Raw genomic sequence first — 144,179 nt, forward strand, 5'->3', positions numbered from 1 at the left:
AAAGTATTACCTTCTCACTTATGCATTTATATGCCATAAATATTTTACAATGAGTGCTTGTATGTAGATCACACAATAAAATGTTCACAATATTTTTGCTGCATCTACTGGTGCCAAAAATTTCTGCTTGAAAAATGGAAAGACATTTACATACAGAAACAAATTTTCTTGAGGATATTAAACTGAAAAAAAAGAAAAAAAAAAAGAGAGAGAAAAGGCCCTAGGAATGGTGTACTACCCATGGCAAAGCATTAAGGATTTATGTGACACTTCTCTTTACAGGCATTTTCAAGTTCTGTGGGAGAGATAAACATTGTAATAGTTACTGTTTAGGCAATGGTTCTGGTATTTGTAGACCACATCTTTTAAAATGTGACTCAGCCTATTCTTACTGTGGATTGAGTTTTTGATTAGGAAAGACATCAATAGAGAATTAATATGCAGGAAAAATAGATGTTTGAGTAGGCTTTAGTCTTAAAAATCCTGCTGTCATCAGCCAGGGGTTTTTTTACATTTTGCCAAGCCCCTAATTTCGCTACATGGATTTTAACAGCTTTGCTGTCATGCATATCTCAGTTTTCATAGAACAAATTTTGTTTGGCACAGTCATCCTTATTGCATGTATTCCTAATATGTATAACTAATAACAATGCAAGCAGAAATTTAAGCCTGTCCTGACAAATGTGAGAGAGCTTCTGGCACTGCTGTGTCCATTGTCTGCAATAATTCGGACAGATCACAGAGCTCAGACACTGCATCACACATGCTTAAATTATGAAAAAATTCCATTGATGTAAGGATAATTCTAAATCCAGAGTATTTGGCACAGCCCTTGGCTTCTCTGCGTGGTCCCTGGAAGGACTCAGTGATGGGCCAAAAGGGCTCTAAATTAATTCCAGACCACCTTGATGTAATGCTGCCTGGAGTGACTATCTAAAAAGCTCTGCATTTGTTATTAACATATCAGCACAGAGTCACACATCTGCATGTCTGGTTTTAATTTTAAGAGGTATGTATCAAATAAATTTGTGACTACAGATGTCTCATTCACAACAGATTCCACGGCATGAAAATATTTTTTTTAAGCTGTGTTTATCACATCATTAAGCAAATGGGAATAATGATTATTCAGATAAAAGTTGTTACCAAATGAAAGGTTTCATACTTGGAGCACAGAAACAAAAAAAAAAAAAAAAAGAAAAAAAAAAGAAAAAAAAAGAAAATACTGTGAAATCAGAAGACTATAGACTATTCCTGCATTTATATAGACCCTTTCAACTGTTTTATAATACTCAATAAGCACAGGAAGATATTTTCCAGGTTGAAAATTGAATACATGCCTTAGGATTTTGAAGGGACCAGTGATAGAGGCTATCAATTTTTTGTTATGCAATTCAAAATGCATTACATCAATACAATTACCAGAAAGCCCTTCTTGCTTCACAGTGAGCAGTGAATACGAATGGATTTGTATTTCTTTCTGTATTGCAGAAAATCACATGGGTGAAAGTTCCAAAATAATCTTCTCTGAAACAGAATGCTCCTTCTTTCAAATTCTGTATTCTCACTATTACCTTTACACAATACTCAGCACGTTATTTAGGTTAGTTTCAGACAAAAATACTCTTCTTACCACTAAAGCTAAACATTAAGTTAATTTGATTAGGATCTTATCCAAAAAATCACTTACACAATATAATTTGAAGTATTCCCTGGTGCTGCTTCCCTGTCAATAATAACCAAGCTTCACTTGTGTATGTAGCCTGCCCTTTCATATCGTGGCTTTCTTCTAAAGTGACATCAGTATATATTTCTAAAATGCAAATGAGACTCAATGATTTCTTCAGAACATATTCAACTTGGAATTTAAAATCTGGTTTCTGGGTTACACTCTTGAGAGCATTATCAGTGGGTTTTTTTGACTGACTTACTTCAGTATAGCCACAGTTTTGCTTAGATCTTGAACACGTAGTTGGCACTGCCAAATTTAAAACAAATTAGGAAAGCATATAAAATATATTTTATTTCTTCTTTGATTTAAAGCTGACAGTTACATGATTAGATCTCCAAATTCCATATCATAACATCTGCCTGGTGAGTTTAAAGGATTAATCTGGACTCTGAGTATCACCCTCCAGCAACACATTTATGAATGGTCTTCTGGGTTTTGGCCAAAATCTGATTAGCCACAAAGAAGGAAAGAAATTGAAAAATAGGTCAGGAATTGATACTACAACTTCGTTATGCACATTTGTATTTTCACCAAGTTTTTAGTAACACAGCATTGTGCAAGGGTAGTATACCAGTAAAACAACAGCAGTGCTTCATTCTTGGGAGGGGTTTACCTCTCCTTTAGCAGACCTTTGAGCATTGGTTAGAAATTGACCAACTGTCTCGGGTTTCTAGCCAGGGAGGAACTCATTATACACTCACTTCTGCAAAGTGAAGTGAATGCAAATTTCAGAGAATGTTTCTCAGCTCATGAAAGGCTATTTCTCAATCTGCACTACTGCATAAGCATTATCACCGTTTTAAGGTCTTTTCTTAAAATAGTTGATAGCTTTTTAAACATATATCTATCTTTGCATGTGTTCTTCCATACTTTCTCTTCCTTAACAAATACTCTTCTAAGATTAGGCTGGGTTATGAAGAATCTGTGATGAGCATTCACAAATACATCAAAGTTCAAGTGACATTTCTCCACTCCAAATAGTTGAGAAGCAGAAGAAACAAGTATGATACTCAAAACCTACTTGAAAAGTAGCAGATAAAGGAGAAAAAAATAACTAACAAACCTTTCAAGATTGAATTACTATTGTAGCAACAAAACCAAGGAGGGTATTAGTCTGGAAGTGCAGTGCTAAAAGAGCAGCCAAAGAGATTGAGCTGCTAGAGGAATCCAGCACTATCCAGGAAACAGAGCAGAATTCCTGACAAGGAAAAGAAAGTAGTCTTTTCTGTGTGTCAAATGGAAAATTAAGCTTACTTGGCCAAATACATTTGGCTTTTACTTGCTCTTCTATTAATTATGGTATTTCTCTGAAGAGAAAAAAAATCACTCTGGGCAGTAAAAAAAAAAAAAAAAAAAGGACATGAATGCATTTGTTTCCTTTAACAGTTGATTATAAAAGAATCCAAAAGCCACTCTGGAGTAAAAACTGGCATTTCCTATTCACATCCATGGGAAGAGTAGGTCTTGGTTAACCACATTCCTCGCAGAAAAGTCTCAAGAACATTGGCATGGACTTCCTACATGTGATGTGGATGCTTGACTGACCTAATCTGTTCCCCAGCTCATTCAAGAACCCCAGACAGATTGCTAGCAAATGTGTCTGATACCTGATATATTTACTTCTGGAGAGGACAGCATACCTCCTTCCCATCTCAAGTCTCTCAGACACAACTTCCAGCCAAGGAAGTACGAGCCTGCTACAGAGACCCGGGAGAATGGGTAGTTACAGGAACATTCAAATAATAAAGTTCCTCAGACTCATCCATGAAAAAGTCTGTACTTTAAAAAAAGACAAAACTTGACTAAACAGGCAGTAGAGGAGTAAGTAATTTCCTATCACTTCTGCTTACTTGTGGTATGATGTTCCACCGTCCTTTGTAATGCTCCTTTGGAAAGGATGCTCAGGAATCTCTTTTTTCATAATGGCTTTATTCTTCCTGGAAACACAGAAGCCAAGAAAATTGTCTAAGAAATAAGGGGGCAGTGTAAGCCCAGACTGCTGTCCCTGCTGTGTCAAGTGAGGCTTGCAGGATTGTTCTACATGATATATGACCCTCAATAATTGGAGTGTCAAACTTCTGGCAAAAATCTTTAGGCAGTAATCTGATAAAGGTCACCAGATGGTCAAAGATCTTGTGGCTATAGTTTGAGAAGCTCACAAGGTAGTTCCAAATGTGGAACTGAAATGAGGCTGAAGAGTCCAGTCTCTTACAGAGCACAAGTAACTCCAGAGGTTTTAGAGAAGTAGCCTTTGAAAGTACTTCTGATGTTCTGAGGGGAGCTGAAGATGTTGATCACAGGGAGATCTTTTCCTTAAGCTATATGATAACAGGCAATAGCCTGTTTTAGGGCTCTCTGGAAAACAAATAACGCGATGTTGCAGTTCTGAAAACTTCTCCAGTTGCCACAGTGGAGCTGACGTGCTACTAAGGTCTCATTCAGAAATCAGTGTCCCAGGTATGGGGCTTTGTCTTTGGAATGCTGCTCTTTCCCCATCTGATTGAAACAATACTCAAAAGTAATTCTCTAGTTGTGCTGGTGGGATAATACGGTATTTTGATATTTGGTCCTGAAGACCCCAAAAGCCTAATTAACAAATGCTCCTGACACTAGTGCTAATCATCTCAGTGAGAATAAAGAGAAAGTTAGCAAGGAATATTGGCTATCAGTGCAAAGGGAATAATCATCTGAGATTAGGAAACACTTGCCAAGATCAATACACCTCTCAAGATCCCAGAGCAGAACCCAAAAGAAGTAGAATAAAAACTCCAGCAGTAGCCAAAACCCTCTTAGCTGTAAGAAAACAGAAAAAGTTTTCAGGTTGGGAGTCAGCATTCCACAATGTATGAAATGACAAATCAATTTGATTCAGTGGACATTTCAACTCAATTCATAGAAATAGATTTGTGCTTATTGTCCCATTGTCATTATGCAGGGGGCCAATACTTGTGTTCTCCCTAGCTGTTGTTATTACATTACAAAGGTACTATTGTCATTATACTGCAAAGGTTCCATACTGCTAGAGTTTCATACCTCCTTGATGGTTCTCATAGACAGCTCCTCTAAGCACTGCCTCTTCCTTGTCCTCACAGCAGCCAACCAACTCCAGTTGCCCCTTACCCAACCAATCCACTCTTTTATAGCACTCTTCTTCTCATTGGCTACAGCTGCAGCCTGGTAAAGTCAGGCCTGTTCCCAATCTCTAATAATTGGCTCAGCTGCAACTCTTTAAGGGGTAAGATTACTTTCTATACTACCTTTGTTTTCTTCTATTGTATCCCCCTACACCCTGCTGCTATCAGTAAGATTATCTGGCCTGAAGCACTGGTACAGAAAAGGCCCTCAGGGTGAACAGAAACAGATCAGCTGATAAAGAGTATGGAATCTTTGCCTTATTCAAACAAAGTGTCTTTAGCTTATTTCTAATCATCAAGAAAGCTTTTTAAGAAGTGAGCCCTTCAAGTCCTATAGCCTGTCCAGATGGAAAAATGAAATGAAAAGTGGGGGAAAAAAGGCGGGGAAGGAAGAAAAACAGATGGGAGGTTTCTTATTGGAAGAAAGAGCTTTTGACTGTTGTAACATTTTGTTTGCATTCCATATCTAAAAATTTTACATTTGCATTTGTGAATGATTCCTGCTGATTAAGCTATTGAAAATTCATGGGAAGTACCCCATTCTACTGGTTTAGGTTCACATAAGTTAAACTTCTGCAGGTCATTTTGTCACTTGATACAAACTTTTGAAGTAACTTGAAAACTTGGCCTGGCTTCACCAACATCTTCTAAACCATCATGTCCATTTATAAAAGTAGTTTATCTGTGTTTTAGGTTAAATCAAACTTAAACAAATGTGCTTCTGGATACTGCTGTGGCAAGTGGAACACACCACATAACAATCAATTATATACTCATTTCACTTACATCCCAGGTCAATATATTCCTGTATCTACTATAAAACCAAAGGTTTTTAGCTAGACCTCCCAGAATCATGTTTATAGATAATTATTGTCCAAAGCATAAGATATATATATATATACATATTAAAGCAGTACTCCTGCCTATCCTCTCTAAGGCCTTTTTTGCTAGACAGTAAAGAATTAGGCCTCTCAGCTGAAAAACTGAAAATTACCTAGTTATTTTCATTTACATTCCAGATTATTATATTTCACAGCAATTCAATGTCCTTCTGTTCAGAAATATGCTAATTTCACCATTAGATTTGGTACAGACCTGTTTGTGGAGGAGACCTGACTGGGGAGAGTAACTGGGTAGGATACATCTCAGGGTTTCAATTAACATCATAACTGCCTCATGTACATTTTAACAACTAAATTATTGAGTCTGGAAAAATACCTTTCTTCTTCTAATACATCAGAAAGCATTGAACCTTTAACTAAACTTTTCCTTAAAACTAGAATGCTGTTTTCCTTTTTCCCTCCAATCCTTTCAGAACTCACATTAAAAAATACATCAATCATGACAAGGAGACATGGTAATAAATAAAAGCAAAACTTAATTTATGTGTAGCTGATGTATTCCTCACTTTCAGCATTAAAGAAAGCAAATATGCCAAGTATGTAATATTTTAATGATCAGGACTACTTAAACAACTTCATAGTAAGAAATCAAGGCCAAAACTGAAGATCATAAAATCTTGTTTAGACCTGAACGTTAACAGTACCACCTGACATGTAATGATGACTTTTTAATACAAAAGTGCTTCAGAACTCACAGCAGCAATTTGAATATATGATGTAAAGAACTTCAGTTAAAGTGTGTCACTCAGCTGCTTTGGTATCTGGGTAACCTCCTGGTACATAGCTTTTTTGTAATTTTCAGACATCAAATAATGAAAGTAGTGTATAGTATTTAAAATCCCAAAGATTGCATACATCTAGGAGACCTAGATTTAGGGAACTGCTACTTGGCAATAAGGCCTACAGTAATTCAGTGCTAAATACCAAAGTGGCCCAGAATCACAAACTTTCAAACTGTTACCAAGCACACACTGGTACTAGGCGTTAATTATTATGAATTTTAGACTCTTTGTAATTAGCAGCAGTCACAGAGAAACAGATTAAAAACCAGCAACTTTCACAAATCAGTAAGTAAACAATAATAAAGGGTAATACAGTTTCATGTTCACTTCATTTACTAATTGTATTGTTTGTTCACTATTCTTTTCTCTCTAGCAATATATTGGCATAATACAGTATTCATGTTTAATAAACATTCTAATTGTAGTAAATAAAACATTTTTAATGCAGCAGTAAAAAATACTCAAATAAATATAGCAGTGTAGTTTGTTGTAGGTCAATGCTAGTGAATACTGTAGCAGTGAAATTTACTACGTGAGGTCTATTGCTCTGGAAAAAATATTTGAATGTTGACTAAATAAAAACATCTGTAACTCATTTTATGGTCAGTGCTACGCTAGTAGTTATAAGAAAATAAGATGTATGTGTTTCATATGACTTGCAATTGATATAGTATTTTTTCCAAATGTAAATAAAATTCCATCAAGTTTGAAGTAGACAGATTTCCAGGTTACAAAAACCCCTTGAGACAGTTTTTTCAATGTTTTCATAAAATCTTACATAGTCACAGAATCATTTAGATTGGAAAGGACCTCTGAGGCCTTGAAATCCAGCCTTTGACTTACCACCAGCATCCAGCAGACCATGGCACTGAGTGCCACATCCAGTCATTCCTTGAGCACCTCCAGGGACAGTGAGCCCACCATCCCCCTGGACAGCCTGTTGCAATGTTTAACAGCCCATTCAGTGAAGAAATGTTTCCAGATTCAGGTCCAGCCTGAACCTCCCCTAGCACATTTTAAGATTGTGTCCTCTCATCCTGTCAGTGGTTGCCTGGGAGAAGAGGCCGACCCCCACCTGGCTACAACCTCCTTTCAGGGAGTTGTAGAGAGCCATTAGATGACACATAATTTAACAATCAGAACAGGAAGCATTATGGAATGGCATAAATGATATTGCAAGTGCATGACAAATAGGAACTCAGTTAATGATGTAAACTGAAACACAGTTCTTGGCTCACGCAGTGTTTGAGTTTCTTATGTTAAGCATCAGTCATTGCTGGCTCGTTACTAATAATTGAGCATAAGTGCAAAGATATCATAATGTCAACTTCTGCATTTCCCTAATCAGCTCGGGTAAAAACCTATTGCTGTGTCCAGTTTGTTTCCTTTCAAGGTCCTTTCCTCAAAGGTTGTTGTAATTCAAATTCAAAAAACTCCAAAGCAACAGAAGAACCCTTTTAAATGTGTTGCTTCTGCTATTGCAGGTCAATTGTTATCCTTTCATTGCAAGGTCCAGCAGGTGCACATGGCTGATTGTTTCTACACCATTACTTTGTATACCAGCATGCTGGGCTCATTTTAGCTATAAATAAGCACATAAAATTTAATCAACAGAAGTTAATAACTTGCATTATCTAGATTTAGAATTGTAAAATTTCCACAGCATACCCTTATTTTTACTTATGTAGTCAGTTCAGACATTCTGTTAACAATTTTCTAAAAGATCCTACTCGTTAAAAATATCACCTAACAAAAATACACATCTTGGAAATGTTTAAACACATTTCCACATCTAGCTCTTCCTCCTCTTACAGTAACATCATGCATTAGGATGATAAGCACTAGTTTTGATTACAAAAATAGCTGAGTTAAATGATCCACTCTCGTGTTACTTGATCTTGTGACACTGCTTTACCTCCATTTGTTTGCCTTTGACAACTAAATACATCTGGATTCTTTATAAAGATTGAGGGTTGTATCATGGTGCTGTACAGAGGCGACAAAAGCAGCAACCCCATCAGAATTACAAAAACATTTCACTTCACTCAGTGTGCAGCTTCTTATGCGGTAAATTCTCAGCTGTCTTAATGGGTATTGCTTTCAATAAACTGTGGTTCACGGAATTGGAAGGGACGCACAAGCATCAAAGTCCAGCTCCTGGCCCTGCACAGGACACCCCGGGAGTCACACCCTGTGCCTGAGAGCATTGTCCAAATGCTCCTTGAGCTCTGTCAGGCTGGTGCTGTGACCTCTGCCCTGGGGAGTGTCCAGTGCTCAAACACCCTCTGGGTGAGGAACCTTTTCCAGATATCCCCTGGCACAACTTCATGAATGAATGGCCAACAGGACTTTCAGCTAAGATGCTAAGAGCAGGCTGATGAATTACTGCAATTTTACACAGTATTGATTACAAATGCTAAGCAATCCCGTTGTATTATATGAGGAACAAAAGTGACTTTTAGCTACAAAAATGGACTTAAGTAGGAAAAATTATTGAGCCAAGTTGTTTGAAACTGGAATGCTTTCACTGCCTGTGATGTCTTCCTGAACAACACAGAAGGCTCAGGTTATGTGTGATCAGCAAGTTGCCCTTAACAAGTAATAAAAATAAAATTAACTAAGAAATGCAGGTGCTTAGGTTTTAGAGGACAGACATAAACCACATAAATTTATCATTTTTAAACCAGACAATTTCTGTCTCCTACCACAATTTATTCCTGTCTGCTTTTTTACTCAGATGAATTCCTTCTGTGATTAGAATGACAAAATACTTCCACATTAATGAGCTAATTAGCTTAATTGCATAATTTTGCTGTATTTTTAATCTCATGTGGAATCTCTAGCAGATATAATTACTAAGTCACAATTACAGGATTCTGTTACATTTTTTCCTTCTTTGGAACATGTTTTTGTTCTGGAGATTTGCTTGCATAGACTGTCTTGTTAGTCCTTTGTTGCTTTGAATGCTAAAAAATAAAATTAATCTCCAAACAATAGAGAAGACCAGAAAGCTTAAAAGTCCAGATTTTTTTTTTAATCAAGAGGTAAGATACTGTACATATTTCCACTATTTGTCAGACATCTGCAATCTGATACTTCAAGTTGAAGGTTCCAGTTTTATTGAACTATGAACAAAACAATTAGGGACTCTGTTTATGCTATTTTCTTCAAGGTCCAAGTTTGTCCAGCACTTACAACAAGAAAGCATTAAAGTCGGATGATTTTCTAAATACATTAAAGTCTATAAGATTTTCATGACCAAAACTGAATGGAATAATACAGCCAAGCAAAACAGTTGAGATTATCTTCAAGCATGTGCTGAAACAGGCCAGACCCTGAAGAGGTATAATTCAGCAAATTTCTTTACTGGGTTATTTTATGCCTGCTGACAGTATAATGCAATTTTAGCAATTTAACAGAATTTAAAAGAATGTTAATTAACAAGGACCTGTCTTACTGATTTAAGGTCAATAAAATGGGTATCTGAAAGACCTGGAAATGAGGGAAGCTCACTGAAAGACTCAGCTCATTTTTTTTCTCCCCTCTCCGTCCCAGTAAATGACCTGATTCAGACTGATTTTGATCTTTCTCAGAATATATTTATGCATCTGATGCTCATGCACTAAGTCGGACTTCTCTGAAAAATCAAACCAGCTCCCTAGTTACATTTAATCTTTAACTCTATTAATAAGCAGAGTCCATAAAATGCCTTTATTTCAATTCAAGACAGAAATTTCAATTAGAAAGCTAAGGACTGAATTGACATTGAAATATTAGTATGTATTTTAAAGTTCAATGCTATTTCATTGAAAGTGCAGATTTTATAATAAAACACGATTCAGCATAAAATAAACTTTTTATAGAAATGCTACATATGAAGAAAGTCACCTTCTGTTTTATTATTAACCTCCAATTTCACTTATAATATAGGGTGACAAATTGTACTTGCATAATTGGGTGAAAAAGTGAAATCTTGTAATGTTTGATGAATTCCTATGTTTTTATTATTAACCCTCCCCAAACTATACCACTATTCTCTAAATAAGCTTATGTAAAAAAATTAGTATCATATATAATTACACACTTCTCAAGTGTCTTAAAGCCAGAACTTTGACAGCTATTTGTTGAATGTGATAGCCCATTATCTTTATTTTTGCTAGGATGTGAACATCCAAATTCACGGTGCCTTGGAAAAAAACAATTGCCAAAGACATATGAGTTTATTTAAATGTGTACTTTCTGAACAACTTCTCAATATTTTTTTCATTTATACTTTATATATAGCATAAAAATGTTGTTTTTAAAAGTTATGAAATTTCATGAAAAATTTCCATTCATTCAATATGAAGTGTTAGACAATTTTATTTGAAGGGACACGTAGATTATACATAGCCTAACTGGTGAAATCACATCAGCATCAACAGATTCTGTTTGTAAAACATTAAAAATAATTTTGGAAGTTTTCACCCTCAAAGTGAGAGCCTGTCTATGACTGAAACATTTCAGCTCTAGAGGTGCACATCATTACCTTTTTATCTGGGGTTGCACATGTTGGTCCATTTCCAAAGAGTCCCAGTTTGTTCAGATGAGGAGGATGATCCCTTAGATTTAAAAAATAAAATAGTGAAAGCATCTGGATTTAGTACCAAAACCCAACATGCTGCTGCTACTTCTCAAAAAATAAAAACATGGGCATAGGAAAGATTTTTGTAGTTTCTAAAGAGAGTTTTTGTTTAATTAACTTGATACAATATTTCTGCTATTCACCATTAGTTTATCAAAGATCATCTCATGGATATTTTCCTTCACTAGAAATAGGAAATCTCATCTAACAATGGCCTTCCACAGCAACTCCATCTTTCCAGTACTTTCCAGCGCATTGCCCATGCTTTTTAAACTGACAAGCACAACAACCATTAAAGACACCTTATCATACAAGAAACAACTTACTTTTTATTACTCTTTTCCAGTCTTCTTTCCCATGGGCCTGTTTTTTGAGAAACTCAACAAGAAGATGTAATTTTTAGTAACTCAGTCTTTGCTGCCACATGATGAAGATCACAGTGGTGTAACTTCGAAAGCGAGTGCTTTGCTTGATGTGGTATGCAACTGAATCTCTTTGTCACCCTTAGACATGACAGATTAACAACACCTAATTGCAAGAATACTGACACTATGCTTAGTGAATACACTTGCACAAGAAGCCTCTTTCGCTAATATATTTTGAATTCCTCCAATAACTGCATTTTGCCATCTCCTTCAGGAGCTTTTACCCATTGTATCTGGTGGCCTACAAACCACCACAGCTCTCTCTCAGCCTTCAGCACTGCAGAAGAACAAACACCTTAGCAGCAGATACAGGCTGCATTTAAGAGAGAACATGTAGCACATGTTCTGGAAAACCAGGAGATGATCCAAGCAGCTCTACTTGCTGGCTGCAGCACATGTTTCTACACAGTAACCACAGTGATTGCCACCACATGAACTTAGAAAGATAAGGCACAATGCTGGTGTTTCTCCCAGCATTTATGTTGGTCAAAACTTTTGACTTCCCTAAGTGAGCCACACTTTCGTGGGTTTTCTGGAGGCAAAATATTTCTTTAGTTGGTTGTTTGCTTGGGGTTTTTTTTGTTTGTTTGGTTGGTTTTTTTTCCTAACTAGTTATGTTGTAATAACGCCATTTCTCTGTTTATTCAGGCGTTGATGCACAACTGATAAAAAAGTTGAGGCAGACACAATTACTGCCTATGTAATCCTAACTGTCTTTAAATTAATTGAAAAATTAATTTCTCAAAATCTAGTATTCAAAGAAAAGCCAATTCAAAATGTGGTATTTGGCCATCAAATTCCTAATGGGTGTGAATGAAAGAAAAGCAGCAAAAGCAGTAACTTAACTCAGAACTTGCACACAAAGTAAGTCCTCTCTTCCCACTTTTTCTTTCCTATGCTCCACATCTCAACAGTAGTCAGGTAGTAGATAGAACACTATTCCCTGAGCATGGCATCAATTTACTGATTCTTTGATCATACACAAGACTTTCCACACAAATGATCCCAGATTCGGATGAGAAAGCCAAAAAGGAGTCTCTAGAAAGCACTGATGTGTCTCATAATTTCCTGGAGTATTACTGTGTGAAAGTTTCCAAATTAGGTGCCAAATTGATAATTTCTTTTGCCATGTAAAGGGGAAGGACTACAGTCAGGGCAGGCTTACATGCAATAACAATCAGATCTGATTGTTATTAATTTGATGCTTAATTGTATGAAGTGCTTGAAGAGAAACTTTAAAGAGGACTTTCTAGAATTTACCTAACATTTCTGTGCTGATTCAAAAGAAAGCAGAAAAAGATTTTATGATGTGAAGAGCTGGGCAACTATGCCCAAAATTACAAAACAGATGGAAAAGTTGTCCACACAGTGAGAAACCAGTAGGAATGGCAGCAGTACATTAGGAAGGAATAATCAAATATCTGTATTTCATGTGTCTGAAGAACATGAGAAAAAAGTGCTTGGAGGGGAAAACAAAAGCAATTTTCAACAGACCTATCTCTGTGCATGCCAAGATTACAGGCACTGGCAAAAAAAGAAATAAAATTGGGCAGTAAAACCAGAAGGCAATTATTAAAACTAGGAAATATTCAGATGGATGTGGTAAAATTTAGATTCTGAATGTGTGGGTCAAAAGCAATAGGCTGAAGAGGATGCCAGGATTACAGCCTTGAGTGAAAAGAATCAATATAATGTTATCAGTTATATCTAGTTATTCTACACAAAAACAGAGAACACACAACGCAAAAATAAGTTCATATTTTGAAATGCAGACAAATTTTCATTTAAAAATTACAAAATAGAAAATGAAGATATTTGTTTGTGTATAGAGGCCATAATATTATTAGCCACTGTTACACAGGTACAGGTACTCTATCATATGGTGATTTAAGTATCAACCAGTTCTGGGAGATGCAAGAGGTTCAACAGAACCAAGGGATGGGTACTGCCCACCCTTCTACCACAAAAATTCAGTTCCAGGCCTCTCCATCCTTCCTGCAGGGCTGTGTGAGGCTCCAGCTCCAGCTGTGAAGGGGGACTTGGTGCAGCTGGGGCGGCCACCAAGACCTGCTGTACATCCCTGCCATTGCTGGGCAGCCTCAAGCAGGGCCCCTTCACTGAGCACCATTGCTGTCTCTTGGCCCACACTGTGCTCCAGTTCCCAAGATCCCAAGGACATGAAAGAATAAGCAGCCCTTTGGCATGGCTGAAAAAGTTGAGCAGCACTCATGGGCAAAATCTCTTCTCCTCCCTAAAGGCAACTTACTGACAAGGCAATGCCTGCCTTCTCAGAGGAGGGAAGGACATGAGAGAGCAAATGCCAACATGGACTTTAAGCTGCAGAAAGGGAATTTTGGGTTGGGCATTGGGAAGTACTTTTGCCCAGAGAGGGCTGTTAGACATTGGAATGGTCTGCTTGGGGAGGTGGTGCCCTCCCTGTTGTGGGAGGAGCTCAAGGAAAGAGTGGGTGTGGCACTCAGTGCTCTGCTGGAGCTGCCATGTTGGGGATGGGTCCCCAGCTGGGATCAATGATCTCACAGGGCTCTCCCAAGGCAATTGATTCTGCCATTCTGTGACATCACAGCCTCTGGGGCCAGCATGGTGCCTGGGAACTGTCCACAGCCTGTCACCGTGCCCAGAGCACGAGCAGCAGTTGGCACGGACAGATGGCCAGGGTGTGTGCTGAGGTGGCAGCTCAACCTACAGCAGCGCGATGGCTGGCCACGGCTCCCAGTGGCTGCTGAGAGCCTACGTGCTCCTGATGCTGGTCCAGCCCCTCAGCCATTCCAGCCGTCCTGAGGGGAACATGGGCCAGCTTCCCTAGGACATGGAGCCGCAGGCCAAGGGCCCTGAGACGACCCCCTTGTGGGTCGAGGCAGCAGAGGCTTTGTTGGACTTAGTCCTGGAGCTGCTGCTGACAGAAATTGTCCTCAGGTGCTGCCTTGGCAGAAGGCTCTGGAGATGCTGGGGAGAGGTGAGGGAGGGGTGTCAGGCAGGTGGGATGGGGGCAGGGGTGAGGAGGAAACAAGGCCTTGGAACAAGCTGGGGTAAGGCAAGGCAAGAGAGCCCCCATGGAGGAGAAAAGCTGGGCAGATCCCAAGGTCCTGGACCTCTTGGGCAGCACTCAGCCCAAGGCCCCAAGGCAGAGGGGGATTTCAGGCCCTGGGTGAGGAATCAGGGCCAGGGCTGAGCCCCAGGGACACCAGGCTGGGCCGGCCAGGGCCCTTCTTCCTGCAGCCTGAGCTCAGGAAAGCCCAGCCAGGCCAGAGTGTCTCCAGGGGTGTCCAAATGCATCCCAAGAGGGCTCAGCCCCACGCCGTCCCCGTTCTGTGTCTTGCAGGAGAATCGCCAGAGCCCCTCGGTGTCTGCAGGGCCGTGCTGCAGGGGGGGACGCGGCTGCTGCCAGGAGCTGCTGCAGCTGCTGAGGCACAACTGTGCCCTGATGCGGCTGTGCCAGCGCCACAGCTCTGTGCAGTGGCCCAGGCACAAGAGAGCACCAAGATGGGGCCTTTGGTAGAAGTGGAGACTGCGCTTTTCCCCTCAGCTCTGAGGTGCCCAGCTCCAGCTCACCTCTCAGCTGGCAGAGCTGTGCAAGGGGATGTGTGGGCAGTGCTCAGCCCGGGCACTGCGACATCCCCCACCATAGGTGTTAGTGAAGATCCCGTTTGTTAGCTATAACTTCCAGTAGCTTAGCTGTAGGTTCCCAACAATCTTTTCCCCAAGAAGATGAAGTTTTTAGGAATTCTAGTGTTAAGAAGTTGACAGTTTAGTAGGTATGAAGTTGTAGCTATGTAGATTTCCCACACCCTAGTTTTAGATTTGTACAGTAGTCTAGCTGAATAAATTTCTGGTTTTCCCCACCTTGCTGTGTTGTTTTCTTGTTATGCCATCTGAGATGGGCCTGAGCAAATCATGGTTTTTCACAGGATCTCCAGCCCAGCTGGAATGGAAAGCCTGTGTGTACCAGCAGGGTTTGAGAGAGTATTGAGGGCAGCTGGAGAGAAGAGTGTGGGCAGTATTCACTTGCCTGCATCTTCCCAGAAATCTTTACATATATTCTTGCCTGCCTTGTGCTGGGGACTGCCAAAGGCACAGGGAGCTGTGCAGGTGGCCCAAGAAGGTGCTTGGGGCACCAGGGAATCCATGTGGGCCAGCTTCAGAAGTGGCTCCTAGCCAGGTCCTGGTTCTGCTGGACATTGGTGCTGCTTCCCCTCCCACTAATGTCCAGGCACTGGAGGTGTTCCCCAGGGATCAGTGCAGTGTGGCCCAAGCCTGTTTCATCTCTGTCCTGATGATCTGGAGTAGGGAATTGAGTGTCCCATGGGCAAATTGGTGAGGTCACCAAGTGGGCTGGGAGTGTGGTGTGCTGGAGGGTGGGAAGGCTCTGCAGGGGCACTTGGCCAGGATGGTTGGGCCGAAAGCAGCAGCAGGAGGTTCAACAGAACCAAGGTCTGGGTCCTGCACTTGGGCCACAAGACTCCCCTTCAGTATCAGTCCTCTCCATCCGTCCTGTAGGCCTCTGAGGCTCCATCTCCATCTGGTACCAGAGACACTTGCTCCAGCTGGCGTGGCTCACAAGGCCTGGGGCACATCCCTGCCATTGCTGGGCAGCCTCAAGCAGGGCCCCTTCACTGACCACCATTGCTGTCTGTTGGCCCAGCCTATGCTCCAATTCCCAAGATCCCAGGGACATGAAAGAATAAGCAGCCCTTTGGCATGGCTGAAAAAGTTGAGCAGCACTCATGGGCAAAGTCTCTTCTCCTCCCTAAAGGCAACTTACTGACAAGGCAATGCCTGCCTTCTCAGAGGAGGGAAGGACATGAGAGAGCAAATGCCAACATGGACTTTAAGCTGCAGAAAGGGAATTTTGGGTTGGGCATTGGGAAGTACTTTTGCCCAGAGAGGGCTGTTAGACATTGGAATGGTCTGCTTGGGGAGGTGGTGCCCTCCCTGTTGTGGGAGGAGCTCAAGGAAAGAGTGGGTGTGGCACTCAGTGCTCTGCTGGAGCTGCCATGTTGGGGATGGGTCCCCAGCTGGGATCAATGATCTCACAGGGCTCTCCCAAGGCAATTGATTCTGCCATTCTGTGACATCACAGCCTCTGGGGCCAGCATGGTGCCTGGGAACTGTCCACAGCCTGTCACCATGCCCAGAGCACGAGCAGCAGTTGGCACGGACAGACGGCCAGGGTGTGTGCTGAGGTGGCAGCTCAACCTACAGCAGCACCATGGCTGGCCACGGCTCCCAGTGGCTGCTGAGAGCCTACGTGCTCCTGATGCTGGTCCAGCCCCTCAGCCATTCCAGCCGTCCTGAGGGGAACATGGGCCAGCTTCCCTAGGACATGGAGCCGCAGGCCAAGGGCCCTGAGACGACCCCCTTGTGGGTCGAGGCAGCAGAGGCTTTGTTGGACTTAGTCCTGGAGCTGCTGCTGACAGAAATTGTCCTCAGGTGCTGCCTTGGCAGAAGGCTCTGGAGATGCTGGGGAGAGGTGAGGGAGGGGTGTCAGGCAGGTGGGATGGGGGCAGGGGTGAGGAGGAAACAAGGCCTTGGAACAAGCTGGGGTAAGGCAAGGCAAGAGAGCCCCCATGGAGGAGAAAAGCTGGGCAGATCCCAAGGGTCCTGGACCTCTTGGGCAGCACTCAGCCCAAGGCCCCAAGGCAGAGGGGGATTTCAGGCCCTGGGTGAGGAATCTTTGCCAGGGGCTGAGCCCCAGGGACACCAGGCTGGGCTGGCCAGGGCCCTTCTTCCTGCAGCCTGAGCTCAGGAAAGCCCAGCCAGGCCAGAGTGTCTCCAGGGGTGTCCAAATGCATCCCAAGAGGGCTCAGCCCCACGCTGTTCTGTGTCTTGCAGGAGAATCGCCAGAGCCCCTCGGTGTCTGCAGGGCCGTGCTGCAGGGGGGGACGCGGCTGCTGCCAGGAGCTGCTGCAGCTGCTGAGGCACAACTGTGCCCTGATGCGGCTGTGCCAGCGCCACAGCTCTGTGCAGTGGCCCAGGCACAAGAGAGCGCCAAGATGGGGCCTTTGGTAGAAGTGGAGACTGCGCTTTTCCCCTCAGCTCTGAGGTGCCCAGCTCCAGCTCACCTCTCAGCTGGCAGAGCTGTGCAAGGGGATGTGTGGGCAGTGCTCAGCCCAGGCACTGCGACATCCCCCACCATAGGTGTTAGTGAAGATCCTGTTTGTTAGCTATAACTTCCAGTAGCTTAGCTGTAGGTTCCCAACAATCTTTTCCCCAAGAAGATGAAGTTTTTAGGAATTCTAGTGTTAAGAAGTTGACAGTTTAGTAGGTATGAAGTTGTAGCTATGTAGATTTCCCACACCCTAGTTTTAGATTTGTACAGTAGTCTATTTCAATAAATTTCTGGTTTTCCCCACCTTGCTGTGTTGTTGTCTTGATATGCCTTCTGAGTGGGAGAGATCAAATCATGGTTTTGCGCAGAATCTCCAGCCCAGCTGGAATGGAAAGCCTGAGTGAACCAGCAGAGTTTGAGAGAGTATTGAGGCAGCTGGAAAGAAGAGTGTGGGCAGTATTCACTTGCCTGCATCTTCCCAGAAATCTTTGCTTGGATCCCTGGCTCCACTGTGCTGGGGGTTCCCAAAGGCACAGGAAGCTGTGCAGGTGGCCTCAAAAGGTGCTTGGGGCACCAGGGAATCCATCTGTGCTGGCTTCAGAAGTGGCTCGTTGCCAGGTTCAGGCTGTGCTGAACATTGGTGCTGCATCCCTCCCACTAATTTCCAGGCCCAGGAGATGTTCCCCAGGGATCAGTGCAGTGTGGCCCGAGCTTGTTTCATCTCTGTCCTGATGATCTGGAGTAGGGAATTGAGTGTCCCATAGGGAAATTGGTGAGGTCACCAAGTGGGCTGGGAGTGTGGTGTGCTGGAGGGTGGGAAGGCTCTGCAGGGGCACCTGGCCAGGATGGTTGGGCCGAAAGCAGCAGCAGGAGGTTCAACAGAACCAAGGGCTGGGTCCTGCACTTGGGCCACAAGACTCCCCTGCAGTTCCAGGCCTCTCCATCCTTCCTGCAGGGCTCTGTGTGAGGCTCCATCTCCCTGTGGTACCAGGGACACTGGCTGCAGCTGGTGCGGCTACCAGGACCTGCTTTACATCTCTGGCGTTGCTGGGCAGCCTCAAGCAGGGCCCCCTTCACTGACCACCATTGCTGTCTCTTGGCCCAGCCTATGCTCCAATTCCCAAGATCCCGGGGATATGAAGGAATAAGCAGCCCCTTGGCATGGCTGAAAAAGTTTAGCAGCGCTCATGGGCAAAGTCTCTTCTCCTCCCTAAAGGCAAGTTACTGGCAAGGCAGTGCCTGTCTTCTCACAGAAGGGAGGGACATGAGGAGGAGTTCATGGAAAGTGGGCGTGGCACTCAGTGCTCTGCTGGAGATGCCATGTTGGGGATGGGTCCCCAGCTGGGATCAATGATCTCACAGGGCTCTCCCAAGGCAATTGATTCTGCCATTCTGTGACATCACAGCCTCTGGGGCCAGCATGGTGCCTGGGAACTGTCCCCAGCCTGTCACCGTGCCCAGAGCACGAGCAGCAGTTGGCACGGACAGATGGCCAGGGTGTGTGCTGAGGTGGCAGCTCAACCTACAGCAGCGCGATGGCTGGCCACGGCTCCCAGTGGCTGCTGAGAGCCTACGTGCTCCTGATGCTGGTCCAGCCCCTCAGCCATTCCAGCCGTCCTGAGGGGAACATGGGCCAGCTTCCCTAGGACATGGAGCCGCAGGCCAAGGGCCCTGAGACGACCCCCTTGTGGGTCGAGGCAGCAGAGGCTTTGTTGGACTTAGTCCTGGAGCTGCTGCTGACAGAAATTGTCCTCAGGTGCTGCCTTGGCAGAAGGCTCTGGAGATGCTGGGGAGAGGTGAGGGAGGGGTGTCAGGCAGGTGGGGTGGGGTCAGGGGTGAGGAGGAAACAAGGCCTTGGAACAAGCTGGGGTCAGGCAAGGCAAGAGAGCCCCCATGGAGGAGAAAAGCTGGGCAGATCCCAAGGGTCCTGGACCTCTTGGGCAGCACTCAGCCCAAGGCCCCAAGGCAGAGGGGGATTTCAGGCCCTGGGTGAGGAATCAGGGCCAGGGCTGAGCCCCAGGGACACCAGGCTGGGCCGGCCAGGGCCCTTCTTCCTGCAGCCTGAGCTCAGGAAAGCCCAGCCAGGCCAGAGTGTCTCCAGGGGTGTCCAAATGCATCCCAAGAGGGCTCAGCCCCACGCCGTCCCCGTTCTGTGTCTTGCAGGAGAATCGCCAGAGCCCCTCGGTCTCTGCAGGGCCGTGCTGCAGGCAGGGACGCGGCTGCTGCTTCTCCCCTCAGCTCTGAGGTGCCCAGCTCCAGCTCATCTCTCAGCTGGCAGAGCTGTGCAAGGGGATGTGTGAGCAGTGCTCAGCCCGGGCACTGCGACATCCCCCACCATAGGTTTATGTGAAAATTCTGTTTGTCAGCCATAGCTTAGTCATAGGTTCCCCTCAATGTTTTACCTTCGAAGATGAAGTATTTTAGAGTTGTAGTTATAAGAAATTGACTGGTTTTTAGGTATAAGGTTGTCCCAAGTTAGATTTCCCACGCCCTAGTTTTGAATTGTTATAATAATCCACTTGAATAAATTTCATCTTTTCTACACTTTGCTGTTTTATTTTCTTGATATTCTATCCTTTATGAATATAAAGGTTCTTAACTGGTGAAGGAGCACCTTGTTATTTTCAGAGAAATGCTAATACTGATGGCTTACCTATTTCTACCAATGTAATAGGACAAAGACTATAAATCAGTTTTACAATTTCAAAAACTACTCCTTCAAGTTTTACAGATCAATTTTATTATTGGCAATGCTCTGAAGTGATACCAAACCAGTACAGAAAACAAGGACGAAGATAATCATCTCTTGACATCACCCGATAAACGACATTTTAAATTTAGTTTAAGGTCCCTCGGTGCAAGTTTGAGTGTGTAATTGGGGACATTGACACAGAGGCACTATTGGTAGGTCTGGCCTTCCCAGTGAGTTTCCTTTTTATTTTTTCTTTCACCAAATTGAGAAAAAAACAAACATTTGTCTTTTTAGGCAGAGAAAAGGCACGGTTGTTTTTTAAGAAGGCATTTTATTCTGCCTGTATAATAACCCATTGGGGAAAATGTGAGCTTTTAGCAGAATGCCACTGTGCTGTTGCAGTTGTTCCACCACTGTGATGAATAACAGGCAGGTCTATCAGACTGCTGTAGTTCATCCCATGCAAAGGTCATTGACTACTTATCACTGTAGGGATCACTGGGAATAATGACACTGGAAAATGTGGAGGTAGCTGGATAAATAAATACTTGCAATTTCCTTAGCAGAAAAAAACCCCAACCAAACCTTCAAAACAATGCTATAAAAATAGTTATCCTCTGAATTAGGAGGATTTAAATTAACTGTTTTATGACTGCTTTTGATTAATATTTTTATGTTAAATAGTTATTTCTATCCAAAATATTCATCACTAATATGCTTTTCTGAAGTGTGTTACAAAGTAATATACACCCATCTTCCCAAAATATGATTTTAAGTGTTTGCAAGTTTAATCACTTAGGAAGCAAAAGGAAATTCATGTCTCAGGATCAGCAGAAACTAAGGAACACAACTTGACAACATATAGTAAATGCTCAATAAAGTCAGTAAATATTTTTCACTGTAGAGATAGATAGCACCAGTTTATGAAATTTGCTAGTATAGATTTAATGAAGAAAAAGTGAGTCTTTACTGCCAAATCAGTTATGAGTTGTTCTATTCTACTGCCAGTATGCTGTGGGTAAAACCACCATTATTTTCATAGTTTCATCCATGAAGAATTCTACTTTAAAATTAGATCTGGTTTTGCATTTGACCAAACAAATGAAAATTCTCTATTAAAATACAGTGATGGCAGCTGAGTCAGTCTTTGCAATTAAAATCTAAGATTTAACAGTTTTTCCTGATCAGATCTCCAGTGCTGAGTATACATGGTTATTGTGGTGGCTTGGCCCTTGCTGGCAGCCAAACTTTCACCCAGACATTGGCTCATTCCCTCTGCTCAGGGGGAAAAGGAGTAAATAAGAAAAGCAGGAAAAAGAAAGCTGCCTCAGCATAAAGACAAGGAGGCTACTGATGAGACAGACTTAACTTGGAAAATCTTATTTATCACCATTTAAAATGAAAATTTAATTTTATTAGTATTTATTATTATTAGATAGTCAGAGACAGCCAACCTGACTCAAATCACTGAGCCACCCATCTTGTTTTGGTACTGAAACTGTAGGATGATCAAAATAAAATTACATTCCCTTGACATAAATGTCTTCAATTTTAATAAAACAATATGTTTTTCTGTATTTGTTTAAGAAATAGCTAATAAGAAAGTTATTTCCTTATTCTAAAAATTATTCTGTTACAAGGAGCAATTTAGTTAATGCTATTCTAATTTACAACAGACACTGAAGTACTCAAACCAAGTTTTCTTTATACTGAAATTCATTATTAGATTGGAAACTCCTCAAGACAGGGTCCTGTAATGTGGGAGGAAGAGTGTTGTTAGGCAACAGAGACATTACTAAAGACCAACTATATTCCCATTACATTTTGGAATGTATACATTTCTTCAGCATACGTGTCACTGAAATGAAAGCTAATTAATTAATGATAAATGATTTGAAAAAAGATGAGAAGGTGGTAAAGTATACTGTTAATGCAAAGTTACTGACTGAGAGAATGTGCTTACAGCCTCCCAACGCTGACTTCATAGGCAGGTGAAATTTACTGTAGATAACTGTAATGTAAACACAGAAAAAAACCCTAATCTTACCTATAAAATTATCTAGTGGATGTAGATGTAAACAATCAGAACACAGAGCCTGGGATCTATATACTTAACACTGTGAAAACAGTGTTCAATGTTCAACAGAACCACTTTCAACAATGCTTGGTTTATCTGCTGTATCACTTCCCAAGGAAAGCAAAACAAATGAGAGACAGGAATTATAAGGGAAGAAGCCATTATTTGGACTGGGCTTCTGTCTTGAATACTGGGTATAACTCCTGGTCTTTTCTCCAAAAGTATATAGTGGTGCTCAAAAAAACCCAAACAAACAAACCAGTAACATGAAAAGAATCTGAAAAAAATACACCCAAACTCTTCAGCTTAGAAAATAAACACAAGACGGAGGAAACATAAAGTCATGAATTGAAGAGACAAGGTGACTAGAGAGCAACAGTTCATTGTTTCTATCAAAATGAGAAGAATATCAATTAAGACAGGTAGGAAACTTTAAAAAAACAACCATATTTCACACTTGTGTGGTCAAGTTGCATTGAGTAGGGATCTTTTCTTGTACTACTCTGCAGATGCTAAAAGCCTGTGTGGACTTAAAAAAAAAAAAAAAAAAAAAGACTGGGCAAATTTGTGGATTAAAAACCTACCAAGAACTGTGAAGAGTAAGAGACTAAGACACCACTTCTGATTCATAAAGTGCTGAAGCCACAGATGGTTGCATCCATGGTATTTAGGGATCATGTGATGTCCTGTCTCTGTAGTCTTCCTTAGGCACTTACCAGTCTCCACTGCTGCAAATATACCCAAAGGTGTTTAAATGAAAATTACACCAGTGAATTATTTCTGGAATGCATTTATTTATAGCTGAATTCAAGGGAAGAAAAAAAATAAAGAATATGCATAAAAGCAAGGTATTTCTCAGCCTTAAAAGCATTTACAAGTATACTTGATTGTGGTCCAATTGATATCACTAACATATGAATACAAGAAAATGTATTCATATTCAAAGGAACTGCACATTTTCCTTTTTCAAAAACGTTTTAGAACCAATATGATGGCACAGAATCTTTGTTAAGTGTACCAGGTCAGGAGAGATTTTTTTTTTCCTTTGGAAAGAGTGAAGGGGTATTTCTAACAGAGGAAGATGTACTATGGTATTAAAATTCCAGATTGATCTGCCTTTTAAAAAACAAATCATTACTAATTTCCCTGCCATGTACAAGAGGGAAATTTACCATTGCAAATGACTATATTTGCCATTGCATACTGCATTTTTCTGTCAGGAATCACACTTGACGATTTCTGTTCATGGCCAACTTTCAGGCCCGGGTCCTGCAGCAGCACTTCCTGCCACCCCACAGCTTTCACAAACCAGCTGCTACACGGGGGCTGCTCACAGGGAGGGGATTACAAGCAATGGCACCAAATAATTTCAAGAGGTCCTTGTCTAAATAAAAAAGGCAAAAAGTGCAACCACTGACTTACCCGAACTGATTTCTGAACCAGCGTTAAGTAAAGCAGTACAATATTATGTGAAAACATGGCTCAAAGGACCTTTGTTCTAAGTAACAAGGTAAACATGCACAATTATAATAAATTTAGAAGTGCGTAGCAGTTACTTTTCCAGAAAAAAACAAACAGAATAAATGAGCAAAGGTATTACTCAAAATCTCATTAGCTGCCTGTTTTCCCTTACAGCAGTCTAAACACTTCCAACGATCCGTTCCAAAATTATTATTTTGATCCATTCCAAAGGTATTAGCTGTGCAAATAAACCTGGTCGTGCAATGAGGTCTAGTCTGTAACTTAGTTAACGAGGGCGGGGAAAAAAAAAAAAGTAGATAATTACTCTAATTCATACTTACTTCTCGGGTATTTTAAAAAAAAAGGAATAAAAAGGAAAAAGTGATGCTCCTCAGAGGGAAAACACTTCGATACTCAGCGTGTGCTTTACAGCCCTTATGAATAACTTTTCCGCGGCACCTTGAAGCTAGATGACAAGAATAAAGCACAAAGTCGCGCCGGTTCAGCGTTCCTGCCCCTCCATCGCTTCCTCCTCGTCCCTCGCTGCGGCCGCGGCGCCGGGCGGGGGCCGGCCCGAGCCCCGCGCGGGGGGCGGCTGCGTACACACAGACATACAGATTTATATTTTAAAAACGATCGCGGGAAGTGCGGCTGGCGGGGCCCGGGGGAGGAGGGAAGGCGGGCAGGGAGGGGAGGCGGAGGGGAGCAGGGGGCGGGCGAGGGGAGCCGTTCCCCGCCTCACTCCCACCCCCGCTGGCTCCGCCGCGGCCGCTGCCGCCGCTGGGCGCTGGGAGGCGGCAGCGAGTGCCCGCCGCCGGAGCCGTTTGAGGAACGCGAGCGGGCGAGCCAGACTTTTACCTTTTCTCTCTTTTTCCCGTCCTCAGCCACCATGCCGCGGACGCCGCTGCCCGCGGGGGACGAGCGGCGGCTCAGCCCGGCTCCCTTCTCTTGAAGGGATGCGGGAGGCGCGGCCGGGACGCAGCTAGCGCGACCCGCGCCTCTCCGCCGTCCTCCCCCTGCCGCGTCCCCGACCACCATGAGGGAAGAGCGAGAAGCTGCGGCGGCGGCCGCCTCCCCCGCCGGGGCCGGCAGAGCCCCGCAGCACTGCCCGCAGCCGGACGGCGGCGGGGCGGCCGCCCCCGCGGAGAGCCTGCGGAACGGATACGTGAAGAGCTGCGCGACCCCGCTGCGGCAGGACCCCCCGAAGAGCTTCCTCTCCTTGCTGCTCTTTCCTACCGCCTCCTCCTCCCGGGCTCGGCTCGCCCTGGGCGTCCTGGCCGCCGCTGCCCTCTCGCTCCTGGCCTTTCCCGGCCGGGGCAGCGCCCGGGAGCAGCAGGACGGGAGCAGCTGGCGGAGCCCGCGGCCGCTGCACGCCTTGCTGTGCCTGACCCGCTTCCTCAGCCCTCTCTTCAGCATCGCCTGTGCCTTCTTCTTCCTCACCTGCTACCTGGTCGGCGGCCGGCGCGGGGAGCACGGCGGCGGCACGACCCGCTGGTGGCTGCTGGCGCTGCCCCTGTGCTGCTACTCGGGGGACTTCGTGGCGCTGCAGTGGCTGCTGCCCGCGGAGGGGCACGAAGAGGAACCGCCGATGTTCCTAGGAAGGCTCCTGACCGTGCTGGTCTCGGTGGCAGCGCTGACCCTGCCGCAGAGCTCCCTGAAGTTGAGCCGGAGCCTCCTCGTCTTGGTGTTGTGCAGCCTGGTGTGGCTGGTGTCGCTGAGCAGCCTCCAGGCGCTGCCCCCAGCGCTCGGCCCGCTGCTGGCCGGCACGGTGGGGGTGGCAGGCTGCCTCCTGGCACTCTGTGCCGGGGAGCACGGCATCTTCTCGGCGCAGAGCCGAGGAGCGCACCACCAGCATCACCGCCACCCGCGGCTCCCCAGCGCGGAGGAAAAAGTGCCTGTGATAAGACCCAGGAGGAGATCTAGCTGCGTGTCCCTAGGGGAAACTTCGGTCAGCTACTACGGCAGCTGCAAAATGTTTAGGAGACCCTCGTTGCCTTGCATTTCCAGAGAGCAGGTAGGTTTCTCCGAAACTTGAAGAAGAAACTTTCGGAGGAGTGAGCGCAGCTCCATAGCTTTTCCTGGCTGCTGTGTGTGTCTGTGCTGGATGTCTGCTCACTAACAAACTCCTGCTAGAGGAATGGAGGAGAATGTTAGTCCCTTAGCGGGTTTCTCAGCTCGGTTCTGCAGAATCGATATAACCCTTTATTTCTGCGTGGGTGCTAAATCATAATAATGTATTTGCTGTAGGACAGAAGGCTCGCTCGCTTTCTTATGCAGTCTCAATTATTAAACAGCCGTTCTTATTGATTAGAGCAAAACCTCAAGCCAGTCAGCTTCAGCTTGCAGTTACCGTGTTTGTTTTTTTTTTTTTTTTTTTTTTCCGAAGCCCCCCACCGTCTGGCAGCCTTTCCGAGAGAAAGAAACCACAGCTTTCTAAGCTGCCTGGCACTTCTGGTTCTTCCCGCTTTCTATCGACAAAACCATTACCAAGTGCTAAAGAAATGCCGGGTTTTGAGGGATATTATTTATCGAGCGTTGGCGTTCTTTGAGTGGCAGCTGTCCTTCTGCCATGCAGATTACTATCGCTTGTTCCTCTCTCTCCCTCTCTCTCACCCCCTGCTCCTCGCTCCACCTAAGTTAACGTTACTTTTGGGTTGATGGGTTTTAAGAAACTTCTTTTTACTGAAGAGAGAGCTGTTCAGTAGGGGCTGGAGGGATGCCCGAAACGCTCAGTTTTCTTGAATGGAACTCTGTTGGTTTCTACCTCCCGGAAAACTTTTCAATGAATCTTGTTTTTTGTAGCGTAAACCCCCGTGCGTGTGGGGGAGTTTGTTTTTATTTGGGCACTTGCACGTCAACTGCAGGAACACCGAGTTGTGCTGGAACTGGCCCGAGGCTGCTGCAAGTGGATTATCAGCCCGTTGTAGGAGGGAGAATGAGGGGAGTGTGTTTAATAAACGCGCAAGTGAGCAGTTTCTGCGAAGTGATTGTTGCTGCAGAATCCCCCGTCTGTTACTGTCGTGCCTGAAACTCATGGGTGCCAAGTGAAATTTTCTAGTTTTTCCTTGACATTTGTTCTATAATGCAGGGCTTGTGATTGACTGTGGATTAGGTCTGATGAAATACGGAGTGAATCTGAAACGGTGGAGTAGTTGTCGAGCGTTTCCCCCCCGAGTTTGCCCAACAGAATTAATACAGTAATTGTTTACAGTGATTAATACAGTAATTCTTTCTTCATAAAAAGTTATAATGCAAGTATGCTGTGACAGTCTTCAGAAATAACTCATTCAGTACGTTGCAGATTATCTAATGCATACAATGAAAGAAACATTAAAATATTTTACTAGCAGTTAAGATATGTAGGGACTATCATATAATAATTTACTTTCTCTGTGCCCTTCTGGATAGTAAATGGTCTCTTTTGCTCTCACATTTGTCTGTAGCACAGAAATCTCAGAAAATGTGATTTCATTAACCTTTCTAGCTGATAGAAGATATTTGTTCATATGCAAGTTACTAAAAGCTTCCTTTGACGTTCGGCTCACTTCTTAAAGGCATGTGCATATTTCAAGTTAGGGCATTCATTATTCTTCAAGTAACATCATAAATGTCAGCTATAACTAAATATGTAGAATTTATTGGCAATGCTTAAATCATACGTGTTCATAATAAAATGTAACTTTTTGGTAGACTTCCAGAATTTGATATCTTTGTTATCTTTGAGATGTGAACAACAGATATGAAGTTCTTAATTTTCCTAATAATCTATTATGCTTTACAATAAATATTTGTGCTTTGTTAAGCGCAGTTTAAATGAGATCCATAGATACATGTTCTCTTTTGTATTTTATGTGCAATTTTACAAGGATAACACAGGTTAAATCCTCTGATCTCCTGTCTGACTTGGAGAGAGATCAGACGTTGTAGAGCTGATAAAAATCAATTGTTTGGGCAGGAGTAGAGAGAAGTAAACCCATAATGTGTGACTTTATTTGAATAAACAGTACAAGGCTTTTATATTGCTTCCTTGAAACTGAAGGAATGTGTGTACTTAATGCTTTTCAGAGAGCATCTATTTCGTGGCTCTTTTTAAGGGCTGATCACACATTTTGCAAGTCTTTATAAAGCAGTACAGTGGGTTTTTTTTACCAATATTAATATTTCAAGGAGTTGAATGAACATTGTTAGGAAGATGCTGCTGTCCACCATGACAGAAATACTTTAATGAATGAGAGATAAGTTATTATTCTGATTCTATTAGATGTATTTTGTGTGATTGTCCAAACCTCTTATATGTAGAAGAAGTTTATGTCAAGTATAGAATAGCAGGTCAGTAGGGTACTCCAAGGATCATCTGGTCATACCTTTCTTGGCAAAATCACTGTCCAGACAAGTTGGCCCAGCACCCTGTCCTGCTAAATCTTAAACTTGTCTAATGTTGGGGAATCCATTACTTCTCTGGGGAGATTAGTCCAGTGACTGATTGTATTGTTTTGTTTTGGTTTTTTTTTTTTTCAATAAGAACAATCTCATTTTGTGTAGATTTTAGTTATTATTTGATAAAAGTAGAGGATGTTAGTATTGACCTTAAATTTTCAGTAACATGTTGATATGAAGTTATATGTGCTCTCTATCTACTTAAGTATACAAGAAAATAATGGTATTTATTTGGATTTTTTAAAATTTTTTTTCTAAGCCAACAGTTGCAAGGGATCTGTGTGCATGGAGAGGTGGGAACAGGATGGGATACTAACACACAGGGGAATGTACAACCAGCAGCACATGCACACAGAAATTGGATGGAACAATCATTTTTTACTGGAGTACAAGTGGAAAGAGGCCCTGTAAGCATGATCCTGTAAAAACTCGCACATTTGAGTAATTCTCATGCCAAATACTTAGGTATTGCTTTCTGGACTTCAACAGGTGCAGTAACTATAAGGCTGGGAAGTTAATAAAATGAGATTATTTTTACCATTTATATGAATATATATGTCTCCTTTAGTAATCAAAGTGCCTAAATTCTTGCTGTGTGTGTCTCTTCTGCAGTACGTATGTCTAGCAACATAGTTTGAGGTGGGAGGAAAGATTGAACAGATTCTGTCTTATGTTTCTATGTAAGTATACTTAAATGCCAGTATCAAAATATATGAATACATGTTGTGGGAAACAATATGACTCAAATTACAGCTAAAAATTTTGCGAAGGCAATGCATTTTCTGAACTCTACTACATTAACACTTCTGCCAATAGAAATTGGTATGATTTTAGCAGTAAACAGTCTGTTTGAATACTTACTGCAATATTCATCTCGGACCCAGAGAGGAATTGCACTAAGACTGCAGTATTGATTGGTATTTAAACTTTGTGTAGGTCATATTTTGACTGCATGTATCAATTGGATGGTCATCTGTTAGCTCTGTCTATTGCTACTGATATCAAAGGGTTTATTTTTATTGACTGTTGCACATTTAGCACTTTTTTTTTTTTTTTTGGTCTGAAAGCCAAATCAGGGAGTCTGAAAGGTGCTTGTCAATATTGCAAATCTTGTAAACACTATGTCCTGAAAAATATGGTAGTAAGACTTTTTTTTTTTTCTTTAACTTGATAGTGGACATGTATATGAGAGCAAACACCTATGTGTAGGAAATCTTACATAGGAGCTTCTCAGAATCCAGAAAGAATATTCAAATTTTTCCTTGAGTAAAGAATAGGCCTTCCTATTTAAATACACATGATACGTGTCCCAAACAGTCTGCAAACAGAGCTGACACACACTTTTTCTGGTTATCTGACTGGGTTCAAACACGTAGGAAAGCTGGGATATTTTTGACAAAGACTGCTTTCATGTTGCACTCTGTTAATTACAGGAAGAATTGTCTTGTGGTTAGGTTTGGATTGACCACCACCTCTCCCCAGTTTCTGTTCCAAGCTATCTCATACCTTTCATGTATTACCTTAGGAACATCAGGACTTGATTTCAGGAGTCTGAAATATTTGTGTAGCTTGAAATTAATGCAGTTCCTTATTTGCTCATGAAATTTACATCTGCGTCTGTTACCTATTTGTGAAACAAATTACACTTTGTCCTTAAGTTTTCAGGGCATAAACTTCCTAGTGCAGAAGCTGTCTGTTAATGTGTATTTTATAATCTGATACTGAAACAGATTTTTAGTATCTGTTACACTCAGATGCTGTTTGCAACCCAGAAACAGGTGAACCTTTACCTGTTGAGTGCAGCCAGTAACAAAATACAATTCTCCTTGCTGTGTGTTTGACAAACCAGCTCTGTGCTGTTTGAAGTTTCCCCCTCACGATTCCAGTGACTGTTACCACAGGTGTACCTGCATGGCAAGATGTGTTTCTGTTGCTCACCAAATCCTCCTCTCTCTGGGGCTTGTCTTATGGGGAAAAAAATCAAGGTAGCAGTGTGTGTTGAGCTGTGGATGGAATCAGTTCCAATGGGATGCAGCTGAGTGTGAGGAATATGCAAAGAGAAGGATTCCATGGTGAAAGAAACAGACTTGGAAAACTCTTTCTGCAATCATGTTTTGGATGAGTAGGATTCTGTTGTTTCTCTCTGGTTCTCTCTAACATTGACAAAATATATTGAGCTAGATGAAATGTGAAATGAGAAGTAAAAGTTGGTATAAGTTCCATCTTTCTGTCTCTTTCTTTCTCTGTCTCTTTCTTTCTCTGTCTCTTTCTTTCTTTCTCTGTCTCTCTTGTAGTATTATACCGCAAAGAAAAGCTGATTGAATCATGGTTTGCCTGTAGAGGGGTCAGAGTTTAAGACATTATCCTCTGGCACAGTTTCACCTGGGACCACCGAGAATGACAAAGAAGGATTTTAGGAAGACTGAGTGCCCTTAAGAGCTCTGTTAGCTAAGTTTAACTTAAGCTTGCTTTTAGAGATCTGAGACTTGGTGGCAATTTATATTCTGCATAAGTAAAAGCAGGCAAGAGTGTCTCTAAGCTGTCTGTGTAGCAAAGGAGTTTGACTGTTGCTTCAGGTGTGTTTTCCTGGAAAGAAAATAAAAGTGGAGAAAGGAAGGAGATCAAAGACCACTGCTGTGGAAATGCTGCAGAAATTTGTTGGAAGGTGAGGGAAGCATGTTACAGAGCATGGGTAGGAAAGAAATGAAAGAAGCTGTGAGAGACAGTTCCAACAGCTGCATGATTGACTGTGTTGAAGAAAAATAGCAGAATAAATTGCATAAAGTACTAATTTCAGCTTGGACCAGGAAGATGTTTTAAATTTAGGAAAGAAACTTGTAGAGATGAGAAACAAAATGTGCCTAGAAGTGTCTCTAGAATGAAAAAGAGGGGCAGCTTCCATGCTGAGGTTTGTGAACAGTGCATTCTGGGAGGTTAAATATGAAAGGGAAAAGAATGGCCAGAAATTTGGCATAATTTCCTGAGAAAACCTCATATTTTGACACAATGTGTGTCTGTGTGTGTATTTGCCTGATAGTACTATTCTAATAATTGAACTTGAGCAATGGAACTGATTGTAGTATATTGGCCTTACAGGATCAAATCCCAGCAAATTTTATGAAAAGAACATGAGTGGGAAGTGAAGAAACCCTATGGAATATGCAGGGCAAGTCTGCAGTGTGAGTTGAGCTCTCAGAATCCCCATGACAGTCTCATGTCATGAGTGAGCACCAGAATGATGCAGGTGGGGTGGGGAGTCTGTCACAGCCTGGGCCCTATATGACATTTGGTTGGAAACTCATATTTCTAAAAAAAAGCTTTTTTAGTCCTCTTTTGCTTTTCTGAGACTTTAAAATGAAGACTTCACGCAGCCTTACCACCCTCAAAAGAAATCACTGAACAAAGCCAAACACAACTATTAGATGATACCAGTTGCTGAAGATGGGAAAGGGTAAATCTTGTAATTTTGTGCAAAGATTGGGGATTACAGGCAGAGAAACTTGGGGATGTACTGCTCTATTGTTGATGTAAAAAGTTCTGGAGGAAAACAGATGAGAAACTTGTGTCTGCCAAACTAGAAAAGAGAGGACAGACCACAGAAGGCTACAGACATAGAATATTTTGCTGGAATCTCACTGATTTTTCAGGATAAAACTATGTGGAGAGCAAGCTGAAAGAACAGTTGAAGATGAGAATAAGAGAGTGAAAGGAAATGTTGAATTTCAGCATGTCCTTTCCAGTGACTGAAAACAATGCTTTACAAGATGCAGTGACACTACAGAATAAATTTTAATGGTGAAAAAAAAAAGGGACTTTCCTGCAACTCAATAGGAGAAATGAAAATTTAAGGTTACAGCTAGAGCTTGTATTGGTCAGGGCAAACTGTGCAATGTCTGAGTGATTGTTACTGAAGCATAAAAAGGATCAATAACTTTAAGAATCCAGTGACAGTAAAATTGTGCTGAAGCCTTCAAAACAGACAGGAGCCATGGATGTTAAAAAATGAGAGTTCACAGGGTAACAAGTAAACTGGCAGATGATGATATTTGGGGGAGGGAAGTGTTACTGATATTTGTGAAAGAAATAGGTCAGGGAACTCTGTGCTTAAGGAAGACCAGAGAAGTGAATGGCCTTATTGATGAGTGTGGCAAAACAAACTGTTCTAGGAACTGGAAGGGCCATAACAAGGCATGACTGCTGAAACAAAATGTCAGCTTCCAGAGCAGTTCCGTATTTGAAAATGGATCATTCAGCTGCAGAAGGATATAATTTATATCAATATGGGCAACTGGTGAGGAGTAAGTTTTGATGTGTTGGGCCATCCTCACTTTTTCACACAGAGCTTTTGTGTGTTGCACATTCCTTTGAAACAAGTGCAAATTTATTGGGAGAGGGCCAGACCAGGGCACAGATACCCAAGCAGTTTTTTTATATCCCCCTGTTTGTTTGATAGTTCAATATTTATGAAAAACGGTGCTGTTATGCAGAATATTTGTGACCACCAGTGTTCACTTCAGTTTGTAGAGAGGTGTGTGAAAAAACCCGGCATATTTCCAATTCAATGTCTGATCAAATGTTAATGTTGACAACTTTTGTTACCCAGTATTGAGTTGCCCACCTTAATGTCCCTTTATGCAAACCCAAATACCTTCACTAAGTTAAAGGCATGTTTGCAGCAAATGTTCCATTTGCTGTTCATTTGATAAATAAAAGTTTGTTTTATGGAATATGAAAATGATATTTTCCCTCTATAATTTACTATTTTTAAGTTACTCAAGATACTGTAGGAAGGGTACTGTATGAGGCTATATTTGAGTGCTTTGGTTTTGGCTTTGAGAGGTCTTCCCTCTTTTATGAGGAAAATCCCAGGCTTCCTGGTGTGAATTATCATTACAGGCATGTTGGTTTAGCTGTATCCATGCTGATGATGGTCACAGAAATAGGAATGGGGTTTAATTTGGGGCGAGTTCATTAATTATGCCCAAAGCATCCAGTGCTGCTCCCCTACCCCAGAGGAACTGTACCTCTGAGGAGTGGTGACACAGCAAGCCTGTGTCACACCTGCCTGTTAATATCTACTGCCAGGATGCTTTTGTCAGCAAAGCTCAGAATACAGAATCAACTTCAATAAAAGTTTGTGAAAACTTAAGTTACCAGAGGGAAATTTCATCTGTTTTATTGAAATAGCAGCTTCATTATGACTCCCTGCACATGCACTATGGTATTAGCATGTCTCTTTAACCTTCATTACTGGTCATGCTTCATTTGTTTTCAATTAATTAATGCCTTTTAACAAGATAGGAGCTAAATTAAAGGGTAAAAAAGACATTCTTTTACTAGGCTTAATGTCTGCATGACTTTTTTCCTACTGTGACTTAAAACTAAAGGCTTGTGCTTCCATTTAGGGTCTTTTTATTTTTCTTAGAGTCAGTTGATATTGCATGTTCAATCATAACATATTAATTTTTCCCTCCTAAGTACTGTTGTGTGTTACCTGTTTGCTACTTCAAGAATATAATTTTGTTCTTTCTGCCTAGTAGATTCTTTTTAAAAAATTCTAAATTTCTGACTACTCTAAAGTTACTCATTTAAGAAGTACAGGGTTTTTAAAGGAGTTTTTTTCCTAGTACCTCCTGGCTGTCCAGAAGAGTTTCCATCCTTTCACAGAATTTGTTGATACACCTCCTGTTTTTCAATATGTGATGACTGCTCAACAGTGGCCCTCAGATACCTCATTATCTCCTGTGTGAAGGCTGTGGAGTGGCCAAGGAACCTCACACCATGTGTGCTTTACAGGCAGGGATGGCCTCGCAGCTGGGCTTGTACCTCTCAAAGTGAGCTGACTCTTTGTGAGATTTCTCTGAGGCAGGAATAGATCTCTGTATTCACAGGATGTTGTTAGTTAATAAAATCCAGTGTCATGAGTGGTTTAAGGATGCTGACTTAAAAAAAAATAAAAATGATGTGTTTTGAGAGAACTCTTAAGTGATTATTATGTTGATTACTGTTCACAATGGCCTTCATTTCATTTGATTTCCCACCTAGACAGTGTAATGTGTAAATTCACTCACAGGCTCTTCCTTAGCTGCTCTTGCAGTTCCATAGTTTCCTACAAATTCTCCCTCCCTCATTACGTAGTATGAAATTAAATTTCAGTTTATTTAAACTGCATTTCTGCAGATACAAGCAGATGTGTGAGTAGAAAGGGAGGGAAGTTTGTGTTGAAACCTGAAGGTGTGATTAGCAGGCTGAAAAAGTTTAGATCCTGCTGTGCCTGTGAAACGCCATCTGCTCTGGCAGGAGTGCCCTGAAGGAATTGGCTGAGGCTGGAAGGAGCAGAGGCACGCTACCACAGCTTTCCTCTTGGCCAGTGGGATCTGCAAGAAACAGACTTTATTTTGCTCAGGGAAAGATGAAAATTGGTCCAGGTTTTACTATTTCCACTGAGATCGTCCATACAAAAGGGCCTGAGACACAGATGTAAAGAAATCACTAATGATTACATGATTATTCCTAACATGTTAGTATAGAATAGAGCAGTATATTTCATATCTTAACTAAAAAAACACAACCAGGATTGTCTTGTCCACCCTGCATGCATCCTCCTTCTGTCCCTCTTTCAGCTAACTGCATTTTTGGGGCAGCAGAGTGTCCTTTTGGGGATCACTGGAAAATGCTCACAAAGCAGATTTCAAACAAACCTTGCTTGCAGTAAGAGAATTTCCATAGATTATTCATACAGATGTTTAGTCATCTTCTTTTTTTTTAATAGTAAAAATTTGTGGAATGCTACTTAGGATCTTTCTAAAGATTAAAGAACTGTAATATGTCTGTCTGAAATCAAAATGAGTTATTGCCATGATGTAAATGACAGCATTTTGCTGTTATGGCAAAGCACAGTTGAAAGTATTTTGATTATAAGTATCTCTTAGCTTATTTTTAGGCAGTTGTAGAAAGCATTAATTGGAATTTTTTTCAGCATTTATTGCTATTTTTTATTCAGCACAGCAGAGTATTTCCATGCCCTCATAATACAGAAAGTCTAATTTTTCCTTCTATTTGGAGTCTCTGCTTGAACCAGTTGGATTGAGAAGGAAGAGTTTGGAACAGCTTTTGTGTTAATGACCAGTCCTTTTTTTCTGTCATTGCTGTTACTTCATTTATTTTTCATAACTGGCAGCCTGTTCATTATATGCCAGAGAATTTCAAAGAAGTTTGAAAATAATAAGTTTTCTATGATGTCAAGATGAAAATAAGAAAATGGGAGTAGATGAGCAGAGGCAGATGCGATGCTGGCTATTGCTTTTGAGTGTGGTCTGTGTTTTCAAATCCTCTGAGGCAATGACTGTCAGGGACATCTGCAGAATGGTCTGATGAAAAAAAAAACCCCAGTACTTTATCATATGTGTGATGGGTAAGAATTTTTTATGAAGAGCAAAAATCAAAACTAGATAAGAGACCCTAAGCTTCATTCTTGTTAAAACTGAGTAAAACTCTGTGCTTATGTGTAAAATTTACATAACTCATTATTGGGCATAACATTTCAGGACAAATTAAGTTAGAAACTGATATTACACCTGTAAACATGAAATTGATATATTTTTTTAGGAGTGGGTCTCACAACATTAGAAAATATTAAAAATATTAAAATATATAAACTGTATTTCTTGTAATAAGAGATGCCATTTCAGGTATCTGCAAAAGTCAGTACAGCTTCAATAATGGACCTCTAAAGGTACATTTAGTCCTATGTAATTTGTCTTTTATGAGCGTAGTTGCTGTTAAAATCTCCTTTCTAAAGATTCCCAAGTCTTCCATGCTTGCCTTAACACTTGTTCAAGTAGGAAGCTCCCTAGAGTCAGCAGAGCACTTAAGCTTTCAAGTGGAAAAGAACATGTGTTTTGCAGTGTTTAAGGATTGAGATTATAGTCCTTACTTGTTTAAAAATTCACAGAGCTTAATGTAATTTATAACTTTAACAAGTGTTAACAGTCTTGAATACACTCCTAGAGCTATGTTTCTTTCACCTGTCTGGTGATGGATAGGTTTGGTGTGCCTTTAGAAGTCACATTTTTATTCTTAATTATTTGGGCCTTGAAAGTACAAGGAAAATAATTTTCCAGGACATTAATGTTCAAAAGTAAATTGCTTATTTGCTTGTCTTTTTTGGAGATATCATTTTTCTTGCTTTGTCCTTGTTTTTTACCTTTTCTTCATTTACAATAATTTGAACACCTCTTCCTACCAGTGTGTTCTTTCTTTGTTATAAGATCAGTACCATAATTTGGTCCAAAATTACAAGTGTCTGTTTTAGCAGAGGCATGAAAATATTCTGACACAAAATACTTGACTATTTAGAAACATAGCAATCAAATTATTGTTTTTAAAAATTATAGAACATTTTATAATTTATAACTTCTAACACAAAGGAATTAAATAATTATTTGTAGTTATGGCATTAAAATGTTTCTAGAATCTGTTACTTGTGACTGTCCATTATGAGTTATACACAATTCAGCTACATGCAAGATAGTGCATACATTTATTTTTTTACAGTCATGCATACCTTCTCTTTTAGCTTGATACTGTATTTTATTGTGAAGTTCTTTGTTCATTCAGCTTTTTTAGTTCTGCAGGTTAGTTGCAAAGTACTCACTGCTCTGCTTCCTTCTCTGTAAGTGCACCTGCAAATTTATTTGTCGCATCTGAGCGTTTAAGATGTGGGCTTTTGTGACTGTGAGCTTCTTTGCTGCCCAAAGAGTATCTACATGTAGGGGGATAGAATATAAGAAAATAAAGATAGTGTAGAAAGTGATCTTACCCCTAAGGAGCTGCAGCTGGGCCAATTATCAAAGATTGGGAACAGGCCTGACTAACAGGCCGCAGCTGTAAGCAATGAGAAGATGCTATAAAAGAATGGGGTGGGTGAGAGGGGAGCTGGGGTCAGTGGCTGCTTGGTGAAGAACAAAGAGTCAGTGCTCTGAGGAGCTTCCCATGAGAAACACCAAGAAGGTATGGAACTTTTGTGATGAGTAGACAGCTGTATGGAACCCCTGCAATAAGATGACAGCATCAGCATACATTCAGTAGTTTCAAAACAATCTCCTGTTTGTTTATTTCCTGGATGGTGGGGACAAAGGATTTCTAGGTTGGTTTGGTGGTTTTGGGTGGTTTTTTTGTGGTTGTTGGTTTTTTTTTTTTTAAAACAAGATGTCTCTTCAGACATGTTGTTTATGTTTTGCCTTGCTCTCTCCTGTTGTAAGCAAGTGAGGAGGGAGAAATAGGAGCAGTATTGTCTCAAGGGCTGCAGTTGTAGCAAGAGGAGCTGGCTGACTAATGGTAGTATGGAATGAGCTGTGCCTCAGAAAATAAATACTGAACATCTTCCTCCCTTCACCTCACTGTTAAAAATGGAGATAAAGACTGAGAGGATTTGTATTTGTCATTGTACTTTCCTGCAGTGTTTGAGAGCTACAGGAAAGCTTTGCCTGGTCTGTACAGTACTGACAATGAATTTGGTTGTGGTGTTTTGTTCTGATTATAGCTTGCGCTGTAACAGGATAGTAGGAGCAGAGGAATACTTTTTGTCTTGATACCTTGAGCTTTATTTACCTCTCTTAGGTTTGCACATTTTAGTGGATTTTCACAGAACATTTCTTTCATTTAAAAGAAATTTTGAACTATATCTCCAATATCTGAGTAATACTTTGGTTCAGCATATCTGCTAGATTCCCAGCTGTGTTCCAGGTCTGTCTTGTTCTTGCCATCAGCTCTGATTCACTCTCTGAGATGTTCTGCAGTGGTACCCCTGCAGATTTCAGTAAGATGGGTAAGCCAAGGGAAAAACAGAGTTAAAGAGGACAGCTAGCTCCCTGCCTTGCTCTTGTCATGAGCATCATTTGGGATGTCTCCTAGCTTGGTGACCAGAGCTGTATTTTTCTCATTGTGTAGCAGGAGACAGAGCTGGAGAAATCAACACTGTGATGGTGGATTCCATAGTCAGTGGATTGTAGTAAGGCAGACAACAATTCTGAGAATTGTAAAAGTGCTAAGTCATTAGTATTTGGATAGATTTCCAACTCTTGCAGAGACTTTTGTTCATAATTGAATATAAATATCTTGTAGTGCCCTCTGACAGAACTTGTATGTGGGTGTTTTTCCACCTGGTTCTAATCGACTCACCTAAAAACTCATTTTATCAAAGATATCCTTGGCAACCATTTTATGTTTTGGTTTTGGAGAACTTGTCTGAACCTTGAATCCCATACGCTAAAGCCATCATGTGGGGTCCTCAACCTGCCTTGTGCCATCCTTGGTTTTCTGCTCCTCATCCCTGAAATGGCTTGATCTCATTCTGGAATTTCCATAATCACATACCAGACTACTTCCTTTATTTTTTTCCTGAGCTGCCTTTCCATTCATTTGAGGAAAATTGTCTATGAGCAAAGAAAACATTTATTTCTGTTTTTCTTCTGCCTTCCTGCAAACTATGTGGGTACTGTAGCACACAGGAGTAACATAAGAGGAATGAAGGTGAATGGGAAGAAGCTAGTAAGTGATGCAGAGAAAAATCTATATTAATAGAGTAGAAAAGCCTACGGATGGAAGCATCTGTATTTTGAGAAATATACCACTGAGATGCTAGCCAATAGTTGATTGCTGACTAAGCCAGAACATCGATCCTGTTGTGTTAAGTTTTTGGTTTCTTCTTTTTTACAGAAGTACAGGTGACAGTGCATAACTGTTCTCAGGAGTTTTATTTCAGGCTGCTCCTTTCTCTGTACTCCTGGGCTTTTTAGCATAAAACTTGTTATTTTTTTGCTTTGGAATATTGTTACAGCATGATGCTAGATTTGAGCAGGAGGGCTCCCCAAGAAAAAGGAGAAACACAGTGTATTAGAATGAGAGTGCCAGTTAGTGGAAAATCAGGATGTTTTCTTGCAGAGCAGTTCTGGCGTGATGCAGACTGGCCCCTGAGTGAGTAAGCTCTGGGGAAAGGAATTCTGAAAAGCCCCTGCCACTGCCTCCTGCCTGCACCTTCACATTTTCGGTACCCAGTTCTCTTTGGTGGTCAGGAAGCTGCTGTGACAGGTTGTTCTGGCTGGCTGTCATCCATTTCAGAATGCTCGAGGGGGTTTCCCATTTGAAAGTGCACTCAGGAGATCACTCTGTGAAGGGGGGAGCCTTTTTCACCAGCAAATTTCACAAGCATTTCTCCTTGGTGAAGAATTGCCCAGAATTTTCAGCAGCAGCGACAACAAATAATTACTTTTATCTCACCTTTTTGCTTTCTCTGTGACCCACAGCTATTCCCATAGTACAGAAAAACAGTCGTGTTTTACACCGGATAAGCACTGATGTCAGCACAGAAAAGCTCTGTGCTGAAAATAGTTTGTTTCATGTTTATTCATGTCCTGAAATGACCAAATTCAAATTCACATATAAGAAGTAAACTGTAAAATAATCTATTTTTTTTGTGTGTTCAATGTATTGCCAGAAAAGCCAGCATTTGTTCTTTTTTGTAATTTTTTTTCTCCAGGATCTGCAGTTTCTGTGCAAACCGATGAGATCCTTGAGAAAAAATGCTCTCTACAGTTTTTTAGATCAAAATGTGATTTTTGTTTTATTCCGTGGTGTCTATACTGTTTTTTGATACATTTTAAAAATATGTTTGCTACTTATGAATGAGCCTATGGCTAGTTAGAAATTCTACATCTATTTGAATTGAGTGAGAAGCAGTTTGATCGGTAATCTTGATATTTGTATTGAATTTACTTCAAGTATAGTATAAAATCAGGAAAATTCTGTAGCTGTAAAGTTGTGATCAAAAATACATATAACTCATTTTATGAGAAGTCTGGTTTTTTATGTTTTATGTAAAGTCTGTGGGCGACTAATTTTTTTACATTTAATTTGTGGCCGAAAGTTTCAGTAGTGCAAATAGAAATAGGAATTAAAATATGTTTTTTAAAAAAATAGTTTTAATTGATTTCTTTCTCATCTTTTCCGTCTCAATTAAAAGTAGAAAAGGCAGCTGCTGCCAAGTTGTGAGAAAACGCAAACGCCTGTGCAAAGGCTGGCTGTAAGAAGTGAGTTAGAGCTGGGCCGGGTGGGGAGCTGTAAGTGAAGGGTTAAGCCGAGCGTTTCTCTGGCTGCTGAGTGAAACAGGATGCAGTGACTACATTGTCAGACTGCTGGTGTGAGTGCAAACAGATGAGGAAATGCTGGATCAGGCACTTCAGCAACTTGGGCTGTAGCCTAGGAAACCGCTTGCGTCATACTCGCCAGCAATTAGCTTACAGTTCTTTTATTTTTGATAGTGTTGCAAGCTGAACTCGCCTGTTACAAAGGGAAAGACTGGCTCCATCTCAAGCCCTCTGCTTGTGACTGCCACGGCGCTCGAGAGAATTTGTGAAGCGCTGCTTGGGAAAAAAATTCAATTTATTTAAACTTTCCGTGCCGCTTCTGTAAAAGAGTGTTGTAGCCGTGCTTGGTTCTCAAAAATATGCAGTCACATTTTTATGATCTGTATGAAAATCAACTTCCCTAGTTGCCAAAATTAAATTTCGCCAACATTTTTGATATCGCCACCTACTCCAGCAATTAATCTGAAGGTTTTTTGTGTGCTACATATTAAAATTAATGTTTTCAAAATTCATGTTGCCTAAGGCTTAACTTCTAACTAAAGCAACGGGGTTTTTTTGTAAATCCTTTTCTTCTTTGTTCATTAAAATTCAGTTATTTCCAGTGGTTACCTAGCCACTAATATAAACCAGTTGGTGTTGAAAGCAGTGTGTGTTTTATCTAAGAAAATCATCATATCTCCTGTATTTCACTTTAAAACTGTAAACAAATCTACACTAACTGGCTTAATATTGATGTATATTGTTAGTATGGGTATTGTCTCGTGGCTAGCTATGATTGGGGTTTTTAGGGAAAAATCACACAGTGACCAACAGGTTAAACCTGTAATGTTTGGTTTTTTAAGTTTTTTTTGTTAAATTGTAATGGATTTGTTACATAGGCAAACATGAAAACTTAGGGTTTAACTAGAATTATTGTGCGTAGCTGAAGGCCAGACTTGTTAAAACATCAAGGCTAATACAGAATACACATGTTCCTCAGTTTGTGCAATGCTTAAAAAGTCAATATAATTTAAATGCTCGAATACTTGGGTTTTCAAATATTTTAATTCTTTATTAAAAGCATAAAGGGGAAAAGATGACCAAACAAATCACTGAACCTTCTCAATTTCAAACCCTAATTTCCCCTTCCCTTCCCCCCCAAACCCTTGGATACAAGGCACAGATGATAAATTGCCTTGGCTGTAGAAGTCTGGCAGTCCATATTCTTAGGGACATTTTCTGGACTGCAGGCCAGTGTCATTTATGGTTAGCTGGTCACTGGGGTTGCATTCCAAATGGTGATCACTGTCTGTGTGGCCTGGGACCTTTGTGCAGGTTTCTCTCCAATTATATTTTACTTAAATTAAAAAAAAAAAAAAGTGTGGAAGTGGCCAAAACACCAGGGGTTTATTGGCCATTAAAAAGGAAGAGCACCAGGTTTTGCTGATATTTCAGAGTCCTTTGGCTGCCTTGCCCAGCCTCACTGAGACATTGCATGCGGCCACTGCTTGGGAAGGGCTGTATTTGGTGTGGGTTTGTGTTGGCTCAGCTGCAAGATATGGAGTTTTACTGTTGAAATCAATGGGTATTAGAAGTTCAATCTGGGTGATCAATACAGAGCTGGTGTAGATGTTAGCAAAGCAAGGTGTGGAAATCAGAATTCTGTCCTTTGTTTTCTTTGCCCCTTCAATTCTGGACAGTGAAATGGAGCCTATGGTGTCATCAGGTCCATGGTGGGTTTGATTATATCCTGTAATTCTGCCAATTTTTTAGGGCAATTCCTGCAAGTTATGCAGTACATCAAGCATATTGGATAGTTTGTTTTATCCTTGTTTAGTATTTTAGCCCACTAAGCTGTGTCAGTTTCCTTTCGATGAAGGAAATGGAGCTACATGATCACATACTTATGTTTCTGCCTAACTTTTAACATTATTTAATTATCTGTATTTGATCTTCATTCTGGCACTTGTTAGCCATTTTCAAAGTCCTTTTATGAGCTGACAATATTCAGTTGTTGTTTTGTGGATTCTCAGCCAGACTGTTTGGTATACATGCATGTTTCAAAAGATAAGTCTGTAATAACAGATGGAACTGGATGCTACTTGGCTATTTCATCTTTCAGGCATTACAGTAAGGGACTGCATGTTTTTCAGCAAAATCAGTGATGTTTTGTCCAATTCCTGGGGAAACATTTGGTTTGTATCTGTCAGTGTCATGACAAGTCATCTTGTCTCATAATGTTTGTTCTGTAACAGAACCAGTCAAATAGGTGGGTGCTATGAAAGAAAAGGGATGAAGGTCTCTACCATCTCCTTCTGACTGTGATTTTTAAAAGTCAGCAAAATGTTTTTGCAGCCCTTATAAACTGTTTTGTAGAAAATTCCACTGAAAACATGAAGGAAGTGACTGACAATTTTTTTTTTGTGTGTGTGAAGCTAAAATGACCAGCAGTCAGACTACCTTGCGTGGAAAGTTTTTTGCATCAGGAATGCTTGCCTGCTTTTCTGAGCAGCACAACAGGGTGTTTTCTTTGTTTTGTGTCCTCATCATGTTCCTAAATGACAACTAGAATCCTTTAAATGGGCAACTTTTTAAAAATTATTATTAGTATTATTCCCATTGTCTAATTTGAATAACTTTCTTCCAGGTCTTTTTATTTTCAAGCTATCTTTGCTGGGAATGTTTTTTTTTTATTTCCATGTAATCATTTAGATCAACAGAGGAAATGATGTAGATATATTTCTGTTCTCCAGCCCCTTTCTCCTGATAATAAAATCTTCCTCTTTCTTATGAATAGGAAGTTTCTCTACATCTCCACCCTAGAACATCTCAACTTCAGCCTGTGGTAAACCTGTCATTGGGCTTCTTTGTTTGTTTTGGATTTTCAGAGGATAAAAGCTAGGGAGAGTAACAGAGACGCATGCCACAGCCATCTCTAAATTTTCCTGGCATGTCACAAGTTTTCCTTTACTATTTTGTGATTTTCATAGTTTATTTATTTGCTGTGTCCAAGTAACTAGCTTGTTCCCAGTTTCTTCACTGTTAGGCTTCCTCCCAATGTGTTTGGTGTCCACACAGAATTTGAGTCCTTAACTAATCGATAGAATGTAACAGTTTGCTAAAATCCTGTGGAGTGAAGAGCTCGTTTCTCCTTCTCATTGCTCTAGATTACTGTTACAGATGATTTTCCTCAGTCTTCATATTCCACTGCAGTCTCCTTCTGGGATAGTAATTTTATAAGCATTTTTGACTTAAAGTTTTATCCTCTATATATTGTACCTATTTAGAGGAAATATTTTTGTTAACATGCATACTGGAGGCCCCAAGATTTCAATAACTTTTAAAATAAAGTAATTTAATGTTATCAGTAACTTTTCTGTACCTCCTTCCTTTCTTCCCACCCTCCTTTATTTATTTACTTTTTAAAAATCGGAATGCTGACCTCTTGTATTTGTCTCTACTATATTCTATTTTTCACCCCTGTCTTCCTCATTGTTTGTTCACATACTGGTGAGTTTTTTCTTTAGGTGTTTTTTTCTTTCCCTTTTTTTGCTCATAATACTAGCAGCAGAACCAAGTAAAATGTGTGGTGCAACAGCAGGTTTTGTTGGCTGGGAGGTACAATTGCAGTGCAAGTCTTGATTAAAATTAAGAGTTCTGAGGTCAGAGCATAATTTTTTGATGCTAAGAACTATGTCCAATTTAAATTAGTTTTTATATAATCACAAAAAGTGATTTTTTTTTTTTAATATTGACCTTTGGACATTAGGTTTCTAATCTGAACACCTCTACTCAAATATTCCAGTCCCCTGAATGCTTTATGGCACTAACACTGAGAGGAGTGATCCTTCCCAGCCCTGTCTGCTCATTCCTGCCCTGGCACCATCCCCCAGTGTGCTGACACAAGCATTCATGAGACTACACAGTGAACTAAATTGGGGAACTAATCCGTGTTAAAAGTAATCAGTTCTTTTTTGTAGCTCCTTGCCACGTGTCTGTAAAGGCTTTTGCTGCAGGAGCGGGGAGTCACCCAGGGGTGGGAATGAGCAGCAGAGGGAGGGCAGGGCTGCAGCTTTATTGTGGCCCTGCCAAGTTGTGCTGATTTAAGGCAACTAATGGCACCGCCGTGTAAAGAATGGATGTGTTTAGAACTTCCCAATAAATCAGTCAAAAGAGCATCCCCTCATGCCCAAAAGCCTCTGTTTTTTTTCCATGTCTTGAGTGAGCCATATATTCTGCATTGTCTTTTTGATGTAAAGGAGCAAAACGCTTTAGCATTGGGTGGCTGAAATATGGCAAACAGATAAAATTAAGCAGTTGCAGGCAAATGTGGTACCATGCTTGCCACATGTAATGTTTTACACAAAGTTTTCACAAAGGCTTTGAATGGAAAGGTGCAATTTAGATATTTAAGTGAGACTTGTACATAAATGGAGAAGAGGGTTTGTTTGAAGAATTTGAGATTGTGTGGTCACAGACAGAATCATACTGCATTGATATGTCAGTACAGAATGAACTGGTGAAGGACGCATGTGAATTAGGCTCTCCCAAACACCAGAATATTTGGCACTCTTTTAAAACAGTGCTTTAATACTGTTCTGTTTATGTGAAAAGTCTTCCTAATTCTTGGAACAAAATAAAATGAAAACTTTATGAAACTGTAACAACACTTCTGTGAGTCACCTTCTGATTCTTGGACTCTCATCAATTCATCATGCTTCCATCTACAGGACTGAATGTGTAATATGGTAGTGAAGAAAAGCTATTACCTGGGAGTGCAGAAGTGGAAATCCTCTCATACTGAGTCAGCAAGTGTCTGTCCCTCTGATACTTCTACGCGATGATTTTTCTGAATTTTGTGGGTACCTTAAGTTCCAGATAAGTAAATTGCTACAGTCAGGAAGTTTCTAACCAACTTGTTGTAGTAATCCTCTTTGTCTCTTAGTTTTCACATTGCCAAAAATTCACATATGTGAAAAACAAGGAATAGGAAAATATGATGAAAATGTCAGTTTCTCATTAATATTTCAAGCCCAGGCTGAATTTCATGGGACAAGTAGGTCCTGTGACTTTGTTCCTGTGAGTTCCTTTTCCATCCAGTTTGCAATTTTCTGTAATGTGGAACTGAGCAATCCAATTGTGCATTGCTTACTACTTTTGTAATAATGCCTAGTCTGTGGCATGTTCATTTTGTAGAGTTACCTGCTTATCTATTTTGTCACCTCTTCAGTAGAATCACCAGTGTAAGATGCCTTAAGTCACCAAGACAATTTTTTTTTGCAGAAGGGATTGGGAGTAGAGATAGAAGCAGGAGCACCATGTGTCTCATTTCAGCTTTTGAACAAATTCAGCTGCTGAGTAATAGACAGAGATGTCTTTAGGTAGCTATTCCTTTTGTGAACTTTCTGTGTTTTCTTCTACTGTCTCAAGGTTTGTGATCAGAGAGAATTGTGTGAAAACATCTGTGGCCCTGCTGTTTGGATTTGTTAGCTCTATTCCTTTATGAAATCTGAATTGTTAAATCTTGCATTGTGCAACTAATGATGTGTTCCTAACACAAGGACTGTTAGTTATCACCTAATTATTATTATCTTTTAAAATAAGGTTCAGGAAGATAAGGAGCAAATTTTCTCTTGATTAAATACACATTTTTTTAACCAAAACATGAACAAAAGTGTTGATTACATAGATGAAGACAAAGATCAAACTCCAACCTGGGAGAGCTGAGAGGGAAGTGAGAAGTAAACTGGAGAGAAAGCTTTAATCACATAAAGAGGAAACTTCATAAGCCTGAAGTTTGTAAGTAAAGCCTAATGTCAAGCTGATTTCACTAGATCATTTTTGATTTTCCATATCAATTATTCCTAGCCAGAAGATGGAGTTAGAACACTTTAATTTTATAATGTCCAATAAGCAATTTTTAGGGCTTTATTTGTTTGGTGGTGATTGTACATGGTAATGTGTTCTAGCCAACGTGGTGTGAAGTATGAAGGATGTTCAGGGTCCTTTGTCACCAGAATCCCCAGAATATCAGAGAATCATGGAATAGAATGAAAGATCATCTCCTTCTATCACCCCTGCCATGGGCAGGGACACCTTTCACTAGACCAGGATACTCAGAACCCCATCCAACCTGGCCTTGAACGCTGCCAGGGATGTGCTCTGTAAGGTTTTCAGTAAGTATGGCTTGTTGGCAGAAATACACTGAGGAGCTGAAATAGAACAACTGAAAACATGATTAGAAATATTTTGTAAGAAATAGTTGAGAATTATTCATTGACTGAGGCAGTTTGGCAAGCACTTTGAAGAGTGTGGCTCTTAGCTGTCATCCCCTATAATGACTATAAAGAGCTATAAATGACCCTATAATATCTCAAGAAAAGGGACACAGTGACTCCTCTTTGTGGTGGCCCTAAACCAGCTGTATGTAATGCTGCTAATGGTATAGTATCCTGTGAAATCTGCTCAGGAAGTTGGGTGGGCACGGGTGGATATTTTGTGCTGAATTCCATTCTGCCATTAATCTCTCTGATAAATTAAATATTTGGAAAAGTTGCCCACAGGACTTTAAATATTTTGCCAGATCTCCTTGTTGTGGCTGACAAACTGTCAAAAGTTGAATGCTCTGTGAATTTAGCCAATGTTTCCTGTAAATGCTCAGTGCCATCAGGGATAAACCCCCAGGCCAGACCAGGCAATTCTAATCTGATTTCCCTGCTTTATTTTTTTAAACCTCACTGTCTGGCGGCCTCCAGTCAAAAATCTGTCTTTTTTATATATTACAGGCTTGGTTCTCAATGCAAATGTCCTGTGTGCAGATTTTAGTTAATTAATTAGCTTGGTTACAGCCCTGTGTGAGTTGAGGAAAAGTAAAGGTCACCTTTTTATCTATTGGTGAGAAACACACATCAAAGAGAGTGACTTTAGAATCTCCTTAAGTGTTTGCTTTGGTATATAATATATAGCTTGATTCATAGATTTTTTTTTTTTTTTTGCTTTGTTAAAATGCTAAAAAAAGCTATCATAGATTTGTGTTTTTTACATTTCATTTTGTAAAAGAGAATTCTAGTCTCTCTTTTCTTGGAACATTTGTAAAGGATTCTTATTTTGACAAAATAAGACGGCACTTTCAGAAGACAATGTTTTGTCAGAAAATTTCAATTAAGTATTCAAAATGTTTCAAATTTTCAATATGAAAATTAGGAATATTGACATGATAGTTAATGCCATTAATTCCACAGCTTCTTTTAAGTTCTTTGTGTGGCTTTATTAGTTGTTTTTTTTTTTTTGTCTGAAGAATTGCTGCATTCTGCTGTGCTGGTTACTTGGTAATGATTGTTAGAGCATTTACTCTGAAGTTTGAATTAAAAAAAACTCCTTTTGCCCCAAAATTTAAAAATTTTATAAAAGGAAAAAAAAGAAAATTAGAATGTCCAGCATTCACAGAAAATACCTGTCTTACCCACCCCAAATTGAGATATTTATTTAATGACTAAATACTATAAAATTTCCTGTGTATTCACACTGAAATCTCTTAACTTCAAGAGAGCTACACAAGCTTTTATATTATTGAAATTGCCAATGTCAAAAATATAATCGAAAATTATTGAAATCAAGTAACAGCTTTTGCATTTTGACATTTAAACCATATTGCTTCGTATTCTCACTAGTTTGATAAGTGTACAGAATATCTTTGTTTAAGCGGTTGTAATAATTTTTAATAACCATTTATACACACTGGGAAACTGAATTTTCTAGTTTGCAAAGTAGTAGCTCATTTTCTGTGGCCTGAGGCAATTAATTAAAACGGTTTCAGTGTGAAAGTGGGAGTCAACATTGTTTAAACATGGTAATGTGACTCAGTCTTATGGTGTTAGTAAGTTTGAAGTTCCTACATCAGTTTTTTTCAGGTTCCAATATAGATTTTTTAATTGAAGAGAGATTAGTTGAACTGTTTGATTCAGCATTTCTTTTATAAGTAGCTTTTTCTAGTCTAACCAGCTTGTTTTTGTGAGCTCTCAAGTTGAGTTTCCTCTGAACATCTTTCATGATTGAAGCTTTAGTTCTGAACTTGCACTGATTCTTGAAATCGTAGTCCTTTCAAGAGGCTAAACCATAAATATATCCCTAAAGTTTATGATGCAAGACAAAAAGTCTTGAAAGAATAATTTCCTGTTTCCTGTTTTATTTTCCTGTTAAATTCTAATACAAGACATTGTCCTGTCAGGTGACAACAAACCCCTGCAGCACTATGGGCTGGGGGAAGAGTGGCTGGAAAAGTGTCAGAAAAGCACCTGGGAGTGCTGGTTGACAGCAGCTGGACATGAGCCAGCAGTGCCCAGGTGGCCAAGGAGGCCAAGGACATCCTGGCTTCTGTCAACACCAGCGTGGCCAGCAGGACAGGGCAGGGATTGTCCCCTGCACTGGGCACTGGTGAGGCCACATCTTGAGCGCTGTGCCCAGTTCTGGACCTCTCTGTTCAGGAAGGACATTGAGGGGCTGGAGTGAGTCCAGAGAGCTGGGGAAGGGTCTGGAGCACAAGTCCTGTGAGGAGCAGCTGAGGGAGGTGGGGGTGTTCAGCCTGGAGAAAAGGAGGATCAGGAGAGGCCTGATCACTCTCTACATCTGCCTAAAAGGAGGTGGGGGTCCATTTCTTCTTCCAGGCAGCCAGCAATAAGATGAGAGGAGATGGCCTTAAGTTGCCCCAGGAGAGGTTTAGATTGGACATTAGGAAAAAAATTGTCATGAAGAGGGTTGTAAAGCATTGGAACAGGGCAGCAGTGTAGTCATCATCCCTGGAACTGTTGAAAAACCATGTGGTTAGGGTGCTTGAGGACTTGGTTTAATGGTGAATGTGGTGGTAGTACTAAACCTAGCTGGACTTGATTTTAAAGTTCTTTCCCAATCTTAAAAATTCTATAACTCTATAAATGTATCTGAACTTGGTAGAGAATTTTTGTTCCCTTACCACAGGTGTCTGTTTTCCAAATTGTCTCTGAAGTGGCAGTTCTGTCCTTCTTTTTGGACATACTTCTCTAGGGCAATTTATTTGGGATATATAACCCTCTCTTTAATGAAGACCTTAATGTAAATATAGACAAGTTTATATATTAGCACATAGCGTATGTGTGCATGCATTTTAGTCTAATTCAAGTACCTTCCTGTCATACAATCATTCCTAAAATCATAGAATGGTTTGGGTTGGAAGGGACCTTAATGTTCTAGTTCTACCACTCCCCTGGCATGGGCAGGGACACCTTCCCCTGGACCAGGTTCTTCAGGGCCCCATCCAGTGTGGCCTGGAACACTTCCAGCTTTTCTGTTCCACTGCTTCATCACCCTCCTAGTAAAGAATTTCTTCCAAATATCTAATCTAAACCTGCTCTCTCTCAGTTTGAAGCCATTTTTCCCTGTCCTGTCATAACAGTGCCTGATGGAGTCCCTCCCTGGTTTTCCTGTAGTCCCCTTTCAGACACTGGAAGTTTGCTATAAAGTCTCCATGCAGCCTGCTCTTCTCCAGGCTGAACAGTCTCAGCTTGGTCAGCCGGAAGTGTTCATCCTTAGTACCTTCGAAATCTTTGCTTATTTCAGTGAAATTTGACACAGGATAAACATCCAACTCCAAGCTGCCAGGTAATCCAGTCATAAGACAAAATTTCTTAGGATTTCATCATTTGTGCTCCTCACAGAGGCACTTACCCTTTTACTGAAAAAGTGTATTTATTGTCCTGATACTCCTTGTTGAGATGTTTATTCAAATTTTGGGAAGATGCTCTTCTATGTAGTGAGACATGAATGCTCTTCTATGTAGTGAGACATGACAGTGTATTTCCTGAGATGTTATAAGGACTTAATTTGTTGCTCCTCAGTCTTTACCAGTTCTGGAAACGAGCTGTCTAGCAATGAAAGCACCAATATAAATGAAATACTGACTTATTTATTGGCTGGTGTTTTTTTTTTTTGTTTTGGTTTTTTTTTTTTTTTGGTTTTTTTTTTTTTTTTTGGTGCTCTGTGCATTTGTTGCAGAGTCTACAACTTCTTTTTCAGTGTAGTAGGCTACTAGATAGGAATGGTAATGGCCATTCTTTGGAGGATGAGCTTGTACAAGTTTTGATCTGGCATGAGGCCTGATTCACTGCTGCTGCTGGGATGTAAAAGAAAGTTGTCTCACTGGTATTTTATTTTGTGTTCTATCTATTCAGCAATAAATGGATAGGTCACAGTCTATTCTTGTGGAGCTCTGAGTAGTAAAATGGACAGATAAAAGGATGAAGCAAAGAAGTTTGCTTTTCAAGCAAAATATGAGTTTTCATAGAATTTCTTTTCACTAAATGACCAGAAAGCTTGAAGATTTAACATTGTTTACCACTCATTTTCCTCACTCTTTTCTGATGCTCAGAATTATTTTTGCCCCACTCTAAGAAATGGAACTTGTGTTGGTAAGAATGTTCCTCATTGTATCTCCAAGTTCACATTTTGCTGGCAGATAAGATGGTTTTTATGTTCATAATTTATTACATTGCTCATAGGCATTTGTCATCTGTTTGAGCAGTGAGGTGATGTTTTTGTTTGTTTTAAAATTAACTAGCTAACCTTTAAAAAGGAGAGGGTGAAGAAGGAAAAAGACACTTATTTCACTTATTTAAAACGTGGCCACTTCCAAGACCAGTTATTAGAACAACAAAATAATTCCCCAGTAAGCCTTACCTCTTTGTGGGTCACAAAGCTGTCACTGTGGGAGCATAATTCTGACTAGAATTCTGTGTAGTCTGTGCTTAGTGCACAGGCACAGTTGTTTTTTCGTAACAACTGGACATTTGTTTCTTGCTCTTTCCCTCCTATCCCAAGCCATATTGAAAAGGTTATCCAGGTGGCTTCTGAAAGTCTTTCTTTGGGAGGTTTGCCAGACCTGGGAGAACAGTGTCTCCTGCTGTTGCTGTCCATGGAAGCAGAGTTGAACTGTGCTGTAGCCCCTCAAAAGTCTCAATTTGAACAGCAAGTTGTTCCCTTCAGCACCTTGATTGGTCCCAGATACAGCAGCAGGAAAGTGATGCTTTGTTTTCCGGGGGTGGTAGAAGATTGGCAACTCAGTTTTCAGCTGTCATGATGAGAGCTGTGATGGGAGGTAAATTCAGAATTCTGGAAAAGTTGACTTAGAGCCCAGGTAGAGGGATATAAATCAGAAAGCAAGCTGAGGCAATTTCAGAACTCTGTCTGGATCAATAAGTAAGGCATTGCTGAGTTTAGCAGAGTCATTTTTTTTCTTCAGATAACTCTGCTTCATTTCCAGATAAACTACTTAGACCTTTGGGTGGTGTTGAAATGTTTCAGTTTGGGATCATGTAGCTGTTCTTGCCCCTCTGTCCAGAGACAATATTCTTTAGGGGTGCATTGGAATCACCCCTAAATTGGAATCAGAGCTTTCTCCTGCTCCTGATAAAAGACCAAAAAATACTGAGATGAGTAAAATCAGTCATTATCTGCTTCAGATCAAGTTGGTTTTACTTGCACATTTTGCTTGTTTTGGTTTTAGAGAATGGGTAAAATTCTTTGCGTGTCAGGAACTAAGTATTTAAAAAGAGCTTTACCCCTGTTTACTGCCTTTTCTGTAGTTTTCCCCTTTGCATGTGGATGGTGGGGTTTTTTGGTGAAGTAAAGGGGGGTTGTTCCTGATTTTGATCACTTCCATTTGATATAACATATATTCCAGTTAGCCTTCCTAAATTTATGGTAATGGTTGTTAGGCAGACTATGTTCTCTTTCTGTGCAGTTTTTGTTTGTTGTTTTTTATTTTGCTTTTTGATTGGAGATTTGTGCAGCAAAAACCTGATAAATGCACGCACCATCTCTCAGGTCTGAGTAAATAATTACAGTTCAGGGGTTGAGAGGGACTGCTGAATGTGGGGTTTCATATTGGATATCTGTCAAAAGAATACAAAAATAAGCATTCTGGATTTTGTAATATTGACTCAAATTATTCTGTGTTCTTCTCTGCAGTGTCCTTTTTTTGACCACTTGAGTTTTAGCTTCTTCCTTCATGTGTTCTCAGAGCCAGCAGGAGGAATGTGAGCACACAGGATACAGACTCCCTCTGTTATGATGTCTAACATTACAGTGCATTCCTATTAGGGCCAGCTCTGATGAGAAAACTGCTTCATTTCCATAGACTGGAGCTGAGAATGCGTACTAGAAGTCTAATACATGTATCTAGCACTTTAAATGCCATTTTAAAAACTTTTCGCAATTTTTTTTTCTCATTCAAAACATTTCCAGATGTGGTTAGAAACTTTATGGAATGGAAGGTATCAGGCTATTTAGAATTTGAGCTTTACTTGTAAATTACACTGGACTAATAAGTAAGCCTGTGCATAGAGTTTTCACACACAATTTTTTTCAAAATTCAAATTCTGTAATTGTAAATTCAGGTTATTTGGAAAGTTGTCTCAAACAGCTTTGCATCTGTTGTTTATTTTTCAGGGTCTTCTAAATAATTTTTCTACTGAGTTATTTTAAATACTACTGAGTTATTTAAAATACAGCGCCTCTAAGTTCCTTAAATACTAGACTTCCTAAACAGTTGACTACTTAGAAAATAGTGATGGGATGGTTATTTCTATTGGTGCAGCTTGTTTTGTGGCATCTTTTGTTTTCTCACTGTGGGAACAACAGGGCTTTGTCCCTGTAAACAGTTACCCAATAAAGTTGTCGCTGGATTTGAATTTTCATTCACAGATTATACAGAAGTGAAAGAAGCTCAAAGCTGACATTCCAAACTGACAAAACTGACGACTACTCTTTTTTTTTTTTTTTTTTTTTCTGGGCAGGGTGAAAATTTTACCATTGAAAATATAAGAAATAAATCTTGGTGACTACATAGAGCAATAAAGGTACTTAAACAGATAATATATCTCAGAAAGCCCAGTGAATTTTTCAAGCAGCTCTTTTGTAGTTTACATTTAGAAATGTGTGTCTCTTTTCCCAAGGCTCTGGTGAGCCCTGCATACTTCATTCTTTTTCAATTGTAAACATAGTTTCGGTACTACCACTTTTGCACCAAACGCGGTTCCTAAGCGACTGCTGACGTCAGTTGGTGCAGCACAAGAAGGTTTGTGTGTTTATCTGCTGTGGGCAGACTCTTAGAAAAGACGAAAGTATGTAACTAGATTAGACCAAAGAGATTACTGCTTTAAATAAGCGTACGTACTGTTTGCAATGCCTTGCTCCTTTTTTTATTTTTTTTTTTAAATATATTTTATTTTGATTAGCAGCTGTATCTTCTGTTGCATATGCCACAGTATCTCGTTTGCAGGGGATGATAAGGAGGGGGTATATATTCTCTTTGCTCTTGCTTTAAAGGGGAAGCTGCTTTGCTGCTTTTCTGCAGCACAGTTAGAATGAGAATTTAAAAGAAACCTGTGTCATAGCATGAAGCTTTCACATACCTCATCTCAAGGTTGTAAATAGAACTGGTAGAAACAAAAGCAGGCTTACAATTTCCAGTTTAAGCGAAACATATTTACTTAGAGATTTTTGGCCAGAGTCTATACATTTGGAAAAACTGGAATGATACTCTTGGAATATTTTACTGCATGCCTTTGTATCAAATAGAGTTGGAGTGGAGCTGGCTAAAATACCTTTGCAAATTTTTTTTTGTACTTGAATATACTCGCAGCACACCCATAATGAATAGAAATTACCTGTAGCAAAACCTCTTTGTATGAAAATCTTTTCATTAAAGTAGTGGGACTGCAGTCATGGTAGGCCAAAAAGTGAAGCTTTTGTAGTAGCAGTACTGAATGGCATAATAGGGCAGGGAGAAAAACAACAAGCATAGAATCTCCTCTTCAGGTTGAAAAATAGAAGCAGCAACTTTCAGAATGAAATAAAAGCCAAGAGCAAGTGCTCCAAATAAACTTAGATTAAAGCAAAAAAAAAAAAAAAGTGCCTGTGGGACATAGGAGGATATTAGCAAGTATAAAGGTGAAAAGGTCAAGCTAAATAAGGTCCAGGTTGAATGTGGCTGTGGTGGTGGTCTTGCCAATCCTGAAGTCTCCATCCACCTTTTATGTATCCTGTGCTGTTGTATTGTGCTACCCACTCTTGCCTTGAGGACCTCCATGGCTGGAGACAGCACAGCTTCTCTGGGTGTTCTGCCTTAACCTTGTCTCCCTGCTTGTGTGCCCTCATAGTGAGACATTTTTTTCCTTGCCTCTGGACTGAGCTCCTTGTTTCAGCATTGCCTCACATCTTCACACTCTGCACCACCGAGTACAGCCTGGCTTTGTTGTTGTGATGGCCTCCTGTTAGACACTAGCAGGACTTTTCCTCCCAAAGCCAGAAATCCATTGCTGCTCCAGCCTGGGTGAGCCCAGCTCCCCCAACCTCTCCTCACAGGGTAGCTTCTCTACTCCCTTTAGCCACGTTCTTACTACAAGATATTTTTTCAGCTTTCAATAGGAGTGTCAGACTTAGGAATTGACATTTAATTCAGTAAACTGCTCTTAAACAAACTTCACCATTAAACAAATGGTGAAGTTACTTCTGAGTTTTAGTAGTATTAAAACATAAAAATAGCTCAGATTAAAATTTCATTTATCTTAATATTCTGTCTCCAATCTCTGATCTTTGTCTAAGGTCAAGTTTAACATCTGTTCATAACAGTTAAATATCTTCTACCTCCTTGGCTTGAAGATGTCATATTAAAGACTTTTGGGGCCAAAGGGTGTGTTAGAACTTTTTCTGTCTGTCCAGTGCATCTGCCTGCTACTACAGTGTCTCTAGAAGCAGCACACCAAGGGAAAAATCAATAAAAACTATAATCACAAGTTGCTGCTTATCATCTTCCCGTCCATCGCAAGGGCTAATGTGCAATTAAGTGCATTAAAGGTCATGGGGGAAAAGAAAATAGCTGTAATCAGAAGCCAATGGAAGGATAAAAATATGATCACATATAATACTCTTTCTTTTCTCCCATACCACCTTCCCACACTCTCCCAACTTCCACCTGTTTTCACCTTGGGGGACTTTCTGGTGTGGTTCAGTTCTTTAGTTGTGAGTGCTGTTCAGTCTCCTTTGCAATGTACCGACCTTTCTTCCTTTGTCCCGTTTTCTCTTGAAAACATTTGAGCTCCTTGCATCCTTTGATAAAGCAGTTTGCTTCCTCCCTGTTGGGCAAGAACTGTCTCTCTCTGGTTTGGTCTGCCTTGTTCCTAGCCCATGCTAATGGCATCTGGTTCTTGTGCTGTAAAAAAGTACTCCAATGTGTTTAACTTTCTGCTGACTAGTTCCTTGGGCAGAATTTGCAACAATCAGGAGTTCACTGTAGCAATGACAATAAGTGATTGATTTAAAAATTATTTTAAGGTGCTTTAGAAACCCTCTTGGCATAGCAAACTTCATGAGATTTTATATTCTGAATATATTGCAGTAATACACAGGTTTTCTGTTTCCTGAAGGTTGTTTACTATTTGCCATTAGTATTTTTTTGTCTCAGGCTGATGCAACTCAAAATTCTGCCCAATGATAGCAGATGTTCTTGTGGAAAACCTCTGGAGACAAAAGAAGAGCAGAAAAATCCACCAACTGTGCTAAGATACCACGGTATTACATTGGTTTCTTTTTGCAGGAGAATGTTGTTGATTTGGTGTTGTGAGATCAGTAGGATTTACCTCAACTGTCTTTACGTAATTCCAGAGAAATGGATGCACCTTGTACATACAGTTTGGGTTTTTGCAAGTATTTATTCTGCTGTTGTTCACAGAGAACAAATTTTTAAAGATTTTGTGAAGAAATGTATTATTCCAAAAGTTATTCTTTCATTGTCACCAAGTTCAAAAAGCAGTCACAGCAGGTCCCAAAATACAGGTCTATAGACAGAAAAGGTCATTGTTTCCTTGTTCATTTTTTATGACTTGTGATCTTATAACAGTCCAATTTCAAAATGCTGCTCTGGGATACTGTACAAAATAAATTTAAATTCTACAGTCATTTTTTTAAATGAAGCTCTTTAAATTGTTAAACAGTTTAGGCAGTTACTGTAACCTCTTCTTTAATTAAGAGAATAAAACAGTAAAATAACATTTTTAAGGACACTTGTGACTTAAGAATAATTATTTTAAATTGAGACAAAGCAACAGGCTTTTATTATATTTCTTAATTGCAGTACAGCCTATAACAACCATTCTGGTCTCAGGTTTCTTAGTTACCATCCTGTATGTTCTGTTTGTTTGTGAACCTGTAACTGGGCCCTGATCCATAACCTGCTCTCTGTAGATTTATAATAGACAAATTGAGAAGTATTTGTCTCTAGATTTGCAAGAATACCCATGCTGACTCTTTATAAACTTTTGATGACTTATTTGCTGGATTTTTTAAATATGGAAATATAAAAATTTGTGAAGATGTGTATGCTAGTATGAGATGCTGGAACTTAAATAATCTCCCACTGATAACTGGCTATCAGTGAGGTTTTATTTTTGTTGATATGAAGATTAGGAAAATATATGTTTGATCTTTGATCCTATAAATGTCTTCTTCCTAAATTTCATTTGACTTTTGCTTTTATTCCAGATATAAAGTTGGGCAGCTTTTGTCTTCAGAAACACCTTGAAAATTTAGGAAACTTCAACAGATACACCTTGGGTTTGGTTAGCATGTATTAGGCTATTAACAGAAAAGTTGACTAACAGCGTGCATTTATAAAGTTAAAAATCAAATATATTTGTAAATAAGTCCTGAAGAGGATTTTTATCTCTGTAGCCCAGAATAAACACTTCTGTAAGGGATAGTTAACATATGGCTGCCAAAAATAGGGCAAGGTTTTTACCTAAGCTAGGTATGGCTGAAAGAATTAGTTTCAGCTGAGTATGTTAATGCATGGTGCAGTTTTTGGAGGCAGTCTGGACATGTAGGCTTCATTTTGTGATTTTCTTTTGCTGTGTGCTTTTTTGAGTCCAGGTGTTTTATGTGGTGTTTCTAGAGTAGATTCACAGCATATTTTTTGAAATATTAGTTTGTTCTCTCTCTGCTCTTGTAGCTTTGCCTTATTCCAGAAACTGACTGTTCCTCTTGGCCAAAAACTATTGGTTGTCTTATGTGGTGTACATCATTTGTTCCTGAACTGCTTGGGATGTCAATGGTTGTCATCCTACTTTGGGTAACAGCAGTTGCAAAGGGAATTCCATCCCTGGTGTAACAGCTTAACTGCTCATTAACATTTGGAGTTCTAACCCTGAGAGAAATGAGGCTTGAAATGGAACTTATCACAAGGGAAATCAAGTTGGCAACCACTCCAAGGTGAGACGGGGATACGGGATAACGTTTATTCTTTCATAGAAAACGTCTGCTATTGACACACTGTGACTCTGTGACCCCTTGAGGCTCCTTGCAAGCAGAATTATCCTGGAAGACTGTACCTGTTGGTGTGAAGTTTTGTGTAGACACAGCTAACTAGTGCAGGTACTGCTGAGGGCATGTTTGCAGTAGCACATAATTCTTCTTAGGCTGTGAATCCTGGGAAAGGAGCTGAGCAAATATTTAAGTATTGAGTCAATGTTGAACTCCAGCCACTCAGTGGCTACTCAGCTAGTGCTGCCTGGGCTTTTTAGCTTATAGTTCTCTAGTTTTCTAGCATGCTCCTTGCTAGCTTTGTGAATGAGCTGGAAGCATCTCAGCACCTTTAATGACTGCTCATAACTCTCCTGTCATTGTAGAAATAGGCCACGTTTCATTACATATCCCATCTTTCTGTTCATGGGATTAAACTTGCAAAAAACCAGACCCTTATTGCTATAACCAGGAACCTGGAACAGTCTGTTAGCTCATTGTGTTAGTGTAAACTTATCAGCACATATTAAATCTGTGTTTCAGAAGGTGGTGGGAGCAGAATAAATGTTTAGTGTTCTGAAAGAGGCATTTAAGATGCCTTTAACATTTTCTCATGCTGTAGCACAGCAATCAGAGCAACTTGTGTTCAAGTCGCATTGTGCCTTTAAATATCATTGAAACCCGAATACTTCTGATAACACAGCACAAACTTCTACTTGCTCTGATGTTTACCTCAGCATCTTGATGAAATCTTGTGAATTTTAGAAGAAAATGTTTATATGCTTTAACTCTGTGTTGCAGTGCCTTCTGACTGCAGTATTAGTAGCCTTCAATATCAATGACTGAATTCTTCAAAAATTATATGTACATATAGAATGAATAAGCTGCACACATGCAGCTTTTCACAGAAACCATCCCTGTGGCCCCCTGCTACCAAAACCTTGCCACACCAAGGTCCTTGCTAGATGTCATTCTCCTCCATCAGAGGAGGATACTGACATCTCTTTTGAGGCTTGGATCTTTTGCTGCTTGTTAATATCTTCATTATTATAAGGGTTGAAGCAGCTGTTTGATGGACTGGACCACTAAGAGATGGTCTGTAACACTCTGTAACAGAAAAATATCTTTCCAAGGTCTGTAAAAATTCCTCACTGCATCAGTAGTACTCTAGATTTATGGTGTAGGATTTAAGAAGTTGGATAGTCCCTTACACCAGGCTTTGTTCAGAAAGTTAGAAATGGAGAGTGATGTTATGGGTAGAAATAACACACTAGTATAGTTTGAGTCTGAACAAAATAAAGAACACTGTTGCCACTTTTAGGAATAGTGAAAATCTCACAAATCTGAAGAATCCAGATAATTATAAATTATTGGAGGTTGAAAGACTTGGAGGTAGTATCAATATTAATTTTAACTGAAGATTTCTCTCCCCTCTGAGGTCTTGCATTTATGGTACCTTAAAAATTCTAAAGCTACATGAATTAGGCATATCCTTATGTGGATTGTGCAGATTTTGCATGAAGGTGGGTGCTGGGATGAAATGTTTAGATAACATCAATGATTGTTTATTGGAGCAGCCAATCGGAAAAGGAAACACAAGTGTTAACTTCTTCCTGAGGAAGATATTTAGGCTCTCCTTCAAAATAGCTATCAGAGAACATTTCTACATTTCTTATAATAATGATGGCAGTGTCAATGATCATTCAGAATTTGTGTTGGAGAAGTGGAAGGCAAAATATCTGTTACACCTGGGCTCAGAAAAACTTTTAAAATAAAAGCGGAAAGTAAATGAAATAGAATCCCTGCAGGCAAGATCAGGACTGTTCCAAGACATCACACTGGAGACTTGAGGCAAATGCATGCCATTTATCAGAACAAGATGTAAAGATAAAAAGAAAAATGCCATGATTAAAGAGGATGCTAAAAAGGGCTCATAGCAAAAGTAAGTATTCTTAAAATAATTGTATTTAGAACAGACAGAATAAATGTAATAATTCAAAGCAGATAAAAAATAATCTATCAGCTTGTAGAAGATATACTAAAAAATTAATAGTGTTTGTACAAATGCGTTAGAAGCTTGAAGCCTCCTAGAATGCCTATAGAACTAGCAGACTCTCAGAAACAGAAGGAACCATCCATACAAGATGAGGCCACAGCAGGTAAAGAAAATATTGGTTTTGAGGAAATTAATTGTGGGAGAATCTGGAGAAAATGCCTGTGCTGGAAGTTTACAGGCAATGTTTCAGGGGCTTTAAGTCAAATTTAAGTGTTGCAAAATAGATTTGCTAGCAGGAGAGCAGCAAACTCTCAGGACCAGATAATGCACACCCAAGGTTCGCAAGACACTTGAGGAAAAACCACCCAAACTGATGAATGTCATGTTCAGCCTTTTACTTAAATTTGGTTAGGTCCCTGCTGACTGCAAGTTGGCCAATGCAAGTCATTTAATGAAAAGTTTCCAAGAAAGCTCTAAAGAATTGTTGACCAATAATTACGACTTTCATAGCAGCAAATTGGTAGAAATCATAACAAATGTTAAAGGACTCATTTCAGAGAAAGATGTTTTGGGGAGGAAACAACACTGCTACTTTGAGTCTTACATCAAACCAGCTTGTGAGAATTTTTTGAAGGAACTGCAAGTTTGTAGATAATAAAGATCTCTCTACTACAGTCTGCTTGGATTTCGAGAAGGTTGTGCTCCCTCCACTTTGCCACCTGAATTACCAGTTATCAGGAATTTGAGGAGCTGGAAGAATGTGGTTTGATTGGAATGCCAAAGATAGGGGCAGCTGGTGTGTGACAGCAAGAATTACAGGATATACAGTAGGTCCACAAGTTGCTTTTACTTTGTGTATTTTTTTAGTAGGAGTGCATGGAGTCCCTTCGAGCAACTCAAAATACAAGCATATAAAGCTAATTTTTACATAATGCCATAGATCATGAAAATGTGAAACCTGGCCTGAACCTAGATGTATTTGAGTTAATGTTTGTATGGTTTTTTACCTCTCCACATAGGAGGTCACATTTGTTATGTTAGATAAAGGAGTCTGAAGGGAAGTCAAGCTTCTGTTAAGCCTGTCTAGCCAAAATTGATTAGTAAATTGATTTCTAAATTATAATCTAATTTGTATTTGCCTCCCTTTTCCAAACTGAAAGCTACTAAATTGGCACATGGACTAAATTTACCTTTTTATTTCTTTCTTTTTCCTTCATTGGTTTGAATATTGTGTCAAAGTCCTCTATTGCAGGACAAGACTGGAAGCTGAACAGAAATGGCCTTTATGGCAAGGATGTGTGGGGTGTTCTTTCTGAAGTTTTGCTCTCAGAGTAGCTGTATTTTTAAAAATGTTTTTTTGCATATGCTCCATTTTCTCTCATCTTTGTAACATAGTACCTGGAGACTTAATCACAATGTGTATGATCTGATCTGAAGCAGACTTGGCCTGTAGTTTCTTCTCTGAGCTTGGGCTGTGCCCCAGAAGTGAACAGGAGAACAGTTTCCTCTGTGCTTTGTCTCTCCCTTGCCTTGTCTTGCCTGATTTGATTGCAGCAGGGATAAGAACGGGATGTGGGTGTGGAGAAGAAAATAAGTCCAACGTTTTGGCAAGCAGAGGGGAAGAACTTGGGACTGAAGGAGAGGAGGCTCAAATGGAGGTTTGAGCTTGAATGAGGGTGGGATAATTTTATGTCTGGAGTAGTAATGAGATTGACATGCTAGACAAGGAGGCTTTGGTGAGTAAACATAGCTAGAGATTGCTGAAGAATGAAACTGGAATAAGGAGGGATGGGGTGGGTCTGGATTAATACTGAATGGCTGAGGCTGTAAATCTTGTATTTGAGAGAACATGCTGAAATTTGAGCCTCTTGAGGAACATCAGGAACCTGGATGACACTATCTCCCTCTGCTGCAAGAGTTCTTGAGAAGGGCTCTTGGTGATATCTAATACTCACCAGAAAAAGAAACCTTAACCTGACTTCTGCCATTCCCTGCTCCAATGGCTTGGGTCTGTTGGCCTGTCACTCCATCACTGTGATGACAAGTGGTGGTATTTCAGAGTCTTGGTGTGCCTTGAGAACAACTAGGGAGTAGCAACAAGAAAGGTAAAATGGGCTGTGTTTCTTAAGGATTAAAAAAATTAAATAATACCGTGCCTATGATTTTGCCACTTCTAAATATATAATTCCATACACCTCTTCTGTCCCCCTTTTCCCTCCAATTCCTGAAATTTTTGGTACAACACAGTGAGCAATGAGAGATTTGTTTTGATATGTTTTCTCAATGTAGTTCCCAGTTCTGTGACCACAAGTAAGTGTAAAGAATTGAGTTGGAGATCAGAAAAAAAAGAGATGTACTTAGGCTTGAGACAGTTAAACATTACATTGGAGAACTGAATTTTGTTCTAACTTTGCCACCAAAATTTCTTTGTGTGTGTGAGATCCTTGGCATTTCACTAAAATCTTGTTATTCCCGCGTGGTTCCTAACAGCCTGTGTGTGTTTCAGTTTTGTTATTTGTTAGCTTTGTGTTTTGTGAATGTGGATCTGTTTTGCAGTAACAGGAACCAGCAGCTGTAACTGAAGTCCATCAATCCTACTTTGAGTGGCTGAAGTCTAAGTTGTGAAAGAAACTGAACCTTCAGTTAGGCATCCAAATTTAGGAAGATAATTTAATTTTTTTTTTAATCTGAGGTATTGATCAGTAAAGCACTGCAATATTTTGCAAGCACTTTGTTACTAATTGTGTAAGAATGTGTGTGAATATTCAGGTGTTATCATGGGAGGCACTATACCAAAAGCAGAGGAAGTGAAAAGAAAAATGGCTGAGCAGTTTTCAACTGTGGTCTGCAATTTTGGGGCTGTACCCTGAACAATAAAGCAGCAGAGCACTCTCTTCTTTCTGTGGGCCTGATCTGTTGTTTTTCAAGTGTGACAGCCCACACTTGCTATAATCCTTCCAGGCAGACAAAATTTCTACCTCATTTGCCCATCTGCAAGTCCCTTAGCACTACGTCTCAGTGTTTTGACATGGGGAGTGTTTGTTTCTTTTTCTATTTAGACACACACATTAGCATGATATTTCCCAAACATAACCATTGCATCAAACTGGAGTCTACCTCGTGTGGCTGAGAGCTCCACAGATACATTTTCTCCATGGAATTTTGACAAACGCTTTCCGGTTGCTGGAGTGAGTGATGACGAACTGCTCGAACACATCACCAAAAAGGAATGTGACAGCTCATCAATTGTTCAGCTGCAACAGAACCAGTTCTGCCAGTCATGAATCGAAATCTTTGTTAATAACACAGCAGCACGTGGCAGTGGTGCTGTGATTTTGATATATTTCAATTCAAATATTGGAGTTTTAAGTGCAGTAAAGCATGGGATGCATTTGAGAAACCTGCATCTATGCATTGCAGTTTTGCCTGAAATGTTACCATATAAACAGCCCTCAAATCTCTTCCATTGGAAAGGATTATCATAAAACCTTTCCTTTTCCAGCTATCATTTTTCTCTTTTCCAGGTACAGCCTGGATGTGTTCAGTGAAAATAATCAGTGTTGGTAATTAGAGACATTCTGTAGTTGATGAAGCTTTAAGAGCTATGCCTTGTTTTGTTTCAGAGTTGAAAATATGGTGACAGAAGGTCATTTTGTGGTTGTAAAAAGTGAGTGACAAAGCATCTTTGCCTGATACAGCATTGTTATGCTGCTAACCAGTCTATGTCAATTGTATTTCTGTCTTTGTCTTTAAAGTATTTATCATAATGCTTTCATCTGTCTTGGAGAAGATGTTGTTTTAAACATCATCGTAAAAAACACATTAGAAAAATTAATCTGCATCACAGTTTGGAAGGTTTACAGTAAGGAACATATGAGATCACCCTGAAAGTGTGGAATAGAAAGAAATACTAAATTGTTTTCTTGCTCTAAAATGGTCTAAGTTAACCTTTTATCCCATGATCATGTAGCTGTGTGGGTGGGTGTGTTGCCATGGCTTGGCTGGTTTATGGTACATCAGCTGTTCTGCAGTAATTGCCCGTGGATTTGCTTTTATTTCCAGTGCAGTTAGACATTCCCTGTGTATTATCTCTGAGGGATGATAACTTGAAGTATTTTGGTTTTTAAAAAGACTGAGATGCTTCTGTTGGAGCATTTGTAAAGTAGCAGCTCGAGCCACTCTAATTGTCTAATGGTTGTGTCTGAGGGGCCCTAATGCTTAGGAAAATGTCCCAGAGAGCAGGGGCAGAGTCACCTCCATATGAAACTGCAGTAGTCTTGAGTCAGGCTCTATTACTCTGCTTGTACCATTTGAGAAACCCAGTAACTCACATTTTCTAGAGTTAAGAGGCATATATATTGAGGGTTTGGGATTCATCCTGTTGCTTCAAAAGTTTTTTTTAATTTTAGAGCTTTTATTACTTTATTCATAACTTCTAAGGGTTTACTTTGCACTTTACAATACTAAAAAAAATTTGGTCTACTGCTTGCACAGCATATATAAGAAAGTTAAATGGGTTGATTGAATTTATTAAAACATTAATATGAGGAATCTCAGCATTTCTTTGTTTTGATTAAAGGTTGAGTTAATTTTCTATACAGTAGTTTCACAGTGTCACAGGTGACTGACAGCTTTACATAGATGATAAGAGTCTCTTGAGATATGTATTTTTTTAAGGTTTCATCATTTGACATATATTCTGAAGATTTAGGTTTAAACAGATGAAGTCAAATGAATATCTAGTTGAAAAGCTGTCTCTTCTTCTGTGGCAGGCAATTTCTGTCATTTACTCCGCTGTCCTCTTAAATTTTTTAACCCATGAGAAACCATCTCACAGCTTTTCCTGCCTACATCAGTGCAAACTCTGTTTTTCAGAATGACAGCTTGTGTCTGCTTGCTATGTAAGATGCTGATTTCTCAGCAGTTTGACTTCTTTTCTTTCCTACCAGCCTGTAGCAATTTGGTTCAACATTTGTGTGTTAATAATATCAGAAAAGTCAAATTTGCATCTTTTGCCCCCAGTAATCATTTTGTGTACAGACTGAGGATGCAGTGATGAACCAGTTCTGAGAGGGCAGCTCATGAATATAAAGAGTCCCATTTTACAAGTATTTTGCCAAGGTCAGTGGGAGAGAGCAGGGGGGTCAGAAGTAGCTCCTTAGTCACAATCACATCTGGAGCTGAAACAGACTCTTTCTTTGTCTGTGGAAATTTGGAAATGTCTTAGGGTTGCCAGAGTTTAGATGCTAAAATCTTGGGCGATGTCAGAGAACTAAAGTGTGCATATGCAGATTAACTGTGCATGGAAAGTACAATTTATCTTCATAATAACCACTTCTTCTGGATGCCTTGACTCTTGTGTGTTTGGAAAAACAACAGTTACTTCAGAAATGCAGGAAAAGTCGTACCATAAAGGCTTTTCATAAGGCTATAGATTTGGCCACTGGAACACAACTTCTTAATTATACAGGACATCTGGCAATCCTATGAGGTTCAATCTTCATTTTTCCTTCCTCACAGAAGAAATATTAATGCAGCAGCAAAGGCATTCTTTGGATACAGTGATTATTGTTCAAGATAGCAATACTGGCACTAGGTTTTGACCTCTAAACTTGTTTCTGCTTGGCAGAGGCTTTTGCTATTGTCCAAGTGCAGACTGGTGTCTTCTGAAAGGAAAAATATTTTTGTTTTCTCTTATCTGTCAATCTGTCCACTTAAGTAGCCGTTGCTATCATGATATTATAAAATGCAGCTCACAAGTTGTCTCTGAGTGGAGAAAAAAAAGCCTGTCTGAAACTTCCAAAAAGGTTGGAGCTTATGTGATTCCTTGTGCACTTTTTCAGTTTAATCCCAGATTTTAAGGAAGATGTTTTGGGAATTTAGGCTCTTCGGGGCAAGAAAGCATAGGTTGTCTTAAAAAAAAAAAAATCAAATCAAGATGACCATAAGTTTATATTATTGCCACAAAAACCACCACAGTCAAGGGGCATAGTGAGTGGCACTTCGTAGAAAGCATCTTCCAGACAAAATAGTCTCCTTTTAAAAAAAATGTTCTTCTGTATGCAATGTGTCAGACTGATGAAGTGCATCAACTTTTTCTGTAATTTCTGACCAATCCTTTAGTTTCACTGGGCACATATTTTGTGTTTGGCAGTCACTGTACATAATCAGCTTGGAGTGATGCCATAAAGGGGAATCACTGAACACATGCTTGAGGTGTAAGATCATCAGCCCTTAGTTATCAGGTGCTCAATAACCCAAGCATGTTGTCCTCATGTTGTCATACCCCCTGAAACATTTCCACAGGTTGTGTTGATCTGGAGCTTACTGCTTTCCAAATCCAGGGCCTTTCATGCTACAGCTCAGCACAAAACCATGGCACTGTGCAGATTTGGGTAACTTGGAGCTCTCTGAAATTCCCTAATGGCCATGATGACGTGTGTCTGGAATGGCAGAGCTGTGGTAAAAGGTTTTAAATGAGTTTAGTTCTGTCTGCTGCAGCAGGGCTGTTACCCGAGCTGACTGAAGGCAGGAGCTGCTTTAGCATCTGCCCAGTGCCTCAGCACCCTGCTGGGGAGCCCAGAGACACCATTAAGCCTCTTGAGTTATTTGATTTATGGTGTCTGATGTAGTTTTTCAGAGTGGTAACTTGAAAATAGGCTGCATCCTTAGACCTTTCAAAGTTTCAAATGACACAGTTTGAATTCACAGAAGTTGTGTATATACACAGAAGTTGTGTATAAAATTATGACCAGCATGGTGTTATCTGTGGTATTATCAGAAGCTCTGGCTGTTTTGAAATAAGAAAGTTTTTCAGGAGCTTTTTTGGGAAAGACATTTATTAGCCTGCTTCCAGAAAGGTTCACTCAAGGATGAGAAAACCATAGTGTGAACCATGTAGATCTAATAACTATGAGCCATCAAGTAGTTTTTTAAAATCCCTCCTATTTTTGATCAATGCCACAAAGGAAGAGGGGTGGTGGCAGGAGGTACTGGAATTTTTAACTAAAATTAGGAAATTGATGATGCAGAAATCAACCTGTAAGTTTTTTCTGTTTACTTTTATACCCCTGGAAATATCTAGTGATTCTATTTGGTTTGCGTTTTTATAGTGAGTATTTATATACTCTCATTTTTTGTTTCAAAATGTAATAGCTAGTATAGAAAAGCAAAGAAGGCAAAAAGCTCCAATTTAAGCATCATTAAGAAATCAGCTTCTGTCCCAATTCTGAAGTTATTCAGTGTCTAGATATGGGCATACAAGCAAATTTTTGTTTTCTTTCACAAAGTGATTCGATGATGGGAAAAAATATTAGAATTTTCCTGAAATTTAAAAAATCTGATTGATCTCTTTTGGGACTCCAGACTTACTGTGTGCCCATCACAGTGGTTGAGGTTGAAGAGGACCCTGGAGATCTGTACATTTTTAAAAAACTACCAGGTATTACACTGAAAAACAAACAGGTAAAATACATTCAACCTGTGTGTTGAAGTGTGATAGTGAGGTGTAAAAGGTGTCATTGTAGAGTAAAGTTCAGTTCTGACGTCACACTTTTGACCTTCCTTGGTTTGTAGCACTTTGATTTTCCTGCAAATGTCTTTGTCATTGTTTTAACTTTAAACACACAGGAGCTTATGGCAGAGGAGGGGGAGTAAAGAGAAAAAAAAAAAAAGAAAAAATTGACTTGTTATTATTATGGATAAAAAAATTAAGGAAACAATTCTTTAGCCATTTTATACATTTTAGTTTTATTGTTATGTGGGAATCATGTAACTTGTTTCACTTTTCAAGTTAAACTTGATCCTTGCCCAAAAGGACTGCATTACAAAAACTGAAATCTTACTCTTTTTACAGATTACACAAACCACATTTATATTGCATAAAGATCCATTTTCTTTTCTTTCCTTATTCTGCAAAATGATTATTTATGGGCTTAAACTTCCCATAAAATCAGGAGCATTGTGAAGTGGAATGGAAAATTTCACAACTGTGCCCTGGTATGACTAGAGATGCTCCTAAAGCCCTTGGAGCACTTGCAGGAGGATGTTGGTGTGTGACAGATGGCTCCTGGTTTTTAGAAGTGGTCAATCCTTGGCTTGTACCTCATGCCATGACTTTATTAAGTAAATGGCAGGCCCCAAATAGGCATTTCTGTCCTGTCAGATTTATCCTCTCTGTATAAATAGTGAGGTAATAGGAGGCCTTTTGTTCTAAAGCCAGTTATTAGTTGGGTAAATGCTGTGTCATAAAAGTTTGTGGAGTTATTATCTAGCTAAATATTTTTGTAAAGGTTTTGATTGTTTTTGTTTCACTCCTTAAAGGTGGCAGAGGGATTTGTGAGTATTGACAGTGCACTTTGTATTGAGGCTTATGAAGCTAAATTTAGGGTGGTGCAAGTAGCAAAACTGTGCCAGAGCTGAGGTCAGAGATAAATATTGACCTTATCTGAGTCTGAGGGGCAACCCCATGGCCTCAGCATTTCTGTGTGATGTGGGAACGGAGAGATTGTGCAGTGGCAGGAGAAACACAGCTCCTTTGCGTCCCTTCAATGTTCTGGGGAAGTTGCCTTGCATTTTTTCATGCCTTTCACAACTTTATCATTCTAGATTCAACTGATAGATTTGAATTATCATATTTCCTTTTTTAGAAGTTAGTAGAGCAGAAAGAACAATTCCTTAGGAGGAAGAGGTACGTTTATTCAGTAAATAATATTGGGGGTATAATATGTATTTTAGCTCAGTTTCCAAAGGAGTGAAGCTCATGTGGTTCTGCCTTGCAGGCAGAAGGGTGCAGGACAGTGTCTGAGCTGTCTGTATTTACCTGTACATCTGTCCCCTCTTGCTTGCTAGCTTTTGGACATGTTGCATCATTTAAAGAAACTGATGAAGGGGTAGATATTTGACTTATGATCCAGTTCCTTTAAGTTTTGGGATTGCAGGTATTAATGATTTCATGGCAAGATCCTGTCTGTGCCCTACTAGATAGAGGTTACTGTGGGAGAAAGACCTCACAAACATTGTGAATGCATGGCAGTCTTAATTTCATTTCAATGTTTTGTTATATTGTTTTTGACTGTCCCCCTTTGCTCTTTTTCCATGCAATATTTTATTCCATGACTTCTGAGACATCAGTCTTGAATTTTGGATTCTTAATTTTCTCCCTTGACGTGAGACCTTTCCAAGAGATTTGCTAAAACTGCAAGGAACAGAGCTCCTTTCAGTAAATCTTTAACTTCATTGCAAGTGTCAGTTAATCAAGCAGGTGTTTCCCTGTTGCATTTTTATCCAGGGGTTTCCTTAAGAGGTGAAGTTCTTTATGGTTCTGTCTTCCTCCAGCTGCTCCCTGTCTACTCTAAAAGTGTCCTGTTGAACCAAGTAGCTTGGTTGAGCAAGCATGGGACTGTTATGTACCTCTTAGAAGATGCTTACAATTTTGGAGCTAAAATCTGCCATATTGATTTTGATCTTATGAATTTCTAATGCTCTATTTAAATAAATGTGATGGATAATTTTTGATTTTTGCACAAGTGTAAACAAATTGCTATGTTTTACAATTAATTTAATTTGTTTTGCAGGGGAGAGAGAGAAAGTAGGAGAGATTTAGGCATCTTCTCAGTTTGTCTACATTTGAAACTAATATAATTTATACTGTTATTTGGGGAAGTAATGTTGGGATAGGGCTTGTAACAGAGGTATAGTTGTATTCTTCCCTTTAGACCATCTCCTTTTGCAGTGATGCTGGCCAAGAAATGGTACTGTAACAATAGTTTGACAAACGAGTATCCCTCATATGTCAGGAAACAAAACAGGAAACTGCTACCAAGCAAGGCATATTTACATCTTTAATGACATTTCTGGTTTGATTTTTATATTATGCATATGGATCAGTCTGTGTTCTTTTTAATAAACCTGGAGACAGTCTCATAATACACAGCTCCTCCAGTTAATCTGACAAAACACAAAGTGTAGACTAATCTTTTTAGCTCTAACATAGCCTGATTTCTTCCTGATGAAAGCCCCAGAGACTGAAACATGTGTAGACCTTAATTTTCTTATATTTTTACAATTAGTGAAACTTGCTGTGAACAAAAGAGCATTAAAAAATTAATTTGAAATGACACAACTATCAAAACTTCCTCAGATGTGCTCAGCTTGAATCTTGCTTTCTACCTGCCAAAAAAATAACCCTGGCTGCATTTCAGTTCATGTCTGGAGAGGATTTCTTTATTAAATTTTAAATTATTAATTCTTTTTAAAACAAAATACACAAAACTCAGATGGTGATATTTGGAAGAAGACAATAGAAAAAATGTTCTAATTTGCTTGGATAAGTAGGGTAGAATAATGTCACTTGTGTAAATCATTATTGATTCATTTTTCATGAATAAGTACCCTGTGCTTTTTAAATGAAAAGTAGCATTATGTGAGTCTTGGGGCTTAAGCAATTATTTAAGATATTTCCTGCAATTTAAATATTGGCATCTGGGTTCATTTTTTTTGAAGAAACCTACTAGGAAGGGAAGATCAGGTGGTGCTGGAGGATCCATCCAGTGCAGTTGAATGCTGAGAGTTCCTTCAGGCTGTCTCATGCTCTCTCAACCCTGTTCTGAGCCCCAAGATTCAGAAATTCTTGCATAATTGGGCACTGTTTTGTGACTTATTAATTGCTCTATTGGGTATATAGTTGCACGTGAGCCAGGTTGGCCACTTTCCCAGCTTGCATCACAGCAGCTGTTTTGCTTGAGGCAGATGGCTGGTGAGAGAAGCACCCATAAATTAGGGCATTGCTACTTTTTTCAAACTATTCTGTGAGAGCAAACCTGATGAGATGATATTTCAAAGTGGGATTTGCACACCCTGCTAAATTTCTTTGGAAGTGTCTAAATAGCACGTTTTACAATCGTGTCTATTTTTTAACAAGAATTTTTTTTAAAGAATCATAGGACAGTGCACACACTACAATATAAGCTGCATGAAAATGTTAAATTATACTAAAAGACCATTGTTGATGCTATGTGAAAGAAGGTGGTGGAAAAAAAAGTTATATGAGAAAGAGGAAATAGTCTTTATATAATGAGAGTAAGAGCATGCAGTAAGGGCTGCAGCAAGAAAAGAAATGGAATAGCATACAATAGGAAAGCTTCAATGGTCTACTCAAATTTTTGCAACATTTTTCTCCTGGAGTTCATGCTCACAGGTAGAAGTTTTATAGCCAGAATCCTAGAAAACTCCTTCTAAAGAGTAGCATGAGACTTGTGCATCTTCCTTCTAGTTAAGAATTCCGTTATCGTGCTTCTTCATCCATTGTTCAATTCCATAGGTGTACACATACTACTGCTTTGGAGACTGGAAAAATTCTTCCCCTCTCAGGACCCATGGGCACTCAAACAAACCTTGCCTTTCTGTGTGTCTTTTCACTGCCATAAACCATGCTAATTCTAAAAATTTCATCCTAACCATTAACCATTTCTTAAAACTGCACACCAATTTTAAGTTTGAGCAACTTACTACTTTTGCTGTCTGATTAGTCTTTTGTTCCCAAACTGTAACATCTGTTTAAACAAATTGCTTTTTTTCTTCTCTAGTTTGTGCCTCAAAGATTCTCATTTACACTTAACCATGCCTTAGAACCACATTTATTATGGAGGCTGCTTCTGAGTTGGATGTCTTTGTGTACACCTTTGCAATTAGGCTTGTGTTTGAGAAATGTGATATTTGATTTGGGCTTGTCCCCAGGAATGAAAGGATTTTTTGGGAAACATCAATAATTTCCTCCAGTGAAGTCCTAAACTTTCATGCTCTGGTGGCAAGTTAGGAAGTTTTATAAATCTACTTCAGGCTCAGTTAGGACCTTCTATAAATGTGGGGGAAATATATTCTGAGAAAGAATCGGTCTCTAACCAAATTTATCTTGGAGAAAATAGTGCTTATTTCTTCCTTGAGGAAGCAATTCTTTTAAGTTGAGTTCTGTCAGAGCTTTTGATCTGTAACATTAGTCCAGTCTGCCTTTATACATGGACTGCTGTTAAATCTGTGTTTTCCTGCCTGACTGTGAAGCACTTGGGAGCAGTTCTGATTACAAACTGCCCACGGAACCAAAGTCTGTCTGTCTTTATCATGATGTTTTTTATAAATTCCTTTTTAGTTGTTAAGGCATTTAAATAGTTTAGGTTTTGTGGTTATGGCAGATGTTGATCCCTCAGCCCCCCAGTATTTGTGATGGTCTTGAAATGCAAGATTTGTTTATTTTGAGTCTGAGAGGAAGAGCTGAAGTGTAACAGTGATCTTCCTGCTCTGCTGAACTTGACATAGGACTCCTCCTTTGACATGCAAAAGATACTGTAGGAGGTTGGAATCTGAAGAGAGATATAAACTCTTTCTTGTTGTAATTGTTCAACACAGAATTAGTTTTTAAAATATCATTAATTTTTGGAGGATGAGTTTTCTGTGCTCCCATGTAATCTGGAGAGGTGAGGTGATTTAGTGCAATAATGCTGCATGTGACATAATCTGGAGTAAATATTTAAAGCATTCATTCACACATTCTCTCTTTCAACTAAAATTAACTTCTGTGATAAGACCCAGACATTCCCATTAAAAATAGGTTCTAAAGCAAAGAAATTAGTACTTATGGGATGGGTGCAGAAATTACTGTGTTCTGCTCTGTTTTATGTAATTAAAGAATAAAATGAGTCCCTCTGGGCTTAATATTTCATAACTGTTTGTGTATCCTGCTTTGTCATCTGCTGTTAAAGCTGCTGTGACTGCTTTTCCTCAGTGTTAAAAGATACTTTCAGCAATCAGTGGCATAATTGAAGCACAAGGGAGCAGAGGCATCTGCCAGCACAGAGCTCCAAAGGAAGAAGGGTGTTCTCCCTGTCCAATTTAACCTGGAATTAGTAATGGGTCTTTAATGAGCATTTCTGACTGATAACTGTGTAACAGAGAAGAGGAGACAGGGCAGACCTTGTTGAAATCTGCAGCTTCCTCACGAGGGCAAGCACAGGAGCAGGCACTGATCTCTCCTCTGGGGTGACCAGTGACAGCACCCCAGGGAATGGCCTGAAACTCTGCCAGGGGACATTTAGGCTGGGAATCTGGAAAAGGTTTGATTTCACCCAGAGAGTGTTTGGGCACTGGGACAGCTCCCCAGGGCAGTGCTCACAGCCTGACAGAGCTCAAGAAGCTTTTGGACAATTCTCTCAGGCACAGGGTGTGACTCTGGGGTGTCCTGTGCAGGGCCAGGAACTGGACTCTGATCCTGGTGGGTCCTTTCCAATTTAGGATGTTCTGTGATTCCACGGTAACTGTGTTCTCTGACCAAGAAAGAACCACTGCCCTTATGGGCCTGGAATGATTGAAATCCTAATGGCCTGATGGAGAGAAGGGGTTGAAATAAGGGCAAACTCTAATGGGGTTTTGTTGTAAAACTATGAAAGCAGGAACAAAAAAAGAAGCAGAAAATGTAGTGGGTAATTTTCAGGTGAATTAGCTTTGGGGTTTTTTGTTTGTTTACTTTTTGTTTCTTTTTTATGAAGTCTGTCTTCCTCAAAATTTGAGAGAGTTTTGGTTGTTTTGTTTTGTTTTTCCCATCAGCTTCCTCCTGAATGATATTTGGGTCAAAATCCATGGCAATTATGTGATGTCTTGCTGATCTAATTGCCCTTATTGGCCAGCTCACTGTCCTTGGCAGAAACAAATACAAGAAGTTAGGCAGCACAAAAAGGCAGATTGAAAAGAAAGGATTAAAAAAAAAAGAAGGAAAGGAAAAAAGGTACCATAGAATAAATAATTATGTTTTCAATATATTTCAGACAAGATTTTTTTCCATCTGTTTTTACTTTTCTGAGTTTATGGCTGCCTAATTTTAACTTTTTGTCTGCAAAATGTCTTTATTTAATGGTGTCTATGGTGTATAAAATTATGTCAGTGATTTTTTTGAGACTTTTCTTTCCAATTTCATTAGCATAAATAGAACTTTTTCTACATACAGTTTTTATTTTTCTCTTCTTTCTTATGGATTATGTGATCATCAGCCACTACCATCAAATTAAAAAATAAGTGTTTGTGTAAATAGAGCAGATCTTTGTATGAAAATCTGAGAAGTAAAATACTTGAAAAATATTAAATAATCCTTCTGAAAGAAAATAGTGAGTTAAGGAATAGTAATTTAGGATCTCGCAATAATACTTCTCTTATTTCTGTTTTGCCCTCCTTTTCTCCTTTTGTTGCTCATCTAATTTATTTCCAATCAGTAATAGTAAAATTATTAGAGGATGAAGAATGGGGAAAAAACTAAACTTGTTCTCATTTAGAAATGTAATTATAATGAACACATTCAAATTTCAAATGCTGCTTCTGAAGGTCTCTAGCTAGTTTTAAGGAAAGTGATAATCTCCTCAAGAATTCTTACACACATTTTCTGAATTTAGGCCCTTTTAAGCTGCTCAGTGATGATGTTCAGAGATGTGTGCCCTGTGCCTTTTACAGCAGTTATAGTTACAGTTGTGACAGTGCCTGTCATCTTCGGATTAGACTTGCAGTTTCCTTTGATCTCCAAAATTAGAATCTAATTGGATGTGTGATAACAGATTGATCAATGTGTTTGGTTAGTTCAGTACCATTGTAAGCAAATTCTCAGCTCTATTCCCTTGCTGTCTGCACTTGGTTCAGTTTTGTGTTTAATATTTGGTGCTGCATTTTGTTACTTGAGATCTCTGCTGCAAGTGCTGCTCTTCCCCCTATTTGTCTCTATTGAACCTTCCTGATTATTTTTAGTTGCCTGCCAGATGTTCACATTTTGAAAGTGTAATGAAAAATAGGAGATGAGATGCATTGCATGAAAAAGCAAAAGTTCTGTAGCTTACTTTTTCCATGTGTTTTCTCACCATTATGCAAGGTGACGTTTTAATGTTTCTTCATTTGTTCCTTTGTTTGCTGATGCTCTAGCATGGCAGAGGTGATAATACTGTTAGTGCAATGATATGTTTTAAAGAGCTTTTATAATGTGATTGGATGCTTTATAGACCCTTTTCTGTAGAGTTTGTGTGTATATACATGTGTACACAGACAGATGTATATGCATATGTGTATATAAAAATACAGACAGCCTGAAAAGGAATGCAATTAGGCTTTCCCAAGCTGTTTGATCTGTTGTGTATTTAAGTTTTGAAGAAGCCACAAACTTAGTTATTGCTGGAGGAGGGCTAGATCATTAATGTCATTTATTCTGCAAAAGGAGCCAATTGATTAAGTAATATCTGAGCCATAATATGGTGGATATAATAAGGAAACAAATCAGGTGGATAATATCTATTTTATAAAAGTATATTTCTTTTAAAGTGAATGAGTGGGTCATGTGGAACTCTCTGGGTGAAGCAGGAGACTGCTGCTGCCCTTGGCAGCACCTTGGGTGGGGAGAAGGAAAGAATATTCCAAACTGCAAGAGTGGAGGAAGAATGCTGTGCCTATTTAGTCAAGAGAGGAGAATACTGAGAGGGGATCACGTTAATGCATGCAATTATCTCTGAGGTGGATGTCAAGAGGATGGTGCCAGACTCTTTTGGTGGTGCCCCGGGACAGAACAAGTTGCAATGGCCACAAACTGAAGCACAAGAAGTTGCACATCAAAATGAAGAACTTTACAATGAGGGGGGAGAGCACTGGAACAGCTGTTCCAGGGAGTTCGTGGGGTCTCCCTCTCTGGAGACATTCAAACCCACCTGAATGTGTTCCTGTGTCACTGCTCCTGTGACTCTGCCTTGGCAGGGGCGTAGGACTGGACCATCTCCAGAGGTCCCTTCCAACCTGAATAATTCTGTGAGATTTACAGGAAGATGCTGGAGACGTCTATTTCAGACAGAAATAGATGAGAGGAGCAATTCTATAAGCCTCATTAGGAAACTTCCCAAGGATATGAAGAACTTTACAGTTTCATGCAACTAGGAAGATTTCTAAGATGAGCCCATTTTTGTAATTAATTTCTTTACATTAATTGGAGATAATATCAAGCCCAGGCTTTTTATCTTTAGCAATAGTCAGTAGTGACATTTCTTTCAGAAGTGGCTCTTTCCCTTCTGGGGTTCTCTGCCATGTTTTGTCATCCTTAGCTAGAGGATACATCTGGGCTGTGGTGAGTAGCCATGAGTCTGTGTGAAGTTTTTTAACATCTTTGGTTACATTTTTTTTCCTGTAAAAACCAGCAGCAATTACTGCAATAATTTATTTATGTAGTGTGTGTGAAATACCTGCTTAGGCATGTTTTAAGCCTGCTGCCAGATGGTCTAATTACATGGCCCCTGTTCTAGAGCCTGCGAACAGCACAGACCAACCATTCCATGTCACTGGTAACTACAGGGCATTGTAATAATCCCTGTTTTCCTCACGCTTGAGGGATCCCAGTCTCACAGCCTGTGCAGCTCCTCACAGTAGAAGCTGCTCCATCCCTTTGATTTCTCTCATTAGCCTGCCCTTTTTTATTTCTTCAGTACTTCTGTCTCTCTGCAGTTTGGACTGTGGGTGTTGCTCAGATCTATGCAGTGACGTTGTTTTGTCTGTATTGTTTGATGTTCCTTTTCTAATATTTCATTTAGCATCTTTGAGAATTGGGCTGAAGCAATTGACTCCAAGATGTTTTTCTGGTTGTTATTGTTATAATAAAACCCCAACTTTCTATATAAATATTTTAAAATTATTTTTTTTCTCAGCATTTACTCATTAGTGCGGAATTTCAGTGATGTTTTGTTCCTATTTAATCACTATATTAAGGCCTGTTGCTGTTTTCTCACAGTCAACTCTGAATATCCTCAGGAATTTTGTGTTGTCAATGCATGTTGACACTCTAGACATCTATTGCTCTTTAAATTCTTTTCTCTTTGCTCCTTAAATCTTGATTAGGATAGATCCCAGCTTGAATCTTTGAGGAAGTACCTATTGATATTTTTTTTTAATTTTTATTTTTTGTGACCATTCTACTCTCATTCTTTATTTTTTATGTGTTAACAAATCACTCATCCTGAGGAGAGCCATTCCTTTCTTCCCATGTAAATGTAATTTCTTCAGGATCACTAAAGGCCCACCATATCAAAATTGTTCATTGTGTTTTGCTTGTGTTTGGTTTTTAAATCAAAGCACACTGACTGGCAGGTCCACTTTTATTGGTGTGTGCAATCTGTTTCAAAAAGTCCAGTAGATGTGTTTGGCAAGGTATTAGTGAAGAAAATCCTACTAATTTTGTCAATATTACATTTACATGGTGTAGCTATAAATTAATTTTGTAGGGTTCTGTCCCTATCTCATCCCCCAATTTCTATCCAAATTTTCTGACATTTTCCTCACATTTTTCTGTATCATTTTAAAAGCTGGTGGTGTAGCTGTCATTTTCTGATCCTATGGTACAAGACATAGTTTGTGATTGATTTTAACACAATGTACAGACTTTATTCCTTTGAAGGTTCCTACAATAAAATCTTATCTTATATGAATGACTAAATACCTGAATATTTGTTTTGTCCAGACATTCTCCTACTTTAATTAGTATGTGCTTTGCAAGAGTATTTGATTAAAATACATATTTTGGATGTCATAAGTAAACTCATATGTTAAAGACACTCAAATAGAGAAAAAATTCTAATTGCTTCATATCAGTTTAAATTAAATAATGAAATGCTGCACATTATATTTTTATGTGTATTAATTTCAGAGTAAAATTATAATTCCTGAATTGGAAGAAACATTTTTTTATAAATCATGAGGTGCATAGCTTTTGGTTAAAAACCCCCAAGCTATATAAATATTTGCCTTTTTAATAAAGATTATGAGGTTTTGGGGACTTTTTTTTTATAGAATGGCAAATTAATATAGTCTGATAAGTTTTGTCAAAGCTTTCCTGCTTTTCTCACTGGGACAGTATTTTTCTAGTCAGATAATGCTGGGAGTCTTGGCATCCCATTGTTTTTCTATGGTTAAAATTCTTGGTATTTTCCCCTTTTCTGCTTTACAGAAAATAAAACATATGCAAGTTCTATGAGATGCTGGTTGAGAGATGAATTTGTTGATAAGAACATAGAATTAGTCACAGATGAGTGTAAGCTTCTTTCTTTTAGGTTTGTCTTATAAGTAACTATTTTGAAAACCCAGTCTGAAAGAGATTTCATAGCAAACACATTAAACACTGTTAAAAAAAGGCTGAGAAACAAAAAAATTAGTGTTGTTCCCCAAGGACAAGTTCATTGCATGGATTTATAAAATTTGATGGATTTATTGGGCATGCTACACTGCAACTTTATTGTAAGTAATACTTGTCCCAAATGGCAAATTATATTCTCACTGCCAATGTTGTTCTCTGTAGATGTTTATGTAACTTTCACTATTGTGATGATTTTGCTAAAATTGTCTTGCAGTTTAAAAGAAGATTCCAATGCTTTTCTGCTTGTATAGGGAAAACTGGCAAGCTGTCCTTATTATCTTACAGGCACTGAAAGACACTTGACCCATCTTGACCTCTTTCTTTCATATTAGTTTCTCCATCTGAGTCTTGCTACCAAAATGAAAGGAAAAAAAAGATTTTGTTGAGTCTGGGCATTTATAAGAAGTTTATTCTTTTGGAGGGGAGTGGGAGGTTTGGGTAATGATTTTACTCATCAAAATCCTAAGTAAGATATGTTATAGAAACAAAAGTTTGATTTAAAAAAAATATTTTCTTTTAGTGCAGGAGAGGTTGGATTAGGATTTCACTCATCAAAAATGTGGGAAAACATAGAAACAAAACTAGGGAACAAGTCAGCATAAATTTTTTTCCCCTGTTTTTTTGTGCTAGGCTTTGACTTGATGGTACTTAGAAACCTTTGCAATAAGAATGCTGTAGGTAACTGTAACTTGTGCTCTACTAAGAGGGTAGCAAAGTAGCTTAGAGAGTAAATCAAAACAATGGAATGGAAATAGGCTTTTGGATGCAATTTTCTACTACCTTTGTGTTCAGTAGGTTGCACAGTTGTGTCTTTAAGTGTGTGAGAGTCCTGTGATAGTTGAAACAGCAGAATGGAACATAATATGTGAAAAGCCAGTGAAAAAAAGAACATCTGATTTAGGAAATGATGATTGTGGAAGGGACCTTTAGTTACCACATTAGCAGAATGTGAAATTCAGTTCACACCTACATAAAGGGGATCATGTTAAGAAGGATGTGCTACTAAACCTTATTAAACCCACAGTATTTCACAATGACTTCTGGAGTTTGAGGCTGGTTGGGAATCTTTTTCCCTCTTTTAGCTGAAATCTGAGCCTTCAGTGTTTTCACAGAGAACTCTTTCACCATATTAGTCAATGGTAGCCACTACCAGAGCAGTCTGACTGCATATTTTCTTTGATGAATTGATCATGAGGCAAGGTGCAACGATGTTTGTGACTCTCCATACTGGTGGTGGTAATTCCTTTGTTCACTTTGCACATGTAGATAAACAAATATGTATGCAAGATTTGCATTTTGGGCACAAAGTGGATCTTCCCAAGTCATTTTGTTTAAGTTAGTCATCACCTAATGCTACAACAAGTGGGAAGGCATCCTTGTTGGTTTTTTTCATTTAGAACAGCATCACAGTGTTACTATGTGGGGAAAAGGAATCTGCTTTTTTTTCAAATCTGCTGTCATTTGATTCTTTTCTCAGCTGCTTACGAAGCTGCCAACTAAAGTACTACTTACCATGAATACATTAGAGAAAAGTAAATTGGCACTTTCTGTAGAATGCAGCAATTTGCATTCCCCTCTCTTACTGAGAGCAATCTGTATTACATTCTTCAGAGTTTCAATATTTTTCTCCCCCGAAGAGATATCATCTTGTATTTCCTGGCACTTCAACCAAAAACTTGTCCATTAAGATAAATTTTCTTAATACTGATTTAACTTTCACTAACGTATTTGCTCTTGTAATCAGCCTCATAATTATATTCTCATCTGGCTTTAAATTATTGCTTTTAAGTCTTTAGCTTCAGCAACTGAGGATGGAGTCAGTTCAGCCCCAGTGTATAACTTCCAACCAAAGCACTGCAGCAATATTTGCTTTCCTTTATGACATAATATCTTCTTTGGCATCTTGACCAGTTTCTTTCAGCTTACTTCTCTAACTCCAGTCCCTCTAATATTTCTTTTTGGGTCATCCTCAAGTCATTGAAAGAAAACAACACTCATTTGTGTCAAGCCTGTACCCTGCGGCAATTTTGCCAAAAAAAACCCCCTAAGATGGCAATTAACAGAATTGAGTGAAAAGTGCCGGTGTTCAGTGATTTAGAGGTTTGTTCTGCTGAAGGTGTTGTGTCCCTGAAGTAGCCTGAGGGATATGAAAATGCAGCCTCATAGTCTGAAAAAATTTGTCTTGTGCCTGAAGTCAGCTGGAGAACAACTTGGAGCTTTTGCAAAAACAAATTGTTCAGTGGATGAGCTGCATGAAAGTGCTGCTGGTTGTTTGCTTCCTCACTGTGCAACGGATCCACAGTGAAAGGGAACTTTGCAAAATCTGCATTTAACTTCTGAAATGCCTTTGTGTGAGATGTTGGAACATTATGTTAGGTCTGAGAAAGACAAAGGTGAAAAATGCTGTGACTTCTGTAATATTCATGAAATATATGTTGTAACATGTGGCTTCTTGGGCTTTATTGCTGTTTACTTAAGAATATCCTTAGCTAATGACAAGATACTGAACTAGATGATCATTTGGTCTAATTCATTTGATGCTAACCATTCTCAGATTTGTGGTAATTTTTCACTAAATGAGTTATACAGTTTAATTTTATGCTTCTTATTTTAGAGAGGGAGTGGGGAGAGAGGAAAATATAAGTAATTTTATACATATGTGTAAGATTTTAAAGAGAAAATTTGTGAGAAAATTCTGAGTGAAAAATTCAGTATCCCCCTTTTTCAGCTGAATTCTGCAAAACCCACTTGTGTTCCTATGGAATAGTTTCTCTTTGCTGTTAAGAAAAAAATCCAAGATTCAAACCTGTGTTTCAGGGTAATAGGTGGAAAAACACCAATTGATTGAAAAATGTAAGTCATAAGAAGAGAAATTTGTTCATTTCTTAGTGTTTCTAGTTACTGCATTAAGCATACATCAGCATGCAGTGAAATATTTCAGCATAAGATTTTTGCACATCTTTCTATTGAAGGAAGATAAAATGTGATGTTGTTCCCTCTGTTCCAACATGATGCATTAACAGTGTGTCAACACAGCAGTAAAGGCTTTTACTGTGTATAATTGTAAAATAATGCCAATAGGTAAATGGGAAAAGGATGTTTGGGGAGCAATTTCTAGATCTTGCTTTCTGCAAAATAAACACCACTTTAAAAAAACAAGGGCTTTGGGTTTTGGATGACAGTAAAAGTGGTGTAGAATGCCAGAACACCAAAGCAACAGCACCGGAGCAGAGCAGTAATCCACCTAGCACCAGTGCTTTCCTTTGATGGTGATTAGAACCACATGCTCCAAAGGAAAATGCTTATAATGGGCAATTAAAGGATCTGCACATAGCAGGCTTTTTTCCCCCCCTCTGCCCTCCCTCCCCCAGTTGTCATAAATTACTGGTTGGCCTTTACTCTGACGTGCAAGTCTGACAAAACCTAGAAGGAACAGGAAATGATCTAAGTGTGGTTTTAGACAGTTGGTTTTTTTTTTCATTACCTACATAATAAGAAAAAACCCCTCAACTTTCTACCTTTTAGAACCTTTTTGAAACGTTTAAAGATCTTAAAAAATATATCTAAAAAAGATGATCAGATCAACTAAAACAGGCAATAAGAACTGAGAACTTTCTACAGCAGACAAAGTAGACGCCGTCCTGCTGATACTCCTGGGTACAAAAGCAGAAGTAGCATGTCTTTTTAAAAAAAACCAAATGAAACAAACATGTAAAAAAAGAAACAAAACCCCAGCCAAACAAAAAAAAAAAATCTGCTTGCAGGGAGTAGTATTAGCTGTAAGAATGAGCTTGCTCAAGGCTTCTTTGAAGCTTTAGCATACACTGGAGCATTTTTGCTCTGTTTTTGTATCTGTGCTGAGGGCAAAGCTACTGAAAATAGTAACTAAGCTTGTGAAAACTTTAAAGTGACTTATTAAAGCTTACTTAGGTGCAGCTCTTGTCAAAGATTTGTATTTGAAAGGGAGATCAGGATACTTGGAGTCTGCTGGAAACATTGTGGTGGCGAGACACCTGCATGATCCGGTGTTGTTCTTACGTGTCCAGCCAAATATATTGCAGGTACTACTTAGTGTACAGAAGAGTGTTAATTAAGGCAATTAAGAAGAAGTGAATCTCTTTTCATTGAAGGAAGATTTTAGGGCTCTTAAAAAAGCAAAAGTAATGTCTTTCATAAGAGAGTGCAGCAGAGTCAACAACTGAGTCGTTGGACAGGGGATGTGACTGTTTCCGTCAGGATATGTGTCCAAACCTCAGAACCATGAAAGCACACACAGCTTCTCTTCAAAGATTGTGGCTATCTGCAGACTTCACAACACATTGGCCATTTTACACCCTTGGATAAATAAATTGTGTATAGAGTCAGGAAGTGATAAGTATTAGGGTTCCAAAAATACCGTAGGTTTTTTTCCCCTCTTCCGTTTATTTTCATGGGAAGGTTTAGGGAGTGGAGAAATACCATGATGATTCTAAATGCCCAGGGTATGGTACTGAGGGCTGCATTTTGTCTTGATCACAGCAAGTGGCTGCTGTTTTGGCCTGCAGGATTTCACAACAGAACGTTGTCTGTTTTATCTAAATAATGCTGTCTCTACTTTGAGACTCATTCTTTGGTTGCATCACCTTTAGTTCGTACTGTATAAAATTTAGCTACTTATTAACATACTTTTTTTCAACATCTACCTTTTCTACAGAGAGGGGAAAAGACCTCTAATAATAAATAAGACCCCTAAGGCTTCAAGATTGTAAAATGCTCTGGGTTTTTTTTTGCATTATTAAATTACGTGGATAAAAAACGGTAATTGATTGTAAGCTGCTACAAAAGACTAATCTGGAAATAAAAGCAATGGATCAATCTTGTTTGAAAGGCAATCATGAAAAGAAATGGGTACGTAACACAACCTTTTTCATATTTTGCAATAAATTTATTTCTTATCTTGTTGTAGAATTTGGCTTTTGAATGAGGTGATTTTTTGCAGAGTTGATTTCTGAATCAAGTTGCTGTGGTGTTGGTTTCATTGTTTAGTTAATTCTATGCTTGGTTGCTATGGAAATACTTATTTACGGAGCTAATGCCTAATGGTGTCAAACAGATGCTACTGGCAACTAGGAATCCTTTATATTTGATCAATGAAAGACTCAGTCAGTAGTAGAAACTCAATTTTGTGCTCGTTTTTCTCCATTATAATTTTGGAGCATGGAATGGAACGGATGTTCTCAAATAGGACAAGTTTTCTTTTTGTTATGGGCATTAAGAGATCCAATGTATGCTTTAAAAAGTATCAGCAGTGAAATGAAATGCTATTTTAGGTTTAGGGAATTGTATAGCAGTGATACAAATTTTAACAATGTGTGTGGCCTTAGTGTGAGCGTTTCAGCTTGGGAAAAGGAGAACGTCGTTGGTTTTATTCAGCTTTTAAAAATTATTTTTAGATTTCTAAAGCTCCAAAATTTTTTTTTGTAGCTGTGTATTTTTAATCTCTGCATAAGCATTAATATTGTTCTTACTATAACGTGTCACAAACAAGTAATTCTAGAGTAACTAAGCTGATGTGATTTTGTATTTTATAAGTTAAATTATTAAGAAAACATTATTGCACAGTTGTCTAGTCGAATATATTTTAAGATTAATTTTTTTTAAAAAGGTTTAAAAATGCTTAGTGCACTTTTATCGTAACTTCAGTCATTTATAGCTTGACAAAAGTAAAATCCATACTCTTTTAGCATGCTTAAGCCTTTGGAAGTTGAAAATGCTCCTCAAACAGATCTTTAGACAAATGGACTTGTATTATTTGTATAAAGAAGATGCAAAAAGCCTCCACCCTCCATGGCATCAACTCTTCTGAAAGGCACATCTATTCCTGGCCCTGGAACCACTGCGTGCACTGCCACAGGAAAGATAACCTTTCCTATGGAACAGGAATTAAAAACCCAACAAACCCCCTGAAGCCCTGCTGGTTTGCCTTGATTGTCTTCTCCCATTTCTCATCTGTTTTTAGTTTGCTTAGGCGATAAACTTCTCAGAGGAGCACTTACAGCCTTTTATTTTGTGAAAAGTAGCTTTGCCTTGCTGCTGCTGCTGCTGCAGCTTGAAGCTGGTTTAGGGAAGGCCTCTGTTACCATTACCTTGTTATTTTTTTTAACATGCTTCTGATATTGCTAATGATGTGTGCTTTGCCACAGTGCTGTCCTTAAGCTTTGGTGATGTTTAGGTTGATATCCTTGTGTTCAAGTAGCGTGGGATCTCTTCTGAAGTACATGGAAATATTGTTTTTATGGTTTGAGAAAACAGGCCTGATGTCTACTGTCTTTTTTTTTTTTTTTTTTTTTTTTTTTACTCCATATATCCTCTAAGTGACAGGTATTTAAAATCTCCCAAGATCTGACTGAACACCCATGGTACAGAATACAGTGTTCATTGTTCAGAACAGCAACTTTGGGGAGAATTTGTTGAGCTTTAACAACTTTTTTAACCTTTAAAAACTTGTTTTCAGAGATGCAAATTAATTCTCTTGAGGCTATTAGGCTGTTTTGAGTGACAGGTTTCAGTTTGACCTATGCTGGCTGATGATGGCCAAATAGGGAAAAGTCACTTGTACTTAAAGGGGGTCTCTAAGCTGGCTTGTCTTCTTTTAGCCACATTGAAATTTGTTTCAGAGACTAAATAGATTCAATTATTATAGTTGAAAGTAATACAGACCCTGACTGTTACAGAACAAGGTGTGGTGCATGTGTGGGTTTTTGTTTTGGTTAGGTTTTTTTTCCTATTTGAAGCTATTTTCTATTGAAGCTGTCCTTCAAACCCCTGACCAGCTTGTCAGGCAATTGTACAAAGCGAGGAAAGAGTGTTCATGGCTCTCTGGATTAACTGGGGAGACTCTGGGCTTGGAATGAGAACTTCTCTTCCAATCTGACTGGTAATGTCCTATACACATTTCTGGTGGGAATGGCTGTAGATTTGCCACCTTTCAGAGGTTCATTTGCAGTATCAGAGCCCACTGAATTTGGATTTTCAGAGGGGCTCCAATGTGATTGCTGTGATGTTGCCACCGACCATGGACGCTCAAAGCCAAAGTGTGTGAGTTACTAAGCAGAGGTCTAAGTTGCAGCTTGGAACTTTTATGACTCAAGTCCATCCTAGATAAGGTGTTTCTTGATGGAGGAGGTGAGGGAAGAACGTTATGTGCAATGGATTACAAAATCTTAGTATTACAGAGTACAGATCTTTCTGCAACAAGTCTCATGGTTGCAAAATCAGAAATTGCTGAGGCTCTGCCTAAGACCTATTTTAAGGTTTCTGGGTCTGTTCACAGTAGGTCAAAATAAAGGGTGTCTTTTCGCTCCTGTTTGTAAGGTTAGTGTGATTCTGGGAATACTTTGTAAATTTGTTGATGCACAGTAATGAAATAAAACTTAGACTGCTAAGCTCTCAAGAAAAAATAATGCCAGAAATGCTGCTTGTTTTGTATTGCAGATTTAACTTGCAATGCAAGGAGTTAGGCTACTTGAATTAAGTCTGGTAGGTAGTGGGAGAAAGAATAAGATTTTCTTGGTGCAAAGGAGAAAATTCTTCTTTAAACGGAGAAACAGAATTTATCACCTGTTAACCTTTAAAATCGTCACCCTGCTTGTCTTTCAAGCCCTGGCAATTCTGCAGAAGGTGTGTTAAGGAATATCGTGCTGTGTTCTGCTACTTTCTCCAGAAGCTGTTTTTGTGGGGGAGGCTTTCTGGATTTTGAGTGCCATCTTGTGGTGCCTTCTAAGCACCTAAGGAAAGGTGTCCCCCCTTTCACTGCTACTAACCTGCGAGGATTTGCTTAGCGCAGAGATGTACCAAATTGGATTTATCATGGAAAAATATTCATTGTTCATAGAGATCTGCATTTTTTTTCCAGTCGTGCTTAGCAGCAGAGATTCCTACTTTGTACCTCAACTTCTCATCAGTTCGTTTTAATTACTTTGATGTGTAGAGTTTTGAATGACCCCTGCAAATGTGACAGGCTGTGGTAGCTGCTGGCTGTGTTAATATACTGCCTTGTCTTCTCTCAGGAGATATAGCTTCTAATTCGTGGTGATAGATAATGAATTAAAGAAAAATCTGATAGCAAAGTACAAGTAAACTGAAGTTCTATTTATTTCAAAATGATTTTATTTTCTTTGCTGTAAAATTGGTATCAGTGGAGAAGCTTAAATCTTCTGGTCTCAATGACAACAGAAAATTTTCAGTGATGAATCCAAGCTGTGAAATTTTTTCATTTAAATAAAACTGCATAAAGTTATGCCCTGTCATTTAAAGTATCGGACAATTATTTGCATTGAAAGTAGATTGGAAGATTTTTCTGCCTTGTGTTTACTGGATGAGTATGGGTCATTGGAACCTATTTATTCATTATAGCAGGTCTTAAACAAAAAGGAAGGTTTAGAACCTTTTTAGTCACAAAGATTGACCCCCAAAATCATAGCTTATGTAAACATGTGTATGAGTACAGGTTGTTTAAAGGATGGATAAAGGAGTTGCAGTAAATTATTTGGTTCAGAAACATTCTGGAGTAAGCAAGAGGTTTATTGGTTTGGTATTTTGTTTGTTAGTTAAGGTTTTTTTATTATTATTGTTAGCTCATTTGTAGCAAACAAATAAAATCAGCTAACATACCACATATTCAAAAGAAAAATAAAATTCTCTGAGAGGAAAACCTCTTTTGTGTCCCCTAATGGAGGCTGCACGATTACGAGTGAGCTGACGCAACTCTGTGGCCCATTAGTATCAAAGGTTACTAATACAGCTAACAAAACCCATGTGGACAGCTGATCTCTGCTGCTGATTGAGGCAAAAGTTAATGAAGCAGATTAATGCAGTCTCTGTGTGCGGGGACAGAATGAAACCAAAAGATTTACTGATGTTCAATACAGTGAGGCAATGTCAGTCTAGAAAGAGATGCTTCACAATGAAGAAAATTTAATGAAACCACACAAACAAACAAACAAATGAAAAGAAACAACCCAGTCTGGCAAGATGTTGCTGAAACCAAATGCATCATGGCAAAATGGGTATGGCCACAGAATGTTGGTCATTATCTTACTGTTTGTCAGTGACAAACAGTTAAAAAAAAAAAAAAGAAAAAGACATGGTAGCTAGATTACTCACTTAAAAAATCCCCCAAAACACTCAAATACCTAAATTCTTAATTCTTGATTTTGATCTGCTTGCTTTACCCAGTATTACCCAGTATGATTTTCTGATAGAGCACAACTTACTCCCAGTTCAAGCACATGCTTCATCATTAATCTCTTCAGTTTTTCTAGCAAGCAGATGTCAACTGTTAACTTTAAACACAGTTTAGTGGCATCTCTGTGAAGATGGCTGAGGAGAAAAAGAGCCTTTAAGTGCCTCCCTTGCCCAGGCACTGCTGACACGTCCCCGCCTGTGTTCTTCTTTGACGCTTTCTGCACCTTCCTCTGGACAAGCACCAGACTGGAACGTTGTGTTTTCTCCATGGAAATGCTGTTAGTGCCAGAGGAACACAAAACATACCTAGTTCTCACCTGTAAAAATAAGCAGAAGAGCTTTCAGGATTGCAAAATATTAATTACCAAGTGAGGAATTGGCATGTTATTTGTGCTCTGTAGCAATGTAAAAGAGTGAAAAGCTATGTTTAATTTGTGAATACGCGTTTTGCAAATGGATTAATTTATCAAAGAGTAATTAGAATCTGTCGAGAAGTCATGAAGACTGAAAGCTTTTGAAACAGAACAGACATCTGAATTTCATTTCTTGTATGTTGTTTTCATTTTTTGTCAGTATAAAAGACAAACTAAGTGAGTGCTGTTGACGTATTTGAAGCTGATAGCATCTTCAGATTGTGTTGCTGACGTTCTTTTGTGGGTTTGGTGGGTTTAGTGAGGTTATTCAGAACATGGGGCTTTGTAGCCATGTTCAAGCAAAGCCTAACAAAACCTCCTGCAAGAAAATCTTTTTAAAAATACCAGTTTTTAACCTCTTTGGAGAGATTTTTGCCCCCTTTAAAAGTACATGATTTAATGTAATGTTTCCTTCGCTGTATTTACAAAAAATGCTTCTGTTTGAATGGGTCTGAAAGAAAAAATATTTTGGAGGTTTTAGGCTAGATTTACTTTATGTTGAAGTGAATAGGAGCAGGAAAGCAGCATCACCATCGAATTTAATGTCTATGTTGAATGATTTATGAGCAATCCAGAAATATTGAAATAAGGCCATATTATTATGTCATCACAATGTCTCTGTTGCATGCAATTTCTTTAAACTCTTCTTTAGAGCTTTTGCTCGAGAGCATTGACTGAGAATATGGCCCAAATTACATATGAAACAACAAAGGGGGAGACATTTCCCTTTGCATCACATAATCAAAATTTATGCCACTGCTGTTTTTCAACATTAACACATCACCTTTACTAATTGTCTTTACCCGTTAATTACCATTTACATATTACCTTTTTATTAATCTTTTCTTTTCTCCTTTTTTTAATCTTTACAGATGATACTTTGGGATTGGGATTTGAAGCAATGGTACAAGCCCTATTACCAGGTCAGTATATTATGAATTTACTTGTCTTTTTTTTTTTTTTTTTTTTTTGTGAAATGTGATTTGAGTACAGATTTCAAAACTGTTCAAACTGTCAAATTTCAGTTCTTATGTTGATGCTGTATTTACCTATTTTTTCCCTCTGTCTCTTATATTGTAGTAAGCTCTTCTTGTTCCTGTTCAGAGAATTATGCAAAATTAAAATGAATCACTTTTGTTTGGATAAATTTTTTCTAACTTCTTTCAGTAGAGTCAGGGTTAATAAAAATTATGAGGTTGTGGAAATTGTACCTCTGTAAGGGGCTCTAACAGTTTGACTGCCAAAATTTGTTGATATTGTTGGAAGAGAAAGAATAGTGAGTTTAATGCTGAGACGAAGTAATGAAAGTGGAGATTTAAAAATTGCCAACAGATTTCAAATAGAGAAAAGGAAGCTGAAAGATAATGTTGAATCGTGGATTACTTTTTATTGTGTAGACACTGCTGACTGAATGTCTATATATATTTTCTTTAAAAGAAATTGTGTTGCATTGATTTTTTAAAAATTTTATTTTTGCTAAATTTGCAACGCACAAGATACTTACTTGAAACAAAGAATGGCATGAAGTGTTTTGGCATGCTAATGGTTTTCAGCATTTCCATGTGTTGCAGAGCGCTGGCAGTGGGAGTGGAGCGGATCTCTCGGTGCTGAACGAGGCTCGGAACCTGCTCACGGAGCTCCTGAGTGACCCATGCCTGCCCCCACACGTGGTCTCCTCCCTTCGAAGCATTAACAGCCTCATTGGTGCTGTCTCAGGAGCATGCAGGCCAAAGGCCAGCCCATTCACTCCCTTTCCTGGCTGCTTCCCCTGTCCTGAAATAGAGGATCCTGCTGAAAAAGACCGGAAGCTGCTCAAGGTCTAACAGCTTTTATTTGCATTTGAGCGTGTGTTGCAATTAAAAAAAAAAAATAGATAAAGGAAAATTCATCTAGAAGGAATGCTCCTGTATGCATAGCAGGTTCTCTAGTGGGTACCTGTGGACAATGTTTGAGGTCAAAAGGGAGCAGCTGTGAAAACACATTGACTGAAGTGGAGATAAGTACCAAAATGCAAATTCAAGCGGTTGATGGGTAGGCAGTACAAGCACTGGTCTGCACCCTGACCACAACATTCCGCAAAATAACAGCAAATATAAACTGAAGGTGTTATAGTCTCATGATATGGGACAAGCAGGACTGTTCTTGATTCTTCTGCATTCTTTATCTAGCCATTACTGTCAGTGTGGTTTTTTCATTGACCTTTTTTCCCCAAGAAATTTGCTCTTGTGGACAGCCAACCAGCCATCACACAGAAGCAAATCAGCTATGTAAGAGGAAAAGTATCCACTCTTTTTTCTTCAGCAAATCACTTTATGAGACCAGTGTAAAATCTACTGTCACTTCTCTATTACCCAGGGTTAATAAGTGAAAGCAAGAGTGTAGTTACTACATGAAATGCTAAAGAATGTGGGGGGAAAAAATTTATTATATAGAAACTCAACAGCAGAGCATCTGAGCTAATAATTCCAGCCCAGTATTGACAGCTTGAGGCTATTTGTTGTGGAGGCTGCTCTGGGACATGCCCTGTCGTTGTTTACATTTCCAGGAAGTGGGCAACTTGGCCCAAACTGATCATCTGGTTGGTTTAGTATTGTGGAGCCTGATTCAGCCTGTGAAATGTCTGTTGGGAGCCATATTTTTTGGGGGAAAAACTCAGTGTCTGCAGGTTACTCTGTGGAAGATCCTGCAGAACCACTTCAGTATGAAATTCCTTGGAATGTCACATGGATACTTGCAGTTGGGCAGGGATCACAGTCATTCAGCATGTTTTTCTTTGTGGATGTCTTTAAAAGCTGCTAAGGATTGACATACTTCTTGATATTTAAAATTTCTTTATAGCTAGTCAAAACAGTGTGAAATGAAAAATAATCATTTCTGGAGACCAGTTATGAAGAATATGTGAGGTTGAAATATTATGGTTTTTTGCAGCTGCTTTCTTTTTTTCCTTCCTAAAAAGTATCTTTTTCCTCAAGTTCTGGAGATTTCCTGTATAGAAAGTTTTCTAGCGCTTGCCGCAATCATTCAATAATTCTTTGGCTTTGGTATGTTTAAGAGTAAGCCCAAATATTTCCCTCTATGTATGTTACTGCAAGAGAAAGATTCCTTTTGCTTTTAAAAAACAGATATATGAGGAAAAATTCCAGGTTAAAACACAGAAAAGAAAATATTATCAAAGTATTTCTTCAAAATGGATGATTTTGAAAAGTTCCCATTCGCTCTTTCCCTGACTTAGAATACAAAAGGTCTCTCCATATTTTTTTGCTGTGGATATGTACATCTTTATTTCTCTTCCCTGAGTGGCTTCCAAAGTGTGTTCAGTTATAATTTTCAAGTTGATTAGGGGGTCATCAGGTTGATTAGAGGGTTGAAGCACCTCTCCTCCAAGGAATATTTGAGAGAACTGTGTTTGTTCAGCCTGGAGAAGAGAAGGCTTTGGGCTGACCCAATTGTGGTCTTCCAGTATGTGAAGGGAGCCCTGTAGGAAGGATGGAGAGGGAATTTGCACAAGCATGTAGTGACAGGACAGGGGGAATGGCTTCAAACTGAAAGAGGGCAGGGTTAGATGGGGTATTAGGCCAGACTGGGTGGGGCTGTGAGCAATCTGGTCTAGGGAAAGGTGTCCCTGTCCATGGCATGGTGGGGTGGAACTTCAGGATCTTTAATGTCCCTTCCAACATGGACCATTCCATGATTCAGAGGTGAGCTGCCTGTCTCCCTCTATAGGAAAGGAATTAAAAACAGGGAAAAGAATGAAACTGGGCTTCAGACCTTGGGCTAGTCATAACTGCTTATCTAATGCTGACCCTTCCCTGTGGGTTTCTTGGAAGTGTGAAATGGCCAGTATTCAGAAAAAAAAAAAAAAGAGACAAAAAACATTGCAAGGCTACTCTGCAACAGAAGCAGGTTCCACTTCCATCAGGACTGTCCCTAGAACTGTCCCCAGATCTCCCAGTGTATGACAGTAGAATGCTTTCCAGATGGGTGAGTTTCTGCTGTTATTAACAGTCATGATTTTAACAGATTTGACAGTTAAGGCAAGTAAAAGTTGTCTAGGCAAACCCCTGAGTGTGCACATCTCTTATCTCCTGGCCTTGGGAGACCCCCACCTGGAGTAAGAGACCATACCTGTGGTAAGGTACCACATCAGCTGTTTGGCTATAAAAATGAGCAATAAATAGCCCTTACAAACCATAAATAAAATTTTAACATCTGGTTTTACTTGCATGGATTTTAACCACGGTCGAATTACTCAACAGGGATTAAGTAGCAGGAGCAGCCTGCCAACCCCACAGCTGAGACGATCCTCAGGAGTTTCTGGCTTGTCATCTATGGAATCAACATCATCCAGATGGGAAAGGAGTAGCATTAGCAAGAGATCCCATCAGGAATATAACACACCAAGGTAAGCACTGAACAGCATTTTAAGGGCAATAATAATGCTGGAACTTGGCAGCAGAAGTACTGGATGTAAAGTCCTGTGAATTAAGGCTCCAAATTCTGCCAGCATAAACTGGAAAAGTTAATGATGTACTATGCTGTGTAACTCAGGTTGATCTTAAGTGGAAATCAGGTTGTTCTGAGGTTAAATAGTGTGCTCTGTCATAGTAAGTAGAACTTGATATAAACTTGAGTAGGAAATGAAAAAAAAGTCCAGCATACATGATTGCAAGACAAACTAGTCTCTAACTAGAGTCTGACTGCCTCCTTCTTTTTGTTTAATATATGTATCACTTGCCAACTTCCATATACCCATGCATAATTAAAAAGGTGAGACAATTTTCTTGTGGTTTGTAGCCACTGTTGTAGGTATTACAATGTTTATTATTCCTCCATTATAAGGTTTATTATTTCTCCATCAAGCAAGTTTCAAAATAAATTAAGGTAGTAATCTATTCTCTACTTGTTAGTAAATATGGTGCAAATAGAGGTTTTATTTCCAGAATCAAGATAACATTCTGAATTAGGATTAAGATGAATGGGATTTTTTTCCTTTTTGTATAATGTTGTATATTAGTGAAAATTCACACATTTAATTTTATTTAAATGTATAAATGAGTACATCTTTATTTCTCAAATCTGTAAAAATGTGTGTGGTTTTGCTTTTCTTGTTTTGTGGGCTTTGCTTCTTTGTTTTGGTTTTTTGTTTGACTGTTTATTTGTGTTTTTTACTTGGTTTGGGTTTGTTTGGTTTTTTTTCTTTAAATGGTTCTACACAGGTCATAAGCGAAGTAAAACATGCATTTTTAGAAAAGAAAATGTGAGTTATGCTGATAACTGGTAATTATTAGTAGTAGATGGGACTTTATATACACATGTCCAAGAATTTACTTATCAGCATTATATTTAATATTAAAATGAACCACTTGAATAATTTCTCCCTTTCAGTGTTTTTTCTCCCTTGAATAAAAGATGATCTTTAAGTTTTTACATTGTTAAACTTAGTTGTGGTTTGTGTATGAATTACAATTGAAGATTCTAATACAAGCAGTAGTAGTCATTAAAACATTATATTTTCATGCTGACCTGGTTGCTGGTGTCCAGATAGATGAACCTCCCCACTGGAAATAACCAGGGACCAGAGAAATTGCTTTAACCTTAGCAACTGTGGGATTTCAATTTGAGACTCAGCCCTCCTGCTGCAATCTCAGTGTACATTTTCAGAGGGCTTCCTCACTTTCCTTACTATTCAAAAGCAGCTCTTGGGAACTTCTGTTTTATTTGTAGGCAGATTTTGGACTTGGTTTCTCATTCAAACACAAACTTGAAATGTAAAGTTCTTCCTCATGTTGAGGTGAAGCTTCTCATGTTTTAGTTTATGGCCATTGCTCCTCCTCCTCTTGCTGGGCACCACTGAAAAGAGTCTGGCAACATCATCTTAGCCCTCCTTTGAGATATTTATATACATTGATGAGATCCCATCTCAGCCTTCTCTCAACTAACCAGGCCCAGCTCCTGCAGCCTCTCCTTAGATGGGAGATGCTTCAGATCCCTCATCATCTTATGGCCTCCACTGGGCCCTTTCCTGTAGTTGGAGGTACACAGGAATAAATCCATGTTTGTTCTTGAACTCATTTTTCATATTCATGTATTTAAACTAGTGATGGGAGATCAAGTATTATTTCTGCATTGGATTTTTTTTGCCATCCCTTAAGAAAGATTATATCTGTTTTGGTAAATACTATTTTCCCCTCCTGAAGAAAAATAGTTTTACATTAACTATGTTCACTTTGAAGAAAACACTATAGTTAATTTTAATTGCATATTACATTTTTGTTCCCTAGAAATATGATTTTAAACCACAGAGTGAAATTTTGTCCCTGGAACAGCAGATGGCAGGATTGAGCAATCGAGTTTAAGGACTTGGCCAGGGAAGCAAAACGCTTTGATGTCAAAACCAGCTTCAGTTTTAAGTTTATAATAAATAAAACACCTAATTGAATATGCAAAATTTATGTGGTTGTGTAAGGTTTTAATTATTCAAAAACCACAGAATTATTTCATAATTTTAATTATGTATTTCCAAAGTGATCAATCTTCAAATCTGTTAGGAAACAGCCTGCTTCAAATATTCAAGGAAAGTAGCATGTTAGAAACTAAAACTTGTCACATATAATCTGAGTATATTTACTGCATCATTTTAGGATGTGTTTTTTGTTGCTGTCAATCAGGACACAGCAGTGTTTATTGCATGTAATTGACATGTATTTTCTAGCTGGTTTTGAATTCGACAGCTTTGTAGTATTTTTCTTGAATGGTGGTGAACCTGTCACAGGGCAGTGTAGCTATTTTAAAAGCATTTTATTTGATAAAAGTGGAAGAGAAAATAAGAAACAAAGGAAAAAACCCATCCTTACTGTTTTCTTTTCAGCCAAGGATCTCACTCAAATGGGTCTTTTGGTGCCAACTTGCTGACAATACCAAAGCAAAGATCATCCTCTGTGACCTTGGCTCATCACATGGCTCCCAGACGAGCAGGTAGGATCATGCCATTTGTACAGTGACAGGATGGCACATCACAGGTCTTTTCATGGAAACAAAGCACTAAAATAACTTCAGCATGTCCCTCGTTGTTGAAATCCTCTCTCTGTAAACAGCAATGACTTTATTGTCATCCGGACCCCGTGTCATGTTTGTTTTGGAAGGTGCTTCTCCTGGCCTGAGTCCCGTGGGCTCACCAAGCCATGGATCTGTCTCCAGCGGGGCTTTCAGCAACTGGTCACCTGTGGAGTTCCCTGACACTGCTGATTTCCTCACCAAACCAAGCATTAATATACACAAGCCTCCAGGACACACACCTAGCTCTCCAGATTTGCAGCAGCCAGTTAAAACACCTGTAGGTTATATGTGTAGCAGGTACTGTAAACTCTGTTATCATTTCGGTCGCTTCATGTGGGTTGAAAAGAATGCAATTAAAATAAAAACAAAAACAAAAAATCAAGACCTGTGCCTCTACTAGGATAGAAAATGTTCATAAATTTCATAATAATCTGTAACTGTGTTATCCAGAGGAGAATAAAGAATGCTGAGTGTATGTTGCTGCTTTGACATGGCCCATCCTTTTCAGTAGTTGTTATTGTAGAGGAACAATATTCTGTGGAATTTCAGAAAAGGAGGGTTTCTTACTTGGGAATTGGATTCTGTGTTTCTGAATACTTTCTTAGTTATAAGCTCTACTTTAATAATTCAGGGGTCTAAGTCTGGGGGAGGTGATGGTTGGTTATTATCTAAGGACAGACTAAATCTATGTGTGCCAAATTTAGGAGAAAATACTCTGGTCAGTTGTTGAAGAAACCTTTACAAGCCTTTTTAAAAAAAGTAATCTGCAGATATTTTTCAGTAGAAGACAGCAGTAGCAAAAGAAGAAAGTTATTGAATGTTGTAAATATTTTTCATGTATTCTGTAAGCTGTGGACGTCAGATACTCAAGCCTGTTCCAATACCAGAACCAGACTTTGCAGAATACAGAGAGAGAAAATCAGGTGAGATTTCAAAATAGACAAATACTTAATATAACTTTGTGCTTTTTTCTTCACCCAAGCCAGTTAAATTAAAATTTACTATTTCTGCATAATTTTTTCTTATATTTTAACCAATATATGCATTTTACTTTGTTTTGTGTTTTAGAATAATCAAAATAAGATGAAATATTGCCTGCTTCCTAGAAAGAATTTTAAAACAGGCTTCCACTTATACCTTTATAATTCTGTACTCCATGTATCAAACAAGTGCTTTACTAACTAAGCTAATCACTTTTTTTTTAATAAAAGCTAAGCGTATAGCTTTTCTTAATTTTCAAATAGGTTTTGTCTAATAAATTTTATCCTCAATGACTTTTTTTTGCATATTTCTTAAATAAAATAGTTTAGAAACAAGCTATTACTTATATTTCTGTGACAAATGATCAGTTAAAAAATTATTAGACAGTAGTAATTTACAAATCAGTTACTGATATAGTATTTCTCTGTGTGTTTTCTTTAAGGTGAAATTGGAAGTGCTAATGTCTCCAAAGAATCTTTCCACCATATAGAGAAGAGGAAAGATGAAAAGAAGGAAATGATCGATCAAACACAAAATACACTGCTTGTAAGCATGTAATTGCCAAAAAACCCCCCTGCAATAACTTTTCTCAATTCGCTATTTCTTTATAATTTCTAACTTGCTGTGAAGAGGCCTTTATGTTGCTGAAATAGTAATTTCTAAAGGGTTACGGTGCATGGTTGGAATTCAAATTTTCGTTTAACAATTGTTTGTCTTGCATAAATGTCACTAGCAAATGACAGGAAAGCTTGTGGTTGTATTGATTTTGTTGATCAATATTGATTTGTGTAGATTTAATGTTGAGAGGGTATGCTCAAACACTGGCTAATATTTTCTTTTGGAACTTCATGAGAGATGCAGCTGTGGCAGTGAGACACAGAAATGAATGTCCAATAAAGTGCTATTAACATTTTGGGTTTATACTTCTGGTGTTTTTAAAACTTGTCCAATTAACCTATTCTTAAAGCTCAGTAAATCTTTGGTTTTAGCCTATGCATATTTTTGCTTTTTTTATTAACCCATCTTGTCTAAAAAAAAATAAAAAGGAAAATTTAGCACTATCTCAGACAGCCCCAGAATCTGCTGCTCAAATCAGGAAAACTCAAGCCTTTAAGTGTGCTATTTGTGATATTGATTTATGATTTTCTCATAGCCATAGTTGCAGCTCCATTCAATAAATTCACTAATGATTTATCATTTTCTAGGCTTTTTTTGCCAGCACAACTGATAAATTAATTTTCATTGTTATTTTAGAGATGATAAAGTATCTTAATCTCATACAGGTGGAACAGAGTTCTACATTAGAAACAATGTTATTAGACCATGATTCACTGATGGAGAAGATGAGCAATTGGAATTTCCAAGTTTTTGACCTTGTAAAAGAAATGGGAGATCAGTCTGGAAGGATCCTCAGCCAGGTTTGTTGTCCTTTATTTTATGAGGGAGGGTAGGTAAAGCTGTCCTTTATTTAAACCATGAAGAAATTTTGCAGTCAACATTCATGTGAATACTTGAAATTGCATTTATGTGACTATCTTCAAAAGCAGAAATATGACTTCTCGTGTACTCCATGTCATTGTAAACCAAAAAAATGGTTTATCTATAGAGAACGTGCTCCAGTTTTTCTGAATTTCGTTCTCAATGTAAATAGACTCACACTGATGAGGTTTTGCCATAATTTCCTGTGCAGAATTATCTCCTGCTTTCAGAATTACTACTCTGTTTGGCAACTGTTGCTTTTTTCTTTATTTCCATACAATATTCTGCCCCACCTGTTGGGGAAGAGAAGTGGTCTTTTAGGCAGCCTTTTGCCTCTTGATCCTGCAAACCGTGGAGTTTTTTTCCATTCTGCTTTCTGCATGTAGTACCCCTTTTATCTCTTTCTGATTTATTTCCATGCATTTCCATGTTTGCTGAAGCCAGTCCTGCTGGCAGGTGCAAGAATAGGATCCTGTTTGCTCTTCCCCAGCTTGTCCCATTCATCAAGGTCATCTGGAAGCTTCTGCCTCTTTCTTTAGAGTGGATTTAGCAATCATGGAGCTTCTGATCTGACCACTAAACAGTTTTATTTCCAGTACCTTCGTTTTCCACCCTGGAGTGATGTCCCCTAATTTTGCAGCTACTGTTCCTCTGAGCACCTCCCACGCTTTAGAACTTCTTGTTCCTCTCCTGTGTCTAGGAAAAAAGGTTATAAAAATGAGTAGCAGTGACTTGTTTTAAATTTTTTTTAAATATTTGCAGCTGTGGGTGATGGGGGGATTAGGCATTGAAGTACACTAAGTTCTACATGTAAATAATAATATATGGTCTATATACATATATAGAAGTTCTGAGTACCTTTTTGAAATACTTCTTCATTTACCAGCTAGTTTTATTAAAAACACTCAAGAGAAATCATAATAAATAGAAGGAATAGCATCACTTTGCCAAAGTCTCAAAACAACTTGGAGGACTGGTGTTGTTTGTTTTTCTTTGTCTTGTGTTATTATTAATGACTTTGCTGTTTTAATTAAATAATTTGAAGTTCTGGATAATAAGTCTGAATGTAAATTTCTTCTTTTTAGGTCATTAATGCGATAAAGCATGGCTTATTTAGCCTTATAAAAAACTTCTGGTGTATATTATTACAAATGAGTTGTGCATAGAATTATCAGTAGTGACATAAAAGCTTTTATTATTCTTTATTGAGAGGATCGTAAAAATCCACATTTTTGTTCTAAAAATATATTAAATATATCTCTATGACAAGAGCATTCCAATAATTCTTTAGTGGAATTTCAGTGATTTCAATGTCTGTTGGCAAGTACAATTTTAAAAACAAGAATATTTTTAAAGTTGAAAAAGCAGAACATATAATGGTATTCAAGTCTTTCAGATTTAAATTACTTTTAATCTTTGCTTAGGTTACTTATACCTTGTTTCAAGACACTGGTTTGTTTGAAATTTTCAAGATCCCCACTCAAGAATTTATGAATTACTTCTGTGCGCTGGAAAATGGCTACCGGGATATTCCCTGTAAGTTCTCCCTGGTTACATGTGAAATTTTGTTATCAGTGTCTCTCCTTTGGTGTGGGAATTTGTATTTCTGGGCAGCTTAGTGTGTGTTTAGTGGATGCATTTGACAGAGCTTAGAATGGGTCTAAAGGATTGCAGGACAAAGTGGGTGGACTCTAAAAGTGAATTTGTTAATTTGGAGTTGGAAGATAATCTTAAAGAATTTGAATTAGTGATGGAATCAAACACACTGAAGTCAATGGGGGAATAGTTGCTGATTTAACAGAAATTTGGGTGAGGTCCTTCACAAAATAAGGAGAAAATAGAGAATTTTGATGGTAGTTATTCACCTGGCTGTGCAAGGCAGCCAAATTTATTGGAAAACAAAACAAAAAACCACACTTCCCCACTCCAGAGATGTTTGCCCAGCTCGGGTGCTTATAGGTACCAGATTGCAGGCCACGCTTGTTTCTCACCATGATTGATTTAAAAGGCCATTTAATCCCCTCCTGAGACCCAGGTAGGATGAAGTGTACATAGACACTGTTTGTGTATCTAACTGCCTTCTTAAAAATGTTCAGTGACACATACATCTACCACTAACATTTTAAATTCTATTTTTCCTTTTAGATTTAATCAAAATCTCACTTCTAGTACATTTTGTTCATCTCTTTTTTTGTTGTTTTTATTATTCCATGTGATGCCATTCCAGGTAACAATTTTTTAATTGTATCTTGCTGATTTTCAGATCACAATCGTATCCATGCCACGGATGTTCTCCATGCAGTGTGGTACCTGACCACACGGCCCATTCCTGGATTCCAGCAAATCCGTAGTGAGCACATCATGGAGAGTGAAATAGGTGTGTATTCACACAGGCTGTTTTTGTTTTGCTGAGGAATGTTAAAATGAAACTACAGCAGATAAACCAAATTACTCTGGAAGAAAATATAGAATTATTCTTATGACTCACTTTTTTTTTTGGTACTTTAATATAATGCAGTAGAAAAAAATCACAAAGCACACACCACTCAGAAATATCATGGAATTGACTTTTAGAAAAATTAGTAGATGAGTAATGGTTAGTTTGTTAGCCAAGAAAACTGGTTCACTTAATAAATTTTCTATGCTGAATGAAACCTCTGTATTCTGCCATAGTCAGGGTATTTTTAGCATTTGAAATACATTAGGCTAATATTTCTTAATTTTATTGGAAAGTTAAATAGACCAAAGGAAAAATACCAAAGTATTTAACTTAATTGGAGTTCTCCTTAATGGCTTTAGTATAAAAATTATTTTAGAATTTTCAGTTAGGTATCACATGCAGATTTTCAAACACTGAAGTGACTACCCCAACAATAACTGCATAAGAGCATCCCTGAAAAGGAAATAATACCTCCAAATTCAAGTGTTGTGTGAAGGTACTTCCAGTGAAGCTTGCTTTTGTGTTGTCTGTGGCTTCATAGAACAAACTTTTAAATTTAGGATTTGTAATTTTTACCTAATTGTATCCTGTAAGTCAAGGACTTAAAAAAAGATTGGAAACACAGACTTTGATGCTAAATGGTTTGTATTTCAGATAAAATAAAATCAAGAACTCTATTTAAAGTGTGTAGTAGAAAAAGACAAGACACAAGTTCTATGGCTTTTAAAGGGCTGTGATTTTCTCTTTTTATCCAGTATATTGATTGCACCCTATTGCCTTTTCTTTCTCCAAGTGTTAAATGGGTTGGGACTGGTTTAACTGGAGAAAAGTGATAACAATAATTTTATTCTCCTCTACAACAAAGAAGAATTAAAATAAGAAATTATAATCTTATTGCTTGGAAACTCTTCCAGTATAAATATTTTCAGGCTTTTAATCCTTACTTATTCTATTAAGGCAAAGGAGTTCCTTTGATATTATGCATTGATAAAATAAGTGCTATTTCTTTTCCTTTTTTTTAAAGTAGTGACTTTGTCCATGGGAAAGATGATAATAAAACTGTGAAACTTCTTATCATGCAAGTATTTCTAAGTGAATGGAGTTAATTCCTTTTGCAGTAGTCTCCACTGCCCCTGTCCAAGTTTTCCTGTAGGTTTGCAAGTTCAAGAATTGGGAAAATTATAAAAATACTAAGGAGGTTATGATTAATTTTTTCTTGGACAAATTCAGGTTGGAGACAAGCAATAGAATGCTCTGTTAGTGCTACAAATTTGCAACTCAATGGCACTTAAATTTTCTTCAAAATTGTTAAACTATAAAAATAATCATTAATTTTCTTTTTTAAAGTATTAGTCTGACAATTATTCAGCTTCATGACAGCAAGGATAAATATACTGTGCTTGCAACAATGTCTGGCTGTTTATATATATTTATAATGTATTACAAATATGAATGAAATATTGTTCTAAAAAGTATTCTGGTTTTGTACTTTGAATTTTTTTTTTAGATGAAGCCAGTGGTATTGCCCCAGTTCAAGTCATCTACACTTCTTCAAAAAGCTGTCCTATTACTGATGACAGTTATGGCTGCCTGGCTTCCAACATTCCTGCTTTGGAATTGATGGCTTTGTATGTAGCAGCTGCCATGCATGACTATGATCATCCTGGACGTACAAATGCTTTTCTGGTGGCCACAAATGCACCTCAGGTAGGAACCTCTTCACACAGAAAATCACTTCTTTCTGTCTGAAATCAATATAAAGAATTTTTTTCTATTCTATATCTCTAAAGTAAGTTGTTTAGGGTTGAAGTATTTAAGGCCTGATTTAAGAAATGGGGAAATTAACATGTACTATACTTGTGTAATATTTTTATTTTTCTTTCCTGTTAAATTGTGATGTCTTTTGTATGTACTGGTTGTGTATGCCTGCAGAAACAACTTTCAATTTACAAAATTAAAAATAACAACATAAACCAGTGCAGGATAGAGTAAAGGATTATTTCATAGAGAGCTGGCCCTAGGTCTGTTAATCAACTCTGATGGCTGCTTGGATCTCTTAGTAAGTTACAGAAAAGAAGCTTAAATAATAATAAAAACATCAACAATAACAATACATCAGAAACTGATACAGCTTGTTAGGAGATAAAGGCTTTGAAAATGAACTTTCCAACTAGTTTTCATCAACTCCTTATTACAAAGGAGTTTAGGATGTAGGCACTTGTGTATTTCTGCTGAAAACAGCATACAAGGAGGGACAACACCAAACTACACAGACATCCATCACCAAGTCTCAAAAATGCAAGCATTCCTTGAAAAATGGCAAAAAGCACTGGCAAAATTAAGTTATTTTCAGATTTTGTTTAATCTATATTGAATTATTTTATAGGGTGTTTATAGAAACATGGAAGCAGTGAGTAAAATCTGCTACTATTTTTATATTTTAGTTAGCTTGTTTGCTGTTAAAATTTGTGCATTAGCATTAAACATAGCCCTTTGAAAACTAGTGATAATTTGCACCATTTTCCATTATGACAGTTCTTATTTGTTTTGTAGTCCTTTTTCTAGTGGGGTTTTTTATTTGTTGTGCTTTTTTGTTTATTTCTTTGTTTTTGTTGGGTTGTGGTTTGTGTCATTTTTGATTTTCCAGTACAAATAAGAGGAATTAAAAACATAGATTTATTTTTTTCTTTTTTTTTTACATCACTGTGTGACATAAAACACACTGCTGCACACATACGCTGTGCAAAGTCTTACGTGGTTTTTATATGTGTGCCTAAAGTCTGAATGTAGCTGTCACTAACACATCATTAAAGACTTTTAAAGAAAAAAAGAATGTTGGTAATTGTTAATTTTGGAGGTGGGTGGGTTCCTTCATCTGTAATTATTGTGTCACTTTAACCCCAAAACTAGATGACAAAACATAATTTTAATTTTTTTATTTTTACCTAATGTTGTTTCTGACTAGCTCTGAAACTCCAGAATATTTAATGATAACTTTAAAACTTCCCTGTGTAATTTATGATTCCTTGCTTGGTTTTTTTCTTCCCTGTAGGCTGTTCTCTACAATGACAGATCAGTCCTAGAAAATCACCATGCTGCATCTGCCTGGAATCTTTTCTTATCACGACCAGAATACAACTTTTTATCAAACCTCGATCATGTGGAGTTCAAGCGCTTTCGTTTCTTAGTGATTGAAGCAATCCTTGCCACAGACCTCAAGAAGCATTTTGATTTCCTTGCAGAATTTAATGCCAAGGTCTGTTCCACTTTAGTGTCTGCACTGATCTGGTCTTGAAATACAGATTTTATCACTGCTTCTCAGTTATTGTTGGTTTTAATTAATTGCATTTAAAATTTTATATTATTTAAATTTAAGCTATTAAAATGCAAATAGAGTATTTCCTTTGTACAAACCAGCTGTAGATGGTTTGCAGGTTGCCTAATAAACCCATGGCTGAATAGTTTGAACTGGATGTCTGTGCCTTCCCCAGGTCAATGACATGAACAGCAATGGCATAGAGTGGAGCAATGAGAACGATCGCCTGCTGGCCTGTCAGATATGCATCAAACTGGCTGACATCAATGGCCCAGCCAAAATCAGAGACCTGCACCTGAAATGGACTGAAGGCATTGTCAACGAATTTTATGAGCAGGTGGGTATGAAAAGAGCAATTTTCCCTTTTAATGATGGGCAGATAATACTTTGTTTTACCAGTGGTTTAACTAAATTAAGCTTTATTCCTTGTTTTAAATCTTCAGGTAAGGTATTCCCATCTTCTCATTCTGAATACTGAAATTTATTTATATATAGCTAGCTTACTAGCATGATCTTTTGGTTTCTAATAATTGTGTTAGAAAACAAGCTGCCAGACAATATTCTCCATTTTTCAGATATTAGGGGATTTTTGACAAGGAGAGATTCTTCCCTTAGGATGATGCTGATAAATAAAAAAAAATTCTCTCATTTTGGAAGTTAAGTTCACAGATGTGTTTCTAGGTGAAAAAATATCCACAAGATTGAAAGTGTATGTTCAACTCTAAAGCTCTCAGCTCAATGGAAGTGCTGAGATAAGTAATTGTAGCTCAAATTTTTTGATGAGCAACTGTTCGGTGTTTTTCTTCTCCAGTTTATAAAATGCTGGGGGAAAAAAATCAACAGAACAACAAAACAAACCACGCTACTCTGGATGTCAGCTCATTTCACTCTCCTGTGGCCTTGCAGGGGATGTCATTACCAGCATGCCTTGCTATGGCTCATAACTTTGTCACTTTGTCTGTTCATCAGCTCAGCAGTTGAAGTTGAGTCTGCCTGCTCTGAAGCCATCCTGTAAAGGCAGAGGAATAGCAGCTCCAATACAACTAGTTCTCCATCCAAACACAAGTAAAGCTGGAGGGAGGATTATGGATTGTGCAAGTCTGAGCCATAACGTGTTTCATTCACTTAGTCCTTACAGTACAATTACTCTCCCCAGTAAAAGGATACAATCCATGTGGTGGTTCATGGAACCACAGAATATCCTGAGTTGGAAGGGACTACAGGGCTCATCAAAGCCTAACTCCTATCCCTGCACAGGACATCCCAAAATCACGTCATGTGCCTCAGAGCATTGTCCAAAAGCTTCTTGAGCTCTGTCAGGCTGGTGCTGTGAGCGCTGCCCTGGGGAGCTGTTCAGTGCCCAAACACCCTCAGGGTGAGAAACTCTTTCCTAATACCCAGCCTAAACCTCCCCTGACAGAGTTTGATGCCATTCCCTCGAGCCCTGTCGCTGCTCACTGGAGAGAAGAGATCAGTGCCTTTCCATGTGCTTCCCCTCCTGAGGAAGCTGGAGATTACTCGGTTCATTAACAGTAATTTTTAAAAAAAGAATTTAAGATTAATTTTGTGAGAAATTCTGCTAAGTTTTTTCATTTCTTTTTCAGGGTGATGAGGAAGCAAGTCTTGGATTACCTATAAGCCCCTTCATGGATCGTTCATCTCCCCAGCTGGCGAAGCTGCAGGAATCTTTCATCACTCACATAGTTGGCCCCCTTTGTAATTCCTACAATGCAGCTGGGTTGCTTCCAGGGCAGTGGGTTGATGAAGAGGAGGAGGAGGATGCAGAAAGCACTGAAGATGATGATGGTGCACAGTTAGAGAGTGATGATGAAGAAATGGAAGATGATCTTATTTTAAGTAAGTTCCTGTGTTTCAGTTGGTGCTTATTTGTCCTTCAGTAGCTTCAGATGTAGCAGTGGCAGTTGAAATTGTGCTGTACAAATCTTGTAGCATTTGCTATTCTGCTGCTTCATAAATTTTCCTCTTTTAACAAAAATTTGCTGCTACCAGGAGATTTGCAATTTAAACCAGAAACTTTTTGATGTCCTTTGCCATGCCACTGTTTAAATATTCAGAATAATCCATGTGCCTTGCTGAAATTTACATCTTGCTTGCAATGTGCCATTGGTTTTGTGTGTGTAAAATACAATTACTCAGAATGTCAAACAATCCCATATGCTTGTAATTTTACAGAAGCTCAAAGAAAAAAAGGTAGACGAATATTTTGCCAGCTAATACACCACCTCAGTGAAAATCACAAAATATGGAAGAAAGCGATCGAAGAGGAAGAGAAAAGCAAGACAGAAGGAGCCAAACTGCTGACTGAAATCTCATCTTTACCTCAAGCAGATGACATTCAGGTTATTGAGGAAGCTGATGAAGATGATGAACGACAGCTAGGGGAAGAGAAGGCATGCTAAGGGAGCTCCAGTGGTGTCCAGTGTGATGACAGCCTGTTTTTTCCACTGTGCTGACTTCAGCTCACACACATAAAATCGAAAGGCCTTAATACTGTGAGAGGATTCTTTGTGCTCTGGTGGAATCCCACTCCTATGCACTTTCGCCACACACAGAATACGGAACTTTATTCAGAGATTGAGTATTGTATACCCTGATGCAAAGTTCTTTATGCCTTAGTTGGTATAAAATATCCTGATATAATGCTGCCTTGCTGAATATGGAACTCTTCTTTTCCTTGAGGTACCTGCAGTTTTTAAAAAAACATTCAGTGATTTGAACTTTGATTACCAAAGTGGCAAGAACTTTTTGCTAACAAGGAACCGCGGGATGAATCCTAATGTTGTCTTGAGTTGCTTATTTCATGTTGTTTTTGAACATGAATGAGAAAAAAGTCTGTGCCTACATGAAAACCGTGTTACTGCTGCAGTGCAAGCCTGTTGTGGGGTGTCTACTTAGTGCAGTAGTGTGCTTCATGTAGTCATCTCAGAGCAACTGTTCAAGGACTGTGACAGAAGTGCTGAATTCTGATATTTGTGGTTTAAAAATAGGAAAGAAAATCCAGGTGCATCTATTTCTGATGCTTTTTATTATTGTGCATAATCTGATGTTTTATTTTTGCAGAAAATATTCAGGTTTGCAGTGGATGTTCATGATAATTCATTGAATACAAGGCCATTCTCATCTGTTGCCTTGCTGTTTTGTGGTAGAACATTAAAAATCTGTTCAGCTACTTAAATTATGAAGGAATTTTATTCTTTTACTCATAAATAATGTTGTATTTCCTGCCCTTACTCAGGTTCACTTTAAAAACAAGTCAACCACATCATAGATTTTTATCTTGCACCCATTTCCCATATTAAATTTTAAGGAAATAAGATCGTATCTCATTTATTCTTTGTATGTAAAGCTTTAGGAGAATTAAAGATTTTTTTTTTAAGACATAAACTACTGTTGCAAAATGGCCGTTTTAATTTGCCCCACACATTTTTTCCATCACAGACACAGCTTTTATTGCCTTCAAGTTTGATGTACATACTGAAATACATATATGGAAACCAGAAGGTGGAAACTTTGTGTAAAGCCTGATACAAGATAAAAATCACTGTACTGTACCACATTTTAGATTGTTGAGTTTTAAAATAACAAACTTACACATTCCACCCCAATGTATTTTTAGAAACACTACCATTGTAGGTCTAATTTGTAAACAAACAAACAAAAAAGTTGAAAATTAGGCTACAGGTAAGCAAGCCAGAGATAAGCCTGGTTTTAAAAGTGTTCCTTTTAGTACTGAACCTTAAATGCTGTGTAGTTGAACTGAATAAAACCCAAATGCACGTGTGCTATTTCTAAATGTGTCTCAGCATATTTGTGTTTGCATCAATTGACTTGGAAAAAAAAAGAAGATAACCTTGTGCAAACTGTATTACACTATTTTACACAGATTTTCCTTCTGCTATGTCATTGGCCAGTTTAAATAACTGAAAGGTTTGGGCTTTTTTTTCTTTTTGCTCTTTTCACTAATGAGCCTTTTGTTGATGCACTTAAAAGACCACTGAAATGTGCTTTTGCTCTATCTTCGGTGCCAAATTCCCCTTTGCTGCCATTATCACTGTCACTGCATTTTTTTTGTAACATGAGCAGTGTTAAACCAGATATTTCTGTCATTAATAAAATGTTGCACTATTGAAGCTGGCACTTACTGATCATACACCTGGTATTTGACATTTCTTTGGTCATATATTCTGACAGTTAATGTAGAAAAATTCTGATTCAGTATGCTGTATTCTCAGCATTTTGTGTTTAGATAGTGTGTTTGTGTACATCAAACATTGTGTACATCAAATATCATTTTAATGTTGTTTAATATCATTTTGCTTTGTCTGAAAAATGATACTAATTATTTTGTCTAAAGTTTCTGTTCTGTTATTTTACATTACAAGTTTCCATTTTTTAGTTTCCCTTACAATGCCATTATTTATAAATTAACAAAAGTATGACAAGGTAAAAATTAAGATTTTATGTTTTACTAGAGCATTGGCAGGACTAATATGTGGTGACATCTTTGCCAGCAACTTTATCTCAGGTTTGTCTTAAACTCTAGGTATACTGAAGCAATTTTAAAATCCAGTGACAAGCAGCAAACCTCAGTGTTTAATAAACTGTAATGCTAATATGTATTTCCAATTAGATATTTATAATAGATTGCTTCAAAGATACATTTAATTATGAATGTGTTCTAAATCTGCTTTAAAGTGCCTTTTTTTTTTTAATGTGTGCACAGTATGTGACTAATTGTTACTCTAAGAGCAAAGGGAAAAGACTGGAAAAAAACTAACAAAGGCTGGTTCAGGGAATGTTTGAAGTGAATGTGGCTGTAACTGAAGGTTGTCGTAAATCTTTCAAAAATGGTAATGGATGGTTCTCTGAAGGTTGGTTGAGCTGTTGCGCAAAATAGCATCTCTCCATATAAGGCATATCACTTTTAAATCTGTGATCACACTTCAGTGATTTACAGCTGCCAGGGGATGCTGAGTAGTGCTGAAAACCACACAAAGGAACACATTTAAAACACTTTCTAATGCAACACTACCTCTTTTTTCTTTTCCTTTCCCCCACCCCTGCCAAGAAGTGGACCAAATTAGCCTACACTGAAGTTTACGCCACGCAGAAATACAACTTTTATGCATAATAGTCTCAGGTGTAAGTTGAGTCTCCCATCTTCTCATTGCCTTCTTTTCCAACGTGTGTTGCATTACTTGCACCCATACACACAGAACTAGACCTACCAAGTCTCTATAAGGGCAAAATTCTCTCTCTGCTTCCTGGAGTCCTCTGGATGTGGAGGAGGTGCTAAACAAGTCAAAATTAATAACTTGGGACCTCTTCCTGTGAGTTCTTCCTCCACGACAAAGTTAAACGATGAGTGTAAGGTTCAAAATTAAAGGAATGGTTTGGGATTGCTTAAGGTAAGTCCAGAGTAACAAAGTTTGTGTAAGACTTCATTTGCTCTGTGCATAGAACTATTTCTTTGGATTTACATCCAGTTTTAACCGCAACCAGGAGCAGGTGAGTCAGCAAAAGGAGTTAGCAGAATTCAAGAGCTCAAAGTTTCAGCTTTGGTGCTTGCTCCTGGTGTGGGTGCAGTTGAATCTTGGCTTCTGGATCCTTTGAAAGCACAGACAGAGCTTGAGGTAATCCAGAGTGTGTTATTGCCCATAGAGGGTGTGACGTCCCCCTCACTGGAGACGTTCCAGAACCATCTGGACGTCTGTGCCATGTGCTCTGGGATGGCCCTGCTGGAGCAGAGGGATTGGACCAGATGATCCTGTGGTCCCTCCCAGCCTGACCCATCCTGTGATTCTCTGTGGCTCCTATACTCACATGGCAGCACTTCTCCTTTTGTCCAAAAAAACATTGGAGATGTGCAGAATTGTAAGTGTCTCATGCACTGGTGAGTGTGAGAGCAGGAATCCCAGCCTGAGAGATGTTTTGGACTAAGAGGATGGAATTAGCTTGGATGATGAGAACTGGAGACAAGAGGGTAAGGATGGCACAGACACACAAATAACTTAAAGATATTCAAAAGAGAGGCACTGTTTATAGTCTCAGGCCAGTTTGTGTTCAAAATACTATAGAAACAGTGTGTCTTTATCAAGCAAGAATACTTGGATTTTTAGAAATGAAATTAAAATAGTGATGGAAATAATGATGCAGTCGTCACAACTTAAGCTGTGATAGAAGTTTTAGGCAATTGATCCTTCAGTGGCCAATAAAAATGAAATGAGCGAAAACAAATATATAAAGTTGATTAAATGAGGTACAAGAAGTATGACCAAGGCAGTATTTATTTTGCTTTTTTTCTTCCAGCTCTCTTCAGAATTGTCTCTGGACAATGTGCTGCTTCAGTCATGTCTATGTTAAGGCAAATGAGGTAATGAATTACTTTTACTTTTCCAATGAGGAATTTTTTTTGCAATATCTTCTGAAGTAAGTATTTAACTTGCTATTAAGTGATACAGTGTATTCTCAGGAATGAAGCTGACAAAAGAACACAATTTTTAACTGCACTCCATCTGATTTTAGTTTAAAAGGGCTAAAAAGGGCTATAAGCAATCAGTTTATTTGTCTTTTGCTTAGTGAGAAGGAATAACACATTTTTAGAGGAAAGAAAGCTGATGGACCAAGCTGCTACAGGATAAACATTCCATTGCACTTGGCTTTAGGTGTGTAAGTGATTTTGACCTACTTGGTTCTGTGTGACACTTCAGACACCCTTTAAGAAGGGCACAACACAACCAGAAATATTTGACAGGAAGGTTTCTTTTGGAATCTGTGCACCATGAGTCATCTTGTGATTTCTGGACTTCAAGAGATCACAGGAGGTAGCTGCTGGTGCCCGTGGTAGGTTCTGCTACACAGACTCTGCTCCCTGGCAGAATGTTGGCATCTGTGGAATCTCAGAGTAAAAATCTTCTAGTGGGGTGATACTTTCTGTCTGCTGGTTTATCTATCAGGTTTCAGAAGGAAAAAAAATTAAAAGGTGATGTTTAACCAAGCCAGCCTTTAAGTACTGGTGAGAGACCACGGTGTTTCAAATGATCCCTGCCGTTCACCTTGTGGTTTGTCCATGTTCTAAACATCCTGCCAAAAAAACAGGTGATGAGTCACTTCTGACTCATCTCTCTGGATCAGCAGAACCTTTTGCACCTTGAGTGAGATCAAAATATCTTCATTTTAATTGCATATAAAACAAAAGGTAATGCTTAGCCTGAAATGCAGGTATCATACCAAAAATACTGAGGATAGGGTTGACATTAATTATTGCACATGAGGAGCAGAGTGCAGATTCTGTCGCCTGTGCCTGTCAGATGTGAAAACTTGCTCCTATATATAGTCATTCAAATGGGCTTAGCATGCCCCTTTTTTATCATGACATTCATCCTAGTGGAATTTATTAATCTGTAGTACTGCCAGTTTATCTGACTCATATTAACTAAGCTTTCTTTCAGTCAAAAAAGCAGATAAGTAAGGCCCTCTGTCTTTGAGAATGGGTTTGTAGTCATTTAATTCAATTCATCATAACCAAGTCACTACCAAAATAGAGTTTCTAATTTCAGATGCCACACCCCAGGAAAAACACCTGTCCTTTAGACAGATTTACAGAATTAAAGTACAGACCAGTGAGGCTGATGACGTGGCCTGAAGAGAAGGAGAAAGATAAAATTAATTAAAAAGATTTTTTCCTAGTCTAGAGAAAATCAGACTTGAGTGAGATATTCTAAGGTTACTTTATGAGACTGTTTCAAAGAGTAATCAGAATAATGCTTTCAGTGTTTATAGCGTTTAGGACAAGAAGTAACACCTTTAGGTGGCAAGGCTTGAACATGACTGATTGTCCAAGGATTGAGAGGGCTCTGACTCACTGAAATAGATTGTCTTGGGCCATTAAGAAAGTCTCTGCAGAAAAAAAAAAAGTCTGAAAAACAGCTTTTTGTAAAACTGTTAGTGGACCAGATGAGTGAACTGCAGAACTTACTGAGATCCTTTCTGAACCTATTTTTTAAACACTAGAACTAGAGTAGAGGTCTGATATGGAAACTTTAAATACCAAGAAGAAAATGTGCACAGTTATAGAAATAATAACATTCAAACAGCAAGAACTGGAGGCATCAACTCCTTTATTTCAGTAAATATTAAAAGCTTTTTATTTTAAATGAGTTTCACCCATAATTCATCTCCCACCAGAAAGAGTCTCTTTATTTGTTGAGAGCGCTAGAATCCTCTTGAAAAAATAGACAAGATTTGAAACTTTGCCAGAGATAAGAGTCTAATTGTCAGATGGTGAACAAATGCAGAGGCAGTAGCCAAAAAGTTTTTTAAAAATATGATTATCTTAAGTTAGTTTGCTAAATCTGATTGTATTTTAAATATTTTTCAATCTATATGGGCCTTTCTAGATCTTAAGAAAGTGCACCCTTGAGACATTGGGAGGTGTTGGACGCTTCAGAAGATGATGTAATTCACATACTTAGCAAAAGAATTAATATTAGTGAGTAGGGATTTTTAGACAAATTTTAGCTGTTAGCACTAAATTTTATTCCCATCAACAATGAATTATTCTTACTGTCTCTATGTCATCATGAAGTTCATTATGGCACAAAGAGCATTTTATAGATTACACCTACAATTTGTGGTGAAGTAAATGCAATATTAAGCTATGTTGCATTTCTTTCTATAGTGTGGCAGTTTAGACTGTACATTCCTTGAGAGAGAAATGGTGCATCTTTACATAATATAAAATAAAATAGAAGAAGATCTGAAAATGCCCTGAAGTGGCTTTATAAAGCATTTTTTATGCTTCCAAAAAAAAAAAAAGAAATTAAATTAGCTTCCTAATCTATATCAGATAAAGAGGTATTGCAAGTACAAATGTTTTTCCTGGAAAAATTAGACTTATAAAATTCTGCTGTGGTGCATGTTCAGCACTATTATTATTATTATTAGTAGTAGTAGTAGTATTATAAATATTATTAGTGTTATTGTTAATATTTTAAATGAGCTTATTGTATAAGTTGAAGAGAACCAAAGGGGCATTTTGACTCCTTAAATGAGGATGCCTGTGGAGAAAGAAAACTTAATTACCTTAGAATAACTGGAATTCCTTCAGATGCTTTATCCATAGGGATTCTGTTTCCTAACTTTCATTCCTTGCTGGTATGAAGCTGTACCTGTATTACCTATATTAGTGAGGGACCTGAACAATGAGGCATCCTTTATCCCCTTGTTTTGGTGAGAGTATAAATGTCTGAGACATGGATGGGTGGATCCTCTTGTCTGGATACTGGTGGGCCTGATGTGGATAAGCATCTGAACAAATTAACTATAATATAAAAAACTTTTTAATACATAATAGTTTTTTCATGCTTCTGATAAATCGTACACAAATTAAAAATATTTCCTTTAATTTTTTTTTACATGAGTGTAGAAAAGGAAGTAATTGCTTGAAAACAGCAGTAGAATAAACAGTAACTTCATTCTGTTTTCTAGAATGTTGCTATAGGCCAGTCTACATCACATGTAAAAATTTTGGCAAGCAGCCATCTGCTGCAGTAATAGCAAGATATTGGATTAGATTGCACATTCCTGATGTGCTCCCATTATTTTAATGGGTTTAATCTATTTGGGATGTTACTTATTCGGAAGAATGTAACAAATGTAGCATCTCCTGAAGCCTGGTAGTCCTCCTAAGGAATAACCACACTGAATTTGGGTCCTGCCTACCTCCAATGACATGGACAGAGCTGACAGCCTTCAAAAATGCCTGAAAAGATAATCTAGAATAGGGAGAATGTGCTGATGCCCAATTTACATTGTTGTGAAAGGACAGAAGAAGGCAGAAGATTTCCAGAGCCGTAGTTTAATTTGGTCTCGATTAGACAGAGGGTTTGAATTATCAGGCCCAGTGCCAGAAAAACACCTGGGACAACTTATTGGTATGAGAACACACCCCAACCTTCTGTGTGCACCTTCACAGAGCAATTTATACTGGGAATATTGAGTTCTTTTCAAACTCTTACTGATCCTCTGATCTTGGCCATGCTATCTTGTGTTTTCATCAGTCCCTCTCTCTCAACCAAGAACAAATTCTGATCTGGCATCTTCCCCATTATGATTCCCCCCCCCCCCCCCCCCATTTAGCCTGAATCTTTATGTTTTCATATCTAATGCATTATAATGAAATTTACACAACCTAATTTTCACTCATTTTTCGAGGGGATTTCCCTACTTTTTACTGTGTTTTTCTCTGAGCTTGCTGTTTTTCTCATGAACTTGTTCTCTTCATGACAACATAATCTCATAATCTGCCTCATCTCCTCTCTAGTGCTTGCACAAACCCTTAAGCTCAATTCCGGCTAAACACATCCTGGATACATATAAAAATATATCTCAGTAAATTTATGCTATTTACTTTAGTTATTGAACCTTTATGTTCCTTGAACTTTTATGAAAACTTCCTTTGAATAGGGGGTTTCTGAATTAATTAATTAATGAACCTTCCTGCATTTATTAGGTTCATACTAAGGATGTGTTCATCAGTACCACTGAAACTGCTGGAAGTTCAGGAAATTCAGTGCTAATGAGTGAGATTTTTATTCAGCATTTTTTCAGTGTCATATATGACATGCTTGTAGTGTTCCCTTTTCAGTCTCTGGGGTTGCTGACATGGCCAAAAACAACCAAAAATTTAAATATGAGGACCAAGATTTGGAAAGGAGGATTTCAGACATGATGGTGGTTCTGACTGCAGCTCTTGCAGCAGTGTTGTGAAGATACACTGGTTAATATATCAACCTTTAATCCCCAAACAATGTTAAATAGCAGCCAGCTGCTATCTGTCCTAGATATTTCAGCTGGAATTATCTGAACATCCCACCAGGAAATTCTGAACATCTGGCTGGCTGCTGTAATCAATGTTGATACAGTGGAGGAATTCTGGAGGACTAGAAAAAACTACTGTTATGTCAATATTTCAAGTTATTAAATTGGATCATTAGAATAATTCTACGTCAGAGGGAAAATAATAAAAAAGCTGATAGAGAATGAAACATGTAAATATGACTAATACTGATACAGATTTAGAGAAAAGACAGTTTGTCAAACATATTTGATTGCTTAAATGAGACCATAAGTTGGCAGATAATGGTAAAAGTTTGGATTGATATTCTGAGGCTTTTATAAGGCATTTTGATTTAGAAACCAGAATGACATATAATCAATATGGTTCTCATTAAATGGATTAAAGACTAGCCAGGAGTTAGATCTCAAAATACCTCAGCAAAAGGGAATTATAACTGGTCAGCTGCATTTTGAGCATGGGTCCCTACAGGAACTGGTTCTTGATGGTTTTAAATCCTCCCCCCCCACTTCAATTAGCATTATTTGTGCCATGTTGTAATAAAGGATGGCCTGGAGTTCTTGCCACCCAGAAAGCAGGACTAGGTACTACACAAACTCTGGCTGTGCTCTGAGAGCACAGGGTTGGGAACAGGAGGAATTGCCACGAGTCCAAAACTAGAGCTGAACTCCTCAGGGCTGCTTCATGCTGAAGGCACCTAAGTTCAGTGCATTCCACAATTTCTCCTCAGGCATTCCACAAACACATGACATCTGCCTGGTATCCAGAAAAACCTTGATCATGACTCCTAACCCCACTGTTTGCCAATGCCTTAGGGGTGGTTTATTCAGTTTTCATGGATTTATTCAGTTTTCACGGTGTGCCCAATGCACAGCAATCAGTTCTGCCTCCTTTCTCTCTTTTTTGAGTTTTAAATCTTGTCTACAAAAGGCGCTTTTTCAGGAAGTGGAGTAGCCTGCCCAGCCTCTTCAGAGAAACAGGAACTTGTGTTAGAGCTGCTCTGTGTGGGTAAAATAATCTGGACCTGCTGCGCCTGAAGTCAACAGGTTGTTATGTGAGTGGACTGGTGTCGCAGACATCTTTTATGAAATATCCTTTCATTAAGATTTTTCTTCTTGAGAAGCTGAGAGGCCTCAGGAACAAAATGTAATCAATGGTTATCTGCTGCTGTAGAATGCAACAAGTAGATCTTTGATTGGTCTCATGTGGTTGTTTCTAATTAATGGCCAATCACACTCAGCTGACTCAGACAGAGAGCCCGAGCCACAAGCCTTTGTTATCATTCTTTGCTCTTCTATTCTTAGCTAGCCTTCTGATGAAATCCTTTCTTCTATTCTTTTAGTATAGTTTAATATATATAATAAAATAATAAATCAAGCCTTCTGAAACATGGAGTCAGATCCTCGTCTCTTCCCTCATCCTCAGACCCCTGTGAACACCGTCACAGACTGGCATTAGCTCTCTTTGCTTTTTCTCTTTTGCTCTTTCAAAAGAAAGGAAGTATTTCTCCTCAGCATAAGCTGCAAACATCAGGTCACCAGACAAACACCAATTCCTGCCTTTCAGCTCTCCTGCAGCTCCGAGTTGCAGCACTATCTGTGTAAAAAGCCAGGTCAAACACTCAGCCCTGGCCTTCAATAGCTGCTTGCTTGTTTTGTTCTGAACCCTGTCCTGAGGCCCGCTCTGCCCACACAGAGGGGACTAAATTCTGTGTTTGGAGTTCGAGCTGCTCCTGCAAGGTCTGCAGATACAAATCTTTATCTACCAATAACCACCAAGAGCTGGCAAGAATAATCAATGAAGCTGGCAGGAGTCAAGTGTAGCCCTTACACCTAAATTTTGTGCTTAAAATTGATTTATAATCTGTTTCTCCCCATCCTATTGGACTTGCCCTCCCCAGAAAGTCTCACCTCTGGTCAGAAGGGTGAGCAGTTTATTTTCTTTACTCGTAGTGTGATTGCATATGACTCTGGTAACACAAATAGTGTTTTTTTCAGACTATTTAAGCAGAGATTAATCATTACATAGTACTTTGTATTGGGAGGCAGCAGAGGACAGTGATCTGGAAATGCAATATACTGCAGGAAAAAAATCCCTGTGATTGTCAGGAGTATGGCAATAACTGAACACTGTGTGTATGATGCTAAGTGAGAAGCAAGCCATAAAAGGGCCTAAAAGTGAATTCATTGTTATCTGATTCACTAGAAAATTATGACCAACTGTGAAGACCGGGCAAGGAAAAAGAAGGATAAAATGTTTTAAAAGACAATCTGTTTTTCAAGGCTGGAAAATATATTTTATTCTTGGTTTCAGGTATTTAAATAGATACCTTTTAAAATCCCTTTAGCTATGAAAATTTAATGGATAATTATAAAGAATGGCTTAGCTGGAATAATGTAAATGATGAATTCAAGCATTTTGAACCATATTCTCCATGCTTATGAAAATACCCTCTCAAAGTACAATGGCTTGCTAAGTAATTAAATATTTAAAATCCGTCTCAGAAGTTAGAGTCAACACAGTCTTCTGGAGTGAAAACATCAGGATGTGTTCCACACCTTTGGTTCAGTTTTTTTTTTTTTTTTCCTGTAAAAATCAAGTAAAAAGAAACTAGCAGTCCTTTAAATTGTTGTTATTCTGGCTTGAACAGGTTTAGGAATGGAAGGCAAAGTGGATCCTGAGCTGCATCCTGGGGCACTGTGCTGCCCTTCAGCGCCTCTGGGCGCACACCAGGTACGGCTGTGGCTGCAGGGTCATCCCCAGCCTGGGCTTCAGCTCCGGGATCACTCCGTGCGGGAAGTGCAGGTGGAACCTCTGCAGCAACGAGGTGAAGAAAATAAACATCTCCATTCGAGCCAGCTGTTCTCCAAGGCAGTGTCTTCTTCCTGAATTGGGAAAAAAGGTTTTGAAAAGGTTTAAGGTATCTCCAGTCACATTTTGCCTTGAAGGTGAACAGGAATGGTCATTTCTGTGTTCTAGGAGTGCTGTGTGAACCTCCTGGCAGTATTTCGTAAGAAGGATAGGTCAGAACTTACACTAAGAAACTGATTTTAGAGAATTTGTTGCTCACAAGTGCCATTGAAACCAATTCTGTCAAATTGATTTAGATACACTTGATACTTACTGTATCTGGTCTTGACGTGCCAATCTAGGTGGAAATGCTTTAAAAAATGGTATTGTGAATTTTATCTTTTTCCCCCTACTATTTTCTTAATTATATCTACTGCTAGTCATTATTAACTGGCAATTATTGGAACTTTGTAAGGAGGATTTTTATTAGTTTATGTATAAACTGAGCTCATCTATATAGAAGACATTATGCTAAAATTTGTTATCTCCAGAGTGCATTATATTGAATATCTTCGAATTGAATTATATTGGATATCTTTAAATCAGAACTGAGGATATCATTCTGTCCATTTATTTCCACCCCTTAACACTTTACACCTCCCTGGATTTGTGACAAGGAACAGTGGAAGGAATTGCTCTTACCTAGGGAAAAAGGAATAAACGCATCTTTCTTGACAAACTGCCCGTTACTGTCCAAAAACCTCTCAGGAAAAAACACTTCTGGATTGCTCCAGTATTTTTCATCAAAGTGAACAGAGTAGAGGTTGGTAATGACCGTGGTGCCTCCAGGAATGGTGTACCCACGCACAACAGTGTCCTTGGAAGTTGCATGGAAAATCCCCAGTGGGACAATGTTACAGAACCTCAGCACCTCGTGCAGAACAGCCTCAGTGTAGGGCATCTTGCACTTCTCCTCCAGGGTGGGCATTTTGTTTGGGCCAACGACAACATCAATTTCTTTCTGAACTTGCCCTGTTAGGAATAAAAGCTGAGGTTTATTTTGTAATAGGTTTTACATTCCAATTTAAGCTGAAGTATTTGTGTATATACATACATTTTTTAAAAAAACAGAAACATTATATACCTTTATACGAAATGGTGAAATTGATATTAGAGTGATATTTTTTGGTCAAAGTACCAGCAGTAACTTTCTAAGTTATCTGGGCCTCTCTCCCTCCAAATCCTGGAAGCTCCAGCTGTACCAAGCACTGCTAAGGGTTTGGCAGGAAAAGTGAAGTGGAGGCAGTGAAACCAGAAATGTGACTCTTCACTTCTGGAATCCAAACTTCTCCTCACAGTGTCTGGGCTAACACTCAGACTCCTATTGCTGTCTTACTTCAAAATGACTGTAACACATCTTTTTATTTTCAAATGCCATTTCTGTTCTTCCAAAAGTGTAAGTATTCCTGTCTGTCACATGTAAATCTGTTGTGATTTAAATCTGTAACTGGAGAACTTAACATAAAAAGAATTGTACCTAAATTGTTAACCACAACCTGATTTACATTTTTGCTGACACCTGTACATTTTTAATTTAGTTTATTACTTTCATATTTAATTACATTCCCTTATTATTTATTAACTGCATAGATTAGTATATCTGCCAACAACAGATCATGCATCACAATGCTAAATCTAGATATATTAGAAATACTTAAAAGTATTAAAGCTTCATAAAAGCGTATTCACAAAATAATATGTTAAAATTTTATCATTACATTTGACTTTTGATATCCTCTTTGACTGCATTTAAAATAAGTTTTCCACCTCTGTCCGTAGTTTATTTAGTAAATGACAGACTAGAATAGTATATACAAAGCTTTTTTTTGGTGATCATTATGGATCAATGCACCACTTTGAAAAACCATTTTAAATTTGCAATAGTAAAGTGAATCAGTTCCTCAAAATGTCAAAATTCTTACCTTGAATGTTTGGATAAAGAGCCATAAATAACACTGCCCATCTTAAAACATTTGTTGTGGTTTCTGTGCCAGCTATGATGAGCTCTCCAACGGAGAAAATTAAATTTTCTCTTGAATATGTAGATTCTGGGTCGTTTCCATTGCAATCCATCTCATCTAAATATGCATCTACGAAATGTCGAGGTGACTGAGGCTTCCTATTTTCAGAGACACGTTCAATAAGCTCATGAAGAAACTCATAGACTTCAGCTGCATTTTTGAACAGCTGCTGGTGTTTCCCAAATGGCAAGATACCAATCCAAGGAAAAGCATTATATAAAAATACAGAAGCACTAGCAGCTAATTCAATGTTTTCACTAAAAATCTCAATCATGTGCTGAAATTCAGTATCTTCGTACGTGAAACGTTCTCCAAAAATAATCAAATTAGTAATGTTTGAAACAGCATTTGTTATCAAGTGCTTAAGGTCAAGGGGTCTGCCTTTGTATGTATCAATGGCCTCAAGAAAAAACAAAGATTCTTCTGAAATTTTGTGTTCAAAGGACTTTTGGCCATATCCAAAAACTCGAAAGGTATTTACAGCTAATTTGCGGTGTTCTGTCCATCCTCTGCCATATTTACTGTTCAGTAAGCCTGAAAAAATATTTTGACACAGTGTTTTATGCAATGCTTTATTTTTCTTCCCCCATAAGATAATAAAATTATTCAACAAGACAAAAAAGGAGATAAAATATTTTGGACGTCCTGCTATGGAGCATAGTCCATGAGTGACAATAATATCTTTAAAGAAGCATCAAGTATTTTATGAAAGGACATCAAGTAGACAAAATGGCTAAAGCAGATGCTTCATGTCATCTATGGGGCAAAAATTACATTTTTATACAAAAGACATTAGCACTCACCTCCCATGTTTGTCAGTTTCTTGAACAAGGGAAGAGATGGCCTGTCTGCAAAAATTTCACTTTGGTGGACAAGGCATTCCTTCACTGCATCGTAGCCATTCAGCACAACGGCAGATATTCCCCCGAGGTCAAGGCTGAAGATCTTTGGGGGGGAAAAAAGAGGAACAAAAAGTGTCAAATGCTATTACAACCCAATCTGGAACAAGGAATGAAAAAGTGAAATGACGCTAAACGTCAATGTGGAATGCAGAGTTGAATAACCTTCAGCTGGGCACACGGGTGGCCAGAGGTGGGACAGCTGTTGCATTACTCAACAGAGTCTGTGGTAAGCTCATTTACTTTGTTAAAAGATAAAATTAATTAGCTCACACTACATTCTGTGCTTTGCTGTGCACCCAAAGAAACCAGCCCCCCAAATTAAGGACTGGGGACACCTTCATGTAGTCCCCAGAGAGGAGTGAGAGCCAACAACTGAGAGCAGAGCCCAGCTAGGCCCAGTGTCCTTTTCCACAAGTGGTTAGCACAAGGTGCTTTGGAGAAAGGTACAATACAGCACATAGGGAATTAAAAAAATTTGAGTCTACATTTTAAAAATTAAAACTGAGCCTAAACTTAAGATTGAATCTGTAGATCCCTTTCCATACATTCCCTTGGTGTTAGAAATCTGTATTTTTACCATTACAAATTTTTAGATTTTTCTCCATGTCAAAGCTGGTGACCTCCACAATATGAAATTGTGTTAGCCGAATTATACATTCTGTGACAATTGGGTTGTCACCCAAGGGGGTGTTAGGCAGTGGAAAAGGCTGCCTGGGGAAGTGGTGGAGCCGTCACCCCTGGAGGCATTTAAAAGCTGTGCAGATGTGGCATTTGGGGACATGGCAATACTGGGTTAACAGCTGGACTCAATGATCTTGGTCTTTTCCAACCTAAATGATTCTGTGAGTCTATTTTATTTTAGAAAACTTGGTATTTTCACTGTTATAATGGCTCTTTTTTATGTGTCAAGAAGACACTCCTGGTCTATTTCTGCAAACCATCTGTGAGTTTTGTGCACTTTGGTCTAACTTATTGGTCTTTATTCCTATATCATAGATGATTATTTTTTTTTAAAAAACCCCTTTGACTGTATTTTTCCAGAGTCCCCCAAATCGTAACATGCTGTTTCCCTCAAATTCTGCAGGATTCTTTCTGAGAACAGATGCCTGAAACTCCATACAGCATTCCAGGCAAGTAGAAAGCTTGCTTTATTCGACAGCACACTTTCCTTCCTAGTTCCATTCTACTTGTCCCAGTACTTTGCTTGAAGAACATTTACTCTTTTTTTTTTTTGTTTTTTTTTTAATTACCAAAATACATATTAAATCTAGTTGGGAGTTAAGTCTTATGAAGCTTGTAAGTGGAGGCTGGCTGCTTAAGACTGGCTGATGGAAAGAAATGCCCGATATAGAAGAAAGTAAAAAAGGGAGAAAAAGAAGAAAAAGGACAAAGGAAAGGATTAGTTTTTAAGCAGTTCGTCTGAGGGGCTGTAGGTATCTCAAATATCGCGCTGAAGGTACTTAGAGGCGCGGTTCTGCCGGGAGCGGGAGCGCTCCGCCCGCCGCATCCGCCGGGCCGGGCAGGGCGGCAGCTCCCGGTCGGTTCCCGGTCCGTGCCGGGGCGGCAGCTCGCGGCGGGTTCCCCGAGCCCGGGCCGGCCCTCCCCGCCCCCGCGGGCCCCGGGGCGGCGGTACCTGCCCGTGGATCAGGCTCTGCCGCCGCAGGTAGACGTGCGGCTGCTCGGCGCCCAGCGCGGGGATGTTGCCGAGCAGCGGCAGCCCCGCGGGGCCGGGCGGGAAGCCGGGCGGCCGCCGCTGCTTCAGCAGCTGCCGCACCACCAGCGCCAGCAGCAGCGCCAGCGGCGCCGCCAGCGCCAGCAGCCACGAGCCGCTGCCCGCCGGGGCTGTCGCTGTCGCCGCGCCCGGGCGCGCCCCCGGCTCCGCCGCCACCCGCATCGGCCCCGCTGCCGCCGCCGCTTCCTCCTGCCGGCCCGGTCCCGCCGCCGAGCATTGGCCCGAGCAGGCTCCGCCCCCCGCGTCAGGAGCGCTTCTTTTTTTTTCTTTTTTTTTTTTTTTCTTTCCCCTGGAACAATGCAGAGTTTGATCTGTGCAGCGCCGGAACGCTCCGCACGCCGGGGGAGGCAGCGGCAGCTCTCTGCTCCTTGTCAGGAGATTCCGCTCCTCTCTAGAATCTCAGAGGCGCGGTTTGGAGATGTGTTTCCCCGGGCTCGGGGAGCCCCGGGCCGGCGGAGCCCGCAGGGATTCCCCCTGGCAGATGCCCCGTGCGGGTCTGTGGCGGCTCCGGGTGCGGTGCCCGCGATCCCCGCGCTGGCCCGGCTCCCTGCCGCGCCAGGAAAGGGGCCCTGCCCTCGCGTGTGTGACTGTCCCCGGCCCGTGTGACCGGGCAGCACGGAGATCACACATACAATGTGCAAATATTGCTGCTATTTAGTGGGATGCTGGCTCAGGAGCGAGGGCTTGAGCTGCAGAACAGGCCAGGATCGGTAAGGCAGAGGTCACAGAGCAGTGCCGCTGCGCCATGGGGCATTCTTGGCAAGACACTTCATAAACAAACCCAGATTTGTTTCCATTCACGCTGGTTTTGTTACTACGTTACTACTATTTTACAAGCAATTTTAGGAATAACAGAAGCATTCCTGGCCCATTACAATTTCTGTGCCACATGTTTCTAACTTCAGATGTCTTTCTTGTTGAATTCATCTTAATAGCTGCCCATAGATTTTTAAGAACATTGATAAGATCTAAACAGATGAGGAATTTAGGCTGATGGAGCTCATTAATAACCTGTGTCAATGCCACCATCCTGTATCCAAATCTTACCAAGTTTGTCAGAATACAGAAGAAATAATAATAAAAAATAAGTGGCTTCAGCCCTTCTGGAGGTTTGTTTTTTTTCATTCTTCTTCCAAGTTATTTCTTCATCCTTTATTTCAGTGTGTTACTGCCTGCTCTCTTAATTATTTGGGTTGTATCTGCAGAAAACACCAGTATTTTCAATGTGAGTGCCTAAAGAATTCTCACCAACTCAGCTTGGCTCCAGTCAGAGGAATGAAGAGAAAATTGCTAAGGGGTAATGTAAGATGTGCACATGCTTAAGTGTCTGAGAGAATGTAGGAAGAGGTACTATTGCTTTGATTTATTTTTGCAGCTTATCTTCAATGCTCTGTTATTTAAATGTTGAATACCCAAAGTTTTAGATGGTCATGATTTCCACTGCATCTATGTAAGAAAAGAAAGGCAAATAACAGTTTTGGCAGCAAGCATTTTGAAGTGGGGAAAAGGGAAAAAATTGTGTAGGATGGACCCAAAAGAGGTGAAAAAAGATACAGAAGAAAAATCCAAATATTTGACTAAAAAGGAAGGAATAGATTTGTAGGGTGGGGAAAGACAACAATATTTGACAATTATCTTCAAGCAGAGGAGAGAACAGTCAAAACTGACCTTACCAGGGTGTTTGAGCCGTGGGGATGGAGAAGAGACAGTGATGTTCACCACTGTAACAGAGGAAGGGAAAATGAAGAGCATGATTGCAGAAAAATAAAATCCATTTTGGTCAAGCCAAATGCTTGAAGGTAGTGAGCCAACCAAGATTAAAGGTCCGAGAACCTCTAAAAGATGTGTGATTAAATGGAGGCAAAAAGCAGCAGCAGCATGGACAAAGATGACTGAAACTTGTCAAAAATAAGTGATAAATAAACCCTTGTAGACAGATGAAATCACTTAAGGATGCAGGTTTAGGGATGCAAGACTCCAATTGCTGTCCAAGCACAGGATTCCTTGCCAGTTTCTGATTGATCTTTTTATTTTTAAATTTTTTTTTTCATTCATTCATTCCTTCAGAAGTGTGTGGGCAGCTTATGCTGAATTGCTTCTTTGGGAACATTTTACTCATCTTAATCATGGATGACCAAATGAGAAAACTCATAGGATGAATAAAGGTTTTTTTATTTCAATTATAAAAATGATGGCTGAGTAAAGAAACCCATTAAAGCATGTATCTTTATTAAATTCTAAAACATTCTAGTCATCAAGTTTTACAATTACTTAGCACTGGAAATTCTGTAAGCAGAAGTTGGAGTAACAGGAAATGATTGTGTCCCTGTCTTCTCAGGAAAATCAGAAAGCAATTATTTGTCTTTGTATTCTTTGACTGCACATACTTATATATAGCTTTGACTTTTGAAGAAATACGCTGCCAGGTGTGGCTGTTCTCTGAGTGGCAATGTTAAGATCTTGATGATAACTCTGGGAAGAAAAAATAAGTTTTTTCCAAGTTCCATTAAAAATCTCACAAACTTGTACTTAGCTGCAACTTTGAAACAGGCTTTGGTTTTCTTATTCTTCAGAGTTGACATTGTAGCTGGAAAACAAGGTAAACCTTGATCAGGTTAAAGTGTTTTCCATTCCTATAGTAATGTCTCTTGTTCAGTGAAATCATGACATGATTTATAAAGTGCAGGAAAACAGCTTTATGGACAGATGGGTAAAGATTTTGCTCCTTGCATTTGGTGGTGGACTAGGGAAAAGAGAGAGATCTTTACAGATGTATGTGAAACAGGCACGCTTGGCATGAAAGAAATTCATTTCACAAGCCCACTGACAAGTTTCGGCTAATGGGCAGATGTTATCTGTTACACTCACAGAGTTCTTTTTGGCCTGTGTCGTCATAGAGGATGATCAACTTCCATGTCACAACTCTCTCCTGAGCCAAGCCTGTAATGATGCTGGTCAATTCTATGCATAAATTTGGAAATTCATCTTTTTAATTGATGGTCTTGTATGACTATGGGTTCTGAGAAACTCTGCTGAAAGTAGATTACCAAATATTATGTTGTAATAGCCTTGCCTAAATAAATGTCCTTTACCAGCACTGAAAGGAGAGAGATCTTTTTCAGCCCCAAATTTCACTGGAGGCAGAGGCTCAATCAGTGCTGTAGGACCTAAAATGTCAGCACAACTGCACAGCTCTGGGAGGGACTGAGGAAAACTCACCAGACCTCAGTGCTGGCAAGACAGAGGATGAAACAATGACAGGGGGAGTTCCACTCTTCCAACATCCTGTAAACAGCGAGCAAGGATTAACTTGAGGGCTTGAGAAACAGTTTCTCATGTTATTTTCGCTGACGTGCTCTGACAATATGTAAGATAGTATCACAGCACTTGTGCAAGCAGTGAAATCAAAGTTTTATAACTGTTGTTTAACACGATTAGTTTTCTGTTCTGAGGTTGTTTTTTTCAGCTCTCATTTTACCTGCAGCGTACAAAAAACGGGAGTGCATGAGGGTGCTGATTTTGAGACATTTTCAGGGTGAGGTTTTCCTCCATCGTGCTGCCCTGGTGATGCTGCAAAGTCTGACCCTGCCTCTGCTGAGTGTGAGGGGCTCTCCTCGTCAGCCTGGTGGAGGTTTGGCTTGGGACAAAACTGGGATTGTGCCAGCGGTCAGAGGGAGGGAATGTGTTCCCAGGTGGAAGGAGAGGGCTGGAGCAACTGCTGGGAGGCTGAGCTGTGCTGGGGCAGGACAGAAGGTGACAAAGCCATGGCAAACGTCCCTGTGCTCTGCCCCTGCTGCCTGGGATTATTCCTGAATAACCCGGGATTATTCCAAACTGGATTTTGAATATGTCCAGGAAGATTGCCATAGAACCTACAGAACCTTTTGGGGGTTTTGTGCCATAAGAAGATTTCAAGGAGACTAAACAAATGCAACCCTGATCTTCTGTTTAAAATGTCTTTCATAAATCAGTCTTGGAGCTTTTCTTAGGCATTTTGGAGGAAAATTTGCTTCCAGAGTGATTCATGGATTTTTCACTAATTAGCTCAACAGCGGTTCCACTTTCTCAAAAGCAGGCGCTGAAGCAGCCTAAATCTAGATTTAATGTCCATTAAAAAGGAAATGCTTTAGTGTTGGGATTTATATCAGTGTTCTGGTTCTCAGGAAAGTACTGCATTTTTATAAAAAGAAGCGCTTTTTTTTTTGGGCCAAATTCAAACCAAGCCACAAGATAGATAGATACAATACAATATTATCTATGTGGATAAGCTTGATGTGAGCTTGTGCTAAATCTGAATATGGTTTTTCAGAGACTATGGGAGCAGGATTCAGGAAATAATTTGACCAATTAGGGATGTAAGTTCTGCAAAACCAAATGCCTATAAAAGTTATAGTGTAGGTTTCAGAGTTTAAGTCATTCTCCAGCTTTTCAAATTATTGTGTCACAGAAATTGGAGGAGAAAGATACAAAGAGAACAAATGTAATGGATTACATTCCTTTCCCAGAGCATCTCACCTATATATGTCACTCCTGACAGATGTTGGAGTAACATGCCATGAAATCCTCCACTGAAAGAGGTTTCAGTGCCATAACTGAAATGCAACTTATTCTTGCCTGTCATTAATCTCAGCTGTAGAAAGCTTTTCTCAAGTGTGGTGTCTCCTTTGTTGCCCTTCAAGACTATATATATGTATATATATATAAAATGTAGTACCAGATTGCAGGTTGTTATTGTTTCAGGACAAGTATTTATATTTTTGTTATCACCTTTCTCCATAGTCTTTCCTCCTGTTACGTTTCCCTGGTCTTTGAGCTTGTTTCCCTAAATCCTTATATGGGATCTCTAATAATCCTACTGGCATTTTTCTGGACTTTCTCCAACTTGTCCAAGTCTTTTTGGTCTAGACCTATCAGCAAAAAGTAGAGTGTAAGGATTACCTCCCAGGCCTGACCCACGGCTTGCTTTTACAGCAGCACAACTCTGGCTTAGCTTATTTCATTTTCTGCAGAATTGGTTACAATGAAATGTTAGAAAGCTAGCTTGCTCACCTTGCCCCAGGTGGCTTGTACAGCCTTCCTAAGGAGCAGCTTGCTGGCTGTTCGTGGGACAGGATCCTGGATCAGAAAGGCCAGGCATCCACCAAGAACCCAAAGAAGGGACTGTCCAGGTCCTCCCTGTAAGGAGAGAGCATGTGATTTTTACAGCTGGCTTTATCATTGACCCTACCTGAAAAATCTTCATTTGTTGTTATAAAGAACAAACTTAGAGCAGAAATCTGAATCACACTCACCTCCCTCATGGAGAATTTACTGTGTTTTTGGATCATGGTATTGTCATTTTCTCCCCTTTCATTTTTATAGGGTCCACTTTTCTCTGATATTAACCAATGGTGGGCATGAAAATTTTACCTGTGCAGCTCACAGTCTTATCTTTCTTAGAGAATTACATTTTAGTATTGAACAAAAGTTGCACCATAATATATAAATGTGGTATTTTTGTTTACCAGCATGCCATCTGCTACCATTTCAGAACTTCACTACAGTGTCTGTGGCTTCTCAATATAATGGCAATATTTACAATAGAAAAAATGATCACTCTTTAAAATGTATTGGTTAAATGATATCAAAGAGTATAATAATATTGTAAGAAGTTGCATTTAGTGTGGAGAAAGTCACTATAAATTAGCCCAAATTTTTATTATTATCTACAAATTAAAACAAATTTATTTGAAAATGAAATTCCTTTTACTTGGAGCTGGGGGTTGAATTAGATAATCTGATTTCTTGAAATAAATAAATAAATAAATAAATAAATAAATAAATGCGTTGTTCTGTGTCTTTTTATTTAATTTGCTTTCAATCTATACCCAGCACTGAAAAAGGCAGAACAAGTCCCTTGGAACAGATTGTTTCAGTAAATGTCTCACTTTCTCAGTGCAGTGCTGCAAAGCATCCCTCTCTGCTAGATTTTCCATGAACGTTTGACCTCCAGTTTTTGGATTTATCAAGCAGCAGAAGAAGGTGATCCTGTGAAAATCCTGCCTCTTTTTTACAGCTTCAAAAATAGCCAAACTAACTGGTCAGCTGCCCTCCTTCTCCATCTCATGCACGAGAGAAATTCGCAAAAAGGAAAGTATGTTTGGGGAGAGCAGATGACATAGAGCCAAGGGGGAGGGGGGAATGGGACCGGCGTTCCAGCTGGGAGTCCCTCCATTAGCGCTGGCAAGGAGCGGCCGGAGCGCCTGCCAACACCCGAGTGCTACATCATCCATCCCTGCGCGCCCAGGAGTGCATCCATTGGCATCCCTACCTGCTGGTTTAAATTTACACTCCTTCCTGTGAGAGCTGAAAGTGGAAATGTTGGCACCTGCAATCCGGTAATCGCCGGCTCCAGCCCCGGACCGAGCCGCCCTGGCAGCGGGAGGAGGAGAAGGGCTTGAACTGGCTGCGCTCAGCCACGAGGCAGAATTCAGCTTTTGCCTCCCAGGAGGAGGAAACTGAAATATGCTTTTACAACAGAACCGTCTGGAATTTTATTGCTTTAGCTTTAATCCCGGGAATATTCCATGTGGGCAAGGAGGAAATAATTCCCCAAAGGAAATGGGAACAATTAGCTGTTAGCATAGGAAGAGAAAAGGAAGAGTGGAGATAGAGGGAAATATGAGGCTGGCAGACCAGTCATTTAAATTCCTGCACTTTATTTCCGTTGGTGTAGCTGTATAAATCATATTCAAACAGCAAAACTAAAGCCTAGCCATTCCTTTAGGTGCTGCCTAATATTTGTAAACACATCCTCAGAAAAACTACCTTAAAACCAGAACCTTAAAACCAGTCGCGAAAACGGAAGAGATTTTAAATCAAATACTTAGACTCCTTCTGCCGGGGGATTCCCGTGGTGAGCATATGTGAGAAGGAGCTGCTGTTTAAAACGAACTTTCAAATTTGGCAGAGCCAGGGGGAAGGAGAAATCCTTCCAGGGAGCATCCCCTCTGCCACCCCCTCGAGGGATGCTGCTCGTGAAGGGCTACAAAGAAGGGGAGAAGGGGGAATCAACCCAAAAAAAACCCCAAAAAACCCAAAAGTGGTTTGGGTTGTCACTTGGGAAAAAGCGGAACTCGGACCCCAAAACCGAGAGGGTTTTGTAATTGCGGTTCTGCCAAACGAGGGTGGCGGAGCGGAGCCGGGACGGGAGGGGACGGGGCCGGGGCGCCCCGAGAGGCGCCGGCGATGGGCACGGCGGTGTGTGTGCCCGTGGGTTTTCTCTAAACTTCCCAGCTAAATCTCATCAACAGAACATCGCCCGCCCCAGATTTATCCATCCCCCGCTGAACACACGGCTCCTGCCGCCGGGAATGACCCTTTAAAACGCAAACGAGGAGCCGCCGGAATGTTCCCGGGAGAGCTCCCGTCCATAGGAAGGAGCAGGGAAAGGCGCCATCCATGCAGCGCGCCGCTCACCTGCGCAGTCAGTGCGCGCAGTGTGCGCGGGGCTCTGCTGGCGCGGTGTCACCGCCGGGGACGGCGACAGTGACACGGGCGTCTCCTGCCAGTCAGTGCCCGCAGCGCCGGGGGCTGAGGAGCGCTGCCGGGGAGCGAGGGCAGGAGCGGGGTCGCTCCGGGGTCCCGGGGACGATCAGGGACCCTGCCTGTCCCTGCCCGTCCCTGCCCGCCGGGCAGTCCGTGAGCGGCGGGGCCGCCGTGCCCGGCGAACGCGCAGCGCCTTGGGGCGGGCGGGACCGGGGCTCCCTGTGCCTCGGGGCGCGGGGGGAGCGCTCTGCGCGCCCAGGCGCTGCAGAACATCCCTGCCGGGCCGCTTCTGCCCCTGCCCGGGGCCGCTCCGGGGGCTGTCCCCCCGTGTCGAGTGTCCCCCCCGTGTCGAGTGTCCCCCCCCGTGTCGAGTGTCCCCGCCGCCGCGCCTGGGCAAACACCCGCCCAGCAAACATCCTGAGCGGGCAGGTGCTGCCGTGACAGAGGCTGCTCGGCGGGTGATGCATGGGCGGCGCGCAGCCGCCCGGTAATCCCCGCCGGGCAGCGCGGGGCCAGCCCCCCTTCCCGGGAGCATCTTCCGTGCGCGGAACGGCGCTGCACCTGCACCTGCACCTGCCCTGGAGTTGTGATGGAGATGCTGGGGGCGCTGATAGTTTCCTCTCGGAGGAAACTCGGCCCCGGCCCGGGGGGCGGTGCGGGCGCCCGGTAGGGCAGAGCACGGAGCCCCTCGCTGGCGCCACGGGATGCTCGCAGGTGTCGCTTGTCCCCTGCCCCGCTGAGGAGCGGCGGGTGCCGCCGCTAGCGCTCCCTCCTCTGCTGAGGAGCTGCCCCGGTGTTCTCCCCTCGTGTAGCGACCGGCGCTGCCGCCCGCCGTGCCCCTGCTCCGCTGCACACCCCGCCGGTGCGGGATGCTGTCGGTGCGCCGGGAGAGCGCCGGGAGCGGCGGCGGCGGCCGGGGGAGGGCGGGAATTCCCGGGGAGGGAGGGAGCGGCCCCACTCTGCAATGCGGTCCCGCTGCTGCAGAGGTCGCCACGCGTGAGCGGTGCAGCGGGGGCGCGCCGGGAGCGGCCGCCCCGCCCCGCCCCGCCCCGCGCAGCGCCCCGGCCGCGCCGCGCCCGCCGCGATTTTTGTGAATGGGACCCGCGCGGAGCGGGCCATGACGTCACCGCCCGGCCCGACTGGCGCCCAATGGAGGAGCGGGCCCCGTCGGGCGGCCGGCGCGGTGATTGGCTGGCGGGCGCGCGCGGGCGCCCACGCAGGCGGCGGCGGCGGCAGGTATAAAGGGGCGGCGGGCGGTCGGGACCCGCGGATCGGCGGCGACAGCGACACCGGCACCGGCACCGCGCCCCTCCCGCTCCGCGCCCAACCCGGTAAGCGCCGCGCTCTGCTGTCCCCGCCGCGGCTCGGGGCTGTGGGACCGCCGCTCACGGCTCGTGTGCGCGGGGCAGCGGAGCCAAGGCGGGGGGACAGACCTTCCCCGCTCGGTCGCTCCCTCGACGTGGCGTGTCCGTGTCCGGCCAGGACCAAGTGCTGCGGCAAAGGGCACGGCCGGGACGCCCCGGGAGCCGCGGGGATGAGGGGCGTCCTTTGGAAGTGGGGTCATGGTTCCCGTCGAGTAATGGGAGCTGGCAAAAATGAGGACGGTGTGGTGGTTGTGATGCGCTCCTTGGAGTGCAAGACACTGATGTTGTGAGAGAGGTGTGTCTCAAATCTTCAGTAATAGATATTTTTACAGCTTTTGTGCTTATGACTGATTTTTAACTTACCTGTTCTCTGGTTTTGGAGTAGAAGTGTTTATTGAAATTAAACTACTTAATTCTTAATGTAATCTGAACTGGGGTGTTAGTGTGCTGGCTGGCAAGAAACAAGCAGCTTCAGGTAAAGTGCTAACAAGGGCACTTGGTTCTCAAAAATGTTAAACACTTACGGTTTTTCCTTGTGATTTGTATCTGTCCGTGTTGGGCACACTGTCTGTGACATTGTGTGCACTAGTCAGAGGAACGTAATTTCTGCCAGTTTTAGGAAAACTGCTCTAAGTTGAATGCAAATAACTGCAGGTCTGAAAAGCCACATTTTTCTGCCTTGTAATAGAGCCAAGCTATAATAAAGTTTTGAGAAAACTAAAGCACAATAGCACTAATCACAACAAACAAAAAGGTGAATTCAAAATATAAAGCGGTTCATATTTGTGCTACTTGTGGCTGGGAAGCAATGACCTCTTTAGTGGAACTTGCAGGATTGAGAGGGTTGGAAAACAGCCATTGCCTGATGTACCTCTTTGTTGTAGAGAGGAAATCATGGTTATGCTGAAGATTTCATCTTTCCTTGCTGTTTATGCCTTGGTTGTGTGCCAGATGGACAGCTTCCAGGCAGCCCCAGTCAGGTAAGAAGCTGGTCCTGTTGCTGATTGCTCTGTCTGAATGGGATGAAAATGCTTAATATTCCTGAGAGCTCCAGGAGGGAAACAGACCACGGTGAAGGAGAAAGGAGGCTGCTTTTTGTGCTGGGGCGTTTTGATTCCATCTTTAAACCTCCCGACGCTGCGCGTGAGCAGAGCGTGTCGGGGCTCGCACATTCACTGAAAGGCACAGAGGCACTGTCAGTGACACACAGGCTGCCAAACCCCGCTCCCTGCAGCAGCCTGGGCTTTACTCACCCTGTTTCCCTTGCCTCTGCCCAGACCTGGCCTGGAGTCCCTCACGGAGCGGGTGGCTCTCAGTGATTACGAAGCCCGGCGGTTGTTAAACGCGCTGGTGAAAGAGTTCATACAGATGACAGCAGAGGAGCTGGAGCAAGCCTCTGAGGGGAACAGGTAAGGACTGCAGCCCTGGGCAGCAGAACAGCAGTGTGGGGGTGTTGTATGTTTGGTATTTAGCAAAACCCTCTGGTATTTGGGCAGACCCTCTGCAGGTCAAGATATTTTTTGTTTTTTTGGGATTATGGCTAACTGGTAAAGGATGATACTGCAGAGACATCCTAGTGTTGGTGTCAGGAGAATGGCTTCCACCTGGTTAACCTGCCTCTGTCTGTCTCTTACTTCTGGAAGTGGAGGGCGATTTGAGCTTGAATGAGTAGGTTGTGTTAAAATATGGCAGCAAAAGGTATGTCTTCCCAGTGGGAGCGCTAGGGCATCACTCAGTCACTCTTGGATTCTCTGTCGTGCAAGTGCATGCTGGTGTAAGGCATGGCAAGTCCCTGGCAGGAGGGATGTGTTCCTTCTGATGCACGCAGCAGCAGCAGCGCCACTCTCCCTGGGACCAAAGGCATGCAGGAGCACTTGCATTATCCTAACAGGATTTGCATTGCAATGCATGGGGATGGATGAGACACTGAACGGCATGCGGGATGTGGGAGAAGTTCAGCTTCCTGACCTCTGACTGTATGAGCATCCAAAAGGCTAATGGACTTGCTTGTCAACAAAATTGGATTCATTAACAAATGGTGTTTTCCTTCTGACTGCTTTTGTATGGACTTGCCTTGCATGGAATGCGATGTGGAGGGTTTGGATTTGTTTTGAATGAATGTTTGAGTTTCCTAGCTGTAGATCTTTAACGCGGGGCGGGGGGAAGAAATGCATGGATGTGCATGCTTGAGGTTACTCTTCCTTCGGGCATGTTTTTATTTTCTTTCCCCCCTGCAGCCTGGATAAGCCCATTTCCAAACGCTGTGCCAGTCTGAGTACTTGTGTGCTGGGCAAGCTGTCTCAAGAGTTGCACAAATTGCAAACTTACCCTCGCACTGACGTCGGGGCTGGAACTCCTGGCAAGAAGCGGAATGTGCTGAGTGACCTGGAACACGAACGCTATGCAAACTATGGGGAGCCCCTGGGAAACAACTAGACATGCTTTATTCCTCCCCCTTTCCCTTTTTTAACCTGGTGCATGTGGATATAACTCTGATTGCTAACTTTGCTGTGTTCTTTTGATTCTGTTTTCGACAGAGAATGTTTGAGATGGACCTAATGTTAGGAAGACCAAGAATATAACATGCATATCAGACTAGGGGAAAAAAATAAATAAAAATGATCAGCACTGCCTTGACATTCCAAATGATTTTCTTAGACATTGATTAAAAAGAAAATTCTAAAAAAGGTTCTTCATTTCTGGCTGCTAAATGTTCAAGTAGATCTTTCTTTTGTGCTTACCCATGCACTTGTTCAATAAACCTATTTTTCTATAAGGGTTAGATCTGCTTGGTTTAACATTTTGTTTTAGAATGTGAGATTTCTAGATGTGCTTAGGAAAATTTTGCAACTTGTCTTAATGTTCAAGAGAGGCAATGCTAGTAACTTCTAGAAAAGTTCAAAGAGAGCTTAGAAGTCAAAGTTCCCCATATAAATCGATATGTAGTGCTGTAATCAGGCATGCATACAATCCTGTTGGTAGGAACCCTGAGAAGCAAAGAAATCAGGAAGGCTCATACTTATTCGTTCTAACAAACTAGAAATGTAATCCTGTTTAAAACTGGGTGCTGAACATGTCCAGGTAAGAATTTTGTGGTCTTTTTCTTTTCTTATTTTACAATAGGTCTTTGCTCTATATTTAAAACTTAGGTACCTTTAAAATATTTGTGTTGATTTACAATTCACCTATCTTAGGTTGCCTTGCATTAAGAGCCAAACCCAGATTTCTTTACAGTTCTGTTGCAGCACTGCACCTATCTTGTAATTAGAGGCCTCTTTAAAAAAATTGGCATTGATTGTTTAAACAACCTTTCATTGTTAAAATTAATAAATTGCCTTGTGATGCTTAGCTGACAAAAATCCCTCCTACTGCAAGAAAAACTCCTTGCTTTAGTAGAAAATTCTGCAAGCAAGGATTGTGTGAATGCATATTCCTTGAAGTTCCCCATCTGGCACAACTGTTAGCTGTAGGCTGAACTGTGGGCAGAGAACTAATACTGTCACAGCCTGAACTGCCCCATGCTGGAGTTCTGTAGTAGACCAAGGTCCAACTGGAGTCAGGAGAGGTTCTCCCATTCCCACTGGGCACCTGGAAGCAGTGTTTTTGTGTGGTTCAGCTCTGAAGGCAGCTGGTCAGAGCCACTGACAGGGATCCTGCAGTGGTCAGTGGTGCTGCAATTCCATGTTTTCTGCTAGGGAGCACAGGTGTTGGAGTGAGAAGTGAGAATCTGTCTTTCAGGAGCACCTCCAGCAAAATACAAATGAGCTTTTGGAGGAAGAGGGGATTGTTTAAATTCTCCAGGTCTGAACCTCCTCAGCTCCTTTCCATGGCCATAATGCCTGGTTGGAGGCAGGCAGTAGTGCAGGTGTGGCTGAAAATCTGGCTCTTTTATAAAGTGAGCCTGACATTGAGAAAACCATGAAGAGGCTTGTTTTAGCAGTGATAAGCCATGCACAGAAGGTGCAAATGCCTGCTGCACTGCCAGCCTGCTTTGAATCCTGCAGCAGAACCCTTGCTGGCCACAGCGCTGTCTGCCTGCCTGCAGGGCTCGTGCTGCAGGAGCTGACTCTTCCCTTTCCTCCCGAAAAGCAGTGTGACAGCACAGAAGAGGGCCTGCAACACAGCCACCTGCGTGACCCACCGCCTGGCAGACTTCCTGAGCAGGTCAGGGGCCGTGGGCAAGAACAACTTCGTGCCAACCAACGTGGGCTCCAAGGCCTTCGGCCGGCGGAGGAGAAGCGTCCAGATGTGAGGAGCTGAATGGTGAACACGGTAAATGCACAGCCCCAAACACAGCCTGGGGCAGCACCAGAGTTTGGGTTGTGTGGGGGGAATGCCAGACCTGCAGTGGTCACCTCTGAGAAGCAAGGGGGAGTTGGAGTGTAAAAAAAAAAAAAAAATAGATGTTCCAAATAGAACAAAAATGTGTGTACAAGAGCTTTTAGAGATGTTCTGCTTGTGTTAGCACCTTCACAGTGCATTAACTAAAAACAACCATTTGGTTGGAATTGGTTGTTTTACCACCACCATTTCATTATCAATGTATCAGTAACTCTGGTTTTCTTTCTTACAGGTTGCAACGAAACTGAAAACTCGACTTTAATTTCTAATGGAAGCAACTCTTCTTCATAAACCAAGACCACCAAAAAGATTAATTTTTCATCCTACTATTGAAAATGTTTTATTTAATACAAATGAAAACACTTCTGTTATGTATAGTAAAAGAGAATCTAGTTATTAAAGTTAAATTATTGTATATTCTTTTTATATGCAACTCTATTTCAAATAAAATGTGACGGCATCTATTATTTATTTATCTTCCAGCTTATGTGATCCATGCTACTTATCCTGGCCCTACTGCCAAATCTCGGGGATTATACTAAACTGCTGCCTGGCAAGGCATATGTGTATTATACAGTGTGCTGTGCCTTGATGTAAAACACTTAACTATCCTGATTGTACAGTATGTTTAAAAAAAAAAAAGAGAAATCACTTCAGTATTGTATTATTTGTGAATTTACGCAAAATTAAAAAAAGTATTTTAGATACACTTGGATTGAGAAACTGATTTTTCATTTGGATATGCTTCTGGAGACATATGGCACCAAGCCAACACCATTGCAGATCAGCTAGTCCATTGATCTGCTCCAGCCTTATTAACTATAAATACTAGGGTTTGAGTCAAAAGTTCAGAGCAGAAAGAATAGCTGCTTTTTATATGTATTAAAAAAACCCCCAAATGAACCAAAAGACATCACGCAGTGAGACTTCTGCTAGAAAAATAAGATGAAGCTGCAGGTACATCTAGTAAAAACATGGGGACAAATTTCATTGCGTAGTTTAAAACAAAATCATTTTATGCAGGCTCTATTTCAGATGAAATGGCCTGACATCCACTGTAGGTTTTTGTGTAAAGTCAAAAAAGTGAATTAGGAAGAGAAAGAGAAGCTACAGAAATGTACATTTCTTTGAAGCAATCCTGAGACAGAGTCTATTTAGGGATCAGGGATAAATAATTAGAGTGAGTGGAGAAGAGGGTAGCTGGATCCATTCCACGGACTTCCAAGTGGTGCTGCCAACTTCCTTCTCAAAGCTGCTGCTGCTTCAGTTTAGCAGCTGAGTCAGATATTTGTTTGGATTTGTTCTGTGCTTTACAGCCTGACCCTAAAATGTGCTTCATCAATTCAGTGAATCCCAGAATGGGTGAGGGCAGAGGCCACAGGGGCTCCGTGTGGTGCCACCTCCCTGCTCCAGCAGGGTCATCCCACAGCCCAGGATTGCATCCAGAGGGTTTGGGATTATCCCCAGTGGGGGAGGCTCCACCTGGCTGTGCCGAGCAGGGGTGAAGGTGCTCATGCTCTCTCTGTCTCTGCTGCAGGTGTCACAGAGGAGCTTGGCCAGCCCCGTGAGGACACCGAGGCCACCCAGTGACTCCAGTCCGTGCTCGTTCCTGGCTGTGGGGTCACCTCTTTGGGAGCAGCAGCCCTGGTAAGTCAGTGCACAAAGCAGGCCTTGCGGGAGAGAGCCACTGCCCTGTCTCTGTGCAAGGACCTGCTTGGGTTAGACCAAACTGCCAGTTCTGCAGCCTGTCAGTGTTTGTTGCTGTGTTTCAGGTGTTTTTCCCCATTTTTCTTTACACAAAGTGGGGATCTTATGCTGGGATTGCCTGGCAACCTCAGCAAGACCTTTCCCTGTCACTGCAGATCCTTTGGGCGCAGGTGGCACCTTGTTTCTTTTGTTTCCTAATACAGCACTCAGCACTTTAATCTTCTCCAAGATAGAATGCTAAGTACAGTTATTGGGGTGGATACATGTATTTTAGTGATCCATATTCAATAAGAAGCCCAAAGGCCCCTTCTGGCTTTAAAGCCTAAACGGTCAGGCAGTTTATTTTTTCCCATTTCCAGCCATTCTCTGCTGAGAGACACCTGAGGCTCTGCATAATTGAATATCAGCTGTATATCTGTCTAATCTAAAAACTGTTAGTCCCTCTTTTCAGTGTAACAAAGTTATTGAAGGGATTTCCCCAGCCCAGCACTGCACACCACAGCACAAACCTGACACATAAAACATTCAAGTGGCCTGGGTGCTGGCTTTGGCTTGTCCTGGGTATAGAAAATTTGGGTGAAACTTTTGATACATGGTGCTTGTGCTGATTGTTGTTTTCTTCTTCCTTAGGAAGAACTAGCTGCTTTCCCACCTCAAGATCTATTCCTGTTGTATCTTCTGTCTCATTTCTCATTTCTTAGGATCTCTGTCTGCACATCACTGCAATACACTTAGCAGTGCATATATCCCAGTAAAGGGTTGAGCACTATGGAAGCAAGGGGGAATAGAAAAACAACTTTTCCGTAATGTGAAGGGATAGAAACCCTTCACTACAAAACTGAGATGCTTTAGAAGAAGCAGATTGTTACTGAAACTAGAGAAAAGCAGAGATGTAAGCAGTAATATTTTCAGTAAAAATTTGGTAGTTTTAAGGCTGTAAACATTGTAGAAGAAGTTGCAAAGCTGCTAGAAGGTTGTCAATTGCTTTCACTGGCTGTGAACAAGTGGAAGAAATTGCTTCCATTTTTAAAAGGTTCTGTTCTGAGTAATATTACCCAAACTTGTCAGCTCTCAAGTAAACCCCAAACTTCTACTCCAGGAGAAAATCTATTTTGGAATTAGCATTTAAAAAGGAAAAGTGTGGTTTCTAGTGCACTTGTCTTTCAATTTTAATACATTGCCTTTCTAAGAATACTTGGAGCTGGTGGATAGTGTAACATTGGTGCAATATATGAGAGTGGCACCAAACCAAAATTACTTAGCATTCAGTATTCATGCATGGGTGTCTGTGTTCTTGTTTATGAGGCAATATCAGTCTGACTGTAGTTTGGTTCTAATATTTTTGGATGTCTGTGTGTGTCTGTTTCCTTTAATTACTATGGTTGTTTTTTTTTTTTTTTAATCTGAGTGCAAATGAAGTCTTGGGAGAGTACTTTGCAAGCAAAGACAAAGCCAGAATAAATTTCTGAGAAAGAAAGGGGACAGGTGGTGATCTGCTCCTGGAGCTGACTCAGGTTTTGATTCAGGATCATTCACCAGGACATTGCTGCCCACACTGATGGATCATCATTTTGAAATAACCCAAGTGGACTTCCACTGTGGCAATTTTTTTTTCTCCTTCTGTTAGTGAAATTTAATTCATCTTCCTGAAAGCTTCCATTATCTGCAGTGTGAGAATGGAGCAGAGCTAATGTTATTGCTTCTGACACTGAACACTGCCAAAAGCAACTTATATCAGGCAGTAGTAAATTTTGGTATTGGTTATCTAATCCAGCATTGTCATGTCTAATTAGCAGATTGAACATCTCTAGGAGGTGAAGAGTTTAAAACATGCTGGAGAGTTCGGATCTGTGCATTTTTCCAGACTGAACTGTCTCAGAGCAGGTGAATACTTATTGGAGATGAACTGGATGCTTCAAGCCTGGCTTCACCCAGGCTGAGCACTGGCAGCTTGGTTCCAAACTGGTCACAATTTGGTTCCAAACTGGTCAAAGGGCTCAGCATGGTGCACACCTTTGCTGTCTCTGTACTGTTCTAAAAGGCATCAAATCCTTTCCCTATTCTCCACTTTGGATGCTCCTCATGCCTTCTAAAATTCTTCTGTTCTGCAGAAAATGCCCAAGGAGTGCAGCACCTCTCTTTTTTTTCTTTTTTTTTTTTCCCCACAGAAAGGAAATCATTCCCATTTCCAAATTACACCTAACACTGTCACACTTTCTCTGTGAACTTTCCAGTCTCTGTGAGATTTCAGATTCAATGGAGTAATCAGAACCATTGCAACATTTATCTTTTCCTTCTATTCTTGGCTTCACCACAGCTCTTATTTTCACCAATTACTCTTTTGGCTGGGGCTGAGCTGTGATCCCAAATTGCCTTGCAGTCTGAGAGTGGAGCCCGAGGGCTTTAAGCACGGAACAATTTGTGTGATTACCAGGGGTGGGTGCGGGGGCAGCCTGGCCTGGGAGCTGCCTGCCAGTGCCCCCAGGTGTGTCCCTGAGAGGCCTCCTGTCCCCCAGAGCACAGAAAGGGGACAGGACAGCCAGGTTTGCAGCCACTGGCTCCTCTGATCCCCCAGCAGTGTGACCCAGGCTCTGGGCGTGATGGAGAGGTCCTCCTCCTTCTCCTCTGTGGAAATCTATAAAAATTAGAGGGTTTCAGGAAAGCTGCAAAAGGCAGGCTTCAGAGACAGCAGAATTGTGATTAGAGAAAAGCATTAGCTATAAGTCAGCAGAAAAATAATGTAAGAAGTAGAAAAGTAAAGACAAATAGAACAATGCTCTGTGTATTAACTCTTGTCTAGAATAACTCCCTAAGCTGCAGAAAAGTTTATCTAATGAGATATTAGGAAGTTTTAAGCTTAATAATGGAGCTCTGTGCATTGTATCTTAAGGCTTACAAGCAAATATTGTATTTTAAATAAGCAATTGTTTGTCCCTTGTACAATTGTTTGTACTTGTGCTTATAGTGATTGGATGGAACTACTGTCAATATACTTTTGCTTTGTGTGATTGGTCAAAAAACTTATAAAGTGAGTTGTAACATTGAGTTCTCGGTCTGCTGCCTGAGATGTGAGCTGGTGGCATCTTCCCAGTGTCATAACCATGTAATGAGACTGATGCTGGAAAATAAAACAGCTCAAAGCACGTTCCTAGCAGTTCCATCCTGTTTGTGATTTGTACATAGCCCCCAGCCAGCGATACTGATACTGATCATCATCCTCCTCCTCTTCCTCTGCCAGGGCTGATGGGCACAGCAGGCTCTTGGCAGGACCTCTGGAGACATGGGAAGAAGAGCTCAGACTGGAGCAGGTTTGTTGGCAGGGCTTGTGACCTCAAGAGGAGCAGCCTGCTCCTGAAGGACTCTGCACTCTGTGGAATGGGATCAGTGCTGGAGCAGTTCACGAAGTGCAGCCATGGGAAAGGCTCACACTGGAAAAGTTGGAGGGGTTTCTCCTGTGGGAGAGGCCCCTCTCTGGAGCAGGGGAGGAGAAGGAGCTGCAGAAGCAGAGTGTGATGAACTGCCCACAGCTCTCATTCCCCATCTCCCTGCACTGCTGGGAGTGGGGACAAGGTAGAGAATGGGAGTAAAGTTACTCCTGGGAACAAGAGAGGTGGGGGAAGTGTTTGTAAGGCTTGGTTTTACTTATTATCATTTAACTGTGATGTGATTGTAATAAATTGAACTTATTTCCACCAGTTTAGGCTGCTTTGCCCATGCCAGTGAGTGCTGAGTGATCTCTCCCTGTTCTTATCCCATGAACCTTTCATTGTATTTTCCCTCCCATGTGCAGCTAAGGATGGAGAGTGACAGAGTGAATTTGGTGGGCACCTGGAGTCTAGCCAGGGTCAACCCACCACTCTAAAGGAACATAATCCCATGGCTATTTGGAGCCTTTATAGATTTTTTTGTAGCTTTGCAACACTTTGAATGTCCAAATATGTTGTGTCAGACACATTAATTTGCACTAATTGTTTTGCTGACATGCTGGAAGGACTGTTACAAGTCTTCACTCTCTTTTGTTGTGGAAGAAGCCAATTATTCTAGTTAGCATATGTTCCAAAAATAGTTGAATAAATTTATTTATAAATAAATAAATTTATAATTCCATTTTTAGCTTGTGAAATGACCATGATTTTATATAGGGGACCATATCAAAGTTGTTATTTGTAGTGGGTAGGAATGGCCTGTTACTGGGAATGAATTTGGAAAGTGCATCAAGGGAAGGATCACAATCCTTGTAGTTCAGTGAGTTTCATGTGGACAGGCAAATTTTATTTATGGAGCAGTCTTTGTAGTTTAGGGGAACTTTTTAGCATGTCAGTCCTGCCAGACAGGAAGACAATGTTGCCAGGGTCATTCTTGAGTGTGTACATTTTCCAGGGAAAGTTTACCTTTTAGTTAATGCAGTCCTTTATCATTCTGTAATTAAAGATACTATCTAAGAGTTAAATTAGTTATGAAGATTAATATTGATTGTTGTTCTTAATGCAATAGAAGCAGAGAGTTATTTAGAAAAAGGAAATGGTTCTGCCCTTCAAATACTGGAAATACAGAGTTTAAATGAAAACTGCCATAGTTTTTGTTTAAAAGGCTTACAGATAAGCAGATGAGAAACCTAACCCTTTGAAGCACTTTATGTACAATGAAAGCTCAAAGATTTTTTTCATAAATTTTCTGCTTTGGCTATATCTAGTTTAAGCTTAGTCTTGGTAAGGTTGCACACTTCAGTGGACTAAAGGTTTTGTTGCATTATGTGAAGATGGCCTTTGCTTCTTCTTCATGGCTTAGGTTCTCAGAAAAAAAATAAAGTGTTTTTATTGCACCTTTTTCTAATAGACAGCGTCAAAGCACTGGATTTGTAGCTGTGTATTTTAAAACCACATACATTTAGTATTTAACTTAATGAAGAGACTTTGTGACTGAAGTTCTGGTAGGATTTATGTCCCTATTCTGTTATTCCGGTGACTTTCTCCTCAACAAAAGTTTCATTGCCTGTTTGTTATCACTTGTTAGATTTGCAGAAGCTGCACTTCACTGGTGCCACTGGAGTGATGTGGCAGGGAGGACTGGAGGTCAAGCCTCTACTCTTACAAAGACCTGTAATCTGACAGGTGAAGAACATTTCTAGTTCTTCAGGTGCTTTTGATGACATGTCAAGATAAAATGAACTTGGGTTGTCTCTCACAGCCAGCCAGCTTTAAGCTGATCATGCTCCATCAGCCTCCTAAACTCCAAGAAAACTGCTTTTTCCCTCAGGTTGTTGTGGGTTCTCTAGGGTGGGACACCAGGATTATCTTTTCTTATGGCCAATTCCCCTCCCCAGCCAGGTGTTGCTCTCATGTCAGAAGTTCAACCTGAAACCTGCTGGGTGTCACAAAGTACAGCCCCCAGCTGCCCCTTGTGCATCAGGTGCTGTTTGCTGTACACCATATAATGACCTGATTTAGTAACCCTTGTGTCCCACAAGTCACTTTTCTCTCAACATCGCTATTTCCAGTTTGGTTGGCATTTCTCTGGTGAGCTGAATCTGCTGAGTCTCAAGCTGCGTCAAGGGAAATAGAGGTTAGCTATTAGGAAAAATGTTTACAGAAAGGTTGATAAAGTTCTGGAGTGGTCTGCCTGGGGAGGTGCTGGTGTCATCATCCCTGGATGTGTTTAAAACAAGCCTGGATGTGGCACTTGTGCCTTGGTTTATGTGAGGTGTTGGGGCATGGGTTGGACTCGATGATCTTTAAGGTCTCTTCCAACCTGGTCATTCTGTGAGTTCTGTGAATTCTGTGAATCTCCCTTACAGCCCTCACAGAGGACTCTAAATTGATATTAATATAATGTGTACCTATAAAGCCCATTTATATCACCACAAAAGTATGTAGTGCCTGTAAGGTAAACAAAAAATCTAGATTAATATTTCCATATCTTCATTTCAGTCTCAGGTTAAAGTTATATCTGGAAGGGAGAGAGGAAAAGGTGTCATTTTCTGTTTTAGTAAGTTTTTAGTGACTGTATAGAAATGAAAACTCTAGAAACCTGCTCAAGTTAAGGGAGAGATTGGTAAATACATCTTCTAGAAGCTAGAGGGCACAGGAGCCACAGAAAGCCTCTGGTATAACTCAGTTACCAGGACGAGTGAGTGAGCCAGAGTAACTTTTGCTTCTTTTCACATAAAATGGAACTTGCTACTCAAGTTCAAACAGATTTATTTTTTCTTTCTGAAGAGAAATGACTGAAAATCAAAATTGTCTTTCTGGATTTTTATCAGTTTTGCTGATGTTTAAAAGAAAATAAATTATTCATACTGATGTTGATATAAATGAAATTGCCAATATATGCTTCCCATTTTTAATCCAGATTAGTTCAGTAATAATATAGTTTTCTGCAGGAGCTCCTATCATTAACCATTTATAGAGAACTACTGAGAACTGTTTTAATGGAAAAGGTCAAACGTAAATTCATGGGCAGAGGAGTGTTGCTGTCAAGCCTAATAATCACAAATTTCAGATTTTCTCTTGTCTAGCTGGTCTGGTGGAAGTATTTGAGCACTTTTCCTCACCCTCACAGAGTATTTCTGTGATAGTCCTGGTGTATTTTATTTTATTTAAAAGCCATGTGTCTCACCAGTGTAATACCTGCATGAGAAGGACATTGGGAAATTTTTGGTACAGACCAATCCTTACTTTGTTTGCATTTTGAAATGAAGTTTACAGACCTTACTCTAAGTGTGTAAGTGGAACAGAATATCCTGACCTGCTCTTTGGAACACCTCCCCAAATTCCAGTGTGTTTTGTTTTCAGATCCAAGTAAGCCAGTGAGAGAAAAGAACTTTGCCAGTCTGCAAAGGATGAAAGATGGATTAATTTATGCTGAGTTTCTCAGGGCAGTTGGATTTCTCTCTTGAGCAGAAAATCAGAGACACTGTGAGTTTTTAGGACTCCTACAACACAGAAAGGATTCCCTCCAGCATTTGGGAATTCTGAATTTTCCACAGGCTTTATGCCTAAAGCCAGATGGGTGCTGAACCACAGGATGATATTCTAGTAAACAAAACAGCACTGGTGGAGTAATGAAACTCTGCTGAATTATTCATTGGGTCCTGAATGATGCAGAGAGAGTTTTCACAGTAAACAGCCCTGAAGATGAGAGCAGGGCCAGGCACAGCCCTATGCCTGTGCTGGGCACCTGGCCTGTTTTCTCAGGTAAGCATCTGCAAAAATTCATGTCTTTGCATAAAGGGACTGGAACAACCATGTTTGGTAGCTGTCGATGAAACTCACCTTGGAATTTATGACTCATCTTGGAATAGTCAATCTAATTCCAAAAAACCCCACTAAAGTGCAGGCTCTATTTCCATGGACATAACACTGAAAGCACATTCAAGCAGTTTGCTACAAAGTGATGGACTTCCACACATTTTCAAAGAAAGCACATCTTCAAAGAGAAATACATCTTCAAAGAGAAACACATCTCCAAGCTTGTTGGCCAAAATCTGATGATGCCTCATAGTAAATGTCTCACATAGGCACAAGAATACAGAATACATCAGCCAGGTTCCAATAAAACAGTGTGTACCAGCAATACAATTTTAGCCCATGAAGCCTTTTCCCAGCTGGCCTTTGGAAGCTGAGGAGCAGCACAGCCTCATCCCAAAGTAATGTGCCTCATCCCAAAGTAATGTACCTCATCCTGAGGTACATTACTCCCACTGCTGCCATGGTTTAAGAATGACCAGGGATGTGTTAATGTGAGTAGGAAATTTAAAGGAGGATGTCCAGCATGGGCAGAGAAGCTGGAGTGGAAAAAATGATGATGGTGAGGCCAACTCTGTCTATAAACCTGAACTGGTCTTTCCAACAAAAAATATCTGGATTTTTAGTTTTGGATGGTGCTGAGAGGGAGTGTCTGCTGAAGCCTGCCAATAGTGATGGTGAGTGAAGCAGTGTTTCACCTACAGCTCTGGAGGAAAGATTACACTGGGGGTGGGAG

The 144,179-nt window shown here is 39.9% G+C and overlaps 3 protein-coding genes across 5 annotated transcripts; 2 read left to right on the top strand and 1 right to left on the bottom strand.

Annotated features, from left to right (window-relative positions):
* The first annotated feature begins 24,733 nt into the window (after positions 1 to 24,733).
* PDE3B (phosphodiesterase 3B) lies at positions 24,734 to 106,690 on the top strand. The gene is made up of 16 exons (XM_054275446.1): positions 24,734 to 25,910; positions 88,477 to 88,527; positions 89,176 to 89,421; positions 91,861 to 92,006; positions 94,473 to 94,579; positions 94,747 to 94,957; positions 95,510 to 95,583; positions 96,084 to 96,187; positions 96,925 to 97,059; positions 98,545 to 98,656; positions 99,384 to 99,497; positions 101,068 to 101,267; positions 102,613 to 102,816; positions 103,052 to 103,213; positions 104,481 to 104,733; positions 105,070 to 106,690. The coding sequence occupies exons 1-16, from the start codon at positions 24,933 to 24,935 to the stop codon at positions 105,294 to 105,296; spliced, it is 3,324 nt and encodes a 1,107-aa protein (XP_054131421.1). The 5' UTR covers positions 24,734 to 24,932; the 3' UTR covers positions 105,297 to 106,690.
* Positions 106,691 to 116,464: 9,774 nt separating this feature from the next.
* Positions 116,465 to 121,422, bottom strand: LOC128936738 (vitamin D 25-hydroxylase). Of its 2 annotated transcripts, XM_054275926.1 has the most exons (5): positions 121,162 to 121,422; positions 119,430 to 119,571; positions 118,528 to 119,160; positions 117,248 to 117,577; positions 116,465 to 116,640 (listed from the first exon to the last, which is right to left on the bottom strand). In XM_054275926.1, the coding sequence occupies exons 1-5, from the start codon at positions 121,420 to 121,422 to the stop codon at positions 116,465 to 116,467; spliced, it is 1,542 nt and encodes a 513-aa protein (XP_054131901.1). The 2 variants fall into 2 exon arrangements, with proteins under 2 accessions (XP_054131901.1, XP_054131902.1); XM_054275927.1 differs by lacking the exon at positions 121,162 to 121,422 and having other exon boundaries at positions 118,528 to 118,724; positions 119,430 to 119,509.
* An 8,629-nt stretch (positions 121,423 to 130,051) lies between these two features.
* On the top strand, positions 130,052 to 134,964 carry CALCB (calcitonin related polypeptide beta). 2 transcript variants are annotated; one of them, XM_054276143.1, is made up of 5 exons: positions 130,052 to 130,118; positions 131,036 to 131,131; positions 131,429 to 131,560; positions 134,241 to 134,423; positions 134,725 to 134,964. In XM_054276143.1, exons 2-4 carry the CDS (start codon positions 131,046 to 131,048, stop codon positions 134,401 to 134,403), a joined length of 381 nt encoding a protein of 126 aa, XP_054132118.1. In that variant the 5' UTR covers positions 130,052 to 130,118; positions 131,036 to 131,045; the 3' UTR covers positions 134,404 to 134,423; positions 134,725 to 134,964. The 2 variants fall into 2 exon arrangements, with proteins under 2 accessions (XP_054132118.1, XP_054132117.1); XM_054276142.1 differs by lacking the exons at positions 134,241 to 134,423; positions 134,725 to 134,964 and adding an exon at positions 132,389 to 132,771.
* Positions 134,965 to 144,179: the final 9,215 nt, after the last annotated feature.

This window comes from Melozone crissalis, unplaced genomic scaffold, assembly GCF_028551555.1.
Source record: "Melozone crissalis strain CALT ecotype California unplaced genomic scaffold, PUWL_Pcris_2 ptg000018l_1, whole genome shotgun sequence".
NCBI classification, from domain to species: Eukaryota; Metazoa; Chordata; class Aves; order Passeriformes; family Passerellidae; genus Melozone; species Melozone crissalis.

Excerpts from the sequence above, each read along its gene's own strand:
- PDE3B (XM_054275446.1), top strand. The coding sequence starts at position 24,933 with ATGAGGGAAGAGCGAGAAGCTGCGGCGGCGGCCGCCTCCCCCGCCGGG. Across the intron at positions 88,528-89,175 it reads GGTACAAGCCCTATTACCAG|AGCGCTGGCAGTGGGAGTGG; the intron begins GTCAGTATATTA and ends CATGTGTTGCAG. Across the intron at positions 96,188-96,924 it reads AAACACAAAATACACTGCTT|GTGGAACAGAGTTCTACATT; the intron begins GTAAGCATGTAA and ends AATCTCATACAG.
- LOC128936738 (XM_054275926.1), bottom strand. The coding sequence starts at position 121,422 with ATGCGGGTGGCGGCGGAGCCGGGGGCGCGCCCGGGCGCGGCGACAGCG. Across the intron at positions 119,161-119,429 it reads GAAACTGACAAACATGGGAG|GCTTACTGAACAGTAAATAT; the intron begins GTGAGTGCTAAT and ends ATATTTTTTCAG. Across the intron at positions 117,578-118,527 it reads TCTTTATCCAAACATTCAAG|GGCAAGTTCAGAAAGAAATT; the intron begins GTAAGAATTTTG and ends TATTCCTAACAG.
- CALCB (XM_054276142.1), top strand. The coding sequence starts at position 131,046 with ATGGTTATGCTGAAGATTTCATCTTTCCTTGCTGTTTATGCCTTGGTT. Across the intron at positions 131,132-131,428 it reads TTCCAGGCAGCCCCAGTCAG|ACCTGGCCTGGAGTCCCTCA; the intron begins GTAAGAAGCTGG and ends GCCTCTGCCCAG. Across the intron at positions 131,561-132,388 it reads CAAGCCTCTGAGGGGAACAG|CCTGGATAAGCCCATTTCCA; the intron begins GTAAGGACTGCA and ends TCCCCCCTGCAG.